The sequence below is a fragment of the Molossus molossus genome, unplaced genomic scaffold, assembly GCF_014108415.1.
Source record: "Molossus molossus isolate mMolMol1 unplaced genomic scaffold, mMolMol1.p scaffold_m16_p_8, whole genome shotgun sequence".
Taxonomy (NCBI): Eukaryota; Metazoa; Chordata; class Mammalia; order Chiroptera; family Molossidae; genus Molossus; species Molossus molossus.
This window is the reverse complement of record NW_023425402.1, coordinates 84,746,443-84,890,621: the sequence shown is the minus strand read 5'-3', so window position 1 is coordinate 84,890,621 and position 144,179 is coordinate 84,746,443. Positions and strand designations below refer to the sequence as shown.

General features: G+C 39.2%; 2 protein-coding genes across 2 annotated transcripts; one reads left to right on the top strand and one right to left on the bottom strand.

Moving 5' to 3' along the window:
• Positions 1-28,919: 28,919 nt before the first annotated feature.
• CCN2 (cellular communication network factor 2) lies at positions 28,920-31,919 on the top strand. Its single transcript, XM_036248377.1, has 5 exons — positions 28,920-28,985; positions 29,099-29,318; positions 29,594-29,845; positions 29,973-30,184; positions 30,563-31,919. The coding sequence occupies exons 1-5, from the start codon at positions 28,920-28,922 to the stop codon at positions 30,857-30,859; spliced, it is 1,047 nt and encodes a 348-aa protein (XP_036104270.1). The 3' UTR covers positions 30,860-31,919.
• A 35,867-nt stretch (positions 31,920-67,786) lies between these two features.
• On the bottom strand, positions 67,787-134,335 carry ENPP1 (ectonucleotide pyrophosphatase/phosphodiesterase 1). Its single transcript, XM_036248432.1, has 25 exons — positions 134,087-134,335; positions 114,314-114,386; positions 110,563-110,679; positions 109,738-109,863; positions 107,897-107,957; positions 105,503-105,600; positions 103,575-103,654; positions 102,268-102,387; positions 100,852-100,961; positions 99,404-99,469; positions 99,040-99,112; positions 94,648-94,756; positions 93,697-93,828; positions 92,077-92,108; positions 90,943-91,070; positions 89,386-89,455; positions 88,403-88,490; positions 87,098-87,267; positions 86,257-86,308; positions 84,768-84,922; positions 83,110-83,239; positions 81,996-82,076; positions 81,024-81,156; positions 72,346-72,508; positions 67,787-68,453 (listed from the first exon to the last, which is right to left on the bottom strand). The coding sequence occupies exons 1-25, from the start codon at positions 134,321-134,323 to the stop codon at positions 68,283-68,285; spliced, it is 2,775 nt and encodes a 924-aa protein (XP_036104325.1). The 5' UTR covers positions 134,324-134,335; the 3' UTR covers positions 67,787-68,282.
• Positions 134,336-144,179: the final 9,844 nt, after the last annotated feature.

Sequence of the window (144,179 nt, the reverse complement as noted above, 5' to 3'; positions counted from 1 at the left end):
GCAAAGCATCAAAAGTTTTGTGGATTGTGAGTATAGAGGTAGATTTTGCATTTTCTAGAAGCCCACTAAATGCTACTGTCTCTAACTTAATTTCTTACAGTCTTTGAAATTTAACTGATGAACTCAAACTACTCAGATTCTACCAGTTTGTTAATGTATTTGTTGGATCTTCACAATATTGATTTACATACTCAATTAAGAAAGAAAATGAGGGAGCTGGGGCTCTTTTCTACTTGATTGCTCCATGGTAAAGGTCAAGGTGTCAAGATGGACAAGGCTCTTAGTGATACAATATCTAAGCATCCTCTTCTAGAACCTGGAAATATTACTTGTCCCCTAATAAATCAATCCTCAAAGATGACGAAGAAAATAATATAATAAAGCACAGGAGAAAAACAAAACAAGTGTTTAGGATTTGCAGCCAGGACAAGAGAGCCTTAGTGAACAATGTGGACAATAACCCATGAGGAAAGTTTGTGAGGTCCTGCAAAAAAAGAGTGGACAGTACGAACACTAGGAAATGAGACACAGAATAAACCTGCTCATCCACCCCCTTTGTGGCAGTCTGTCAGTCCTAGCAAAAGGAGCAGGCCAAGCAGCCTGGTGGCAGGGTGGCATTCTGGCCATCTGGGGCATGGTGGTGCAGTTACCCAGACTTGGTTAAACAGAAGAGTAGAGGATGCACTGCTCCAAACTAGCCCTGGGGCAAATTCCCCACCAAGACCAGGCTGCGAAGCCCAGAGGGCAAGGGTCAGTAAGGAGCTATGCCAGCATCACAGGCAGAAAGGTGATGAGAGAGCCTAGACCTTTGTGGGGAGTAAGGATGACAGCCCTAGAATGTGCTTTTGGTGGGTGCAGTGAATGAGGACCTGCCCTATAGTCTGAGGCAAAATCCCAGCACTGGTGTGTGCTATTTTGTTGATTTGCTGCTTCGGAGGGTTTGGCAATCTCCATTTTGCACAGTTCCTGCCTCTCCTTTTTGCTTATACCCTTGACACTTCGTATGTGTGTTACTTGTGTGTGCCCACGAGTTTGTACTCCAGGTCCGAGGAATACTTAACATGAAAACAGATTGATCAAGTGCACATACAGTAGGCTTATTATTCATTTCTATGGCTGGGTTAATAATTAGTCATGTTAGTTAATGGTTAAAAAGAGAGAGAGATAAAGTAATAATGGGCCTTTTGTTTAGTGGCTGTCGGCTTCCTTCCCGGAGCCTTTCTGTTGGCGGCTCCGAGACAGACCTGAGCTGCGCTGTGGGACCACATTCAGTGGACGTGAAGCCTGGAACAGCGTTGCTGGGCTTTAAAGTAACAGACCATGCATGTTTGTTCAACTCTGTCCATAACAAAAAGACTGTGTTTGATCTCTTGAGAAGGGCTTGCCAAGCTGAGGAAATTCTGACACAAAGGAGACTCAAACTATAGAGAAGCAGAGCAAATATATACAGAGCGGCTCTCTGAACTTATAAATTACAGAACAATGAAACCCTTATAGTGAGCTATTTACTGGGGCAAAGACCATGTCTCATTGGGTTTTTATTTCCCAGCATCTAAGCATAGTGTCTGGCGTATGGTAGGCGTTCTATAAACATTCAGTGAACTGAACTGAACTGAGTTGCTTCATATCCCCACCACCAGTCTCCTTCCATCCGGTTCACAAATGTACTTGACCTTGGCTCAGCCATCACTTCCTCAGAAAGACCCTCCCTGACCTGTCTGACTTGATCAACTCCCCCTAACATTTACACTTACACTGTTATGCACACCCCTTCAAAGCATCTATCATAGCTATAATTTTATTTACTCACACGTCCTTGGATATAACAATAGAAACCATAAACAATAAATTCTGAGGAGGCGAGAACTGGGTCTTTCTGTTTTCCACTCATGCAGTAAATGTTGTTTTTGTTGGCACTCGGTAAATATTTGTTAAAGTAGTGAACCAAGAACCCATAATTTTCATGGTTTCCTCTCATTCTAATAATACTCACCAGCCCTCAAATAATATGAAATGAATTGTTCAATACAAACTCACATAACAGTCAGAGATGGGAAAGTAAGCCTGTGGTGCGGGCCATCCAGTTAGGAGGAATTTTGATACAGCAAAAGAAAAACACACATATCTTCCGTAATGGCCAGAAGTTAGGGCTCCATCCTGAGTGTACCATACAAATGTGTATGAAGATGTGTTTATTCTTTTACAGGCGTCTCAGGTGTTTTCTTTTTTAAAAGAAGGAAAAAGTAATGTCCATTCAGTTGAACCATAAAAGGTCAAAAACTCAAATACTGTCAATGTCACATGGCCTAACCTGGCAGACGATGACTCACCTGGCAGACGATGACTCACCTGGCAGACTACGTATATTTGTTTACATAGTTTAGTCACAGGTAAGCAGTTTTTCCATGAATTATCCTCAGAACCCTGAGAATAAAAAAAACACTGCTCCCATCCAAAATACAATACTAATATGGGATGTGGTGAATGACGAGGTTAGTTTCTGGCTAAAGAAAAAAAAAAAAAAGAGTAGAAACTGCAATTTAGTCAGATTTAATCTAACATATGAACATTTATAATAAATCAAGATACCCAATATTATTCCAGTCAACTACTTAATAAATAAAATTCTAGAACAATTAAGGCCAAAAAAAAAAAGCCCATTCAAGAGGGCTGTTGCTCTAATTCAACTAAACTGTATTTCTGAAGCGACTCGTGTGTGTCATGTAGCATACTTGGCACAAAAGATGCAGCTATCGTCCCTGCCCTCAGGAACTTACAAGTAATGAAGGCGTCTGCAGTCTGTATCCACACCCTTCATAGCTGCTCTGTCTTCCTCAGATTCCATGGGGAAAACTCCTAGTCTCAGGCAAGTCCACAGTAGATGCTCTCCTTCCCCTGACAGCAATTACTTCTCTTCACTTGTCCAGAATTCTTAAGGGAAAGCACTATGCATCAAGTCAGTTTCAATAAACATTTTTAGAATAAATTAATTAGTCACCCAACTGATATGAGAGGGAGATCTATCTGTAAATGAGGAATTGGACGAAGACACCTATGGCTTGCTTTCAACAAAGGTCAGGTTTTCAGATTTGGTTCTGCTCTTCTAAGTTTTCAAGTGCATTTATTGAGGACTTATCTATCACCTGGGATAAAGAAGACCTTTGGTGGTGGTGGTGGGTGAGGGGTGGTAATCATCACCCGAGGATTTGATTTTTAGATAGAGTGGAAGGAAGGGAGAGAGAGAGACAGAGAGACAGAAATCAATGTGAGAGAGACACATTGATTGGTTGCCTCCTGCACCTGCACAACCCTGACCAGGGCCAGGGATCAAACCTGCAACCCAGGTATGGGAATTGAACCCAAAACCCTTCAGTCCTTGGGCCAATGTTCTAACCACTGAGCCAAACCGGCCATGGCAAGAAGACATTTTTATGAGTAATTTATGTCAGCCTTATCCAAAGTAAAAGTTCAGTTTTCTTCTTTAACTATGGAATATGTACAGGAGATAACTCTGGCTCTGAGAAGGTAGAAGAATCTCGGTCCCGTCACTGTGTGCCTTTGAAAAAATTACATAGTCTCTTCCTGTCCCTGTTTTTTTATCTGTGGAGTATTGATAATCATACAGTAATTCTGTGAGGATTAAATGTGGCAAGACATGCAAGGCACTTGGCACAATAGCTGGTATATAGTAAATGTGTAGCCAATGTTGGTATTATGATTAATATTACCATATTACTTGTAGCATTATTCCTCTTTCCATGTACATTTTTATTGGGGGAAATCAAGGTCCTATTTAGATAGAATAACTCAAAAAAAGGTTAAAAAAAAAAAAGAACAAGTACCTTCATTCAATCATTCTACAAATATTTATTGAGCTTCTGCAAGGTATCCAGACTGACCAACTCCCAGAATCAAATAGGTGACTTTCTGGGGGCTTGAAAGGGAGAGGTTAGAATTGTGGAAGAATAAGTGAAGCATGAATTAGTGGGACCAAACTAAGGTCCAAATCCTGAGGGCAGTTACTATAAATAAAAGGGGCCCTGTATAGAAGTGAACGTCAGTGTCATTGGGCAGCATTAAGTCTTGGAAAATCACATTGACCTTTAACAAGAAAAGAGCCCAAGCTTGGAGAACATTCTTATCCATGACTGAACCCTACTTAACCTAGGATGCTAAAGAAAAATTCCCCATCTTAAATGAGCATAAATCTCACCAGAGATGGTTTGTTGTGTTTTTGCTCATAATCATAAAAAAATCAAGAGATAAAAATCTGTCACCTTGGCAAGAATTATCATCCAAAAGTGAACTGGAGGTCTATTCAGAAATAAGAGTCCTGAGCTAAGCATAAAAATCAAGCCTCGTGAGGAACAGTGAGGATACTTCTCAAATGTGTTGAGAAATAAAATGGGAAAGTAAAAACAGCTCTTCAGACTAAAGACCTGTATCTCAGGTTGCTCAAGGCTGGTCTTACAGGGACTGAAGTCAGCAGTAGAAGAGTAGAAGTGAATTATCTGAATATTCCCCAATTTTTGAAGTGTCATTATTTGCTGATTGCTTTCCACCAACTACATATCTGTTGTTCACAACAAAGGTTCAATGTGAAATACCAGAATCATCCTGCTAGAAATACACGAGACTCAGGAAACCACACATGCGTGGACTCAGAATGTCCTGTGGTTTTGTGTTGTTGTTGTTGATTTTGTTTTGCACTAGGCCAGAGACTGGGCAAGATGGAGATGCCTTGTGACGTGTCAGAAATGCGAAGGCTATTTGCAAGCCAATACTTAAGTTATAACGCTGTCATACTTTTATGGATGCTGGAGGAAGACCTGACAAACCTGGATCAGAGATAACTGACTTTATTACTCTCGGCAGTAGTAGTGGCCAGAATTTTCTTGCACTGGTTCCTGAAGTACCAATTCCCATAGGGCAACACAAACAGGGTCAGGTGACTCATGTATGTACATTACAAGAGAGGGACCCTGAGCTTAGGGAACCTGAATCTTTTATACTGGACAGTAAACATGCCTGCTCTTTTCTCTGGAAGGATACACTATCTATGTCTTACAAGGCTGTTGACTTTACAAATATTCTTAAAATGATGGAATGGAATAAAGTCAGTTAGCTCCTCTACTAATAAGACACATAGAAATGACAGCCATTCTGAAAACTGTCTCTCGGTGTCACTCATGCTTCAGTGCCTGGCATCCTGTTGGTGGACAGCTTACAGAACTGGATCTACAAAGCCCTTTTTGGCTCAGGATGTCATATACTCTGGACAATCCTCTATTGCACATTCCCAAGAACATTCTCCTGAGCTTGCAAACTACATACAGGTATTCATTTCATCTTTTTTAAGGTCAGTACAGATTTCTAAAACTTTTGTCTTTTACCATGTCCCAGAAAGACATAGGAATTCATACCATGTCCTTACTGTAAAAGGTTCCTGAAATGTAGAACATATCTCTCCCCCTATTGCTAGAACAGTTTTCAAAAGTATAGTCCATACATAGTATAGGGTTTAAGGCTGTCACGGTCTTACTTTATACTATAAAAGCGTTTTAATAATAATGCTCCCTGCATCCACTACCAATCCACACAACCTTCTAAGCAAGGGTGTCAGTACCACATAGTAACAAAGGCACGAGTCCGGGCTTTAATGTTTACTAGCTATTGCCTTGGGTGAGTCACTACTTCCTCTACCTCAGTCTCCTCACTGTGAAATAGGGATAATAACACTCTCTTCCTACCTCACACAATTTTTGAAAAAGTCACATGACATAACATCTGTGAAAGCAATTTATAACCAAGAAAAAAAATCCTGCCCTCAGAAACTGGGTTATCATAGTACATGAGCAGAGTTGTGGGGTAATCAGTCATTTGCAATTGGATTCATGTGTTATTGGGTGTCCAGAGGAAAACCTCTTTGCCATCAAAATGCGGGGGGGAGGGGGGGGAGATTAGAGTGAAAAGGTTAGGGGAGAGAGGAAACACAATGTTATTTCTAGGTCTGAAGTCATTTCCAGGTACATAAAAAAGACAAGGTTTTATGATACCAAACATTGGCTTTTGGTCAATTTTAGTTGAAATTCAGTGAACAGGAAAGAGATAAAATATGCTCTCCACTTTTCATTAACATCTTCATAAATCTGCCTTCCATATTTTTATCACAAAAGTCTCAAGAAAAATAGTTTAGAACCCATAAAAGATGCATGGCAGCTGGTGAAACAGTTCTCATGCTGCAAATTACAAAGATTTGGATCAAAAATTCTGCTCTCTGCCTAACTTTCCAGAAATGGAAAACCTTATAGACTTTTACTACAGCAGAAAGGCAACGAACATAAGCCCTGGACAGATCAAAAGCGGGAAGCCAGCAGGAGAAAGTGGAGAGGGCAGGGATCTGCTCATGATCCACATCATTTTGAAATGAAAACCAGAATAAGAAAGAACCAAAAGATGGAAATATTAATTTATTCTTATGATATTATATTATTTGCTATAGGAAGAAAACTCAATCCAGATTATTCCTATTCCTCAGAATCATGTTCTCTTTTCAAAATTTGTCAAATTTTGGCAATGATACCATTTACAGATCCATTCAAATTAAAGTTGACCAAAGTATCTCTCAATTCCTTAAATTCCCTTGAAATCTAAATGATTCGCATCAGCAATGGAGTTGGGTGTGCCTAAGTATGTTTCTAATAGCACCCAATAGTCTAGAGAAAAGCAACTCATAGATCTGCTAAGTGTGAAATCTCTTTCTGACTTCCAAATCGGTTTGTATGCATCATGTCTTTTATGTTCTATTTGTCTCTCTTCCATCTTAGCTTATTTTGACCTGGTATTAAGCCCCATGTTCTGGTGCATCCATTCATCTGGTTGTTCAAAACATCCAAAGTTAAATATTGTATTTTTCAGTTCAAAAATATCCATTTGATTAATTTAAATGGATTCCAATTCTCTGTTGAAGTTATCCATCTTTTCATTTCTTTTGTACACCATTTTCTTCATTTCATGAATCAGTTTATGTTAAAGTCCCTATCTGATAACTGTAATATCTGAATCACTTATGGGTTTATTGTCTGTTTTCTCTGGGGTTTCAGTTATTTCTTCCTGTTTTACAGCATGCCTTGTAACTTTGTATTGAATGATGAATAGTATGAAGGCTCTGAATATCTCCCTTCGAAGAAAGTTAAATTTTTTCTGACATTCAGAAAAAAAAAAAAAAAAATCCTGGTAGATCATCTGATCCTATCTAGGCTTGATTTAAAGATCTGTCGGGGCTCGTCGATTTCAGTTGCCCTGGGATAAGGTAGTTACTCCCAGGGCTTGACAGAGCGTCTCCACTGAAAGCCGATGCTGTTTACGGACGCCCTCCCCCTTGGCAGCATTTGAAGTCCTCTCTTTCTCCCGAGCACTCAGCAGCTACAAATACCCCAGATCAGTTACCTGGCCATCCAGATGTGCTTTTGTTCCAGGCTTCTTAGGGTTTTTGCCCTGCTTATATGGGGATCAGTACTTGAGCAGAATTCATATGCAAATATTTGGGGCACTCTTCTATGGTTTCCTCCTCTCCAGAAAGCTGTCCCTCTTGTCTCGCCACTTTGTTTGCCCCAAATTCTGTCTTCTTTCTCTTTAGTCCAATAACAATGACACTCTTTTTATAGTTCTTTTACCTGTGCTATGATTTAGGAAACAGCAAGGAGAATTTAGGTTCAGCTTACATGCTCCCCTTCTCTCAAGGATCATACCATCTTATGTCCTGATTATGTTGGCTGCTATCCAATGCCTTCACTGTATTGTCTTACACGTTCTGTTCAGCTTTATAGTCATTTACTACAGAAGGATTTATGCAATACAAGTGACTCCATTATGGAAACTGAAGTCTTCAATACAAACTTGATTACACAGAAGCCTAGAGAATGAAGTGAGCTTTCGGAAGGAAGCAAGCGCAGACACATGGATCATGACACAGGTATCAAATCCCCTGCGTAAGGCTGGTAGGGAAGTAAACATGGCTTGACAGTAGAATAAAGTTAGGCCATGTCTACTGTACGGGGAACAGCCCACTAGGATAGAAACAGCCTGATTTACTGTCGCAAACAGGAATAGGCACAATTTAACGTCAAGGTAGCAGACAGTTAAGCACTCATACTGGGGAAGCAGGTGATCCTCGAAACCCTGAATTCTAATATGAACAAGGTTTCAAGACGGCAAGAAATCCCACGTTGAGGCCTAGCACAGCTGCATGGGCCTCTGGTGCTCCAATTAATTTTCCCTGCCAAAGGAAGTCTTTTATTTTGTCTAGATAATGGCTAATCAATCAAGCCCAATCACTGAGAGGAAATGCTGGAGGCTGAAAGGAATTCTGACTAGTTAGAGTAAACAGTGACCTTTGCCATCAGTAATTACATGGGGAGACATATTTCTATCAGGACACCTACAGTCCACCACCACCCCTGCAGGTTCCAGTGAATCAGACTGCAAGAGAGAGAGCCCTCCGTCCTCAGCATTATTCAGCCTCATCAGTGACCTCGACATCATGAGAGGTCAGGGGACTGCCAGCCCATGGGATTTGTGACTCGCAGCAATGAGTAAATTACCCACTTATTACAAATCATTTACGAAGAAATAATTTTTTGCTTTAAAAACTTCAAAAAAATATAAAAAATTAATCAATGACGCTGCTTTTACCATGAAAAGAGCATTATATAACAATTAAAATTTAATGTTTAAGGAATCAACATTTTAAATGCAATTTTTACTTCCCAACTAAGTAACTGCAAGAGACACCGTATTTATTTAGGTGTCTAACTCAGTGTTCCTCTAATACTTATGAGGAAAAAGACAGAGTATTTATCAACCCGATATTCCCAGAGCTTAGCATGATGCCCAGCACATAGTGGAAGATCAATAGGTACAAAATGAATTAATTGGTTTTTAGTTGATTTTTTAGAGAGACAGGATGGGAGAGAGAGAGAGAAACATCAATGTGGAAAACATCGCTCAGCTGCCTCCTGCACACCCCTCACTGGGGATGGAGCCCACAACCCTGGTCATATGCCCCACCTGAACATCGAACCAACTGGGACCTCTCAGTCCATGGGACGACGCTCAATACACTGAGCCACTCCAGCTGGGCTGAATTAATTGATTAAACTTGGGGATGACATTGCACGGGTCCAAGGACATGTCCATCATGCTTCTTATTAAGTTAAATGGATTTCATCATCAGATACGACTCTATGACAAAAGCAGAGAAGATAAAAGAATCTGGATTGTTAAGGGTTCTAAATTATAGATTCTTTACTATGATAGATATAGGGTGCAATCAAAAGAGCACTCTCTGCCCTGGCCGGTTTGATTCCAGCCAAGGGCACGTACCTGAGTTACTGTTCAGTCCTCGGCCATGGGCAGGATCATGCAGGAGGCAACCAGTCAATGTGTCTCTCTCACATTGATGTTTCTCCACCCCCCCCCACCCCCCCCCCTTCACTCTATCTAAAGATAAATGGAAAAATATCCTCGGGTGAAGATTTTAAAAAATAATAATAATAATAAAAGAGCAGTCTGTCTGGCACACATTACCTACACAGGTTCTGCAGGGGTGATAAGCCCAGCCCCAGTCCCCTCCCTTGCAACAACCTCAGCAGCTCCTCTTGGCTTCTGTAGAAGATTGAACTTGTGCAACAGGGGCTGTGGTTTGAAGTTTGAAAGCATCAGACCACATGATCTCAAAGATGTTTTCCAGCTCCATGAGTCCCTGACTCTATGAATATGTTTAACTACATGAGGGAAAAAAAAAAAAGCTGTCAACTTTTATAATTAGAACCAAAAATGCAACTACTTTCATGGTGCTTAGTTTTTGGCAGATTTTCTAAGACAAATTCCCAAGACTTTGATAATTTTTAAACTCACATACTTAATGAATATTTAATGCATGTCTTAAATTTATTTACCCCAAATTCATCACAATGCTTACTTCCTGGGAACTAAGGCCACCTCTAAAATGACTTCTCAGTCTATTTAATAAATATTGGGTTTTTTTTGTTTGTTTGTTTGTTGTTGTTTTTTATCCTCACCCGAGGACATTTTTCCATTTTTTGTACATATAGAGTTGGAGGGAGAGAGAGGAAGAGAGAAAGAGAGAGAAACATCGACGTGAAGGGACACATCGAGTGGCTGCCACCCGCACCACCAACCAGGGCCGGGGACAAACTGCAACCGAAGTACGTGCCCTTAGCGGGAACCGAACCCGGGCCTCTCCGGACCACAGGCCGACGCTCTAACCGCTGAGCCAAACTGGCCAGGGCAATAAATATTGTTTTAGCATAAAGCCTGAGCTTCAAAGCAAAATAATTTAATTTAGTAACTAAGCTGCTAAGTAACCTGGTTTATGAAGTTTTTTCTAATTGAAAACACCGTCCTCCTGTTTTTCACTTAATGACCTTCCAATGAGCTAACAATGTTTTTGTTAATCTTCACCTGAGGATATTTTTTCCATTGATTTTTAGAGAGAGCGTGTGGGAGGAGATAAAAAAAAGAGAGAGAAACATCAATATGAGAGAGAAACATTGATCGATTACCTCCTGCCAGGGATGGAACCTGCAACCCAGGGACGTGCCCTCGAGTGGGAATCAAACCTGAGATCCTTCAGACCTCGGGCCAATGCTCTAACTGGCAAGGACACCGTGAGCTAACAGTGTTTTTAAGAGAGATCACGGGAACACTGAGAAGCCCTCGTCCAGAAAGTAAACTTCCACTTGATCCCCAATTTCTTTAGGATTTTAAATTGGGATAGTAAATCTTTCCTCTTCCTTGATGCTATTAATTACTAAAGTAAATATAATAATATCTAACATTTGAGGGACACTTACTATATACATCAACACTATTCTAAATATTTCAAATAAGCTACACTTCATTGAATTCTCACTACAGCTCCAGTTTCCAAAGGGGCAGCTGAGACACAGACTCTCACCTGAGAGCCAGCGCCACCCGGGCCTGACCCCGGAGCGCAGGCTGGGAACCACCGGGCCACGGGCCACGTCAGCACCCACTGAGATACATCAGTGTCACGGGGATGAAATAAACCAGGAGGCTGAAAGTTACTAAAAACAACAGTCCTGACTTTGAAGTCATTTTACTCGTTTCCATTTATTTTATTTTCCTCAGAATATATTTCCCCATAGTAAGATAATTAAAATAGAACGAGGTAATGAGAAAAAAGAAAGGAGTGGGGACAAAGCTCAAGTCAGGACAGCTGCGTTTACCAGCTCTGCCCCTCACTGCGAGGTGACTTTGCACAAGTCTTTAAGTATATATTCCAAGCCTTAAGGAAAAAAAAATTCTAATTTTGCCTATATAAAAATTCATAAGAAAGTCATGTCAATTGTGTTATTAAGGACCAAAACCTGTATAATAATTATCAGTATTAAAGAAATAACTGCAAACAACTGTCATGCTTCAATTTCTGTTATACTCTCCTACACTGAGCTTAAAAAACTATTCTAAGACAGTTTCCAAATGATTTCCTTTGTTTCATGGAACTTTTCCTGTAGATAAAATTGTCAGCATTTCCTGTATGACTCTTCATTACTCTGCAACTTTCTGAAGATGGACCACATTAAATGAACTCTGGAAAGGCCACATTTAGAAGATATGGTAATTAGTAAATGCTGCTTAAAGTGTATTTATCTCACCAGACAAATGCCTTGCCTTTTGTTTTTATGGGGAGAAAAACACGCTGAAATTAAAAGCACATATTTTTTTTTCTTTGCTATGTATCAAATGAAAATCTAGTTTACAAATGGAAATACTAAATGGTAAGATTTGATCAATATGCGATCATATGTTTGAATTTTCACAAGTATCGTTCCTTTCATTCATTCTTACCTTTTCCACAGAAGGAAGTCAGGCTCTTCCAGTCACTTCTTCGTCCTGCATCCCGAAACCAAAGAATCTGGTGTTACTTTTATGACAAGCTAAAAAGAAAACTCGTATTCCTAAATTTGTTAGCTGGCCGTTGAAATGGCATTACATTTCTCTTCCATTCAAGCTTTGCCCTGATAACGGTATCTGCTAACATCTACATATGTCAAGTTTTTATAACCGTTTAAGTCAACTCAGCTTTAATAAGTCAACTCAGTGAAATGAGTGGGATGAGTAGGTATAACTTTTTTCTTTGGGGGTGGGGAGTGGAGATGGAAATTTGCCCTCACTTTGCATTTGCTTTTTAATTTTGAGTTAAACATATGCATCAAGCATTAGTCCCCAAATCAAATGAGTATAAAATTAAAAGAAAAAAGCCACCAATCTTAGTGAATTTTCAGTTTGGTTTACTTTTGATTTAATGTTCTAAATATATTCATACACACACACACACACACACACACACACACAAAACATTTACCCTATATTGTTTTACCCATTCATTTTCTAATTCAATTGTTGGTTTTCTCGATCGTCTGATAATAACACTCACTCACTTTCATAATAATCAGGCAGTTGCAGAAGTTTCTACTTGGCTCTCAATAAAAGTGACTTAAAGTCACTTTCTTATTTAAGTTGGGTTTTTTAAAAGACAGTTTTATGAACTGAAACTTTAAATAAATATCATGTCTTCATTAACAATTATATTTTAATTAGGCTTTTCAAATTTAGGCAGGGGAAAGCTCAATCTGAAAATAATGAGGTAATAGTCATTTATGCTGGTTTCAAGGAAAATATTTTATACATTAGACAACTCTCATAATTTCTTCCAAGGACACTTTACTAGGAAAATTGTTAGTTTTTCTTATTATACAATCAAACAAACAAAAAGTATGCTCTCCTGATGCAATGGTTACAAAAAAATAAATTTAAATTTAAAAAGTGCTTGAATTTAGACTTTCACCCTCATATTTACATGTAATTCTAACTTACTGTAATGATCATAAATCTAAAAGGGTGATTTTTTCTTTTCAAGAATCGCATACACATTCATATGGTCACATATCTAACAATAGGTAAGCATTTAAACTCTACAGAAAACATTAGGTTTTGTTCTTAATATATCATAGTGTCTGACATATCTTGATAGGTTACCATATCCTCTGTACAAAAGGCAATGTGGTGGCTGGAAAAACCTATGGAATTTGGGGCATTAGAGAGGCTTGGTGAAAATCTTGGCTTTGCCACTATTGGCTCCAGCACAGACATGATACATAGTCTCCCCACCACCCTCCTTCCCCTTATCAGTAAAAAGAGAATACATTTCATAAACTTGCAGGGTTGCATGAGGATCTGCGTTAATCTATGTAATCAGTCTAGCGTAAGTTCTCAATAAATGGTAGCCACTACTGTCATTAGTAATGTAGGTAAGGGTCTCCCTTGTAGATTGTAGAGAGACCTGTACCCTCTTCCTCCAGAGCATGTGATGGTCACAGGGAAGCCGTGTGTGAGCTGTTTACTGGACTGGTAGGATGGTGTGGTGGGAAGACTGATGGGAATGGAGTTAGAGGAGCTCCCTTTGCCCACGGTGGCACAGGCAGGATTGTATCACTGAACCGTGCCTGTCTTTGTGCACCTAAAGACCAGTGGCTTTATTCTTCAGTAAACCAGTCTTTGACCTGAATGATCTCTAAGGACCCTGCTGCCTGCTCTCACATTCCCTGCACACTGAAGGGCTGCCTGTCAAGTTGCAACAGAAACCCTGGATGCAGTTAAACTGTGCCACAATAAACAATGGATATACTCTCATGATCTGAAGAGTGTATTCATGGTAATATACATTCTCTCTTATATTCATATTGCCTTTTTATGACTTTTCAATTTGTATTTCTTGTTCAATTATCTTTTGTCTTCCAACTGTTAGAATTCTGGTAGTTTTGTGTTTTTTTCAGTTAGTTTTCTGAGCACAATATTTAAAAGCCAAATTTCCAGTTCAAAGCCAGATAACTGACAACACCATCATTAAGAATGATATTTGTTTCATAAACACTTACTCAATAAATTCTCATCAAGCGACATCTATAAACAAGGTATTGGGCTTGGTACTAGAGACATAAAGGTGAATGACTCAATTCCTCTCTTGTGGAGCTCTGTCTGGTGAGGAACACAGGCAAGTCACCATACAGTTAGACAAAGGATAAGCACCCAACCCAGTCTGGAATTTCAAAAAAGAAAGAGACATGGGAGTTGAGTGTTGAAGAATGAGTAAGAGTTGGCCAGCCTGTAAAAGACATAAAGTCATGAAATTCTTGCTACAATCACCATTAGACTAACAGTCCTCACATTAGTGCAGTGTTCGGAGAATGCACCCATTACTGAGTGAATGAATGAATTTGTCAGACAGCTTTAATATTCACTTTAGCCATGTTTGTTTCTCAATAGTATAAACACTTTTACATTTTATAGTTATTGAATGTCCACTGTGTGTAAAACATCCTAGTAGGAGTCATGGAGTCACAGAGGAGCATAAAAAGAAAAAATATATATAATCTCTGTCCTCAAGAAAGATGCATTATTTCAACAAATATTTACTGTGCTCTCTGTTTTTTCCATATGCATGGCACTTTGCAATTTGCAGAAGGAAAACAATAGACAAAGTTTATTAAAGCAAGAGGAGAACAGAAGCATAACAATTTCAGCACTACTTACTTTTGAGGCTCTTAATTTGACCCTACAAATCAACAAATGTCTCTGAGCATTCTCTAAGCCCTGCAAACCATTAGAGAGTGAAATACATATGTTCCAAAAAAATAAAGGACTAAAAACATAAGTGGCGTATTCAACAATATAGTAAAAGAGAAAAAACGTTGGATTCTGGTTGCTACACTGCAGTCCCTTCCCTGAGCTTTCCAATTCATCCCCAAGTTGGTTTGGGGCAAAACAGCACATCTCTCTTCCATACACACCACAGCATTCACGAAGTCAAGACTATTCACACCTTTCCTGAAGTCTAGAATGCCCTTGCTGCTCCTCTCTTCCTCATCCTTTAATCCAGTTTATGGCCATAAAAAAGTCACACCAGGTTTTTCTGTATTGGTTACTTCTCCCTCCTCTTCACTCACAAAACACTTAGCGTTATGTCCCTCCATGACTACTGAATGACTTACCACCAACCCACTGACGGCTGAGAAAGAACTCCTGAGCCTCAGAGCATGTAGCTCCATCACAATCTGCGCTTCAAAATTCTTTAAAAGTTCTCATTCCAGAGTCATGAAATGTTACATCACACCCATCCTCCAGAGTTTCTATGTCCTGAGGTTCCCAACTATGAGGATAACTGGTTTAGTCCATATATAACATTCTTCTGCAGCCAGATCACAACCTCCTTGTAAGCAAGAACTAGGTAGTTTTTTCTATCCCACTGTGTTTAACACAATATTAGAAATGTAGCAAATGCACAAAGTACAGTGGAACCTCGGTTCTCGAACTTCATTTGTTCTGGAAGCTGTTCAAGAAGCGATTTGTTCGAAAACAGAATCATTTACATTAGAAATAATGTAAATTGAATTAATCTGTTCCAAACCCCCAAATGATTCCCCATTTTAACCTTTTTCCATTGCCTGTGATCATTGTTTTATAAGCACTTTCACACCCTTAGCAACATTAGCACTCTTGATGTTTAATTTTGCTAATTGTAGATTTCACCATGCCATACTCAGCAGCCAGATCAGACACATGAACACATCTATCACACTTGGCAATTATTTCTCTTTTAAGCTCTAGTGCTGTTTTCACAACTTTGCTTTTCACTTTGCTGCTATCACTAACCTTCTTAGGACCCATGGTGATTTTGTATGCATTTAACAGTAATAAGCAGCAACGAAAACAAAAAACATGAGAATATTCACAGCACAATTTCCTGAGATGTTAACAGTGCAAGGTCTAGCAGTAAACTGACTCATCCTAGCATAGTCTCTCCTTTGTTTATAGCCTGAGAGATGCGTGACTGATCATATAGGTATCAGCATGAAAGGTTGTCAGGTCGAGAATGAAAGTTTTGCTTGACAACTGAGACATTTTTCTGTGAACAACTTGGCCGAGAACTGAATTGTTCTAGATAGGAGACATTTGAGAACCGGGGTTTGACTATATTTGTGAATTATTTATTTCATTGAGAGGAAGACAATAAATAACAAATGACTGACTAACTTTTAATTTGGGGTATCTGAATAGATTTATTAGTCTGGACGAGTTTCACACTAAGATCTTTTGTTTAAGGTTAGGCAACGTTGACAATTGCATTGATTTTCTTAAATACATCAGCCAGTCAGTCAATTAGCAACTTTTCCTAAACACCTACTAATGTTACCATCCAGTTTTCTAGAGAATTATTTACTTTAGTAAATTGTTGGCTTGAATAACATAAACACTGTATTCCCTAGTATTGTGCAAAATATAAAGTTATCATGAGCCTCAGAAATGTTATTTATATAATCAATAAATATAAAATGCTTACCTATGAATTGACATAAATATGCTATGATAGAAATCACCATAGTTCCTAAGACCTTAGTAATTATGCAATTTTAGTTAAATATAGAATATTTATAGAATATTCTAAAGTTCAAGCTAGTTCCCAAACTTTACACAAAGAATTCATTCAGTGGTGGATCGTTTGTACTTGATGCTGTGAGAGGCTATTCACAAATACTCAGCTTCCATGAAACACCTTAAATTACTTAGAAACTTTTTTTAAAAAAGGAAGCAATTTTCCAGGAAGCTCCCCTATGATCTTTGATATCTTTAAACCAAAAGGATTTCTATGCTATCACCATTCCAAAATGTTAGAACTTTTAGAAAACCTTTGCCCCAAATGCCATAAAAATGTCACCATTTTCTATATATTCCATTGTTTCGGGGCGGGGGGCTCTCACTGCGGTGAAGTCTGCATCAGTTAGGGCATTTTATAGTACAATATCCAGAAGCCATTTTTTAAAAAGGAACATATTAGCTCATGAAACTGATACGCTTGATTTAGGACCAAGAACCCAGGTTTTTTCTGTGTCTCAGTTCTGTGTTTCACTGGAGCTCCACACATTGGTCTCTCAGCCACTGCGGGTGCTCCCTTGTTGGCCCCAAAGTGTCTATAGCACCCGAAACCTCACATCCTCACACAAGCTCCCACCTCCTTCCACTGCTTATTCAAGCAGCCTATCCTGATCGCCTGGTTCCACAGATATATATAGATAGATAGAGATATAGATGATGATATAGATGATGATATAGATGATGATATAGATGATGATATAGATGATGATATAGATATAGATATAGATATAGATATAGATATAGATATAGATATAGATATAGATATAGATATAGATATATAGATACATATAGATAGATATCTGGCTTGGAAGTCATGATCAATGTTTTTTAAAAAATGAAATATAATAGAGTTTAAAATACCAAAGGTATCACACATAGTAAAATAAACATTCTTTCTCTAACATATTTGTTTCATTGTCTATGTGTATGTGTGCATGTACATGTACTGGACCAAATGTGAGACAACTTCCTATTACAGTCAGTTTATTTGGTGTAAACACACCTTACAGCTCCTGAATGAGCAAAATGAGCAAGTTATAAAGGTATGAAACAGCATGATAAAACTGTAAGTGACTGAAACTGACTGAAGCACAATAGGCAGTGAAACACGGAGAAAGGCAAGAATGGTGGGGAGAGAGAGACCGGAGAAGACAGGAGCCAGACCAGGGGCCTTGTCTTAGAGCAGTGGAAACCCTGCAAAGGCTCTGAGCAGGTGAGTGAGCACTTCGCACTGAGAGACTCTTTAGGCAGCAGAGAAGGGAATAATTGGAGAGGGCAAATCATGTAGGCCCCGTTAATAACAGGAACCGTTAATTTCTCTATCCGGCTTCCCTAGGATGTTTGTTGTACCTCACTTTCTCCAATGAGGCAGAGGAAATAACCCCATTTTGGGCTATTAGTATTACAAAATTAGGTCACGATTTCTTCAGCTATTATATACAATTGTATTATTTAAAGAGATATTTCATTTTCCACTTGCACGGTTGTCTATATTTTGGAATTGTCTTGCCTAGCTATTGAATTTTATAAAGTTAAAGGTCCCCGTGAGTACACACAGGTTCAGTACCACCCACGTGGTGAGGCTGTGTCACATTCCTGCCTCCAAGCCACTCTCTTCTCCTTTTATATCGGTTAGCGCTTACCTTCTCTCTCTTTCCTCCATGACTTTAATGGCAAAATTAGAAAAACTTAAATTTTCTTCCCTCTCCTACAGCACCAATATTGCCCATGTGTACACACACACACACACACACACACACACACACACACTTCTCCACGTCACACAGGACATTTTCCAGGCACTGATTTTGCAATAATCAAAAAATTATTAAATCTAAGATTGAACAGTGGTCTAATTTATTATTTTATCATCAAGATTTCTACTTACTCATGGACATTAACATAATCTGCTTAGGAGTTTTAGATAAGGGATTCTCAATGATAATTTGTTTCAAATTCCTTAACTGTATTCTTTGCATCTTTCAAGAATTTACACTCCCTCTGTGGCGATTTGATAGCAAGCACACACACAAAAACTGAAAACAAAATGGGATTCTTAAGAACAGAATCACAATTCATAACTCACTCACAACAACAGTATGTGTCTTTCTAGAAGAAGGCTGTCAACAGAAACTGTCACAACATTCTTTTCTTTCCATGTAATCTGCATAATGCATGACCCAGAAACCTACTGGGCTAAAGGCTAATATTTGGCAATGTGCTCAGGCAGAACTTCAGTATCTGAAAGTATTTAGAGATGAACTAAAAGGGAAGTTTTATTTCACTTTAACAAACATTCATCCTTGATTACTCTGTGACATGCATCATGATCAATTTGGGGTATTTAATTCTCACAAATTGTCACTACAATCTTATGTGATGGGTGCTGTTAGTTAGGAGGAGCCAAATGAGGCTTAGAAAGGTTAAGTAATTTGCTCAACATTAGGCATTTAACAAAATGACTAAATAATGAAATAAGGGAGAAGAAAAGACCTCTCCTGAAATAGAAATAGAGAGTCCACCAAATTATACATTCAAATCAATTTTATATTAAGTCTACTAATAAATAGGACACTTAAAATCAAGGAACCAAAAAGTTGGCCTAGCTCAAGCCAAAATGGTGGCTAATTTTATGAAATGCTTTAAACTACAGAATTCATCTATTTTAAAGTAATACAATTCGCTAGTAGGATCGTGAACTAGAGTTGTTGAAAATTTTGCTTAGTTAAATATGAATCTAGTTCATTTTGTCAGGCTTCGTTCTTGAGATCTTAAAAATAAATGTAAATATCAAAAAGTTTATTTTTAATGATTTATTGGGATCTTTTTTCCCTTTGCTTTTCTAGCCTAGCTTGATTGAATATTGAGCTGTCTGAAATAGCAAAACAGTAGTATTTCTCTACTGCTCCCACTGCCAAGGCAAATAAGGAGCCCCAAGCAAAGGAACCCTCAGCAGTGCTTTTCTGAAAGATGCCAGGTGATGTTCCTGTCAATCAATGCATTCAGTCATCTGCCCTCAGGTACACAGTCTAAGACTTCCTCTAGTCCTTGGCACTTATTGTAGACCAAATGGTTTTCTGGATTGTTTCTGTTCAATATCAGGTCATCTTCCCTTCTTGGAAAGTTGGATGTGATGCATGAGAAACATAGGAGTTTGGAGTCTCTGAACCCTCTCGAGATTGAGAAGAGGATTCAGTAAGTAAGAAGAGAACATCAGAGAGTCATAAGTAGTACCACCATGCTGTGGGGCCCCTACGGTCAGCTCCTGCAGAAGCTGGCCAAGAAAAATCTGCTTGACTGGTGAGAGAGGAGACTGCCCATAAAGTGGTCAAAGCCAACAGGAGATGCATTTGGCTGTGGTGGTGACCAGCCCTACTGCAAAGTAAAATTGGTTCAGTCTATCTGCAGCTGGACTGGAAGTTTGCTTACTTCCTAACAGAGCTGAAAGCAAGCAGAGTCTCAGGAAAAGAACCATATGTGGAAACAGCAGGGCAAAATACACGAGTAAGAAGAATCAACAGAGAGCAGTTAGAAAGGATGAAACACCATAGAAGATTCAGTTGGGCAAAATCCTCTTTCCCCATCTACATGTGAGAAATAGCTTAATGGTGAAATATTTCCAGACATTAGCAAGTCTATGGCTATATGAAACTGTATCCTAAAGTTGTTAACTTTCACACAAGTGTATGAATCAATAAGAAAGCTCCCTCATTATAAACCTGCCATTCCTAGATAACACTCTTAATCTCTGCTATGTGTAGTTCTGACATAGATCTCATTCCATCAACAACACAAAACTAGTCATGATTCAAATCAAATCATTCCAAGGCTAAATGAGAGATGAGAAAGCTGTAAGCCTGGAATACAAACTGTATTCAGTTTGAGGAGAGTGCATTTTCACTGAAGATGAAGTCCATAAAATAGGCACCATGTCAATATCATGTGGGGACGTGGCTATTAAGGGATACTGGTGGGAAAAGATCTATGTTTATAGTAGATATTGCTTCAATGCTGATGGCCTGTCTGAGACTCTGCCATGCTTTTTATTCACAAGAGTAGCTTATCAGTGAATGATGCAAGTACTCGAGAAGATTTTTATGATGTCTGTGGTTGGTCCCAGTCTCAGCCTAAACAAGATCGCCTGAGTTAGAGACTGAGCGTTTTCAGTGTGGGCTGAAGCTGATGTCACAGTAGTACACACCCTGATATTAAGCCTCCCAAAGCACACCCAGCATCTTGATTCATTTTTCCTTTTTTAGCTACACCAGTTCATTATCGGATTAAAGCAACACATCTGTCGACAGAGCAAAATCACAAAAATCTTAATAGTAAAAAAAAAATCTTTGTCTAAGTCCAAGGTTCTCTCCTAATACAGATCAGTAAACATTATCTGTCTACTTCATGCTTATCTCAGAACACAGCATAATACTGACTCTGCCAATTAGCCTACAGTGTTTGATATGCCTTCCAGGGTGTGTTCTTTAAGAAGTTTAAAAAGATTTGAGATAGCTATCTTAGGAACAGAAATCACTGTACTGTATATAAAATGTGAAAAAAAGAAGCAGTGGGGTTTGGAAGAACTGAATTCAAATGCACATGTCTTTGCTCCACCTCCAATCAAGCTTGCAATGTTACTCAGCCATCTTGGGCCTCAACATTGTCATCTGCAAACGGGAAGAATAACACCTCACAAGGCTGTTATGAAGTTGAAATAAGACTGTGTTTTTTAAAGAGCTCTGAAATTTAAAGTTTCTACAGAAACAGAAAGGGGTACAGCCGTATAGGATATCCATTTCAGGTACCCAAACAGAGCTCTAAGAAGCTTTCTTGTTACATTGATGACACAAAATTGGCATTGTGCATTCTAATGTCGAATTAAACAATGCATTAGTTCACTTTTACTTTAAATCTGATGTTGTCAAGAGTTTAAATAAAATGCACTTTTTTTCTTCATGAATGGTGTAAGCTCCAATCTGAAAGGTAAGTCATCTTCGCAAAAAGCCTTACCCATGTGTCCTGATTTTAAAATATGATTCCCATAGACACAGTTATTTAAAAATTCACAGATAGGCCCTGGCCGGTTTGGCTCAGCGGTTGGAGTGTCGGCCTGCGGTCCAGAGAGACCCGGGTTCGGTTTCCGCTAAGGGCATGTACTTCGGTTGCAGTTTGTCCCCGGCCCTGGTTGGTCGTGCGGGTGGCAGCCACTCGATGTGTCCCTTCACATCGATGTTTCTCTCTCTCTCTCTTCCTCTCTCTCCCTCCCGCTCTATCCTAACAAAAGATGGAAAAGTGTCCTCGGGTGAGGATAAAAAAAAAAAAAAATTCACAGATAAGAAGACGTTTTTAGAAACCCTTTGGACAATTTGAATACTTAGTTTTCATTACTCTAGAAGGTTCCGGTTGTCAGTTTCCACTTAATTTGAAAATGTGCTTGTCACTGTTATGGTATCCCAGTTCACATTGTAAAATGAAATGAAAAAAATTGCTAAAACAAATATAAGTAGAGTGTAAAATGTCTTTGGCATTATGTCAAACAAAAGGATACCATTGGTTTCTGAGAAATAAATGATCTAAAGAAAACATCATTGATGCAGGCAATAAATTTTTAGTTGTTTCTTTAATATTTACACACCATTTCTTACCAAAGGATTAGTGGCACATGCTTTCACTGAAGAAAAGGGGACTATTTGGAACTCCCCTACCTACCCCAAAAATGGAATGAAAACTATAAAATGGAAATAAAGGGAGCAGATTCTGTCGAGAGACCAAAGCTGGGTATAAAATTTCTTTTTTATGTATCCTTAAAACTATGACTGAAAGAGAAATATACTGTCACATTTCTTGTATACTGATGACATGTAGGGGACATTAGATGCATAAGACAAAAAGGTTTCCTTTGTTAAATATCTCTATCAATTCTGAGCATCTAATCTGCAAACTGAAGAAGTAGGATTTCATTTTTTCTCAGCTCTCACCGAGTTTTAACACTAAAATCCCCTCAAAGATTAATGGTGTTATATAGTCAGACTGTGTTGGGCTTTGACAGTCAAGGCTACGTTGCATTTTGTCTTAAGGGCAAAGAAGAGCCACTAAAATAAAAAAGAAATGGGTAAATTTAAAATCCTAGTACCTCATGTAAACATACTTTCAAAAATATGGTGTTCTTGGGCTGAAAAGTAACTATGACCAGGTGGGTAATTTGAGGCTCAGAGAGGATTAGTGTCCTCCCTGAGCTCACATGACAGGTAAATGGCAGGTATGGGACTCACACCTCTAGCCTTCCAGCCAGCCATCTGGGCCCTAACTAATGGGTTTGAAAAACTGTTCCAGGCCCAGCCGATGTGGTTCAGTGGTTGAGCATCGACTCATTCACCAAGAGGTCGCCGGTTCGATCGCTGGTCAAGGCACATGCTCAGGTTGTGGGCCCGATCCCCACTCGGGAGCAGGCAGAAGGCAGCCAATCGATGTTCCCTCTCTCCCTCTTCCTTCCTCTCTCCAAAATCAATAAAGGAAAAAAAATTAAATAAATAAATGAAAACTGCTCCAGGAAGTCCTGAAGTTGTGAGAAAGGGCTCAGGCTTCTGGGCAGGAGAGGGGAGCACACTTCAAAGGATGAACCAATGGGTCCCGGCTTAGTTTGTCCCCACCTCCCTACCCTCCAGCAGAATCTCTAGGGATACATTCACATACAATCTACACTAGTACTTTCAAAATATGTATCCTTTATCTTACTCTTGTTGTTTGAAATAAGTTATCTGTTTTAATCCTCTCTTCCTCTTAAGCCTATTGATTTGTTTTCACCCAATTACATGTGTGAAAGAATGATTATCTCCACTCTTTTTCATTTCCATTCACTATCACTTCAGTATCATCAAGAAGACTCTTCTCATTTAGGTTGATAAAACCAGATAGCATTAGACATATGAAAAGATGCTTAATGTCACTAATCATCAGAGAAATGCAAATTAAAACCATAATGAAATACCACCTCACACCTTTCAGAATGGCTATCGTCAACAAATCAACAAATGGCAAGTGTTGGCAAGGATGTGGAGAAAAGAGAACCCTTGTGCACTGTGGGTGACAGTGCACATTGGTGCAGCCACTGTGGAAAACAGTATAGAGGTTCCTCAAAAAATTAAAAAAGGAACTGCCTTGTGATCCAGCAATTCCAATTCTGGGTATATATCTGAAGAAACCAAAACACTAGCTCAAAAGAACATCGCTGTGTTCATTGCAGCGTTATTTACAATGACCAAGTTATGGAAGCAACTTAAGTGCCCATCAAAAGACAAGTGGAGCCCTGGCCAGTTTGGCTCAGTGGTTAGAGCATCGGCCTGTGGTTCAGAGAGACCCAGGTTTGGTTCCCGCTAAGGGCATGTACCTCAGTTGCAGTTTGTCCCCGGCCCTGGTTGGGTTGTGCGGGTGGCAGCCACTCAATGCGTCCCTTTCATGTCAATGTTTCTCTCTCTCTCTCTCTCTCTCTCTCTCTCTCTCTCTCTCTCCCCCCTCTCCCTCCCACTCTATCTGAACAAATAAATGGGAAAATGTCCTCAGGTGAGAATAAAAAAAAAAAGACAAGTGGATAAAAAAGCTGTAATACACACACACACACACACACACACACACACACAATGGGATATTACTCAGCCATAAAAAAGAATAAATCTTATCATTAGCAACAGCATGGAAAGACCTAAAGGGTATAACACTAAGTGAAATAAGTCAACAAAGACAGACTAATACCATATGTTTTACTGATATGTGTAATCTAAAGAACAAAATTAATAAATGAACAAACTAAACAGAACAGGCTTATAGATACTGAGAACAGACTGATGGTTGCCAGGGGCAGGGATGTTGAGGGGCTGGATGAAAATGGTGATGGGATTGAGAAGTACAGATCGGTGGAGAGCCACAGGCGTGTAAAGTACAGCATAGGAAACAGAGTCAATAATATTGTGATAACTATGGATGGTGCCAGTTGGGTACTGGAAGTTTGGGGTGGGGGCACACTTAGTAAAGGATATGATTGTCTAGCCACTGTGCCGTACACCTAAAACCAGCACGAAATAATATTGAATGTAAACAGTAATTGAAAAATTAAATTAAAAAAATAAGTGAGACAAGCAGTAAACTGAATGAAACATTTTTTTAAAAAAAAAAAACCTTTCCTTTCTCACTCTTCTAACCCTCTGCTCCATCTACAAGTAAGTAAATAAACAGGCAAACATAAAACACAGACCACATGAAACAGCCTCGACTACCTTCTGTCAAATACCTTTGCATCACAGAACTAATTATAAGGAGGAAAAAGCACGAAGGAAATGAATGTCATTTAGATAGTAAACATCCGTGCCTCGTCCCCACCTCTGAACTCCCAGGGAGTACACCCTCTCTTTAACCTTCACCTTAAGCAAATATAAGGCAATGTAAACCAAGCCAGGGTCCCTGAAGTCTTCACGATAATATTTATTCGAATTTTCAAAAAGCCTTCATTTACATGACTGAATTTGAGGCATGCTAGAAATATCAGAAGCCCACTCCCAAGCCTCCGTTGTGACAAATCGCTCACTGTCCAGATGCCCTTATACGGCCAGACTTCCTATAAATCTGACAATTCAGTGTATGCATTGCGTATGTGTCTTGGCTCTGAGTCACATTCCTCCGGTATGTTTCCCTGGGAGCTTTGATTTCCGCTTTGAGGGCTGGCACACACTCCTACTTGCTCTTATAAGAAAATGTCCAGGATTCAAAGTTGAAAATGTGCAAAATTCCTTCTTTAAGTACACAAACACTCCAAGTCTGGCCACTTTCCTGTAGTCCTGCCAGGTTTTCTCTATGTCTGATACCTGATCAAGTAACTTTTTTTTTTAAAGGGGGAAAAACAACAGAAAAACATATGAGAAGGAATGTAGTACATCCACAGCTGAACATCTTACAAGACTTAACCAAACGACCTGCACAAACGATGTCCACGTAGACACACACATACCTTATATAGCTCTGTAAACAGGGCTCAGTGGCCAGCTTGGTGAATTCCTCATTTCACCAGGGGGGAAAATGCTCTCTAAAAAGCATTTGCTAGATAAATACTTGCTTACAAGACAAAATTAGTGCATCTTAACCATTTTGCACACAAATTCAAAGACCTTTTTCTCCCAATGCTGGACCTGCTGTCAATCAAAAGAGTTGGAATAAGTCAGAGTTGGACAAAGTTATAAGAAGCCACTATTTCCACTTTACCGCCCAGGCACACACAAACATTTGCTGAGTCATTTATAATAGTGCAAGAATTCAAATCCCCATGGCGTGAGTTAGGGACAGAGTGTCAGTCCTTCCCCTTGAATTTCCTGGCACCTGATGTTCCGTATCACAATATAAACATACTTTTGAGTCTGGGAATGTCTTGAGTGTCATCTCTCTTTCTCCCTTGTAATAACAATCTTTTATTTTAAACTCTTCAAAAGAGCTTTGATCATACACCTTATAATGCACAGGGTATTTTTTCTATTCTGAGATTCCATGTTCTGTATATTTCAATATGCCTATTTTCTCTTAGCCAGTATTAAAATCATCCATTTGGAGCTGCTATGGACTTTTAATATTTCGAGGGACCATATGAATTTTACAGTAAAATCATGTACAATGTCATGGTATTTTTACCATCAAGGCAGAATGATAATATATTTGTTATGTTCATGGGGGAAAAGAAAATTAAAAAAGACTAAAAAATAAAATACTGAGCCTCTAAGAAATAATCTAATTAACCATCATTAAACCCTATGAAATAAAAAAAAAAATCTCATTATCATCATTTTATAAATGGAAACTTGGGAATATGGCTCCTACTGTAACTTCCCTAAAATTTGTGAATGGCAGTTCCAAGAATACAACCCAGATCACCCAGGTGTAACCCAGTCCAGCAATTTATCCCTTCCATGAATGAAAAGTCTTCACTCTGTTTCACACGAAGCTGTTGATGGTGGCTCTCAGAGTCTCCAGAAGATTCAAAAATTCTCGACCTTCTCCCAACTACCTCACCCTGGAGCTGAGAGAGCTCACCACTGAGCCCTCATCCCACCCTAGGTGAGGTTAGAACTTCACATCCCTCCCCTTCCCCATTCACCACACCTTTCCATCTATTAGTGGTAGATGTAATTGGGGGTTTAGGTCTTGAAAGATTTCACTGTGGCTTCCCACATATTTTGGACTTTTAAAATCATCCACAAGGGAAGAAACAGTTGGGGGCCAAGTTGCCTTTAATACACATGTGGCTATTAACATAACTTGGAATGTTCCTTCTTTAAATAGGAACTTTTAGGCCTCTTCGCTTTGAGGAATGCTTGGAAAGAACATTAAATAACAATGATGAAAATTCTTCCTGAGCTCCAGAGGCCCCCTTTGCTGGCCATTCACACTGTTGACACGCAACTGCACTGTACAACATGTGGATTGCTTAACAAGGTAATTGTGCACAGATGATGTGGTCTACGCAGAAGTTGGAGCGGTTATTTTTTTTTCTTGGCTATTTTTCAACAGAATGAATTGAAACGTTAAAAAAATATGGCCAGCTTAAACAAGCTGTTTCCAGATTATAACTCTACAGTGTTGTTTCTGAAAGCTTGTCTCTGCATCAGAAACAGGTATGATTATCTTAAAGCAATAAAATGAAGCATCAATAACTCCTTGGTAACACCACTGTCAAATGATGTGGCATGACAACAGATAAAAACCAGGATGGCCCTGGCATCACTCTCTTTACAGAAAATGGTAATTGAACCTATTAACAAAAAAACAAAACAAAACAAACTGAACTAAACTATAAATTCTAAATGAAAGCACAGTTCATTAACTGTGAAGCCAACTAGCAATATTAAGAGATGGAGACAGGCTTAGATTGGATTGGCCATATTTGACATCTGTACATGGGCAGAGGGAAAAAAAAACCTGTTCTTTCCTTGACCTGATCTCATCCCATTAGGCTGCATGCTCCTGAAGTAATAAGAAGTCACAATCACTATTCATAGACATGTGGAGGAGAGTCACTAAAATATATTTTTCACTGACACTCTTAATTCATAACCAGATAAATGGAGTACACTGTTCTTGTTATATAAACAGATTTTTTTACTGCAAGACAAACCAAGTACAATCCACATTTGAGTATTACAGGTTTGAGTGTAAGAAAAATCACTCGTTTCTCAATGGTGTTTTCAAGACCCCAAGTAAACCCCAAGCTTCTTGCGGGACCCCTCCTGTCTGATTCGCCTCTCTTCCCACTTCTGTGTTCTCAACCCAACATCCAGGGCCTCTGCCTACCCAACACATAATCATCTGTTCTGACATAACACTAAGACCATTTTTCTAGAAATATTGATGCCCATTCGTCTCTTTTCTCTCCCTATACCCCAACAATAAAACTGCTACATGTGTGAAGAGAGAAAGAGCAACAGTGCTGGAAATCTCCCCCAGAAAACTGCATACACACTCAGACTTCTGGCTTTGTTCTTTTTCTTGTCTGGCAATGGGCATCCAAACTGTTATCCCAAGACACTAAAGATCAAAGTCCTACATCTCCGGTAAGGAATTCAGGGTTTTGCAGGTAGGCTTCTTGGGGATTTCGGTTGAAAAGCAACAAACCCCCTCTTCTGCTCTCTGAAGAGTTTCAAAGGCAGACAGCCTCTAAAATTAAAGTCACTACAAAACTAATAAATAGGAAACCGTTAGAATTTTTTAGGAATCCCTACTGTTAGCTTCTTTAGCTACCTACATCCTAAGAAGGATCTGCCAGTGGGTAGAACAGACACAGCTATTTGGAAAAAGCGAGTGGTATAAAAAAAAATAATAGGAATTGTCGATGTGTTTCAAATGATATGTCAGGAGTGGTGCGAAGAGGCAAGAGGGAAAAATCCTATTTGGTGCTGAAAATACTGAGCCTTTTTTTTTTTTTTTTTTTTTTTTTGGTGAGCTGGAGTGTGCCAGCTTTTTCAGACGGGAGGAATGCTGAGTGTCAAGGGGTCAGGATCAATCCGGTGCGAGTTGATGAGGCAGGAAGGTGGGGAGGAATGCTAGGAATGTCCCTGTTTGTGTGGGACTCCATTCAGCTCATTGGCGAGCCGGGGCCGCCTGGAGCGTATAAAAGCCTCGGCCGCCCGCCCCAGCCTCACACAACAACTCTTCCCCACCGAGAGGAGGCAGCCAGTGCAACTCCAACCACAGGCGACCGACCGCCTCCAGCCCGACGGCAGCCGCCCCGGCCGACAGCTCCAGCAACGACAGCCCGGCGCGTCCAGGCCCCCACCTCGGCCCGAGCCCGCCACCCCGCGCCGCGCCCACCCCGCCGCAAGCTCCGACCCTCCGCCCGCTGCGCCCCGACCATGTCCGCCGCCGGCCTGGGTCCCGTCCGTGTCGCCTTCGCGCTCCTGTTCGCCCTCTGCTGCGGGGTAAGCGCAGGGAGACCCCCGCGGCGGCCGGCGCGGGCGGGGAGGGGGCCGCGGGGAAGGGGAGGGCCGGCGGCGCGGGGGTGCGCCCGGCTCACCGCCCTCTCCCCCCGCAGCCCGCCTCCGGCCAGGACTGCAGCGGCCAGTGCCAGTGCGAGGCCCCGGCGCCGCGCTGCCCCGCCGGCGTCAGCCTGGTGCTGGACGGCTGCGGCTGCTGCCGCGTGTGCGCCAAGCAGCTGGGCGAGCTGTGCACTGAGCGCGACCTCTGCGACCCGCACAAGGGCCTCTTCTGCGACTTCGGCTCCCCGGCCAACCGCAAGATTGGCGTGTGCACCGGTAAGTCTTACATCCCTCGCCCCGGCCCCTTGCCCCTAGCTACCGCCACCACCAGCGAGGTCCCAGGGAAACTTAGTGACCGGCCACCTCTTCTCACGCCCACCTTCCCGCCAGATAATAAGCCTCTGGAGTTGAGTCCCTTCCTCTGGCCTTTTCCAGCCCGCTCCCTGCAGCCGCGCTTCCAACTCGCATCCCCAACGCGCCTTCCGTTACATAAGGACCAGGGACCGATGCCTGACCCTCCGGTAATCCCCTTTTTCCTTCCTCTCCTTCAGCCAAAGATGGTGCCCCCTGCGTCTTTGGAGGGACGGTGTACCGGAGTGGAGAGTCCTTCCAGAGCAGCTGCAAATACCAGTGCACTTGCCTGGACGGGGCGGTGGGCTGCGTGCCCCTCTGCAGCATGGACGTTCGCCTGCCCAGCCCAGACTGCCCCTTCCCGCGAAGGGTCAAGCTACCCGGGAAATGCTGCGAGGAGTGGGTGTGCGACGAGCCCAAGGACCACACCATGGTTGGCCCTGCTCTTGCCGGTGAGTTGAATCTTCTAAGTCAGTGTTGCAATTCTCCCCCGGGAACTAAGTCCTAACTTTGCCAAGGGAAGGGGGAAATGTCTTACCCTGGCATCTTACCTTGTGTTTGTGTGCTCTGCTCTCCCAGCTTACCGACTGGAAGACACGTTTGGCCCAGACCCAACTATGATTCGAGCCAACTGCCTGGTCCAGACCACAGAGTGGAGTGCCTGTTCCAAGACCTGTGGGATGGGCATCTCCACCCGGGTTACCAACGACAACGCCTTCTGCAGGCTGGAGAAGCAGAGCCGCCTCTGCTTGGTCAGGCCTTGCGAAGCTGACCTGGAAGAGAACATTAAGGTACATGGTCTGCTCCTATTAACTAATTGTCATGGAATGATAGTGGATAGGACCAAAGTTAGGTCTCCTACCACCTTGTTATTATAGGCTTATTATCTCCAAAAATATCTAACGATTGTGCTGTTTTGCTGGAATGAGATGTTATGTAACAGGAACCACCAGCTTTCCACTACAAAATCTTCCACAGTGTTAGTTAATTCAAGACATCCCAAGAGAGGCTATGCCTATTTTTGGAAAACTGGCAAATGAGACTCAAACTTCCTCTCCTCAAAATATAAACAGAAGTCAGACAACATAAGCCTAGAATACACAGGGGTTGGAGAAGGCCACTCCCCTTGTAGAGTCATTGATTTTTCTCTTCTCCCTTGTCTTCCTTAGAAGGGCAAAAAGTGCATCCGTACCCCCAAAATCTCCAAGCCTGTCAAGTTTGAGTTTTCTGGCTGCACCAGTGTGAAGACATACCGCGCTAAGTTCTGTGGAGTATGCACAGATGGCCGATGCTGCACCCCTCACAGAACCACCACCCTTCCCGTGGAGTTCAAGTGTCCTGACGGTGAGGTCATGAAGAGGAGCATGATGTTCATCAAGACCTGTGCCTGCCATTACAACTGTCCCGGAGACAACGACATCTTTGAGTCACTCTACTACAGGAAGATGTATGGAGACATGGCATAAAGCCAGAGAGAGTGAGAGACATTAACTCATTCAGCTGTAACTTGAACTGATTCACATCTCATTTCTGTGTAAACATGATTTCAGTAGCACAAGTTATTTAAATCGGTTTTTCTAACTGGGGAAAAAAATAATTCCCTCCGAATTCAAAATTTTGTGCCATGGGACATTCAAACAAATAGTCTATCCACCCCAGACACTGGTTTGAAGAAAGTAAGACTTGACAGTGGGACATTAGCGCATAGCACCAGAATGTATACTAAGCTGTGGCTTTAGGAGCAGCGGGAGGGCTTGGGATCTTAAAGTAGCAATGTGCCTGCTATTTGGAGTGTTACTGAGAAGGAAAATTTTAGCATGCTCACTGACCTGCCTGTAGCTCCAGCCTATAGTTGACAGCTAGGATGTGTGTTCTGCCACCATGAGGCTGAGTCAAGTTCTTCTTTAAGTCAGAACAGCAGACTCAGCTCTGACATTCTGATTCGAATGACAGTATTCAGGAATCAGAATCCTGTCTGTTAGACTGGACAGCTTGTGGCAAGCTAATTTGCCTGTAACAAGCCAGATTTTTTTTTTTATTGATATTGTAAATATTGTGTGTATATATATATATTTGTACAGTTATCTAAGTTAATTTAAAGTTGTCTGTGCCTTTTTGTTTATGTTTTTAATGCTTTGATATTTCAAATGTTAGCCTCAATTCTGAACACCATAAGTAAGACGTAAAGCTTGTCTGATCATTCAAAGCATGAAATGGATATTCAAATGGAAATTCTGCTCAGTTAGAGTGACAGTCCATCAAAACAGATTGTTTGCCGAAGGTGAGCCAGTGACGTCCTTGGTAGTCTGATTTGTGGGTTGAAAATGTGATAGCATCACTTTTAATGAACAAGTGGCTTTTATTAAAATATGAGTGGCTCTAGATATCTGATCAGTTTTTCCACCTGGAAGCATTTGTTTCTACTTTGACTATGACTGTTTTTTGGACAGTTTATCTGTTGAGAGTGTGACCAAAAGTTACATGTTTGCACCTTTCTAGTTGAAAATAAAGTATATATTTTTTCTATAAAGAGCTTGGCTATTCATTTATTCTCTAAACATTTCTGACTTTTCTTGCATGTAAATGGGAAGCTTTTATCTTAAAACTATTCATCTATAATTTTCTAAGTATCTTATGTACTGATAAATTGGGTAATCACATCAATAGAATTTTTACATAAATGTATTTTACAGTGAATTAAGTGTCATAAATGTGCAGAAAGATACACTATATTGATCACACAAACATTTTTTATCTTCACAGTACTTGATAAATACAAATTCAATTCTCTCTATGTTACTTCAGTCTTCACAAGCCCCTATTGTATTATTCTTGGTCCTATTTACATTTAATGCCTTTCTGGCCTTTGTAGGCATTCAATTTCCAACCCTCCACATCATAGACTGTCTGTGCCTTGCGCATAGACAATGTTTTAACTTTTCTAAATTTGTATGCTTCACTGTAAATCTATTTCTGAACATTAATATCTTACTGTTAAATCTGAACAGTATAAAATTAAATGCATTAAAATGGAGCAATTTAATAAATCTTATTTTGTATAATTGTTTTCAGTTGCCATGATAATCAAAATAGATGATGGCATAAGTAGAAAAGGGAGGATAAGCAAGTCTAATTCATTAACATTAATAGAAATTTGTCTTAAAAGCAACTCCTCCATTTCCCTAATTTTTGTGCTTTGTCAGATCCCTAGATTAATAGCTTACCAAGTGATTTGTAAGTGACAAAATGAAATTGTTCTAAGAAGCCTGGTTTGGAAATGATGTTGGATCCATCCAGGCCCCTACTAAAAACGGTGAAGTAAGTGGCAAACAGAAATACTCCCAACACAAGTGGAAGCCCAATTCTTTCCAGATCAGAATAGCTGTAGATTGTAGATTCGGGGGGGGGGGGGGGGTAGTTGCAGACAGACTAACCCATGACAGGGTAATTGGCAATGTTGTAGAGCCAGTGTCATTTCGAGAGACAGAAATACATCTGAAAATAAAGACTAGTTCTGCAAACAGTGCTCAAGCCACAAACCAAAGGGAAAACTTCCCATGTCCAAATGTGAAAAGTATTTCTGGTCAAAGCATTGGACTTTTAGGGTACACCCCCCTCCATACATATATAGCAATACTGTTAGCAACTACATCCCACTTCCCTAAATAAATCCATATGCACGTGTGCACACACACACACACAGAGTACATTGTGTTTAGTTCACTTTTCCTCTCTGTCAGTTGACTCCTAGCTGCAAAGATGAGGGCCATAGTAAATGAGCCTGATTTCAAAGGAATTTGAGAATTCTGGGAAGCTAGAAGTAGAAATAGAAGCATAGATTTTAGATTTTCCAAATCTCCACATTAAACAAAAAAAAAAAAAAAAAGAGTAACTAGATTGTAAAAGCATAACCTCATAAGCAACATTTATTTAAAAATTAGGAGGCAGGGCATCCCATAAACCCCAAAATATGGGTGAAGTAAACTCATCAACCCCCACAAGACCTACACTACGTCAGCATGTGTGTGGGACAAGCAAAGGGATGCACGAGTGTATATGATGCTTCTGAGAACAGAAACGCTCCAAAGTAGCCACCAGTGTAATAGCGGAGACCGATCTGAGAGCAGCTACTGGAACTGGTAGGAGTTTTGCCTATTCCAACAAAACGTACAGACCAAGGCTCTTTCCCAAGAAAGGACTCCACACTCTTGGGAGCAGAATCAAAATTCAACAGGTCAGAGACAACAAAGACATTGAGAAAGAAGGTCCAGATCAAAATGAGGAGAGAAACAGAGGTTTAAAATGTCAGGAAGACATCTGCCATATGTTTAATACTGCATAAAGACAAGAGAGGGAGCTCTGTCGAGTTAGAAAAGTTATTTAAACCAAGGCTCCCTCCTGAACAAAGTTTAAGAAAACTAATTTCACATTAAAAATATGTGAAGACAAAGTTATCAAAGCCAAATCCCATTCAAAGTTATCATATAAAAAAAATATTAAAGGGTAGAATAACATCCCTACGGATAATAAAAGCATATCAGAAATACAGACCCAGAACACATATCAAAACTATAACCTATTTCAAGAGAATATTAAGAAAACAACATTAAACATAAATTATAAAAAGAAAACAACTAATAACAAAATTGCAACATAAATTGGAATTAATAAAACAGAAATGTGACAAAACTCAAGAAAGAACTAGAAATTTAAAAACTGTCAAACTAGAAGAAGTATAAGAGTGAATGAATACAACAGATTATTTCTTAAGGAGAATAGATTGTGAGAAGGATAAAATGTATAAATAAAAAAAGAATAAGAAGGTTTCAAGAAAAAGTAATAAGTATTGTTGGTAGGCAAAGAAAATCCAGCATATAGATATGTAGGAGTTTCTGAAAAACAAACAAAAAATACCACCTAAAAACTATAAATCAAGAAAACTTTAGCCCTGGCCAGTTTGACTCAGCGGTTGGAATGTCGGCCTGTGGACCAGAGAGTCCCGGGTTCAGTTCCTGCTAGGGGCACCAAAAAAAAAAAAAGAAAGAAAGAAAAGAAAATTTATTGAAATAAAAATTTATTTAAAGCACATACTGATAATGCATGCCACATACCTGATTAAATCATTCAACATCAAGACATATTCTAGTAAAACTTTTTAAAAGAAAAAGGGAAACTCCTCAGGACATCCAGGAAGAAAGAATAGGAGCCTTATAAGGAAAAGAAAATTCATTGTCAATGTTTTTACAACTATGTTAGAAAAACTAGAATAACATATTTAAGATACTCAAGGAAAGAAAAGTGAGCCAAATAATGTTTTTCCTCCAAAAAATGGCATTCAAAAATAAAAGACACAAATTGTAAAAAAAACGTACAAGACCTCAGAGCATATTGTTTCTTTGAACCCTTCCTGAGGAACCTACTAGAAAAGAAACTCAGACAACAAAATGTCTGAGACATATTAACATCAAGACTGGTGGTAAGCTTTTAATATAGTTTATCTTTAGAACCATAGCTAAGTAAAGATTAAAGAGGAGAAAATACAGTATACAGTGGCTATATGGCCTGACAGTGTAAACCACAACCATAAAAGGTGGGGGGAGAATGGGGATAGCATATGACCTCCCCGCAAAATATTTAACTTTTTTCTTGGTGGTGATGGTATTATTAATACTAATAATCTGAGACTGTCAGGTATATAACGTGTGATAAAGCAAATGAGCCATTATAGATATTCTAATTCTGTCCCTAGTGTCGGTAAGTACTGGAATTCTTAGTGAGGAATTCAGAAAATACAAATGTAATATAAAAAGGGTTAAGCAAAATTCTTAATTTGAATTAATATACACATGAACTTATAATGCATTTTATCTTTAACACACACACACACACACACACACACATTTTTCCCCTACAGATGTTCACTGAAAAGGCTTAGATACAATGTCAAAACTCAAGAGCATTGAGTCTCCTTAGGCCCAGATTATGCTATTAAACTATTCCTTTCCACCAAAAGAAACTAGAGCTTCTTAAAGAATGGCTGACTCCAGGTCTACCATGAAATATGTAAGATAAATACACTTATGCTGGAAATATCTTTTCATATTGTATAATAATGAAGTTAACAAGGATCATCAAGATCATGTCAAAAGGATTCAGGAGGCAAATTGAAGAGAATCCTATTAATGATGGGGTGATTTGAACCTCAGTAAAGATAAGAATAAAAATTGTGTGCATTAAGTGTATCAACCACCCTAAAGTCATTAGTTCATAATGACGGTTAATGAAAGAACTGATTGGTCACCTGAGAATGGTAACAAACCTATCTATGATACTCAAAATGTAATCTTTCTATGATGACGTCAGTATCATATCTCTGGTACTCTGCACATCTCACAGTGCCTCGGAACAGATTGGCCCCATCTGGACCAACTCCAGACATCAGCCAGAGATGACTTTTCAAAGAAATCTCTCAGTCAATAGCATTCATCTCATGATGGTTTGTTGAATCTTATATTCTTTTGTTATAATTTTCTGGGTTTTTCCAAATGTTCCATGTACTATTTCATAATCAGAAATGAAGATATTTGAAATAAATATTTTAACTTCTCATTAAAAACATCAAAGAATATGCCAAAAAATGTTAGTTTTTTATTATTTCAGATTTAGATAAACAGTTCACAATGCATAAATCAATAAATGGCTCAGCTAATTAAACACTATTCCTTAGTTAACCATGTGCCAGAACTCATGTGCAACACACATACAACTTCCAAAGAATTTTCATATTCATGTGTATTCAGTATATTATCTTACCTCATTTTCCCAAGCCATAAATAAAATCATGAAAGATTTTCCTACATAAATTTATAATAACTATTCTTTACCTCATGAATCATACTGATTATATATAGATTGTTGCTAAGGCTATGAATAAAGTAAACAACATAAAATATATCTTTAAAATACTAAGTCAGATTCCAGTTCTAAATATAGGATCCAGAGAAATACCATGGAGACCGCCTCCAAAGTTAGATGTTAAAAAGATAATCAAAGATGCGTTACTAAGAAATGTAGAGTATCGCTGATTAATTAGAATTTACATCTCAAGAATACAAAACGTATTAACACTTACTTAGGTCAAAATTCTAATACAGTTTTTGTCAGCACAGTTGACATGTGTAATTAAGTAGAACTTTAGAAAACTGCATGATAGTATTTACTAAAATAACCAATAGCTACTTATGACATAGCAAAGGCATAAATCCGTGAAAAATGAACGAAGTGGACATACAAAATTCTCAAAGTAGTTTTATCTACCCCAATACTGAAAACAACCCAAATGTATATCAATAAAATAAACAGAATGTAGAATATTCATGCAATGGAATAATATACATTAAAAAAAAAAACTACTGACATTATGCTGAATGACAGAAGCCCAGGTTATTACCTATACTTCTGACGGACTGGATAAATATAAACCAAAGGTTCCCACAGCCATGGCTTTTACAGTTTTGCTAGCTAGAAACAGGGACAAAGACCAAATGCAGCCCTGGCCAGTTTGGCTCAGCGGTTAGAACGTTGGCCTGCGGTCCGGAGAGACCCGGGTTCAGTTCCCACTAAGGGCATGTGCCTCGGTTGCAGTTTGTCCCCGGCCCTGGTTGGTCGTGCGGGTGGCGGCCACTCAATGTGTCCCTTTCACGTCGATGTTTCTCTCTCTCTCTCTCTTCCTCTCTCTCCCTCCCACTCTATCTGTACAAAAAATGGAAAAATGTCCTCGGGTGAGGATAAAAAAAAGACCAAATGCATATTTTTTATTATAAATCCCAATACCACAGAGTAGAAACGCAATGCTAGAGGTACCTGTAAAAAGAAAATCTCCCAAAATGCACAAGTGTCTTAGAGAGGCATGGGCCTTCCCTTTTAAACATCAGATAGACTCAATCCAATTTTCATTTAAATCTCAGAAGACAGGTTGACCTTTTCAACATTCAGGTTTTATTAGCTTATCAGCAGGCACATTCATTAAAACATACTTCCAAAGTGAAAGCAATAAATAGAAGCCATAAACTATATATATGGTGTACATTTAATGGGACTCAATAAACATCATGTGATTATAGAGCACAACAAGATTTGAAGGTGTCTGGAGTCCCGTGTGGAAAATCATGTCTCACTATGTAAATTTCCACTCAGCAACGAGAGTTATCAACACATTACATTATGTTTATGTACATTAAATTATGTTTATGTACATTTCAACAGGATGCAGGTAGGCAAATAGTTAGGAAAAAAAACAACTTTTATTAAAACAAAAACTGCTCTGATTCATATGCCTTTACCTAATTACAACAAAGAAAACTGAAAAACTACAAACACCAATTAATGAAGCCTCCAGAGGCGGGACAGAAGGAGCCAGGGAAGGGAGGAGAGGTGATACTTTCAATGAATTTTACTCATCTGTGAATAGATCAAAACTTCAAATCAAACCCAGCTGTCTAATTTAAAAACAATAATAATTACTCTGCATACACTCACTTTCATCCAAGGAATTATGATTCGTGAATGTTACTTAAGGCATCTGGGTCCTTTTCCTGGAGAGGCTGGGCTATAAACACTGCAGTGATTACATTTTTAGTCCAAGATGTAATAGAGACAAAGGGAATAATAATCAGGTCCATGAATCTAATTGGATGAGGAACATCTTGTACTCATTATCTTGTATTTTCAAGTGACCTTCAGTCTATCATCATTTTTATTAAAATAATATACAAAAAACATAAAGCACCCAAATCTAACTGCTGATGTAATGGGTGCTATAAAAAGAAGTTAGAATTTAGGGAACACAGACAGATTTATCACAAACCATATGTAAATCAAGATTCAGTAGAGCAATTTGAATTGGGAAATTGTGATAACATTTTTGACTGCTAACAATGTTGACTATTCTCCATTTTTCAATCCAAGTCATCTGATTTATTCTATGTTTGGGACTGAAGTCTTTAAAAATTGAAACCCTTAACATTAAGAAAAAAAGATTAAACTATTATTCTTTTAATCTTTTTCAAATGTTCTTTTATATCATTCCAGAGGAATTTTTTAAAAATGAAAATAGACCTAACTCCTTATTTTTCCTCCCCAGACTGAATTCTTCTCTAGCTAATTTTTTTCTGATCTGTGTTCAGTATTTGTTATACCTTCTCTAGAGCATTATTATGAAATATTGAAAATGGCATTAAATCTAAGGGCTTAGGAAATATTTTCTACATGACTTCTTTTTTTTTTATTTCTACTTATTTGTTTGTTTTAAAACTTTACCCATAATTTGAGCTGATGTATCCCAGTGCAAAGATTATTTTCTGTCATTCATAATTTCAAACTTGGGGTTATTAGGCAAGTTTACATATTAGTGCTAAGGAGCTGAGAGCTCTGGAGCAATTCCTAGGACTCCGTTTGCACAGATGCTCTGATACAGAGATGTGGTGAGAGAAGAGACCCTGTGGGGCAGGCGCCAAACACCGCGGTTTCCTAGATTCGGGAAAGGGTTATGGGCTTCATAGTGTGACCTTTGAGAGAGAACTTCTAGAGAAGATAGGAGCTCTCGTGGAAGTTCTAGGAAAATCAGTTCATGTGTTCTGCCTTGGTAAATAGCACAAAAAAAAATGGGAAAGGAATAATCTCATACACCTTCTTAGTTCAGCCGCACGGTATTGGGTGGCTTTCACTCTTTTTTGGTATGAAGTCCTTGTAAATTTTCTGCTTACATTATGGTCGTCTTTCTGTCACATTGTTTCAAACATGGTTGTTTAGTGACTTCCCCTACACACTGATTGCTCCGCTACCTGAGTACATAGAAGACACCACAATGAGAAAACAGTCATCAGCCTTTCCAAGTCCAGCATCTCCGTCTACGGGACTTTTCCAGAGGTATGTAGAGTAGCGAATGGAGATATGAAGGACTTGGAAAGGCAGCATGGCGTTGCCATTGCCCCCAAAGGGCTTAATAGGGAGGAGTCTACAGAGCAACGGTGCTGGAGGTCTAATGCTCTCATTAGCCACTGAGGGAGACCAGAAAGTTTTTGGAGAAGACTTTGGGATTGAGGTCCTTTAAAACTGAACCTTTCAGAATTTAAAGGGATTCCATGGACATGGGAGTGGAGAGCTGCTGGCCATCACTTGGAGCAGTGTTCATCAGCAGGAGGACCTGCTGGCAAGTGCTGCTGGTTAGGATCTGTGACAACGTGAGTGGCCACTGGGAGCTGCTGCTATGGAAACTCATGCTCACGCTGCTGGAAGTAGCAGCCAATGGAAGCTGTCATTGCTAAGAGCCAGGTCTGGATCATCTACTTGAAGAGTTTTGGTGGGAAGGAGGTTAATGCTTCAGTGAATTATCCTCGATATTAGGGAAAAAGAAATACTATTGGTTTTATTATGCTCCACACTAAAAGAACATCATAATTTCCTTCAAAAACCATCTTCTCCTAATAATCCTGAATTTCTAGTAATAACATTATTAATCTACTTGTTACCTAGGTAGAAACACTCCACTTCCCTTTCACTCATATTCAAATATTTTAACTTCAGTTTAGAAATTCACTACAGAAAAAGTAGTCCCTGACCCAGTCATGAGGGTCGGGCATGTTTTTGTGAGTTTTACCTCCAGGAGTTCTGTGAATATTGGAGGAAAATCCTCTCTTGCTTCATGCAGGGGGGAGGGAAAAGTAACCATTTCATTTATTTATTATTTTCCCCTTTGCATTTCTTTTATTTATTTATTATTTTCATTTTCTTTTCTTTTTTTTTTATCCTCACCCGAGGACATTTTTCCATTTTTTGTACAGATAGAGTGGGAGGGAGAGAGAGGCAGGGAGAGAGAGAGAGAGAAACATCGACGTGAAGGGACACATCGAGTGGCTGCCACCCGCACGACCAACCAGGGCCAAGGACAAAGTACGTGCCCTCAGCGGGAACCGAACCTGGGTCTCTCCGGACCGCAGGCCGACGCTCTAACCGCTGAGCCAAACTGGCCAGGGCTCATTTTCATTTTTTATTACAGTTCACATTCAATATTATATTAGTCTCCGATATACAGCATAGTGGTCAGACATTTATATGATTTACAAAATGATCTCCCTGATAGCTAGTACCCAACTAAAAAGCAACCGTTTTTTAAAAATTGACTTTTAGAGAGAGGAAGGGAGAAGGAGTGAGAGAGAAACACCGATGGGCTGCCTCCTGCATGCCCCCTCTATGGGGGATCAAGCCGCAGCCCAGACAGGTGCCCTGACTGGGAATCAAACTGGAAACCTTTCCATACTGGCTAGGGTGAAAAGTAACCAAGGCCAACGCTAAGAACAAATTATTTTACTAGAGCCTGACTTATTGGGATTTTGTCAAAGCTTAACCTCTTCAGGGAAAAAGAAACATGGGCCTAACTCTAGCTCTCTTAAACTATGTGGCCACACCTAAGGTGAGGAAAACTGAGAAGTACTGGTGAAAGGGCACAGGCTCAGCCCCGAAACAATCACTCATGACAGTGGGAGGGAATGTACAGACTGATTGAGCCCAGGAGAACCTTGGAGTCCATGAGTAGAGTCAGCTTTACCCAAGCACATGGGCTGAAAACTGGGGGACCATGGCCACACCAGTGGATCAACAAACTTGTCCTGTAAAAGGTCGACAGTAAATATTTTAGCCTTTGTGGGCCATACAGTCTCTGCCTAGTCACTTCAGTCATTGTAGCTCAAAATCAGCCATGGACATTCTATCAGCAAATGGGCACGGTTTTATACAAATAATACTTTGTTTACAAAATCAGGGCAGGTTTGCAGAAATGTTCAGATTAGTGCAATAATTTCAAGGTTCTAAAAAAAAGACAATCTCTCTGTTAAAATTTTAGTGCCTAACCAGATGTCTATAGCAAGAAAACTTTCAAGTAGCGTTCACTCGATGAATAAAGATAAACCAGAAATAATACAAACAAAAAATCTTAGTAGTTGCTACTTTGTATGACTGATTAAAGGTTATGTTCTTCTGAGTCAAGGAACTTCATTTTTCTGGAGCTCAGAGAAGAAAGAACAGAGTCACACCATGGAAAAATAAGTAGTGTGCTAAATTAAGCCATTGGGAAATGAGTTGATTTAATTAATGCTGATTTTGTATGAAGTGCAAAAAGAACCTTGCAAAGAATCCCTAACACTAGCAAAATTGGCAACAAAAAATATTTCACACTTGTAATTAAAAAATGCAAAATGTCTACATCAATAAATCCCAGAAGATGTCATTAGGGACAAATAAGTAACTTTATTGGCCGTTCAAACATCTCCATGACTTCACTCCCAGCACTCTGACATGGAGCCTTGTGACTGTGGAAATGGGGGGCACAGGGATTACATGTTATGTTAACTTTCTAATTCTGTTAAAGTGCTAATTACTATAAGGTTTTCACAACACTATTCTGGGGAGAGTGTAACATGCTGATTAACGCAAACATCCTCTTTTTCAAATTAGATCCATAAGAGTACATCCCCTCTCACCTGGGGGAGCTGTCCTCCTGAATACCTGTATCAATCAGCCTTCCTCTCAGTATAACAACAAACGCTTATTTCTTGTACAATTCCATGTTAGCAACGGTACCTCACTGCTGTGGCTCAGCTCCATGTCCCTCCTCATGCCAGGAGCCAGACTCAAAGAGCAGCCCCATTTCGGTAAGAGGCAGAGCCAACTCACACAACTGCCCTTCAATCTGCTGCCTGGATGTGGCATTAGCACTTCCATTGGCTAAAGCAGGTCTCATGGCCAAGCGACATGGTTGCAGGAAATGTATTTTGCCCATAGGAAGGCTCTGCAAGTAACATGGCAATGGGTGGGGCATGGAATGCATAATTACTCCATAAGGAAGGGAATGAGTCCTGGGAACAATGATGCAATCTACCACAAGACCAATCAGCGCAGTCATCTTATGTGTATCCTTCCCTCCTAAGAGACTACACTGACTTGTATAAGACTTGAGGTTCTGAAACCTCCTGCAGTTTTTAACTCCTTAGTGAAGTCCTTGATCCTCAGTTCAGTTGTGTTCCTCTGTTCAAGTGTGTTCTCTTATGGAGCACAAGGGTTTAACTCATCCTCCCTCTTATCCAGACCACACTACTAACGTACTAGCTATGACATCCTTTCGTCATCTTATGTATCCCTCCCAAGAATCTCTGCATATTCAAATAGAGTGTCTGAGAGGTTAATGAAGGAGCCACAATTCTTACTTCTAGAAATTAGTATGTCCAGGATGTGAATTCCATAGACTCTCTGATATGCCTCACTACCTACTCTGCGGACTTGCCTTATCTGGAAATGGGCAAGACCAGGTCTGGGTTGGGTAGAGAGGGGTTTTCAGGGTTATTTTAAGACCTTGGTAGGCACTGAGTTTTTCTACTATGGAGGTTCTACTCTGAATCATATAAAACATATCAAAACAAACCCTCATCCCACACTAAATATAATTTTCGGCTGTAAATTTTTTGAAAGGATGTTTATAATTTTACTTTTGAAATTATTTGGTTCTGTGTAGCGTTTGATTTATGGTTGGCTATCATTTGTCAGCTATTGCCAAGTGTACTTAGGATGTTTCAAAGTCAGAAATTCCACCTTCCGAAATTATATTCAAATGCAATGAAATGTGTATAAATACTAAATCTGATGATGAATACAGCTGACATAGTGTTGTATTTGTAGGTTTTAATTAAACATTTATTACTGTTAATATTCTAGTTTTCTTATATTTATTCGGACCCCATACATAATTTTCTCAGGACTCCAGCATTTCTGTGGGCCTCTGAAAAGCCCATATGCTCCAGAATGTGTGCCTATGCTGCCCAATGAATTTAATAGCCCTGAAGATGCTCTATCCCAGAACTATCTATTCTGGGTGAGGAAAAACACATTCTTAAATCATGGAGCCCAGAGACAGAGCCTTGGGAAGAAACTAAAATAAAAAGTCAGGTATCGTCCAAAGGTCAAAGAGTAGAATCTATGTGTGAGACCCCAGGACATATGAAACATGAGAGATTAAACCTGAAAATTAGAGTGAGTGGGAGGAAGGATGGGAAGGGGTAAGCAGTAAGATTGCTTCAGGCATTGGTGCCTCTGTGGCCACTGTGGAGACCAGAACAGCTGAAAAGCTGGCCTTTAAGTATCGCATATTTTTTTAAGGCTGATCTTGGGCAAAAAAAAAAAATTGTGCCTTTCACTTTCTGGCTCCAAATGGCTGCTCCCCTAAACTCTCGAACTCCTGAGTGACACCATTCTTGTCCTCTCTGGTTTCCTGAGAGATCTCTGTAGCTCTCCTTCTGGACTGCTGGCAGGAGGTAGTTTGTCCCCTGAGTGACCCCAGGGTTCTTCCCCTGGACATTTGGCTGTCTTGGAGTTTCCACGAAGTGTCGCTGACTCCGATCCCAGGGAAGCCTATATCCTTTCTGATGCGTTTCTCTCTGGATTTGACTTGTCTGATGGAAACAGTCCTTCTGCTGGTGAACTGCACTTCCACTCCAAAGATCTGAGTGATTTCCATGTCCTGCTCTCATTGTACTTATTCTAATTGTGTTACTCTGAGAGTCAGGTGGCCTCATGTTTAAAGGATTTGCTTGACTGTGATGGAGCATCTCGGCCTCTGCCTTCTTCCATTTCCCACTGAGTTCATGTTTCCAGTCTGAAGAGGACCACTAGGTTTCCATTTGATTTTGAAGCAGAGACAGTTGATATACTGTCACTGAAATTGTTTCCATAGCTTCTCTTTAATTAAAAAATCAGGTGTCTCTTCACCTAATCTCAACAAAAGAACTTCTAGACACTAATTCCTCCTTCATTTTTTAATGAAAGTATTTTTTTTTTAATTTAGAAATGATGCCCTGAAGAGGACTAAGGTTACCAGTCAGACCCCAGGCCTAATCTCATCCCTTATTCATCATGAAATGTGAGGACAAGACATTTTCTCAAGCAATCTGTGATCACAAAGCTATTATGCAGATGTCTGCTCTTGGTAAAGAGCTATTCTGGAGAGAAGTAATATCAGAGGACGCATGGCTGCCTGCCCCGATCCCAGGCAGATTTAGAGAAAGGTGAATGAGATGCAGGAAAGCACATCATGAGCAAGGCTGGTGGTGGGAGAACCTGGAGCTAAGAATGCTCTGAATGCCAGACTGTAGGTAAGGTGGCCGTCTGATCCGACAGTATCACTGAAGGCCTCTGGTGGCTGTGTGAGTGATGTCCCCTGGAAATATGCAGTTTACTCTCTGTGATTGCGCACTGTGAGCCTGACGAAGGTAACAGAGAAACAGTGTTAAGAACAGGACAAGCTAGCAGAGGACCGAGCCTCAGCTGTCCTGGGTCTCAGAACTGGAAAAGTCGTTCTCCAGGTCTAGTAGTGATCATGCAGTTTGAGACTTCATGGAAATAACTTGACTGCTGTACTGTCCGGACTGGAGCCACAAGCCACCTGCCATTGTTGAGCACTTGAAATGTGTCCAGTGTAAATGAGAAACTGACTTTGAAACTGTTATTTAATTGTAATTCATTTAACTTTAAATCGATACCAGATTCAGTTCTTGGAAAACTTTCTTTTTGGGGGGGCGAATTTATTGCATTTTATAACCCCCTCCCAAAAACTTTCATGTGTGATTGGAATAATTTGGGTAATGTATTTTTCAGCTATAAATATTTTGAAATCTAAACATAAAATATTTCCCACAAAAATTAGTGTCCAAACTGAGATGGGATGTAAATGAAAAATACACATTGATTTCAAAAACAAAGTATATCAATAATTTTGTATTGATTTCATGTTGATATGATAAATTTGTATTGGGTTAAATAAAATTTATCATTAATATGTTTTATTATATAGATTAATATATTGTTAAAATATATTAGTAAATTGATTTAATATATAAATATAAATATGTTAAACATTTATATATTTTATATAAATATATAATTATATGAATTTAAAATAAATATATTTTAAAATATATTAATATAACATTTATAATTAATTTTACCTGTTTATTTTTACTTTTTAAATGTGACTTCTAGAAAATTTAAAATTACATGTGTGATTTTATCTTTTATCAAACAGGACAGCTTTATTATATATTCATATAGATCCTCTAGATTGTTTAATAATATAATTTTTAATGGTCAAATACTGTACAGATGATTTAATAACCTTTTTCTACTTCTCAACACGTCAAGAACATTATATGAATAGATATTCATAGAGCTTCGTAAGGATTAAAATAAATGAGAGATCCTTGTTTGTTAGGATAAGTTTCTTATGGAGCCGATTATATAAGTTGAATCTCCATTGCTTAATTAAACTTTTTCCTGAAATATCGAGGGCAGAGAGCAAGCAAGCAGGTAGCCTGGGCCATTCCATTGTTTCCAGGAATCCGAGTAGAAACTTGGATGAAAGGAGTGTGCATGAGCTAAACCTTTCATATTGCATTGCCCGCGATGCAGTAACAGTAACAGACTGTTGTCTGTCAATAGTATCTGTGAGCTATTCTCTCATGCAGGTTTATGATCAAGCAATCATACTCTTTGTCTTTAGGTGGCTCTGTATTGTTGACAAATGAGGCAGTAGCCACAGACTGCCTCCAAGCAACCAATACAACACAGATTGATGGACTGGCTGCATTTAAAGTCTTATAAGAGAACAGGGAGTAATGAAGACTCAAAATAGATTTTTTATAAGAAACTTTTTCCTTAAATGTCAACTTTTGAAGTTCAACTCAAATATCGTAAACCTGGACTTCTCATACATAAGGGATAATTATTTTGTACATATGCCTACTGGCATAGAAAGAAAGACTAAATTACTTCATGAATGTCCAGATCCCAAAGCAATAGTTAATGGAATCAATATTCCTTGCACAGTAAAAATTGTCCAGAGACCATATTCACTATTAATGCTACTTCTCAGAGAAATGTAATAGTACTGTAGAAAAATCATGAGTTTCTTGTGCTTCAAAGACTTGCATTTAAATCCTGGATTCACATTTACTGGGTGTGTGACCTTAGCAGGTAGTTTAACCTTCCTAAACCTCAGTTTTCCTGTCTGTGAAAGGAAGCAACCATAAATGAATGCCTTGCTGTCGATGTGAACATAGAACTGAGCATTGCATTCAGTGGGTCCTTTTAGGCGCTTATTATGTACTAGCACATGATGGTTAATATAGGATAAGCCATGAGGAAATATTCTTTTTTCTTTCCACCGTTACTTAAACATCTAACCTGGGTACTTAGAGAATATGGAGATTAAAGAGCAGCGATAAGAAGGAAATAGAAATAAAACACAACACACGGCCACAACCAGCTGATAAAAAACTATATGTAGTTTGGGGTGTTTGTTCTCATTTCACTTGTCTGTAATGATTTATTTTTAAAAGACATTTTAGAGGGAGTTTACTGCAATGTATCATTTACTATTTCCTTTCATTACACCAACATTGGTGGTCATCTGAACACAACTGGAAATTGATGATTATTATTCCCACATTTTTAACCTTCATCTGCAGAGTTACTATGTGAAGAGTTGAGTCTCTACATTCAAGAATGAAATAACAAAACAACACTGAAATATAAATACTTATTTTGGAGGCTTTATTACACATCATATCAAACATTAAAATGCACCCACATTCCCACAAGACCTATTAGGTGGATAATTATAAGAACTGAGATTCATTGACTAAATACGTTGTTTTGTATCATTGATAGGTGATGCACAATTAATTTTTATTTACAGTTTGGTACTTTGTTTTTGTGACTTGGAGATAAAACTTTGTTTTTCACTCTGATCGGTTTTGCTCAGCGATTAGAGCGTTGGCCTGTGGATCAAAGAGTCTCAGGTTCGATTCCGGTCAAGGACACATACCTCTGTTGCAATTTGATCCCAGGCCCTGATTGGGGTCGTGCGAGAGGCAACTAATCTATGTGTCTCTCTCACATTGACGTTTCTTTCTTTCTTTCTCTCCCTCCCTTCTACTCTATCCGAAAACTGAAAATCAATGGAAAAATATCTTCCATGAGGATTAGGGGGGAAAAAAAACTTTGTTTTTCATATTACAAACCTTTTTTGTAGGCTTTTGTGTCTCTGGGCAAGCATTCTATCTAGATTACTTAACACATAAGTGTATGTGTTGTATGTCAGGGCCTCTCAAACTTTAGGGATATCAGAATCCCCGCAAGGTTTGTCAAAACAAAGACTGCCCCCCCCTCCCCCAGCCCTTGACTCGGTATGTCTGGAATAGGATCAGACAACTTGCATTTCTAAAAAGTTCTCTGGTGATTCTGATAGCCCTGGTCCAAGGACCACACTTTGAGAACCACAAATGTGTTCACAACTACTAGAACCCAGAAGATCAGAAACACACCATTAGTGAGGGGAACTACACTTAAGTCAGGGTGCATGTAAATATACAGAAGATACTTGGTTTTTCCCTCACACTGCGTACTGTGTGGCAAGAGTCGGCGTCTGAAGGACATGGTCTTGGTGCAGAGAACAGTGGAGTTCCAGTTTTCCACCAGCTGGTGGAATTCCCTCGGGAAGGTCACGACCCCTCTCAGGGCTTCAGGGGGTCAGCATAGGACAGGTTTTCAGTATCAGTGAGTTATGAAATGGTGAGGCACTAGAGCAATGAAAGTTACTCTTTTTACTAAGAGAGAAGTGAAATAAACGGGAAGCTTAACATCCTTGGAAGGAATACACGCAGTCTAAGCGCCCATGCAAAGTACAGGGCAGGGAGGGTCTGGGTGCGAAAGCACTGGTTTCGCGGAGTCGTTGGCTGAGGCTGAAAGGCCCTCAGAACCATCTGCGCTGTCATAGCTTTGGAAAACAACTTTTGAAAATCTGGGAGTGAACCAAAAGAGCTGCAGCCTCGCTCTCCAAATCAGGGTTCCCGCAAATTGTAGCAATAAACTGGCCCCTGCACTCGGCAGGACCCGTGCTCAACAGCGACACCAGACGACAACCACGGCCAACAGCTGTGTTGAGGGGCAGAGGGCTTCACTCTGTCCGGTGCTTGGAAGAGGTCTGATTTCCTTTGTATTAACATCCCTAGGGGTTATCGAATACTTTGCTGGAGCGGGTGAGGCCTCAAAAGATAGAGTCTAGACTCTTTAAATAAAGGCAGTTAGATTACACAGAAAAATAAAGTGATTACACAGAAAAACAAAGAAAAGTGACCTGCTGTGTGTGTCTGTGGCTGCTGGGGACGGCTTGTGTGATGTTAGGTATTAAGGATTTGCTGGGTGAATTTCTGTTTCTGGGCAGTAGATAACATTCTCCCGCTAAAGGCCTAGGGATTCTGGGTAAATATAGCCAACATTCTGTAAAATGCATTGTTACACTCTCAAGAAAAATAAATGGCAGTTCCATGGGGCCATCAGATCAAAAGAAATGTAAAACCACAGCTATGAATGCCAATGACACAGGCTTCCTGGGAGGGGAGAGGGTTTCCAACTGCTAATAACTGAGAGTCGGGGCCCTAATACCCACCTGAGCACAGAATAGGGGTCCCTGATGCCTGGAGGCAGAGATGAATGTCCGACCCCCGTGCCGTGCCCCAGCCCCAGGAAAGCCAGAACACTTGCTGTGCCAAACCCTCGGTGAAAGGGTGAACTAGAAAACATTCACTCACTAACACAGGACAAACAGTTTGGTCTGTCTGGAGAGTAAAAACATCTCTGGCCTATGTAGCCATGGGCTTCCCCCAAGCAGTTTCGTTAACAGAGGGGAGAGGTTCTCATCTCCCCTGGTTGCTAGGGGGGGCGGATTTTTTGCAATTTCCCGAGAAAAAGAATTTTCTGAGACTTACCTGGGAGGATGCAATATTGTAGAAAGCTTTATTTTCATGGAATTAAGTCCCTGAGTTTTCAAAGTTCCATTTCCCTTTGTCCAGTCATGGAAGAAGTGTAGCTGAGGTTTCAGCAGAGCTAAAATCAGAGTTTCCTTTCCATGTGGAAGCAGAGGCCAGTCCAGCATCAGGCTTGTCTAGTCTGTGTTCCCTGCTGCAATCCATCAGTCCATTGCATGTGGAGTCTGCAGGGCCACGTGGCTAAGGAGGAAACACAGGTGAATGTGAGGAAGCCAAGAGCACGAGAGAGAACTCCTTTGTTTAGGAGATTAAGGATTCCCAAATATTCACCGGTTTGCAGCGGCCACACCCATTCTGGTTGATGATCTTTGTTCCCTGGTGGGACTGAGAGGCAAGTACCCTCTTTATGTCATCCCAACTTTACTGGGCATGTGTCTGCTTCCCCGTGTTGGATCCTTTCCGCCAGTGTTTTCGGGGGATAGGTGGGCAGTTCCCTGAGGAGTGCAAAGTTGCAGCTTCCTGGTGAAGCTGCCTAGTGACATGCCTATTATGTCTGACCTTCCCTTTGTTCCTTTCTTATTATTAATAACTAGCTAATCACAAAGGTATCAGTTTGAGGTTTGAAATAGTACTGTTTGTGTAGTCTGGGGACCCCCAAAGCTAGGAGACGAATGCAAAAGTTGTTTCCAAAATGCTCATATCTCCAGGGTGTCTGACTAAAGCAAATTAGAAACATTTCTGGAAGGTATATTCCCAAGCTAGGCTGTGGAGGATTTCCATAGGTAAAGATGAGTTTACAATTCAAAACTATAAAACAAATATTAAAGTAATCTTTCACAAGGGAACATTAGGGCACCAAAAAAACAAGAATTATAGACTCCCCCTGCCCCCAAATTAACAGAAAGGAGAAACAAAACATCAGTTGGGGACGGAGTTAGGGGCAAGAAGTAGGTTTCTGCTCTGGGCACATGGTATCTGATGGATGGTGTCTCCCCTGAGCTTTGGTTGAGAGGATCTGAGGCCATGTCCAGGCTCAACAGAAAAGCACAATTTTCATGTATAGTGTTCTCTTCTTATTGGAAAAGTTAGTTCATCTTCTCTCTCTGGATCGGGGATGCCAGGAGCTATCAGGTAGTTAGTGATGAAAATGTTTGTGAATAAAAGAAAGAAGTAGCAGTGAAATGTTGAGCCCTCTCTTACGTCTTCCCCAACCCACACGCCCTTGTGCATTCCCAATGCACTTTGTCCAGCCGTTTATTGTTGTAACTTACCAGCAACTAAGATGCAAGCCTCACACTTCTGCCTCCAGCTCTAGGCAGGGAGCTCTTGGGAGGGAAGAAGAGTGAAGTTTCGTTCAAGTGTGTATCCCTGGGGCCTGTCAAAGCACGTGGCATGTAGCATGGGTTTAACTAACATGGCACAACTGATCCAAAGAAAAGGGGTCAGTGAGGGAGGGTTTAAAAGTCAGAAGACAGTATCATTTTTAACATACAAGCACTTCATTCTTTATGTTGTCCTCTCAGAAAAAAATGAAAACCATTCACTTTATCCAAAGCACCAAAAAATAAAAAATTGACATCATCTATTTATTGTTGTATCCCCTCCCCCAGCCCGTCACTGTTCTTGGCTCAGCAAATTCTCGATCGGTGATTGATAGATCAGTTTTCCTGAAACGAAGCTTCTTTAACTGTGCTGGCTACCTGTCTTCCTGGAGCCCTGGAACCCAAGGCCTGAGTCCTGACACCAGCTGGTTAGAAGCATCTAGACAGCCCCCAGCCCCCAGCAGACCGTCCGGTGGGGCACAGGAAGCGAACTAATGAAAGGGTTAGTTAGCAGCAGAACTGCTTCGTATGCCACCTAAAAGCCACTATTTTTACTCTTCACAAGGTATTTTCCACTTCAAAATTGTTGCCCTTTTCGTCTTGATATATCTTTTACTTCTCAATTAAGTTTTGGGCTTGCTTTCTTCCAGTTTCAACCCGAAATTCCCTCCCCAGAGATATCTCTCCAAACAGGGTTTTATGGGGAAGGCCAACAGACCCGGACCAGGGTGTTAACGGCTCCTTTGATACGGACGGAGCACAGAGGCCCTCTCACCTCCAGCCCGTGCTGCCAAACCGGCAACCACTTTAAATAGACAGGCCGAGCCCTCCTCCCCTTCATTATACCCCACATCCGAAATCTCTATCCATCACTCACACTGCTGTTTGGTCTGGACACGGGAGTGACCTTGGCAAGGCTCTCAGAATGTTCTTCATGAACTCGGCATTCCTCTCTGCGGTCTAGTCAACCACAGCAGATTATTCCAGTTTCCCCTTTTAACGGAATTTTAGGAGGTAGTGGACACATTTTAAAGGCTCATGCTGGTGAGAGATCGGATTCCTTGGAGTATAGCAGAATGGAAAGGATAAAGAGAGAAAAGCTCCACAGAAGAAAGGGTGGCTGAGCAGACCCTGAGGGGAAGGGGGAAAGACGGTGCTCGGGGACAGGAGAGAACACCCACAAAGACGGAGGAGATGGGAGGTGGCCATGGTGCTCACCAAGAGTCATGCTTTGACCAAAGTGTAATAAATATCACAGGATGAAAGAAGATGAGAAATGAAAAATGATGTTACTACGTTGTCTGGGATCAGAGGGTGAATGTAAAAGAACTGCAAGTCCTTCTGTGGCAATAACCAAAACCACAACCATTTGAGTAGCTACTGTGTGCCAGGTTCTACCATAGCCGCTGAGGTTACCAAGCCGTCTCAGACACAGGCCTCAAAGTCCCCTCTAGGAACTCAGTCTAGTATCTGGCCACTAGACTCTTCAGAAACACATGCTGTAAAAAAAAAAAAAAAAAAAGGGTGTTTTACCCTGTGACTTACCCAAGTGCCTTAGGAGGCAGAGGTACAGGGGAAGACGTGGCAGGGGGCAGTAGAGCAAGTTCAAGGTTACTCAGGAGGAAGTGAATTCGTTTGTTTTGTTTTTACCTTTTGGCCTCCTTCATCCATTTTCCCCACCCCTACCTCTGGCAAACACCAATCTATTCTCTGTTTCTACGAGTTCAGTTTTTTTTAGATTCCACATAAAAGTGACAACATACAGTATTTGTCTTTCTCTGTCTGACTTATTTCACTTAGCATAATACCCTTAAGGACCATTCATGTTGTAAATGGCAATTTTTCTTTCTTATTTATTTATTGTTTTTATCCTCACCCCAAGGACATTTTTCCATTTTTGTTCAGATAGAGTGGGAGGGGGGAGAGAGAGAGAGAAACATCGACGTGAAAAGGACACATCGAATGGTTGCCTCCCACATGACTCCAACCCCAACCAGGGCCCGGGACAAATCGCAACCGAGTACATGCCCTTGTGCTCTTGGTGGGAATTAAACCCACACCTCATTAGTCCGTGGGCTGATGCTCTAACTGCTCAGCAAAACCAGCCAGGGCTTTTCCTTCTTATTTTAATGGCTAAATAATCTTCATTATGTATATACATTACATTTTCTTTCTTCATTTCTCCATTAATAGACAATTAGATTGTTTTCATGTCTTAGCTATTGTAAATAATGCTGCAATAAACATGAGAGTGCAGATGACGTTTTGAGACAGTGATTTCATTTCCTTTGGATTTATATCCAGAAGTGGGATTGGTGGATCATATGCTAGTTCTTTTTAACATTTTTGAGAAACCTCCATACTGTTTTCCACGGTAGCTGCACCAATTTACATTCCCACCAACAGTACACAGGTGTTCCCTTTATTCCACATCCTCACCAACACTTGTTATCGCTTGTCTTTTTAACAATAGCCATGCTGCTAGGTGTGAGGTGATATTTCATTGTGGTTTTGATTTGCATTTCCCTGATGATTGGTATATTGGTATATCGGTATATATTAACAACTAGCAGGAGTTGCTGGAGGGTTCTGATGATTAGTATGTTGAGCACTTTTTCATGTATCTGTTAGCCATTTGGATTATCTTCTTTGGAAAAATGTCGATTAAAAGTCCTTTGCTTATTTTTAAACTGGATTGTTATTATTATTTTGCTATTAGTTGTATGAGTGCCTTCCATATGTTAGATATTAATCCTTTATCAGATATGTGGTTTGTAAATATTCTCTCCCTTTCTGTAGGTTGCGTTTTCACTTTGTTGATCATTTCCTTTGTTGTGCGGAAGCTTTTTAGTTTGATGTAGTCCCACTTGCTTATTTTTGCTTTTGTTGTTTTGTGTTTTCAGTGTCATATCCAGAAAATCATTGCCAAGACCAATGTTAAGTTTTTCCTTATGTTTTCTTTTAGGAGTTTTATGACTTCAAGTCTTTACTTTAGAGTCCTTAATCCATTTTGAGTTCATTTTTGTGGGTAAGATAGAGGTCTAGTTTCATTCTTTTGCATTGTAAATATTCGCCTTCCCCAGAACCATTTATTGAAGAGACTGCCTTTTCTCTATTGGGTATTCTTGGACCCTTGTCACATACTGGTTAACTATGGGAGGAGGTGAACTTGAAGTGGGCTTTGGAGAGTGAGATCATCTGAGGTTTGGGAATGGATGCGAGGTATGAGCAGAAAAAGGGGTATTGTTAAAGGTCAATGCAAGTGTATTTGGATCAGTGGAATATTGGCATATACTTAACAACCAGCAGGAGTTGATGGAAGATCCTGGTTTGTAGCAATAGAAGATTTGTATTGTAAATGCTTCTGTGATAGCCAATTTCAAACTACCAATGCAAAGTCAACCAGCTTGCAAAATCTCTGGCAAATTAACAATGGGCCCTTATGAGCCATAAAGGCTGCTGTATCTAGCATATCACTGTGTGGTCTGAACATGTCGAATTTGAGAATTACAGGAGGGTTGTTCCCATGAGAAGCTGAGCCAAAGCGGGGTCTTCAAAGTCCCAAAGGTTCGATTTATTTGGGCAGAGTGGCCCTGAGAAGTTGAGCTCCAGGCCCCTATTCAACTAAAGCAGTTCTGCTGTATATCTGTTTTAGGCTTAAACAGTAGGTATCACTCCACCAGTTTAAAGACACCAAACAAAACAGATTTCAGGTGATATTCCAATTAAAAGCTAACTTTAGATGAGCATGATGACCAATATGCTCTTGGAATTACCCTTTCCAAACAGCCCTAGACAAGCAAGGATTTACACCGTTGCCTGTTACAGTACTTCCCATAATCATTTACTGCCATCTGCTGGGTGAAGCAATGCAGCACCCAAGGACAAAATGTAACTCAAGAACCAATTGAACTCTAAGTAGTTTTCTGCTGTCACTGTTGTTACTAAAGCAAAGCCATGAAAATACACCCAACCAATCTTTGTCAAAGGTCTAAAAGCGATGCAATAGAGAAAGAATAGCCTTTTCAACATGTGGTGCTGGAGCAACTGGCTATTCATAGACAAAAATATAAACCTCGCCTTAAACCTCACATTATGTGCAAAAATTAATTCAAATTTTCGGATCATATATTTAAATGGAAAATGTCAAACCATAAAACTTTTAGAAGAAATCACCATAGGAAATATTCAGGATCTCAGGTTTGGTGGGGAGTTCTGAAACCTGACATTGAAAGCACAATTCATAATAGAAAAAGAATAGATAAACTAGACTTTATCAAATTCAAACATTTGTTCTTCATGAGACTCTGTTGAGAATGTAACCACAAGGTACAGACTAGGAGACAATATTTGCCAACCACATATCTGATAAAGAATTTATAAAAAATTCTCAAAATGCAATAGTAATAAAAACAAATTGTCCAATTAGAAAATAGGCAAAAAAATAACATGAAAAGATATTTCACCAAAAAGTATATAGATGGCCCTGGCCGGTTTGGCTCAGCAGTTAGAGCGTCAGCCTGCGGTCTGGAGAGACCGGGGTTCGGTTCCCGCTAAGGGCACGTACCTCGGTTGCAGTTTGTCCGCGGCCCTGGTTGGTCGTGCGGGTGGCAGCCACTCGATGTGTCCCTTTCACATCGATGTTTCTCTCTCTCTGTCTCCCTCCTGCTCTATCTGAACAAAGAGTGAAAAAGTATCCTCGGGTGAGGATAAAAAATAAATAAATAAATAAATTTTTTTTAAAAAGTATATAGATGGCAAATAAGCACATGCAAACACATCAAACATCGTTATCAATTAGGAAATGCAGTACGACCGTTATGGGATATCACACACCTATCAAAACATCCAGAATGACATATAGTGACAACCCAGAATGCTGGGAGAAATGAGGACTACCTGGATCTTTTATTTATTGTGGATGGTGACGTAAAATGGCACGGTCACGCTGAATGATAGTTTGGCAGTGTCTCAACCCAGCAATCAATCTCCTGGGCATTTGTCCCAAAGAAACGTAAACTTATGTCCACACAGAAACCTGCACACAATTGTTTACAGCAGTTTTATATGTAAGAGCTAAAAACTGGAAATAACTGAAATGTCGTCTACTAGGTGAATATTTGAACAAACTATGTACATCCATAACAAGAATATTGCTCAGCAATTAAAAAAAACTAGTGATATATGCAACAACTTAGAAAGGTCTTAAGGACACTGCACTATGAAAAAAAATAAAAAGCCAATGATCAACAACTCACAATTCCATTTATAGAACATCCTTGAAATGACAATATACCTAATTCCTGCATCAACTTACAAGATTTTTATGTCTATGTCTCTCTATTATATGTCGTCTCCAGGGGCCAATGTCCTCTTTTAACAGATGAACAGTTGTCAGGGGTTAGGGACGGTGGAGGAAGGAGGTGTGTGTGACGATCCAGGGACAGCACTGGGGGGTCTTTGCGGTGATGATACACTTCCTTTTACGCCACTGTTAAATTCCCACTTGAAGATGCAATCACTCGGAAAACAGGGTGAAGAATGCACAGGACAGTCTGTACTATCTCTGCAACTTCCTGTGAATCTATAATTATTAAAAAATAAAAAGCTCTTTTAAAAAAATCCAACCAGAAAAATAAATGCTCTGTGACAACTTATATATTTGTGTGCCCATGTGTGAGCAAATGAGCTCTTCTTAGTGCTGTGGGCACTTCATTTGAAAGGCGGGAGTCCAGTGCAGTGATCACACTCTGCCGACCCTCTTCACTGCCTCCTCTATGCCCACCTCGTGTACGCTAGTACACATGGATGACTTGTATCACACTTAAAACTTTCATTGCATCTGATTTAATGATTTACATGTCTAGGTCACCCCACTTGATGTCAAACACAGGTCCACGCTGTCATTTGTGAAACCTGTGTTTTAAGCACAGCACCAGGTATGTATTAGGGTTTAAATAAAGATGGTGAATGAGGGAGCTATATATAAATGAACTGTACGTTAATTTAAAAAATAGAAAAACTAATGAGTAAAAAATTTCAGAAAATAACTATGGGAGTTTAGTGTCTTTCCAGAAAATATTTTAGAGAATGAAAGCACCTTATCTTACAGGTCCCTGTGGTTCTCATTTCCTAAAGTGGAAGAATCCCAAGATGGCCAGCAGGGGGAGAACTACTCCGTAGTGTGTAGTTGCTTTCATCTCGGCTATTGTGAATAATGCTGCAAGGAGCATAGGTATGCATCAACATGTACTTTTAAACATGACATCAGTATGCACACACCATGACTTATGTCTTAATTTTCAACTTGGCATTATCATCAGGGTGCTTTGCAAACACCTGAAGATAGATTTCAAAAAACTGTAACATAACACAGGTAGTCAGTCCTTTCTTCGGCCTTCAATAGTCTCTTTACCATTTTCCAGTCTCTGCCCACTGCCTGGTCCCAAAACTAATGCCACATCTTTAAAGTTGTTCTTATAGGACCACTGCTTTCAGGGATCAATTATATATTGTTGCATTAAAAAAAAAAAAAAAAAACTCTAAGCCATGATAGCTTCGAAGAATGATTTAATATTTCTCATAATTCTGTGGCTGTGCTCCACGGGGTGGTTCTTCTGATGGTCGCACCTGAGGCAAGCCGTGCAGCTGCAGTCACCTCGCACTCCGTGGAGCTGGAGACACGCGTTGGCCTGTCATGTGGGTCCTTGGTGCAGGCTCTGAGTTGAGCCTCTCTCTTTCATAACCTCTCATCATTCAGGACTTTAATCTGGCTCCTTACAGGTGGTAGGAGCATTTACAGGGCTGAAAGCATAAGCTGCAAGGTGACCTCATCAATAGAAAAGTCACTGCTGCCATATTCTCTCTGGTCAAAGCAAGTCTCAAGGCTAGCCCACATCCGGGGCATGGAGCCGCAAAGTCACGTTGCAAAGGGGCATGCAGGTAGGAAAGAGAAAACAATCTACTACTATTACAGTGATGAAAGGAGAAACATAAAGGGAACTACTGTGCCGGGGGCACAATGAAACAGGCAAAGAGAAAATAGGGTGGACAGAGATGTGCACTCCTCTGGGTATGCACTAAATCAAGGAAATGAACCAGAGTCCAAGAGTATTCGAAACAGAAATTGTTACACTTCAAGTGAAGTGGCCCTTTTATGAGCCACCATCTCTGAAGAAGGAAAGAGCCCAAATATCATAGAAACTCTACAGCAAACTCAATCCATCTTTTCTCCTATCCCTATCTACACTTGGGTTTCTTTTTTTCTTGTTGTTGTTGTTTTATTTTTAATTAATTAATTTATTTTTGTTACAGGTGTTTCTCCTTTCCCCCCACTGATTCCCCCCTCCCCACCCTGTCCCCACCTTTGTTGTCCATGTCCATTGTTCATGCATACATGCATATAAGTTCTATGGTTTATCTCTCCCCCACCACCACCCTCTTCTGGGGATTGTCAGTCTGTACCCCACTTTCATGTCTCTGGGACTGTCCCATTCCTCAGACCGTTATGTTCATTATATTCCACTAATAAGGGAGATCATATGATACTTGTCTTTCTCTGCTTGGCTTGTTTCACTTAGGATAATAGGTTCCAGGTCCCTCCATGTTGTTTCAAAGGATAAGAGATCTTTCTTTCTTACAGCTGCGTAGTACTCCACTGTGTATATGTACCACTGCTTTTTTATCCATTCGTCTACTGATGGACATTTGGGCTGTTTCCAGATCTTAGCTATTGTAAATAATGCTGCTATGAACATAGGGGTACATATATTCTTTCTGATTGGTGTTTCAGGCTTCTTAGGGTATATTCCTAGAAGTGGGATCATACACTTGGTTTCAAAAAAGTCTTTGAGACACAAAATGTTTCTCCCTGACACTGTAGCTTAAAGGAAACAACAGATGACTCTCAGGCAATATTGAAAGACTACCACCCATTCTATCTCAGAGTAAAACTGAATGTCAATTATGAGTAGGATAAAAAGAAATGTCCTTAAATGTAGCAAATATACTGTAGGATAAAAGAGAAGAAGGAAGGAAGGAGGGAGGGAGGGAGGGAAGGAAGAAAGGGAGGGAGGGAGGGAGGGAGGGAAGGGAGGGAGGAAGGAAGGAAGGAAGGAAGGAAGGAAGGAAGGAAGGAAGGAAGGAAGGATTGGTTCATCCCACCTATTCCACTTAGAAGAAAACATAAGTCCAAGAATGAGAAGAAATACCAAAGAAATGCTTCACATTATACAACAGGTAAATAGGAACATGAAACAAATAGGTAAATATAATCTCAAAGAAGACATGATAAAACAACAGAAGGAGTTTTGTAAGAGGGATAGCAGGCCCACAGAAATAATAATATAGAAATAAATTACAAATAACAAAGAAGAAAATAAACATTGCTGACATAGAATCAGAGGTACCTAGGGATGCTTGAGATAATCACAATGATTGAAAATATAAAAGAAAAGATGAATGCAATAATCAAGAAGCTAAAACAGTAAATGGGGTGTTAATTGGAGGATGCATGGAATGATTATTATTTTCCTCCTTTTACTTTATATTATGTATTTTTTTAAATTTCCAAATAAAAGTAAAATCTGTCAATTAGGAAATCATTGTTAGTTTTTCAAAGAGAGGTTATGGGCCCGGCCAATGTGGCTCAGTGGATTCAGTGTGTCCCGTGGACTGAGAGGTCCCAGTGCAATTCCCAGTCAGGGCACGTGCCCGGGTTATTGGCTTAATCCCCAGTAGGGGACATGCAGGAGGCAGCCGATTGATGTTTCTCTCTCATGGGTGTTTCTATCTCTCCCTTCCTCTCTCTAAAAATAAATAAATGAATAAATAAAACATACTAAAAGAGAGATTATGGGAGGTAGGGAGGTTTGGGGAGGGGTCAGAAAGCAACTTACTGGAGTTTCAAAAAGGGGGAGAAGTTGGTGAGGAAATAAAATCAGGAGATGAAAACCAGCCCCTTATCTGTCCTGTTCCACAATGAAAAGAGACGACTGCAAGAGAGCTGGGGGCAGGAACAACTGGGAAAATACTGTAGGGAAGTGGGAGGACAGTATACAGTCAGAGCAGAGACAGAGGTGGCACAGAGGCAGGAATCACAGATGTGTGTGCGAGACAAAGGAAGGGTTAATAGTTGAGGAAACAAAGCCATGGTGGAAGAGAAGAGTCAAGTCTGGGGGAGAAAAAAAAAATCACACTTCCTCTGTGAAGGAGCAGAAGGAAGGTAAACAGGTGGAAAAACAGAAACGCTGCAAAGTGGAAAGGAAGGTGGTAAAAGACAACGTCTGGTGCAGTGTGGCTGAATTCAAGTGAGCACAGGCCTTTGGAGATGTTGACATCGCCACAGTGACTAGCAATGCAGTGCGGGACTATATCTCAATCACAACTTTCTGCCATTTGGACACTGATTACGCATACGTGGATATGGTGTGTGTGGTTATTAGTGCCCAAAGGGATATCGTATGAAATTAAATTTTTCTGCTGAAATGAATTTTCTGACTTCACTGTTTTCTCCAGATCATGAGATTAATGCATTATAGAGAAACAAGAAAGTGAGGGTTACCCCAAATCCCACCTTGCAGATATAGTTATTGTGAAGATTTTAGAGAATTAACTGCCAGAGAGAAGAGTGTGGAGAAACGAAAGAGGAGAGGTACAGAAGGGGGCGGGAAGAGGACTCTTTCTTTTCACCAAATGGATAAATGATTACATGCTACTTTAGAAGCCATCATTTTCAATATCTATATTGGGAAGTTTTCCACTTTAGTAAATTTAGATAAACATAAAATTTTAAGAAAGTCTATTATGTGCAATACTATGATTACCATTTCTCTAATGAGTCAACCATTTACACTGAGCATCACTTGGTATCTTCCTACATCATAAAATGGCTTCTTCAGAATAAATTTGAAGAACTGAAATATAAGGCATAGTTTATGACCAATTTTTAGACCTTCGGAACACAATTATCACATTGCCTTCAGAAATAGTATAGCATCTTATGCTGTCAACCTCAAGGCATGACTGACTATTAACTTCGCAATACTGGAGAACTGCATCTTTTGATCATTTCCCATATGGTAAGTACAAAAATATGTCATTGACACATCTGTGATTTAACTAATGAGCTAAAACATTTTTATGTATTTGTTTGTTCTCTGCATTTCTTTCTTATGAATGTCTTAATCCAGAGGTTTGTCCATTTTTCAATTGAGAGTTAACATCTTTTGTTTTTGTTGTTTGTACTCTTTTTTTTTTATTGATGATATTTTATGCTATTAATACACTATTAATACATCTATTTCGAGATCTGGTTTAGAGTTCAACTGCTGATGGAGTAGAACTTGATGAACTTGAACTTTTAAATTATTTTTTCCTTTTTATTGAATTTTTTTGGGTAACACTGGTTAACAAAGTTTTACAGGTTTCAGGTGCACAATTCTACAACACATCATCTGTACACTGTACTGTGTGTTCACCACCCCTAGTGAGTTTACAACCCCACCCCCTCCCACACCTCCCTCTCCCTGGCAATCACCACACTGTTGTTCGTTCACGTCCATGAATTTTTTTCTCTCTTTATTTTTTCTTTTCCATATTATGTCACTCATATGTGGAATCTAATGAACAAAATGAACTAACAAGCACAATAGAGAACTTGAACATTCTTTAATGCACTATTTAAGGAAGCAACATGATATACTGTTTTGAGCTTTGCCAAGACTTGGGTTCAAATCCCTACAAGGGATAACCCATTAACCAGGGTTAGGATTAATATTTTCACATTACAGAATCACTGAGAAAAAAAATATATAAATCATTTAACACAATGTCTGGAACAAAATAAGCAGCCAGTAAAAGTAGCTATTATAATTATCACATTTATCAGAGATTTTTGTTATCACAGTAATATTACTGATTCATTAGGTATATGAAAATTTGAGTTTATTCACTGTCAAGCTTCCATCAGACACCTGATGAATGGAATGATTTCACTCACTTCTAATACTTTGTTCAATACATCCCTACCAATACTAGATCCCACTGCCCTGGATTTCAGAGAGGAGAAAGGGGTGGAAACCTCTCTCTCCTCTTTGGTAAAGCAAAGTTGCCTGAAATGTGTGTTTCAGATGCTCCAGTGTGGTTGCTATACCACCTGCTTATTTCCTTCCAGGCGGATGTGCTTTTCCTCTCAGCAGAAGGTGCTATCTGAAGTTGATGAACGTGAGAACTCCGAGATGCCCCCTGTATCTCCACCATTGCCAGTGAATGTTTATAGCAGCAGCTTGTTGCTGGAGAAACACTGTGTGCTTTGTAGAGAGGTTTTCATTTCAGATGTCAAAACTCTGAAGAGTTCATTTTTTCCTGTTCAGTTCATCAGGCATCATACTTTCCACAGGATGCAGTCAATGTAACAACTGTGAATGGCCCTTCCACGACATTATTTGATCTCTGTGTACTGTTTTTTAAAGTTCTGCCTTCTGCACTAGGAATATGTCTATAAATGACCTCCTTTTAGAAAATATCCATTGGAATACCATCTGGCACCTAAAAACTAGGGAGAGAACAGTTTCTGTGTGATTGCTCTAGTTGTGTTTCTATAACCTATGATTCCTTAGGAATTTTAAATGGATGTTTTGGTAGGATCATCTCATTGGTTTTTATGCATCTGAACAGTTTTTTTTTGTTTTGTTTTTTAATTTATTATTATTTTTAATCCTCACCCGAGGATATTTTCCCATTTTATCTTAAGATAGAGTGGGAGGGAGGGAGAGAGAGAAAGAGAGAGAGAGAAACATTGATGTGAGGGAGATTGAGTGGTTGCCTCCTGCGCGACCTTGACCAGGGCCAGGGATGAACAGCAACCGAGGTATGTGCCCATGACCGGAATCAAATCCGGGCCTCATTGGTCTGAGGGCCGATGCTCTAACCACTGAGAAACCAGCCAGGGCAGTGTGTTTGCTATTTAAATTGAGCAACTACTATGTGCCTGGCACCATGCTAGAAACAGGGATATAAAGATTATTTCTGTTATCAATGACACATGACTTTGGAGACAAGGCAATAAATAAATGAAAAGAAATCTATTGATTGAAGAAATATATTCTAAATGCCAAAATGAAAGTCACAACCCCTCGGGGGGAAATCCCACAGAACTGAACTGTAGACCTTGTGAAATACAGTCTTGACATCTCATCAAAGTTACAGTTTTAAGGAATAAGGCCAAAGGATACAGTCTTGGGAATTTTAACAGAAGAATACAGGCTGGAAAATGTTTAGATAGTGCAACTTCTTGGAACTTCTCAATTTCCTTATGAGGTTTATGGTAATGTGTTCACTTTAGGATACAATCTTTCCAGATCCCTGGAAGTCCCAAGTAGAAGCTAACAATTCTCTTATATCTATAACCACACCATCCGGAAATTATTTTCTTTTCTTTTATGGTTTCAGACTGCCTTTAATAAGTGCTGTATTTGGATCTAGCATCAAGGGTTTGGGTACCATTAATGTAAGAAATATCCAAACCTGTAGAGAATTTTGTAAGAGTTTCTTTGAGCCAAACTGATGACATATGCTGGAGAGCAAGATCTCAAAAGTTCCAGAGAATAACAGGTTTGCAGCTTCTTTTATGAACCTGAAATGAAGGAGGGAGCAGAAGTTTACATGAAAGTAGGAGGAAACAATGTGGGGATCGGATTACAGGATAGTTCATAAGATTATGTGCTCTCTTGAGGGTCAAAACTCCCTCTCAGGGGTATTTCAAAGATATGTTAATTTAGATGCATAAGAACAATGGAAGGGCTGGTTTAAAACCTTTCACTGAAGAAATTAACAAGATTATGTGCTCTCCTGAGGGTGATTACACCTTCAAGGGGTCTGGATAAGAGGATAGCTTCTGTCCTTTTAAGGGTGTTAATCCATTTCACAGGGACAATGGACAAGGCTCGCTTAAAAAATGTTTACTAAACAAGATATAGACCTAGAGTGTGACTACCCACCATGACCAGTTAGAAATGTATGATCAGGTCATCCTGGGAGATTACTTTCGGTCATGGAACTTGTACATACCCCTTTTTTCCATCCACAATGAGCAAGTATAAATTTAAATTTAAAATAACAGCTTCTGGTAGAATGGAAGTGACTTTTTTTTTTCTTTTTTTTAATGTTGTTGCTTCCTATTGGCATCCTATTCCAGAGATTCTTTCATTTCTGGTAGGCTAAAACATATTCTATACATATATGGTTTCTGGTATGCAGATGATTTCTGGTCAACATCTTTATTTTTTCTTTAATCACTATTTATGTGCAATGGAGAGAATAGATGCAACAATTTCATGAAAGAAAAAAAAAAATCTATGGAAGTTACAAGTTGTAAACTTTCCCTCTGGTTTTAGACCATCCTAAACACTGGACAGATATTTATATATGCCTGTAGCTTGATTTTACCTGGAAGTGTGATTAAATGTAATTAAAATGCCCAACACAAGAATATAGGTCACAGATCAGAAATGGATGTTTACTCTGTGAACCTGAAATGGACTTTGGATCTTTTTTCTCCTTCTAACAATATAGCTGTGGTTTATTGTCCACAACCCTTGCACTCAGTACCAGTCCCTGGAAAAATACCACCACCCATCCCCTGCCCCTCCCTCCAAACACACACACACAGAAAAGCAGCCTAACTTCTATATATACAACTTTTATTTGCACATCTGCAGTTCTTAGCTTAGAGCAATGGTTCTCAACCTTCCTAATGCCACAACCTTTTAATACAGTTCCTCATGTTGTGGTGACCCCCAACCATAAAATTATTTTCGTTGCTACTTCATAACTGTAATTTTGCTACTGTTATGTCTTAGGTGACCCCTGTGAAAGGGTCGTTCGACCCCCAAAGGCGTCACGACCCATAGGTTGAGAACTACTGGCTTAGAGACTCTTACATTCTGTAGATTTCCCCCCACACACACACACCTTACAATACTTACCATGTCCTTGGACTGTAGCATGATAAAATTGTACTTAATGCTCATGAAAGCACCCACACACCAAATTCCTGTAATAGGCTTCAGCATGAAGTGTAATCATATTTAGTTTCAAAGTTCAAACACAATTTTCTATTACAGATAAGCATGTACCCACAGAGCAGGGCAGGACAGCTGATGACAGAAAAATGTCAAGGGGGTAAAAGCCTCTTCTGCAAGAGTAGACGCAACTCCATCCCCATCTGTGTTACCTCCTTAAACAGGACCAGACGACTGGCCTAACAGTCCTCTACAGATGTACTTACCCTGCTGGACCCTGAATGTCTGCCTTCTTCCCCTAAAATCTGCTCTTTCCTCTGATCTTTGAAACTATTTTTAAGTTCTACCTGGTTGTTTTCCTGCCATGTATAAACTGACTAGCTATGCAATTTTATATGGAAGTTACTTACCTCATTTAAAAAATACTGACCAGAGGCATGGCAGTATAATTAGGGATAAATAAAAGTTTTGCTTAGCATTTGAGAAGCAAAGAATAGCCTTTATCGAAGAAAGTAGGAATTCACATATAGAGTCATGTGAATTCACCATTCAAACTGGGGAAGTGGTAAATAGTTACATGTTTTAAAATGATCAAATAGTGAAAGGACGGATTTCTTTCAAGACACAACAAGAAAAAAGGAATACTGTTTAAGAGCAATTGAGAAAAAAGCTAAGTAGAAACAGATATGGATGCCATTTTCTTTAAAGAGTCAGCACAGAATTTATAGTTGGATATTCCCTTCAAGAACAGATTATTATAACAAAACAAGAAAAATAAAATAGGTGTATGAGTTGGTCACAGTGATCCTTGTAGAAATATCAGAAGTAGCAGTAAATGTCAAAATGTCAAAAATATATCCACCCCAGGGAGGCTATAAGGTCTTTTCTTCATCCATTCACCTGAAGAGCTCCAGTTCATCCTTCAAATCCCAGCCCCAATGTCACCACCTCTGGGAAGCCGCTGCTGATACTGCCAAGAAGCCCCTAGTGCCTCCTTTGTGCTCCCTGGAACCTCACCCATGGCTCTATTATATCATTTCCCCCTGTTTATGGATCACTTCCATTTCTGCTGCCTCTCCTCTCGCTCTAAGACGCAGAACTGTAACTCGTTTTTCTTTGTATTCCTGGTGCCTGGCAAAGGTGAGAGACATCTATCCATTCCATTAAGATCTGCTAAGATGCTTCACATAGAGGCAATCATGTGTCTACATGTATTTTGAAGAATAGATAAAAATCAGCAAAACACTTCTACAAAGAAGCAGATATCCGTTTGCTAAGTACAGATAAAAAACTTGATTATTATATATAAAGCAAACATAGGAAGATTCTGAAAGTTGGAGAGAAGACAGAGTAGAGTACCTGGGACCCAAAGAACAACACTGTGATGAGCTCCTGAGTTTTCTTGTTAGTTCATATATCCCAGATTGGAAGTAACAAAGTCAGCAACCTGAAAAATCTGAGTACAGACAAAAAGCCCTAAAAATGGGCTGCACTTTCTCTCTCTAGCCAGAGAAGCAGAAGAAGAGTAACCTAGCAAGAGAAAACACAGTAACTGCTCTACTTCAGCCAAACACCACAGAAAAGACCACAGAGGGGGGAGACTAGACTTCTACCCTTGTCAAGCTGTGAACAGGTGCTCCAAATCTCCTGCCAGGATGGTGATAAAGAAGGCGGAGTAGGGAACTGGTAATTTCCTTCCCACCTGGTGATGATAAAGCTTCCTCTGCCACCTCGTCCAGTGTCAGTGGAGACCACATGGGGGCAGTATAGGACACCCTGCACATCTTAGCCAGGAAAGCATCAATGGAGGCCAAGTAGAGAGCTGAATTCTCACCATATCCAGTAGCAACAAGACTCCCCTCTCACCCTCTCACCCCATGTGTCAATGGAGGCTGAGTAGGGAACACACCTATCAATAATGAGGCAGTGGCCGCAATTCTATGCTGGTATTAGAGAAACCCAGATAAAACAGAAGGTTTAAAGAAGGTGCACAGTCATAGAACACAATATCTAAAATATCAGATTTCAGTTGAAAATCATTCATCACACTGAAAAACAAGACAATCTTTTTTAATGGAAAAAGACAATAGATGCCAACATAAAGATGACACAGATGTCAAGATTATCTGACAGGGATTTCATAGCAGCCATCATAAAAATGCTTCAAAGAGCAATTGCAAACATTCTTAAAACAAATAAAAAAATCACAAAGTTTCAGCATAGAGATAAAAGTTATCAGCAAAGAAATAAAAGATACAAAGAACCAAATAAAAATTTTAGAAATAATAATACAATAACTGAAATATTAAAAACAACAACAAAAAGTGAATTAGCTCAACAGTATAATGGATTAGACAGAGAAGGGAATTAGTGAACTTGAAGACAGAACAATAGAAATTACCCAATTTGAACAACCGAGAGAAAATAAAACACTTAAAAAAAAAAATAATGTACTGAACTTCAGAGATCTCTGGGATTAAAACAGAAAACAATGAAACATTCTAAATTATTAAATAATTTTCAGATGCAAATTGAATTATCTAAAGGCCTCTCTGGCCCTGAGGCTATTGAAGAATAAGTATCACCTAAAGGACAAATACAAATCTTTGGTGCACTAACAAAACTCTTAAATTAGACCCAGGTAGCCTAAAAGTGAATGTAACCTTTGAAAGTTCACAGGTTGGCAATAAAGGATATAGTCTATGCAGAGGATAAATCAAGGTCATTTGTTATGACCAACACAAAGATACAAAGTGATGGGAACATGTTCTCTTCAAATCTATGGAACTTCAAAATGTACAGCTCAGCACAGTATAGTTCTGCTGCTGGTGGGGTCATTTTTGTGTACAGAGGAAAACATTCCTACCATCTTGATGAAAAATGCTACCTTACATGTGTTAACAGGTTTTCTGAAGTTTCACCAAGGTAAGACATTTTTAAATCTAAAAAAGAAAAATACATTTAGAGCTGTTTTCAACCTATGTTAATTACTGTGAGAAGGATGGAAATATTTTTCTTTTTTGGTATAAATATAGAGTACAATTTTATAAAGATTGACATACTCTATTCACTCAAGATCTCCACTCAAAAGTTAACTTGTTAAAGCCATTAAATCTGAAGAAGCCTAATCATAATAAAAATAACACAGGATTACATAATCTGACTTGAGAACCTCAGGAATATTTTGTTTCCATTAATTTTTTTTATTAAAACTAAAATAAATGAAATTTCAATATCACTTTTAAAAGAATCACTTTTAAATGCTTGTGAAGATACTACTGTAACAAGAATTACTCCAATCCTATTCATACTTCTGGTGTTGCCAGCTCCGTAGAAGTTTATTAATGATCAAAATATTCAAATATCTGATATCCAGACAATGTTCACAGGCTTCTTCTGCCTTAAGAGAAGGAGAAGAGCAGTTTTAGGTTTGGTCTGTCTTTATTCCCAGATGTGAACAACTCTTGCACATTCAAACGTGTGCAAGACTCAACAGGAACACTGTCCTACTGCTATGCTGAGGCCATGGTTTCCCTGAGACGGTCATGTGACAGAGGAGTCCCAGTGCTAGCTCGGGTCGACAGTTTCCAAACAATGCAATAATGTGAACAGAGGGCTGTATAAAATAGAAGGTTCTTTCAAAAAGATTTATGGTGTGTTTTTGGAATAAAAAAATTATCAGTCTTCTTGGTTAAAGGTTGGCAAATGTGTCTTCAACTTTAAAATGTCTGAAATTGGCTCCTTCCTTTCTTGATAGAAGCTGAGTCCAGTGATGTGTTCAACATCTGTGATCCGAGCTCTGTGCAATTTTAACAACTCTTCAACCCACGAGGATTCATGCTTCCCATGCTGTGAGGGTGGGAAATAAAGAAGAAAATCACTGGTAAACTCAGTTCATTTTCCCTATAAGCTCTCTATGCCCCCAATTTTAATTAGCTTTGACACTTTGGCTCCCAAATGGCAGATGCCATAAGATTTGTTAGGCATAATCCCTGCTCTTGAGTAATTCACCATTTAATATATACTATGCATATTTGTTTGTTTAATTAAATATATCAAATTTGGGAAAAGAAAAGTATATGTGGGTCAGATGTTCATTTATCAAACTGGTGAAAGAAATTTCAATGGTGTAGGGTTAAAAATGTTGGAAAACAGAAGCAACATGGGATGGTAGAAAGAATATGGGAATTAGCATAAAGAAACTTTGATTCAAATCCTGGTTCTACCATCATCTTACCAGGTAAACTGAGGCATGTTATTTAACATCTGAATCCTAATTATCTTACCTGCACCCTCTTTATAGGGTTATTTTGAGGATTTGATGTAAAATATTCAAATGTAATGATATGTGCAAATGCACAATACAAACAAGGGCTCTCATCAGAATCAGTTATGTACATAGTTGCAATGAGGAAAGGGTTGAGGGTAATGGTAAAACACCGTAATTTCTGGTGAGGTCATGAAGTCTTAACTAATATGAGATCAGTAAAGAATTAAAGGCATGCCCTGGCCAGTTTGGCTCAGTGGCATCAGCCCGAGGACAGAAGGGTTGTGGGTTTGATTCTTGGTCAAGGGCACGTACTGGATTGCAGGTTCGATATATGACCCCACTGGGGTCGTGCGGGAGGCAACCAATTGATGTTTCTTTCTCTCTCCCTCCCTCCCCCGCTTCCACTCTATCTAAAAACCAGTGGAAAAATGCTCTTGGGTGAGGATTAACAAAAAACAAACAAGAAAAAGAATTAAAGGCATATGCTCTGCTCTGGCACATGGAAACCCAGCTGGTAGCTGAAGCAATAGAGGTGGAAATCACACACCCACGTGTTAGTGTAAATTTCTCTGAAAATAGCTCCTGGAAAAGACCAGATAAAGAAAGTATCCACTGGTTATACTTTAAAGACATCCTGATTATACTTTAAAGACATCCTTCAACAAAGGTCCATGTACCCTTAGGGCATTATTATTGAATATGATAAATACAGACTTTTCACATTAAGGGGAAACAGGCCAATAATTTCATTTTCCTATTAACCTCCAATAATTTGCATTTTCCCATTCGCTTCCAATCATCCACTACTCAGTACTGCTGCCCTACTCAGTCTGCTCCTGCAACTGTCTTCCTCTGGCTCTCGAGGTAACAGCCCCGGCTCAGTAGACTACTTGGCCAGTGGATATTTGCCATCTGCTCCAACAATTATAGGAATATAGAAAAAGTACACATAAGGCCTCTGTTCTAGGCCGACATCCAGCTGACCTTCAGTCATTACTTCAGAGATGAAACAGAAGGAATCAATGTGTGATGCACCTTCAAATAATCCTCTCCCTGGTTCAAGTCCAATATTTAGTGTCTTCTAGGTACACTATCATAAAATTTGATTAAAATGTTTGTATTTAAGATATTGGCACAATAACTTTTGGAATGGTAGAGATGGAAAAGGAACTCAGTGCCTAACTCATGGCATTTAGAATCATTCTGGTCAGTGAGATGTAAGCATAAGTCTACTGCTGACTTCTCTTTTGGGGTAGGGCCCAGCATTCAGACACAATACCTAGAGCAGCAGAACCATCTTGAGCCCACATGGGCTACATGCTAAGAACAGTGGCACAGAAAGACAGGAAGGTCTGAGTCCCTAACGGTGTGGCTAAGCAGTACTGTCCAGATGGTCCACCCCTGGACTTTTGTTACATGAGGAACCTCCTATGTGCTCAAGTCCCTGTAACTGCATTCCCTGTGATTTGCTGCAGGACACAACACTGACGAATACCTGTAACAACAATGCAGTCTCTCAAGGAAGACAAAGCCATGAAGAGGAAATATATTTTTTATCCTCACCGGAGGATATTTTTGCATTTATCTTCAGACAGAGCGGGAGGAACAAAGGGGAGAAGAGAGAGAAACATCGATGTGAGAGAGACACATTGTGTGGTTGCCACCCACATGACCCCAATCAGGGCCGGGGACAAACTGCACCCGAGGTATGTGCCCTTAGCAGGAACCGAACCCGAACTCTCCAGTCCGCGGGCTAATGCTCTGACTGCTGAGCCAAACCGGCCAGGGCACGAAGAGGAAATATTTGGTATGTGTCCAACAGCAGCCACAACACTGACCAGCTAGCACTGTTAGATGCCCAACAGACATCCAAGTAGTTAAAATCTTGCTTTCTGTACTTAATTCTGAAGAATAAGGAAAAAATAACTTAATGAGAAATGTGTTCTGTGTGGACTGGTCAATTAATTCTGAAAGTTTATCAGAGAAACAATTAAAGAGAGACATAGCCTCATCCATTTCATGCATGACACATAGAAGACTACCAGATCAGGGATGGCAAATGGGTCACCGCACTCCACTCCGGGGCCCACCACAAAGACCACTGTCTGCTTTGTTCACTGCTTTGTTCTTAGTTTCTAGAGTACCTGGCACCAGATATTTATGAAAGGGAAGAATAACTGGATGAAAGAAGGCATTAACGAATAAGTAAAGGGATAAATGAATGAGCAACCACAGCACTCTCTCCAGCCAAGCTCAGACTGGGCCCCAAGATCCTTTTGACCACAGGAGTCCACGTGTCTACCACCAATCCACTAAGACTGCTAGAAAAGCCAAATACATTTTCCAGTTTAGGTCTAGTCTTACTTTGTATAACTTCAATGGACAAAAAACAACAACCAAAAAAACCCAGAAAAGAAAAACCAACTAGGATATCTGGGAAGTACTCTGAAAAAAACATTTTGACTCACCATAAGGAAAAGCTTTAAAATTGCTAAAATTTTAATGCAGTCTTGATATTCAAAGAATTTTTAAAATTCTGAGCAAATAAAATAATATAAAACAATTATTTCCAAACATTCAAATGACAATAGCATAAGAAAAGATAATTAGGGACAAAGATACGATTTTTACAATAGAGTGATATATAGAAAATTAATTTGCAATGCTGTCTAACCACAACTTTGAGACTAATTTAGCCCTGGTCGATGTGGGTCAGTTGGTCGAGCATCATCCTGTGTACCATGAGGTCACAGGTTCAACTGCTGCTCAGGGCACACGTCTAGGTTGTAGGCTTATTCCCCGTAGGGGGTGTGTAGGAGCCAGTGATCAATGCTTCTCTCCCTCTCTAAAATCAATTAAAGCATATACTTTTTTTTTTTTGCATTTATTTTCAGATAGAATGGGAGATAGGGGTGAAGAGAAAGAGGAGGGTGAAGAGAGAGAGAAAAACATCAATGTTAGAGAGACACATTGACTGATTGCTACCCTCACGACCCCAACCAGGGCCAGGGACAAACTGCAACTGAGGTACGTGCCCTTAGCGGGAACTGAACCTGGGTCTTTCTGGACCGTAGGCCAATGCTCTTAACCACTGAGCCAAACCAGCCAGAGCTAAAACATATTCTTAAAAAAAGAAAAAAGACTAATTTATAACAGTGCTGATACTTTAGGCATTATAAATCTAGTTTTTAAAGAAAAATAAGTTCCCACTTCAAATAAACCTAGAATTTCGTGGCTAAGTCATAAAAAGTTAACTTTTTACATTTTGGTCAGATTTTTAGTGTTTTTAATAGACAAGGGAGGTCTCTCTGAAGATATGTCATCTTAGAAGATCAGATTTAAAATCATCCTATAATTTCAAAGTATATGTATATTCAAGTTATCTTTTCTCCCACAGTAATATTAGATATAGGACACACACAAATATACTTATATTTTCAACGTTTAAGGTAAATTAACAAAGCTACTTACCACACAACTCTCGCTGTTATCAGTCCTGTGCGGTAAAATGAAAGCTAAGGTATCTAAGTTTTCACAGTGTAAGGGAGTCTGGGATGTATTTTTACAACTTGTTAGCACAATGAAGAAGTGAGTTGGAATCACGATTTTTTGATTACGGATGACTCTGCTATTTCTGTAAAATATGACAATATTCACTTTAAGAAATAAATAACATTTTTTAAATGAATATTTCAGTAAAACATTTTTATACACCTAAAAATAAAATTCAAATAATTAAATGTATTATAAGCAGTAATCATAACACCTCAACTTATTCTGCCTGATTGAGAAAGAATTAGAAGACAGATAAACTCTATCCAAAAAATTTTTCATTTTCTATAAAAATTTATTGAATTTAAAATTTTTTAAATTCTACCTTTGGAATTGAGACACAAATATTTTTGAGTACCTACAGCATTACTGATAGTCTTTTGAAATCTGTGTAGTTGTGCACAGACAGTGGACAGAGAGAGACCTGGTCTGAGACTTTTTTGTTCCAGCTCTTTCAGAGAAGCCATATTGCTGTGAATTCTCTCTTTTTTTATTTTTAATTAATTAATTTATTTTTGTTACAGATGTTTCCTCCCCCCCTCCCAGCCCTGTCCCCAGCCTTGTTGTCCATGTCCACTGTTCATGTACACATGCATATAAGTTCTGTGGTTTATCTCTCCCCCACCACCCCCTCTTCTGGGGATTATCAGTCTGTACCCCACTGCCACATCTCTGGGGCTATCCCATTCCTCAGACTGTTATGTTCATTATATTCCCAAATAAGGGAGATCATATGATACTTGTCATTCTCTACTTGGCTTGTTTTGCTGAGGATAATACTTTTCAGGTCCCTCCATGTCGTCTCAAAGGATAAGAGATCTTTCTTTCTTACAGCTGCATAGTACTCCATTGTGTATATGTACCACTGCTTTTTGATCCATTCATCTACTGATGGACACTTGGGCTGTTTCCAGATCTTAGCTATTGTAAATAGTGCTGCTATGAACATGGGGGTACATATGTTCTTTCTGATTGGTGTTTCAGGCTTCTTAGTGTATATTCTTAGAAATGGAATCACTGGGTCAAATGGCAGTTCAATTTTTAATTTTTTGAGGTAACACCATATTGTTTTCCATAGTGGCTGCACCGGTCTGCATTCCCACCAGCAGTGTACTAGGGTCCCCTTTTCTCCACACCCTCGCCAATACTTGTTGTTTGATGATTTGTTGATGGAGGCCATTCTGACAGGTGTGAGGTGATACCTCATTGTTGTTTTAATTTACATGTCTCTGATGATTAGTGATGTTGAGCATTTCTTCATATGTCCCTTGGCCATTTGTATGTCCTGTTTGGAGAGGTGTCTATTTAGCTCCTCTGCCCATTTTTAAATTGGATTCTTTGTCTTTCTTTTGTTGAGTTGTATGAGCACTCTCTTTAATTGGAAATTAACCCCTTATCTGATATATCATTGGCAATTATGCTCTCCCATACAGTGGGTTGCCTTTCCATTTTGATGATTATATCTTTTGCTGTGCAGAAGCTTTTGAGTTTGATGTAGTCCCATGTGTTCATTTTCTCCTTTGTTTCTATTGCCTTAGGTGATGTATCAGTGAAAATTCTGCTGCGTATGATGTCTGAAATTTTGTTGCCTACATTTTCTTCTAGGATTTTTAAGGATTCATGAGTCACATTTAAGTCTTTTATCCATTTTGAGTTTATTCTTGCGTATGGTGTAACTTGATGGTCTAGTTTCATTTTTGTGCATGTAGCTGTCCAATTTTCCCAGCACCATTTATTAAAGAGGCTGTCCTTACTCCACTGTATGCTCTTGCCACCTTTGTCAAATATTAATTGAGCATATTGTCTTGAGCCCATTTCTGGGTTCTCTATTCTGTTCCATTGATCTATCTGCCTGTTCTTATGCCAGTACCAGGCTGTTTTGATTACAGTGGCTTTGTAGTATAACCTGAAATCAGGTAATATGATCCCTCCAACTTTGTTCTTCTTTTTCAAGATTGCTGTGGCTATTCAGTGTCTTTTTTTGTTCCATATGAACTTTTGAAGTATTTGTTCTAGTTCTGTGAAGTATGTCATTGGTATTTTGATGGAGATTGCATTGAATCTATAGACTGCTTTGGGTAGTATGGACATTTTAATGATGTTAATTCTCCCAATCCATGAACAAGGTATGTGCTTCCACTTTTTATATCTTCCTCTATTTCTTTTTTCAATGACCTGTAGTTTTCTACAAATAGGTCCTTTATTTCTTTGGTTAAGTTTATTCCTAGGTATCTTAATTTTTTTTGCTGCAATTGTAAATGGGATTGTTTTTTACTTTCTCTTTCTGTGAGTTCATCATTGGTGTATAAGAATGCCATCAATTTCTTGACATTAATTTTGTATCCTGCTACTTTACCAAATTCATTTATTAAGTCTACTAGATTTTTTATGGAGTTTAGGGTTTCCTATGCACGATATTATGTCATCTGCAAATAATGACAGTTTCACTTCCTCCTTTCCAATTTGGATCCCTTTTATTTTTTCTTCCTGTCTGATTGCTGTGGCTCAGACTTCCAGTACTATGTTAAATAAGAGTGGCAAAAGTGGGCATCCTTGTCTTTTTCCTGTTCTTCAGGGACATGCTTTTAGTTTTTGCCCATTGAGTATGATGTTAGCTGTAGGTCTTTTATATACAGCCTTTATTATGTTGAGATATGATCCCTCTATTCCCAGATTGCTGAGCGTTTTTATCAGAAATGGGTGCTGGATTTTGTCGAATGCTTTTTCAGAGTCTATTGATATGATCATATGATTTTTATCTTTCATTTTGTCTATGTGGTGTATCACATTTATTGACTTGTGAATAATGTACCAGCCTTGCATCTCTGGGATGAATCCCACTTGGTCATGGTGAATAATTTTTTGATGTAATGGTGGATTCGATTTGCTAGTATTTTGTTCAGGAGTTTGGCGTCTATGTTCATCAGGGATATTGGCCTGTAGTTTTCTTTCTTTGTAGTATCTTTTTCTGGTTTTGGAATTAAAATTATACTGGCCTCATAAAATGAGTTTGGAAGTCTTCCTTCTTCTTGAATTTTTTTGAAATAGTTTGAGGAGAATGGGTATTAGTTCTTCTTTAAATGTTTTAAAATTCCCCCGTGAAGGGGTCTGGGCTTTTGTTTGCTAAGAGAGTCTTGTTTACATCTTCAATTTCTTTTGCTGTTATTGGTCTGTTCAAGTTTTCTATCTCTTCCCGGTTCAGTTTCGGGAGACTATGTGTTTCTAGAAATTTGTCCATTTTGCTTAGATTGTTGAATTTGTTGCCATATAATTGTTCATAGTAGTTGTTAATGATCTTTTGTATTTCAGTGGTGTCAGTTACTATTTCTCCTCTTTCATTTCTGATTTTGTGTATTTGGGTTCTCTCTCTTTGTTTCTTGGTGAGTCTAGCTATGGGTCCATCAATCTTGTTTATCTTTTCAAAGAACCAGCTCTTTGTTTCATTGATCCTCTGAATTGTTTTTTTGGTCTCCATGTCATTTATTTCTGCTCTGATCTTAATATTTTCTTCCTTCTACTTGCTCTGGGGTTTTCTTTCTGTTTGCTTTCCAGTTCTTTAAGTTGTGAGGTTAGATAGTCTATTAGAAATTTTTCTTGCTTCTTGAGATAGGCCTGTAGTGCTATGAACTTCCCTCTCAGAACTGCTTTCACTGCATCCCATAGATTTTGTGTTGTTGTGTGTTCATTTTCATTGGTTTCCAGGAAGTTTTAAATTTCTTCCTTGATCTCCATGGTAACCCATTCACTGGTCAATAAAATGCTATTTAGCCTCCATGTGTTCCAATGTCTTTGCATGAACTTGTTGCAACTGATTTCTAGTTTCATGCCATTGTGATCTGAGAAGATGCTTGATATGATTTCAATCTTGAACTTGTAGAGACTTAGTCTGTGCCCTAACATGTGGTCTATCTTTGAGAATGTCCCATGTGCACTTGAGAAGAATGTGAATTCTGAAGTTTTGGGGTGTAATTCTCTATAGATATCTATTAAATCCACTTGATTTAGTACTTCATTTAGAGTCTGTGTTTCCTTCTTAATTTTTTGTCTAGAAGATCTATCCAGTAAGGTCAGTGGGGTGTTGAAGTCCCCTGCTATAATTGTATTGCTGTTGATTTCTCCTTTGAAGTCCTCCAGAAGATTTTTAATATATGTTGGTGCTCCTATATTGGGTGCACATATGTTTACCAAGGTTATATTTTCCTGTTAGATAGATCCTTTCAATATTATGTAGTGGCCTTCTTTGTCTCTAGTTATGGCCTTCATTTTGAGGTCTATTTTATCAGATATGAGTATTGCTACCCCAGCTTTTTTTCCTTTCCGTTTGCTTGAAAGATTTTTTTCCATCCCTTCACTTTCAACCTATGTGAGTCTTTTGTTATGATGTGGGTCTCTTGTAAACAACATATATGTGAATCATGCTTTCTTATCCAGTCAGCTATTCTGTGTCCTTTTATCGGAGCATTCAAACCATTCACATTTAAGGTGATAATTGATATGTATTCATTTATTGCCATTTTTGTTTAGTGTGGTTATATTTTTCTTCCTATTTCTTCTAATAATTACAGCAGTCCTTTTAGCATATCTTGCAGTGCTGGTTTGGTGTTAATATATTTCTTTAGCTTTTTTTTTTTGTCTGGGAAGCTCTTTATTTGACCTTCTATTTCGAATGATAGCCTTGCTGGATAGAGTAGTCTTGGATTCAGATCCTTTTTTTCATCACCTTGATTACTTCATGCCATTCCTTTCTGGCCAGTAGTGTTTCTGTTGAGAAGTCAGCTGAGAGTCTTATGGGGTTTCCTTTGTAGGTAAGCTGTTGCTTATCTCTTGCTGCCTTTAGGGTTCTCTCTTTGTCTTTAATTTTTGGCATTTTAATTACTATGTGTCTTCATGTGTGCCTGTTTGGGTTCTTCTTACTTGGGGCTCTCTGTGCTTCTTGAACTTGAATGCCTTCTTCCTTCACCAAGGTAGAAAAGTTTTCTGACACTATTCTTCAAATATATTCTCTAAACCTTGCCCATTTTCTTCCTCTTCGGGGACTCCTATGATGCAAATGTTATTATGTTTCTACTTGTCCCACAGTTCTCTCAAGCTGTCTTCCTGGTTTTTAATTGTTTTTTCCTTTTGGTTTTTTGATTGGTTAATTTTTTCTACCCTGTCTTCTAATTCACTGATCCGGTCCTCAGCTTCCTATACTCTGCTGGTTAGTCCTTCCAATGTGTTCTTTATTTCTGCTATATCATTCTTCATTTTCAATGTTTCTATATCTTTACTCATGGTGCTGATGTCCTTACTCATGCTGTTGAACTTCCTCAATATCATGGCTCTGAACTCTACCTCTGATAATTTGCTTAATTGCATTTCATTAATCTCTTCTTCAATAGAGTTCTCTTGTTCTTTCATTTGGTATTTGTTTCTTTGTTTCACCATTTTGGCTATCTCAGTGGGTTCTGGAGCCTGCCAAATTTTCCCTGTGGTTATTGGTGTTCTGCTGTTCATGGCTCCCTCTACTGGGTTTGGATGAGCCTGGGTGGGCCCACATTAAACACCACTGTCAAGTCTTACTTTCCTGGGTTGATCTGCAAGCCCAGGAAAGGTTCAGTTATCCTCTAGCTTTTTCCTGGAGGCTAGTAGTCTCCATTACTCAGTGCCTTGGAATGTAGCCCTGGTGTTCTGCCTAAGAGGATTTCCAGATGGTGGGATAGATGCTGGTTGCTAATGAGCCTTGATTTGCATTTGTTTGCCTCACCTGGGAAAGGCTGCGTCTCTGAGTGGGAGGCTGCTGCTTTTCCCCACAGCTCTAGGAAGGAGCACACTGGCCACCGTCCTTTGTGGCCGCAACTCAGCAAAAACTGTGAGTGTCCTCCAAATCCTCGGTGTCCCCACAGAGTTCCAGCCCAGTCTGCCCTCCCTCTGCCGTAGCCCCCAGGTGACTGGCTGTGGTTATTTTAGCGCTCTGTCCTGGCTCTTTGCACTGTGGAGTGGGCTTGGTCTTTATTCCCCAAGGGTGCTGTTCACAGCTAAGACTGCTGCTGTCCCTGGGCTCCCAGCCTGCCACCCTCTCACGCCTCCACAGATCCTACCAGTGTTCCTGGTTATATGGTCCTGTCCTGCTGCTTTTCTGTTGCTTTTTTACAAGGATTTGTCTTTATATTAGTTGTGATTCCTGTTTGGTGCTGGGAAATCGTCTGTGTAGCTTCCATTCACTTCGCCTCCATTTTCACATCCTCTAAGCCTATCCTGTGCGCAGCTGGTTTGCACAGGCCTCTCTGGTGCCCCTGCACCCTGCAGGTCCCGTGGGTAACTGGATTGCACAGTCCCTTTGGGGACCCGGCTCTATGCCTATATTATGGGCTCCTGGGTTGCAAAGGCCTCCCTGGTGCTTCACACCCTGCAGGTCCCACGGGTAACTGGATTGCACAGTCCCTGCCGGGGCACACAGGCCTCTCTGGTGCCCCCACACCCTGCAGGTCCCACGGGTGGGCAGCTGGATCGTACCAGTCCCTTTCGGGCTCTGGCTTCCCACTGCTCTTGTGGGCTGCTGGGTCGCACAGGCCCCTCAGGTTCCCCTGCACCCTGCAGGACCCACGGGCAGCTAGATTGCACCAGTCCCTCTTGGGCTCCGGCTTCCCACGGCTCGTGAGCTACTGGACCGCACCGGCCTCTGTGGAGCCCCAGGACCCACTGCTGGTGGCTGGGGAGTGCTGCTGCTCCATGGGGCTCAACTCCTGCTTAGCTTTGGCTGTAGTTTTGGGGGATGGGTCTCAGCTGCTGCTCTGTGCTTCTGTTGCCTGGGCATGGATGTCTGCTCCCCAGCCTCTGTTGCTGGGGGCATATCTGGACTCTGATCTGGCTGCTACTGTGGGGGATGGTGCTGGGCTCCGGGCTGTCCGTGGCTTCCGTGACAGGCACCTTGGGAGCTCCACTATTGTGCACCGGTCTGTGTTGACACAGAGGGTCCACCGGTCCGATGGTGCCAGGTGCACTGGTGGGCTCAGGTTGCTGGGCCCTAGCCGCTCCCACTACCTCCTCCGAGAGAAGACCCGGGATCTTCCAAAATGGTGGGACCTCCCCGCGGGGCAGGGAGAAGCGCCCTGAAGGGCCGCTCACCGCGGTAGCCGGTGCTCCGTCCACAGCACAGGAACCTCTGCTCTGAGTCTCTGCACTGCTGGGGTTTGGTCGTCCACCTTCACATTCACTCACAGTCTCTCACACACTCACCCTCTCTCTGGTCCTGCCTGCCGCCATCTTCTGAATTCTCTGTCTTAACTGGATTTTTGTTTCTATACCAATAATTTTATATTTTTTAATTGCATCATATTGTCATAGATATCCCAAGTAACACCTTTGCAGGATCTTAATTCTATTTCCTTTGGTCTCAAAGCTAGATTGTGTGTGTGTGTGTGTGTGTGTGTGTGTGTGTGTGTGTGTTTTACAGAATATTTCAAAATTTAAGGTAGTGGGATCCTTGTTTTCAAATACAATCTTACACAGAAGCATAACATATCAAACACAATAAACCAGAGAGCTTGGTTGGAGCTGTGAATGGGAAAGGTATGAAGTTGGGGTTTTTTTACCCATTTTTACTGCAGTGACCTATGAGGCAGTAATGGGAGACCCTTATGCCTCAAGGACTGTTAGTGAAATACTGGGATTTTACAAACTAATGTGGTCCCCGATACATGTGTATAAATAGCCATCCCTAAGTCGGCCTGTGAGTGACACTGGCAGAAAGGGCCTCGATCTCAGCGGAGCCTCGGCCCCTTCTTCTCAGAGCCTTACCAGCAAATCTCTGATTATTTCATTTTCTAATTATTGTTTTAATAAAAATCAAGTAATCTCTAAAACATTCTCCACCTCTCCTTCATAAAAACAGCCCCACTGATGGTTTCCTCAAAATGGTCACCCGATCACTCCCCTCCGGCCGGAGCTGGGTCCAAGCGTGACCTCACCCAAGGCCGACAGCCTTATAACCCGGCTGGTTCCTTGACTCAAGATGCCTCTAGCTACACCATGTGGCTCTTCATCTTCTAACTGGAGGCATGTTAATTAAGATAGTCTCCTAGCCACGCACACCGATTTTAGACACTGATGTTACCTTCTTAACAATGGCAGAGGAGTTCAGTATTGAATCTGAGCTCAAGAATTCCTCAGCGGAGCTAAGTGGTGGAGGAACACTTCTTCCATCTAAAAAATATTTTACTGCACACTGAGCGAAACATTAAAGTTAATCAGATATTTCACCCTGCTGGTGTGGCTCAGTGGTTGAGTGTCGACCCATGTACCAAGAGGTCGCCAGTTCCATTCCCGGTCAGGGCACATGCCCAGGGTGTGGGTCAAATCCCCAGTGGAGGGCATGCAGGAGGCAGCCAATCAATGTTCTCTCTCATCAATGTTTCTATCTCTCTTTCCCTTTCCCGTCTTCTCTAAAATTAATAAAGAAAAAAAAATTTTTTTTAATTAATCAGGTATTTCATGAGGCTTCCAGTGTAATCAGAAATGTCGCATACATAAATGTCTGACTAGTAAAGGTTCTGCTGACTCATCCAGGTCATCCCCCTTGCTAGCTGTTGTTATGAGTAAATGGAATTTGTTCTTACTGCTTCAGAGTCTCCGAGGCATCATAATGCCCATCATAATCAGAGTCAAACACAGGCCCGCTGACGACATTGACGCCGTTTCTTTCCTCAGCATACCGTGGCAGGAGGGTGACATGAAAGTAGTGCCATATAACTGAAACAAGAAGGAACACAGTGCAGTTTCAACAGAACAAGGAGCCACGCTGTCATATGAAATCAATCAACACCGTGATTCAAAATGAGCACCCGTGGCAAGTGGAGATAAAAGCCAAGTTTGGCTTCAGTCTTAGTGTCAGGCCAAAAATTCACTGTTGAGCTTCGGCCCTTGGAAAGACAAATACACAAATGTTGCGTTCAACTCTATTTCAGCCATCCCTGACCTGTGCAGCATCATGACCTTGTGGTCACAGGTCGTCATTAAGCATTAAGAAGAAATCATGAAGAGAAACAAGGCAGGTTATTCAGATGTACTGTCAATATCTGAATATTCCCTTTGAAATATTCACAAGTAAATTAGGACAAAAAAAATACGTCCTTGTATGTTCTTTATTTTGAAATTCCTTAAGTCACTTGAGGTGTAAATGTACATTTATTCGTGTAAGAGCCAAATGCTGCAATAATTAATAATGATATATTTTGAGATTTAAAAAAATTATCAGGAACTTCCAAATAGTTAGACAGGGACATATACTTAAGTTAATGTTAGTACACTATACTAGCTTGGTGACTTAGAATAAACATTATATACTTTTCACCAAAAATGTCTAAATACATATAAGGAGAGAGCAGAATAGTAGATATTGAAATATACCATAATTCTAATACAGGTAGAATTTTTTATATACTGGAATTTTCAAAGTTAAACAAACCAATAAAAATGTATTTGATATTTAGTCATTTAATTTAGAGGTCTTATTACATATAAATTATAGCTATAATATATATGTACAGAGGAATTCTTTGAAATTATGAGACAGAGTTAAAATGTTTTACCTTGAAAACTCTGGTACATTGGCACTATATTAGTAGTAAGCAATGCTTCAGGATATATTTCATTTGAACCTTTATTTAGTTCTACAAAGAGAATAAAAAGAACAACTATTTCATTCTTCACAAATAACATTAGAAATTGCACTTTAAAAAATAAGCTGAGTATTAGCCTAAACAGTAAAACTTTCCCAGGACTGGTTCAAGGGAGAAATGCAATGTATTTGGTCAAATCCCTTAAGAAAATAAAAATATTTACATGTGTTCTCCTTCAAGATGAATTTACCAAAAACACAAAAACGTTAAAAAAATGTTAAATGAAATTAAACACTTTCAAATGTTACCTTATTTGTCTTATTTCAACTAAAGGATACTGCGTTGACACTCTTCTGTCCTTAAACTCTTTCACAGTGAAAAGAAAAAAAAACAATATCTGGCTTCAGAACACCACCTTCTACCCAGAAACAACATCGAGGACGGCTGCCTGGAAAAGCCGGACAAGGACTCTTTGTGCGGACTCGGCCAGGGCCTGGTCTACCTCCACAGCGCGGCAGCCAGGTTCGCACTGCGGCCGCTCGCTCCGGGACCGGACTGGGTACTGAGGGTATTTCAGCACGAGGACTGTTCTGATTTTTGCCCTTTTAGGGCAACCTCGAAATGTGTTCTCGTTAGCATATAAACTTGCCACTTGGAAAAATAGAAGAGTTGACTTCAAAAAGAAGCCTCTCCCGAGGGGCTGTGTACGGGGGAGACAGCAAGCCCTTGCCGGCTCTACCTTTACCTAATTCTTTGACAAATTACATTTTTGTGTTTTAACAACAAAATGATATCTCCTTCCGAAGAATACAGATGCAGTTTTCTGACCTCACTGTGTTTTCTCAAATTCTGGTTAAAAAAATTTCAGAAAAGTGAAAAATGTCCTACCTATTGAATCTGCCCTAAATCAACTACCCTTCAAACAAAAGTAAACATTTTCTAAATTTCAAGTTTTAGACCAAATTTAAAAATTTTCCCTAAACGTTATACTTCTCACTCACAATTTTCATCGCTCAATCAGTAAGCTGGTGTACTCTACACATAAGAAAGAAAAGGAGGCGGGAAAGAGGAGGAAGACACTTACGTGGTGGGGAGAGGAACCCATAACTTATTTTAGCATTATTTTTATAAAATGAACATTTATGGACAGGACTGAGAGAAATTCGAAGATCCTGGTAAAGGCAGTTGGAAAAGTCTTCTGTAGAGAAACTGTCCTGAAGAACGAAATAAAAAGCATCATCAGACACCAGGTATATGGAGGGAAAGGAGATTACTTGGGAAACAGTTGAAGGTGAACTGCATCATAATATCATGGAGCTCTAGCTGTCTGTCCATGTCCTTCTTCACTCTTCCATTTGCTTCTGTTGTAGTCATCTACATATTGTAGTCTATCTGAAGTGCAAAACTCCTTTCAATAGTAAGGATATCAACCATTTGTCATACATGTGCAAAGATTTTCCTACTATGTTGTGCTAATTTTGTTTATAATGTTGGTTGTTGTTTTTTTTCTCAATTTCAAACTTTTATATAAGGAATTGCTGATTTTTAGGAATCTGAGACTATCTTGCATACTCAATTACACAACCACGAGTTTGCGGGTAGGCAGGTGTAAAAAAGCCACTGCACAGCAATGTAATGTGAAAACCTTGGGGGTAATGATGACTCAGGAGTTCTGCAGCTTTGATTTCATGGCAGAACAGAAAATTCAAACAAGCAAAACACCCTAGTTGAGGTATTAAACAACAATAAATTGGGCAGGACCTACAAAACTGTGTAGAATGCTATACAGTGCAAAGTCAAGTAAAAAAAAAAAAGTGTAAACTGTTTACTGTGTTTGAACATAGTCTTCAAAATATTTTTAAATTCAAGTTTAAGGTAGAAATTGTATGTATGTATTATATATTTTTTAAAACACAGAAATTACATATATATCCTTATATTTTTGTTTAGCTATCTCAGTGATAATTAACAATAGTTTTATTTTTTAAATCCAACTCATCTAAGCTCTCTCAAATTTCCCTTTCTATTTTTCACAGGCATCTTACAACTTGCCAGACACTCTCAGTTTTTGAAAAGCTGGTCAGTCCAGTTTCAAACGTCCACTCCAGTGAGATCTAAATCTCACCTCCGCCCTTCATTCTCTCTTTCCAGGACTCTCTCTCATTATGTCCTTTCCACCACAGCACCCAGGAGTGAGGAGGAATGGTGGTCTTATTCTGGGATATTTTCCCCCACGCCTCTCAAGGCCTAAACCCTCTGGCCTGGGGGGGAGCAAGATCCCCAGCCTCTCTCTGGCTTGGTCTGGGGTCCTCCTGTGGACGGATGGTATACACGGCGAGGTTACTGAGCCTCTCCAGCACTGAGGATCTGCTGAGAGCTGAGCAGTTGAGGGAAATCCTTGTGCTCACATAGTATGTACTTAGAGATGAATAATTGTGATTGGTTGTAAAAATGACTTCATAAAATTATAAAGTAAAATCATAAAATATTTAAGCCAAAGGCAAGGGAGAAAACTTGACTGCACATCCCTCACTCCATAGGGAAAGAAACACGCTCTGAGTCTCAGTCACAAGCTACTTAGCGGCAAAACTGGACCTTAATTTTTCTGTCTCCCAGTTCAGTGATCTAATTGGAGAACTGACTATAGAGCCCAGATTACCAGCGAGAAACAATGCTCTCGATGTTTCGCTTAATGATAATTTGAAATAACCACACAGAGCTAAAGGGGTGACAGATACTTGCATTTCTGTCCACGGTGTAGGATGACCAAAGGGGCATTTGGATGTCATGGCTGTAAGCACTCACAAACTGGTGCTGGTAGAGCAGACAGGCAGTGCTGTTCTTCTGGAGAACTCTGGGTCTTCCATAGGGTAAAGTGCCACGCTTAATAACCTTCTCTTGGGTCACAGGAGGAAAACAAAACCACTATTTAAGTGTACTTACAGTGCATTGCATGCTAATATATATGATACACTCATTTAATTCTTTCCTCTACTAAACCCTATTGAAAAGTTATTTTTAACTCTAATAAAACACAAATTACAAAGAGTAGCACCGTAAACAATTAAGAAAACCAAAGAGATTCACTGTACTTTTTGTCCATGCAGAGTCTGAAAGAGCAATGCAATATGAAGATATCACAATATACATGAAACTGCTGGAAATGTCAGTAATTAGGACTTAAATTATATAAAATTATATCACTATAATTCTTTAACATTGTTACAATTACTCATTATTCAGGATGTACTCCGGAAAGAAAACTTTCTGGATAATATGTGTACTTGGAAAGCAAAAGTCCAGACCCGAAATTATGAGACTAAACTGAATGAACAATAGTGTATATACTATTCATTGCCTTTTCCCAAGTGTCAGGTGCTTTGTAGGGTTCTTGGTAGCCATCAGCGAATTTAAATTCTTAAATAGCCCTATGAATTAAGGTTATATGCCCTTTTATAGATGAGAAAACAGTGGCTTATAGGAAGCAAATACTTTTTCTATGGACATACAGTTCCTAAGCTCATATTCAAGCCCAGACCTACCCAATTCCCAAAGCATCATTCTTTACAATACTTGAACACCTTGGGATCATCAAAGGTTCTTCAACCTGAACATTTATAGAATCTTATGCTGACAGGCTCAAGTAAAGAACAATGTGGAATTCGCCTTTTCATTCCAGCAGGAAAAAACTGTGAGACAAGTAATCTAATCTATCAGAGACTCTGTCAAGTGTACCAGAGACTGTACTGAAATGTCACTGAACATTCAGGTCACAACTGACAGATTTCAACAGGTGTCTGTGTATTCTTAATCTTCATTCATAAGTTATGAATAACTTTAGATAAATAAATCAATTTATACTCTCTTGTAATTAAGTAAACCCAGTGAGATAGACATTTAACAGGTATTTTAAATGGAAATAATAAAAAGATTTATTATAAACCTATAAAAATTTTCAAAAATCTCAGAACATCTCTACTGTGTTCATAAAGAGTGATTCAGCTTCCATTGAATATACTACACGCTGTTTCCACATCAATATTCCTTCCTTTCTATGACTAATGATCCAGACTGTCAAGCAAAGAAATCTCTGTTTCATCAGGTGGTCCTCCACTACTCCCTTTGTTTTACTGGTCATTCTAAAAATCGCCTTCAAACCAATTCTCTGCGGTTCACACCACTGAGTAAAAGCCTGCTTCCATGCTTCAAGTCAAGGGTAAACACGCCTTACCTTCTGCCACGGTCAGATTCAGCTGGGTCTGAAAATCCACGACTGGAACCATCTAAAGAGTTAACAAGACTATTTTTAAGAAATGAGAGGCAGGTTTCAATTTTGTAACACACACGGTCTATAGATTAATTATTCCATTGTAGAACAAAGGTGAAATTGAAAACCATCTTATGCAAGTCAAAATTTTTTTTGATGAAGAGGATAAAAGGATAGGGATGACAGCTGCAAAAAGACAAAACATTGGCCTACACACACTCTTAATTGAGAAACAAGAATATAATCGCTGCTTTGAAATTCTTATTTCTGCTCTTATAGTCTTTCTAAAAGCCTAAAACAAAACAGAAAGCATAAACTCAACTACTCCCCAAATTTCTATCTTTAGGGAGCCTATCAATTTTGTTCATAACTTGTCACATATTTTCATCCTTTTATGACTATATATTGAGGTTGGAGAAAAATGGAACAGTGCCTTCTAATCATTCTGTACCAAAAAAAATGATATTTTCCCCCTAAATTTGAAATAGGTGGGGATGAATTTTAGAGAAGAAATATTGTGACTGGTTTATAATCCAGAACTCACGGCTGGGGTAACGGCTAAATTTCTCTCAAACTGCAAGTCAAGTCACAACACCCAGGGATAAAAATAGAGGCAAAAATGCAAAAACAAGGTAAAGGAAAAATAATAAAAGCTCTGCATGTGTCACCAGAATAAAAATAATAAATGTTATTTTTATTCTCACTCAAAAATTTTAATTTGATTATTAAGTGTTTCCATAGCGCATGCTACACAGAGGGTGCCACAGAAACTTACACACCCAGTCAACTTCTCAGCAACACTCACCGAGGGGTCACACAAGCAGCCCAGGTTATCTCTGGGGGTCTCTGTGAAGGGGCACTGTGCCAGAGGCCGGACTTCTTTGGGATGCGTTGGGTTGTAAACAGGATTCTTTAGAAGGTGGTTAAGACTTCCATGAGTTCCATTATTAGGAGCAGGTTTCAAATTCAGTAAATCTGCATAATTCCAAGAATGGTAAAGATTCACTTAAAAGTCTCAAAATCAAATAAATAGTAGACTTGTACTATGATTTTTATATTTTTTAAACCCTATCTATATGAGTCCTTAACTCTTTACCTAAAATAAAATGATAAACTCTCTTGGGTTTTAGAGTATTTATAACCATGCTATTCTTTATGGAAATACTAAGATATAGGCTGTACTTCTCTATAAAAATTTATGAGTTTTAATGAGTACAATAACTATAGTTAACATATGTTGAATGTTTATTATATGCCAATCACTATGCTAATAAAGTTTTCTTATTTAATCCTCTAAACAATTTAACAAGTCACTGTCAATATTTGGTAGATAAGTAATCAGAGCACTTTGCTCAAGGTCCCAAGCTACTAACATAATAGACCTAGAACTGAAACTAGCTTTGTCCACATCTAAGATTCATGCTCATAATAATAATAATAGCGACACTTACATAGTAAAGAACTTCCTCTATGCCAGGCACTGTTTAAGTGCTTGAGGATCTATTAACTCCTTTATGTATATCCACTCCCATTAAAAAAAAACATACTTAGGACATATTTTAGGTTTTGCAAATGCCCAGTATCATTATCAGAAAAAGAAAGTAATATTTAAGATGTAATACTCCACCCATTAAATGCTAATTAAGAAGTTACAGAGTAAACCAAGAATGTATTTAATGGGTTCGCCTTCATTTTTACAACCTTGACAAGGCCCTCCACTCAACTATTACTGCTGCCAGAGGTCCCGCCAGTTTGTCCGCCTTTCACAGGCCCCCCACTCCTTTCTCTGCCTTCCGCCCCTGAGCTGGTTCAGTGGTCACATCATTCAGCCCAGGGCCTGGCAAAGCACTAGGCACCGGGGATGTACGACCCTCCCCACCCAGAGTGTTGTACTTGACAGGCGTGCAGCCTAGTGCAAGAATCAGATACGTAATCAGATGGTATATTCAGCACATTTTTTTTCCAGTAACTCTGAGTCAGGAAGAAAAAAAGGTGGAAATGTGAGGCTCTATCTGGCCTCATCCACAAAGGTGCCCCTCGAGTAACCTATTTTTCATCACCCTATTCCAGCTCTGTTTTCAAGGGATGAAAGCTGCCTGTTCGCACTCACCGCACATTAAGTTATAGACTTCAATATTTTCAAAGGAATCAACTTCGATGCTGTGCTTGAGTCCAGGTCCATAGCCAATAAAGAGGGCCTAGAATGACCAGAAAAGGAGCAGTTTACGAACTGGTATGTGGTTGGTCAAATGTAAAGTACCACCCATGGAATACAGTCAATAATATTGTAATGATTCTGTAGGTGCCAGGTGGGTGCTAGACTTATTGGGGGAAATCACAAGTTATATAAATGTCTAACAGCTATGCTGTACACCCGAAACTAATATAATATTGAATGTCAACTGTAATTGAAAAAAAAAATACAAAATTTTTAAAAGTTACTTTATATTGTCTACATTGTACATATATAAACTGGTTATGTTAAGAAAAAAAATACTATGCCCAATGGACTTGGTGGAATTTTTTAAACCCCTGTTGCACAAATAATCTAGGACATCTAGGATATTTCTCTCAGTTGACCATAATTCCTGACTTGACATTCAGAACAGAATTCTGATGAAATCTATTTTGATCTGTGAAATGAAATATAAACCTCACCCAGCCCACCTCACAGTGTTGCAGGGATCAAATCAGATAATTATTGTGAGTATGTGTTTAAAAATTTAAAGTGAGAGGCAAATTTAATGTATTATCTACATTTAGAACATAAGTATGACATCTTTTCAAATCTTAACAAATTGTCTTTCATTTACTGTGGAGCAATATTATTAATGGACCAAAATATATACAAAATAACTATTGGAAATTTAGTTGGAGTCATATGTCACATTTTCATGAAATATGAATATAAATTTTAACAAAATTCTATTAATTTAATGCCCAAAGGAAAAGAGCTATATGAAAGTATATTATTCTTCATTATTTCTTATTCAAAACATATAATGTCTGTGTTTTTAAGTTTAAAACTTTATATATCAGTTTTTCTTTCAGATATAACCATTATTTTTAAAAATATGTAATAGGTATACTCACTTGCATATTTGAAAATATGTTGTCAGAGCCATGAAATCCACCTCCACAATATTTCCTTTCTGAGGGATTCCTAATTTTTACATAATATGAATTAATAATGTAAAGTCCATTCACAAAGCAAAATCGATAATCATGGCATTATTTTCATTAATAAAGAATAAGTGACTATTTTTTTTAAACAAACCAAGAAAATGAAAATAAAATCACCTGGCTTTGAAAAGCACTAAGAAATCACCTTTATCTTTTATTTTGTAGACAAATCAAATATAAGCAATACGGTACAGAGGGAAAAAACACAATTGTTGAAACAGAACTGGTTTTGAATCCTGCTTGTGATAATAATTAGCAGTGACTTTGGAAGTTTAATCATCTTGTCTTGGTTTCAATTTTGTCACGTGGGGTTGTTTGTAAAAATTAAATGGTTTAACCCAAAGAAATGCTTGAAACATAGTAGATGTTCACTAAATACTAGTTTTCCCATGAGGGTTAGAACCATCCTCTCTCCTATTTCCAAACACTAAAAGCACAGGTCTCTGGTAGAGACAGTGCAGTTCTGCTGAATAAATTCTGGTTCGCTGCTCATGTTTTGCTTGACAGGGCTATTTATCATCCCTGGCTTCCTGGCAACCATCAAAAGAGCTAATAATTGCCCTGGTTGTTGTAGCTAAGTGGTTAGAGCACCGGCCCATGACATGAAAGATCACAGGTTCAATTCCCAGTCAAGGCCACATACCTGGGTTGCAGGTTCCATCCCCAGCCCCTGTCAGGACACATGTTGGAGGCAATCAGTTGATGTTTCTCTATCATATTGATGTTTCTCTCTCTCTCCCCCCCTCCCTCTCTCCCTTCCACTTTCTCTAAAAAAATCAATAGAAAAAATATCCTTGGGTGTGGATTAACAAAAACAACAACAAAAAAGAGTTAATGATCAAGTTTTGAGATGTTAACCATATTAATTATCCAAATAATTGGCTGAACACACCAAAAAACTGAGGTTTATTGATGGATTAGTCTAACAAGTATGAAAGAATAACTGTCCAATAATCACGAAGGTAATTAGTTGTTATAAGGTAAAGAGCTTTTGCCAATTTGCTGGACTTTGGAGACATTATTAGGCATAAATGCAATGTGCAGAAGAGATACAATAGCAAGTGGTAAACAAATCTAGAGCACAAGAAATAATCACTATGGATGTGAGTGGACAGAGCAGTGGTTCTTAGCTGTGGGCGATCCCCCCCACCCCCACCCCTTGCCAGGGGACTGCTGGCAATGTCTGTTGACATTTTTGGTTGTTACAATTGTAGAAAGAGTACTTTTTCATCTAGTGAGTAGAAGCCAGAAATGCTTTCAAACATCCCACAATACACAAGCCAGCTCTCCACAATAAAGAATTATCTGATCCAAAATGTCAAGAGGCCAAGACTGAGAAACCCTAGAATAGAGTATAATCGTGTTTGAGCAATTTTCATATAATAACATTGTTGGAAAGGGCCCAGCGGCTACCTCGAATTACTGATAGATCAGACTAAGTTTACCTGGGAGGCCATCAGAACTTACAATGCAAGCTGCCACTGAGGGTCCAAATAGAAAGTCAGGGGCTCAATCCGGTCGCTTTTAGCAAAGTGCAACCGCTTGGGTAAGAACTGTTTTAGGTAAGGTCTGAAGTGCTGGTTTGGCTCCCGGCACTGAAATTGTAGAAGGCAAAGAAAAAAAAAAAAACATTAACTGTATATTTTCTTAAGTGCAAACTTCGTTCAAAAGTGCTTTCTAACTCCATATAAATTTTTTTCTCACAAATATTTTACCAGCATGCCCAATAAGTCACATGTGAAAAAATAAATGAGTTCTTACTATTTTTATAACATACAAGTTAAATACTCCCAGCTACTGAATATTTTTAGTTTTACATGAAATCATAATCACTGCATAGATGTCCCAGGATGCTTAGTGTGTCACCAGATTACATTTGAGTTACTTCTGATGATGCTATTTTCAAACACCCGTGAAACCACAATTGTACGAATTTTCTATCAAGTAAAAATAAAGTAGTGTAGATAACTCAGCTCTAGGATAAAAACTTACCTAAAAAAATATGCCTTAAAAAAGACAGGTAGAAAACATACTGTGATGCTAACAGTGTTTATGGTGGAACAGCTATAGGTTTTTTTCCTTCTACTGTTTTCAATTATGTATTTCTTATACTGTCACATAAAGTTAACAGTGTCAATAAACAAATTCTTAAGAACTTGCAAACCTAGATTACTGGGATCTGTCCTTAAAGATCTTTAGAATCCACAGAGCATTTAAATGTTGGCCTGCCCTGGCCGGTTTTGCTCCGTGAGTGTCAGCCTGTGGACAGAGTGGTCACGGGTTCGATTCCCAGTCAAGGGCACATACCTGGGTTGCAGGTTAGATCTCCAGCCCCAATTGGGGTCATGCAGGAGGCAACCAGTCAATGCGTATCTCTTATATCGATGTTTCTCTCTCTCACATCAATGTTTCTCTCTCTTTCTTCCTCCCTTCTACTCTATCAAAAAATCAATGGTGAGGATTAACAAAAATAATAATAATAAGTAAATAAAAATAAATGTCAGCTCAGTTACTCAAAACTTCTAATCCTATAATCCCAAGAATACTGAATATTATACAAAACTAACAGTAATTAGATAATAGAAACATAAAGATACTCACAGAAAGATTCCTGGCAATGCCTTCATAATTAACTGAAAGGGGACAAAGATAAGAATAATTGTTGATGGTATGCTACAATTAGAAATAAAAATAATACAAAAATATACACTGTCAGACTCAAACCCTATATTTAAATACCAAAATGGGTTTCAAACAGCTCATTTAAATCATTATATATTAGCCATTGACAGGTAGCTCAATTGGTTAGAGTGTCATCCCAATATGCCAAGGTTGGGGGTTTGATCCCTGGTGGCACATGCAAAAATCAACCAATGAATGCATAAATAAGTAGAACAACTTGATGTTTCTCTTTATCCCTTCCTCTCTCTCTAAAATCAATAAAATAAAAAAATAATAAATACTAATTAAAACTGTCATGCATATAGAGTCTATGTTTTGGGTCACTATGTTAATATATTTGCATAACCATTTTCTTGAAGCAAAATCTATTTTTTCTTCATGAATATTCAACAGTGTCTATAAAACACATTACACTGCAGTGCTTAAAACTAACTCAAATTTTTTGTGTGGTTATTTGATGTTTATCCCATCACTGTATTCTCTCCCAATTTTGATAACTGTCAGAACAGCTTTCTTCTTTCATTTTAGAATCTCATTGTAACAAAAAGATAAACAAAACTGCCCTAAGTATCTGAAAGTTACCAAGAATGATAATCAAAAAGAAAGCTATACAGCCCTGGCCAGTGTAGCCCAAGTCAGCTGAGTGTTGTCCCATGCACTAAAATATTGATGGTTTGATTCCCAGTCAGGGCACATGCCCAGGTTTTGGGTTCAATCCCCAGTAGGGGGGCATGCAGGAGTCAGCCGATTGATGTTTCTCTCTCTCTCTCTCTCTCTCTCTTTAAAAATCAATAAAAATATTTTTTTTAAAGAGGCATATACATAAAAATTCTTGAGGAAAATTGTCTTCCAATTTTATAAAAGTGATAGTCTTACTATTATGAATTCTCCTATCTATAACAAGATTTTTTGATGTGTAAAATACACAAACAAAAAAAAAGGGGTATAACAGAGGTGCAAACAATTATGAAAGTCTTGAGTTGCGAAAGAATAAACATTTAAAAATATTTTGTGGCAGTCTAGGTGGTCAAAAAAGAATGTAAAATTTCTTGTTTACGAAATACATTCTTACTGCTTTTTGAAATGGTTTAAGAAAGTCATTTCTGAGGACAGATTATAGAATTAATCACCTCTACCAGCATTCCTCCTCATAATAGATTATTCTATAACCTCAGTAAGTTATTTAAATGGAATGTCATTAATTAAAGTTTAATAAATGTAGCTGAACTTTTCTGTTAAGTTTTTTTTTTTTTTTTTGTACAAGTAATCTTGAGCCTAATATAAGAAAAACTCACAATACGGCATAAAACTATACTAAGCTCATCAAATCCTATTCTTAGTCATGAATACCAGATAGTTAAGTGGTTAGACGTGTCCCCACATCCAGAACCTTTGGATGCAGGAGATCTACACTGGAGATTATTTAATTTTGAAAAAGAAATTACTTTAATTGATTCCCTCCTGCTTACACATATAATGATTCAGAGTAATGTATTCTAAATATAATCATATTCAGAGTCAGCACAGAGCTATACTTACATGAATAGTATTTATCAGGGACATCAGAGGGTCTCAACCGAGCTGCAGGTCCATATATAACTTTAATATTTTTAACATCCCCCAGATACTTATTCAGGTACACATATTTCTTACAACTGCCTTGTTCCATGCCTAGGTGGGAAAAAAAAAGCCCCCAAATATATTGCAACTTTAATAAAAATTTAACATGTAGAACAAAATTTCTTCCACTTCCAGAATTTAATTCAATAACATGTGCTGAGAGCTCATGTTAGTTAAAGATCTAAAAGGGAAGGCAGAATTTCAGCTTTCTCTACCACTTCCCTTAGAGAAAATATTTCCCCTTTCCTTTATCCAAAATTAGTTTAATATTTCTTATTTATGCATTATAATATCTTTATATCATTATGCAAGTGAACAGAAATATCACATTTTTAGACTAAATATGAAAGCCCCATTATTTTCCCCAAATCACCTAGGATATTAACTAGGAATATAAAATTCTTATTCTTGTTCCAAGACTAGAGTTTCTTTAGGATATGATTTTTAAGAATGTTTCTAGAAATAATTTTCAGTAATTATTTCTGAAGCAAACGAGAACAAAACAAACAAAAACTTGTTTCTGTTTTTTTTAATACACACTACTTCTATAGTCCCAAGGCTATACAGAAACATGTGAAACAACGATCACAGTAAGTAACAGTGAAATTAAAATAGTGCCAAAATTAATATATACTGCCTCCAAAGTCAGGCTTATGATGCTAAGAAAAGATAGAAAGGTACATAATAATTGTTCAAATTAAATCTAAAATTATTAGAATAGATTTACCAAAATTTAGTATGAAAAAACATTTTTTTTAACTATCTAAATTCCTGGTGTAAGTCTTCCCCAAGATGGGTGCAGTTTGATGGAAATAATGAAAAGAATTAATCAAGTAAATTTGAAGGGTAATTTATGCAAATTCAGATTACCATGATCTGAAATGAGGATGAGGTTCAGGCATCGGTGCAAATTCAGCTCTTTTAGACCATCCATCAGCATGCCAATCATGTTGTCAACCCTCTGCAATGCTTTAATGACCTAAAAAAGAGAACCAGTCTTATGTGATGCATTCCATACTAATGGCTATTCCAATATAAAGCTATCTCTAATAAAAAAGAAAGAGGGAGGGAAGGAAGGTAGGTTGGTAGGAAGGAAGGAAGGAAGGGAGGGAGGGAGGGAGGGAGGGAGGGAGGGTCGGTCCAGTGGATGCAACACAATGATGAACTAATTCACATTAGCCTAAGGTAAGTCAAGTAACACAGGAAGGGCCTGAAATAACTGCTGACCAGTAACAGTGAAAGGGCCAAAATTCCACACATGCTTAATCATAAGTCTTGGAAATGGCATTGGCTGAACCGCTGAGCTCTCTCTCCCTGGGTTCAGAATGCCAATCTGTGGACCAGACCCAGTTCACACCGAAGTAATACGAACCCAAATTCATAGTTCTTGGCCAGAAACAAATGTATTCTTAATTAGCACTTCATTTCCTACAATCAATTTCTCCTTGTTCTTTCTGATCATTTAAATGTTTACTGCATAAAGGAAATGGTTCCTCATTTTCAAAAATATTAAAAATATTCATTCATTAATTAATTTTTGTTACAGATGTTTTTCCTTTTTCTCCCATTGACACCATCCTTCCCACTACCGCCCCCCGCCACCCCTTCACAGTATTGTTGTCTATGTCCATTGGTTGTGCATATATGCATATAAGTTCTTTGGTTTATCTCTTCCCACCCTCCCCCCACCCCTTCCTCTAAAGTTTGTCAGTCTGATCCCTACTTCCTTGTCTCTGGATATATTTTGTTCATCAGCTTATTTTGTTCATTATATTCCACAAATAAGTGAGATCATGTGATATTTGTCTTTCTTCGATTGGCTTATTTCACTTAGTATAATACTCTCCAGGTCCGTCCATGTCGTCTCAAAGGATAAGAGATCTTTCTTCCTCACAGCTGCATAATATTCCATTGTGTACCACAGCTTTTTTATCCACTCATCTATTGATGGGCACTTGGGCTGTTTCCAGATCTTTGCTATTGTAAATAGTGCTGCTATGAACATAGGATATGAACATATATTCTTTCTGATTGGTGTTTCAGGCTTCTTAGGATATACTCTTAGTAGTGGGATCACTGGATCAAATGGCAGTTCAATTTCTAATTTTTTGAGAAACTCCATATTGTTTTCCATAGTGGCTGCACCAGTCTGCATTCCCACCAGCAGTGTACTAGAGTCCCCTTTTCTCCACACCCTCACCAGCACTTGTTTGATGATTTGTTGATGGCGGCCACTTTGGCAGGTGTGAGGTGATACCTCATAGTCATTTTAATTTGCATTTTTCTGATGATTAGTGATGTTGAGTATTTTTTCATATGTCTCTTGGCCATTTGAATGTCCTGTTTGGAGAGGTGTCTATTTAGTTCCTCTGCCCACTTTTTAAATGGGTTCTTTGTCTCCTTTTGTTGAGTTGTATAAGTACTCTACATATTTTGTAAATTAACCCCTTATCTGATGTATCACTGGCAATTATGCTCTCCCATACAGTGGGTTCCCTTTCCATTTTGATGCTTATTTCTTTTGCTGTGCAGAATCTTTTTGGTTTGATGTAGTCCCATGTATTAATTTTTCCTTCGTTTCTCTTGCACTAGGCGATGTATCAGTGAAAATTCTGCTGCGTATGATGTCTGAGATTTTACTGCCTACATTTTTTCCTAGGATTTTTATGGATTCACGAGTCATATTTAAGTCTTTTATCCATTTTGAGTTTATTCTTGTGTATGGTGTACGGTGATGGTCTAGTTTCATTTTTTGCATGTAGCTGTCCAATTTTCCCAACACCATTTATTAAAGAGGCTGTCTTTACTCCATTGTATGTTCTTGTCACCTTTGTCAAATATTAGTTGAGCATAATGTCTTGGGTCAATTTCTGGGTTCTCTGTTTGTACTTAAATTTTAAAATAAGAACTCGTAGAAATACAACCCATTCTTTTCGTATAAACTACATGTGTTTTAAGAACACAAAATGGCCCTGGCTGGTTTAGCTCAGTGGTAGAGTGTCAGCCTGCGGACCAATGAGTCGCGAGTTTGATTCCAATCAAGGGCACACGTACCTCGGTTGCTGTTCGTCCCCAGCCCTGGTGAGGTCCTGCAGGAGGCAACCAGTCAAAGTAGCTCTATCACACTGATGTTTCTTTCTCTCTTTCTCTCTTTCTCTCTTTCTCTCTCCCCCTCCCACTCTATCTGAAGATATTTGAAAAAATATCCTCGGATGAGAATTAAAAAATATATATATAGAATGGCAAATGATTTGGGCAAACTGCTTTTAGCATTTCTCTTTTCTCTCTCTTACAAAACTAAAAACTCTTATGTACTTTTGCGTGTGCTTTCTACAATATAACAAATCAGTCTAATCTTCATTTACAGTCAGTGTATTTCACTGTTATGTGAAACAAGCTCTTTCAGTACGGTCTTTCATTCACTCAAAGATATCTAAGCAACATGAACTGCAATCTTCAAGTATTGAGAGAAAATGTGTTTTGATGTGTCAGTAATAGTAAGGAGAGTTTACAAGTTGGTGAATATGATCAAAAGCAATGGGCTCAACCTTGAATAAACATGAATCAGAAAAGCAGGTAATTTGCAAAATCTTTAGTGAACTAGAAAAGGCAGCATTGATTTTAAAACGTTATATGATCTGATAATCAAGCAATTACAAAATAATCCTTAGACATACTTGTAGCCAAACTGACCGAGACATGAGAGCCTTAAAATTATACTAGCATCTTGGTTCAGACCAAGATAACGGCTACGAGAAACCTTTCCCTTTGACCAGTTACGACGTGGCCACAGTGTTGTCCACACATCTTCCTTATCCCACCTCTAAGAAGGAACATTTCTGCTTTATGAACAGTCAAAGCAAGGGCACATGGGGTTACTAACTATACTGGAGCTGCTAGAGATGGATTTTGCCAGAAGAACACAAAGGATAAATAGAGACCTAAATGAGGGTCAACTTCCCTCTCTCTTTGCCCCTTTTTACCTGATGAGATGGCACCCAAGAGGAGCCTACTCTCAGAGAGAGGGAAATCTAGGGTAGACCCAGAGGAAGGGAAAACCAAGGAAAGATGGTTTAGGCAGCTGTTTTACATTAAAGTGAGAAAAATGAGTATGCTTTTTCCTCTCTTCCTTCTGCTATTGCTGAAGTAAGCATTTAGAGCCCGTAGCACCCTCAAACACAGGGCCCACATAGACCTAACAGGCCAGGCTTTGATCAACCTTATGCTAAAGAGTCCTTGCAGTATACACACTCCCCAGCCTGGGCTACCTGGGCAGGAGATCTGATGAGAATTTGGGAGTAAAACTCTAGTTATTAAGAGTCTGTTTTCCTGATTTTTTTACCTCTTGGAATCATATGGGGGGAAATATAATTAGACAAGAATTCTGAGATTAGGGATCCTGGCAATATATTTCTCTATTAACATGACCAACAATATTGACAGATCATTATTTATCGTTTCTTTTCCTATTGCAGATCAAGGGTAAAATAGAAGTCGTAAGGGAAGTCAGGTTAGAGGCACTAGGAAAGGAGTCCGTATTGTTTTCTGTTCAGATGTTTCCTATGCTCCATGGTACAAAATAATATGGCCACACAAAACCTGAAAGCAGTATCTGAGGGTTTAAAACACTGTGTACGTTATAAACAAAGCCAGGAGTGGGCTAAGTTCCCAAAACAGTGTCAGGTCAAATAAGATGTTCCATTGAGAACCTTAGTCTGTTTCCCTCTCTCTCGCTTCCTAGGAACCACTCAATGAAATGATGATCATTTGAAGCACTCTGTACTTTTGATAAAATTGCTATTCCTTTGATGCCCAAGCTCTGTGATAAGCATGGTCTCAGGTGATCACAGATATATTTCCTAAGGTGCAGAGCTCACAGGTGGCTTCTTCCGCTTTTTGACATATTAGTCTATATTTTCCTAGAAAAGCGGAGTCTTGCCCATTTATAAAACTTTCAAAGAGCACTTAGTATTTAGACCAATGTAGGGGGATACGGAGTGGATAAAGGCTTTGGAATTGAAAATATCTAATTTAATTCATCGTCAGTTCAATTTAGCACAGTTAAAATAGAAACAAAACAATTCTCCCAACTCTTATTTTGATTAATGTGCATTCTTTGGTTTCGTCTAACTGTGTTTATTAATACTCACTCTTTCCAGAAATCATGGAATCTTACCAAATAGTCTAGCAACCTACTTCAAATCAAGGTTCAGTTAGCCGTTACCAGGTTTAAGGAAGTAATCACTGATAAAATGTACTTACTTCACTGCTGACTGGTCCATAGGCATGACCTGAAGAATCTGGTTCTTCTAAATACAGAGTGTAAAAGTGTGGTCTAAATCAAACAGTATCAAAATGTAATATTTTATGAACACATTGCAAGACAGAATGAAAAGAATAATTCAACAATCGATAGTGAACACAAATTATACAACACTGGGGTAACCTTTCTAAACTTGCTCAGAAATAATTGACAGGTTTCAAATTCTTCAAAATGTGACTGTAACAGCTCACTAAAGAATTCATTTGGATATGAAACCTCAGAGCCAACACCAAAGTTTTCCCGCAGTCTATTTTAAAATATTATGTAATTTCTGTGAGACACAGGAGCATTTACAATACATACCTTTCATCGTTAGGAAGCTGCAGCCATTCAAGAACAGCTAAAATTCTTTCTTCAAATGGCACTGAACTAAAATAAGAATAAACAAAATGAAACAAATCTGGGGCAACTGTTTAGGTCTAAAATATAAATGTTTATCTTCATGAAATTGCATTAAGAAAGACTAAAACAATCTAATGCATCAATGGTGTCTGAAGCCATGTACGAGTTTTATTTGGAAACTTCAATTTGTTTTCCCAACGAAGGAACAAAAGTCAAGTTCTACACATATGAAAGTTGACATTGGGCTTAAAATTTTGCTTCTAATACTGTATTCAAGGATATTTTTCTTATTCCTGAAAATAGCCATGGCTGCCACGTGAAATCCCATTTTTCAAAGAGCACCTCCTGAAGACTCACTTACTGATGACTCAGGAAAAGCGGGCAGGGGGCACCTGAAGGGCAGGCAGCTCCCCAGGCAACACCCTCTGAGGAATTAATTATACCTTCCTCTGGGCACAGGGTTTTGTTTACAAAACTCCTCCGGAGCATGTGCTTGCCCAACCGCAAATACAGTTAGGTGTATTCTCTAGGAGACTTGAGAAGCCAGAGAATATATATCTCTAATCTTTGAACCCCCTGTGCCCACTATAGGACAGGGCAATAGAACCTCAATTACTCCCCATGGGATGAAAATAATAAGGTAGAAAGAGGCCTTGCGGTATGCCCAAGGGACTTGTAAAGAATTAACAATAGCATAAGGTCACCAAAACAAAAGTCATTATGCATTTCTCGTCTAGAATTTATGACTTTTTCTGTTGATATCCCAAATATGCTGTTGTATTGATTTTGCAACAGAAATTTCCAAAGTATAAAATAAATAAAATTATTTTGGTAATCTCACTAAAATTACCCAAAGGGAGTCTTCCAAAAAAGAGTTTGTTCTTTTTTTCTCAATACATCACGGATTTTTAATATTGCAGGACAGTTATTCTAATAGGTTACTCACATTAGATGGCATATTTATTGAGGTAATTTGGAAATACGAATCCAGAGATGCCATCAATATCTTCTTTTAAATAATATTTTCAGACACCGGAGTCAGTCCTGCCTGTGTCCTCTTTCCTTCCTCCCTCTCCCTCTCCTAGCTCGTTGTGTCCCTGGAGTTCAAATGGGCTATGCCTCCGCTCCGAGACTTGCACCACGACTTCATTTCTTATTCCTGCCCGAAGATCTGAGTGCAACCCCCAACATGACACCAAAGCTTTCTGGAAAACCTCTAGAGAAAAACTTGTTTTACTCTCATCATCCATGTAAAACTCTTAGAAATAGAGTCCTTATTCTGACAGTTCTCACTTTTCAGCCAACATACACTCAAATGCTAGAGCTTAGGGCTTGATCAAATGGAGATGCTGGGTTCAAAACAAGCTGTTCTACGTTAAAGGTTCTAGAAAAAGTGCATCTACACATACCCGTTATATATCTTATAGATGTCCGGTAAAGTTCCATTAATTTCCACATCTGAGCCTGGCCAGAAATATGTGGCAGTCTTCAGGCCGTGATATTTAGCTGTGAGCCAAATCTGGAAAACGTAACAAAGGAAAGTTAGGAAATTATGTAACTATTCTTCTCTTAGGAAAAGACAGATTCATGCAATAACAAGCTAGGATGTTGTTAAGGTTAATAAGATCCAGCGGTTAGATTTTAAAACAATCATGCGGTATGACTCTGAACAACAGCAAAAATAAATTAAATAATGAGAGGTTAAATTAACCTAAAAGATAGGGACATAAGTCAATTGGCACGTCCTGGAACTTTTAGAGCCATAACCCTACTTAACAGGTTCCCCCGAGAAAAGAAAATTCACAAATATGCATCCAATTTATCGACACTTCAAGTTATATAACTAACATTCATGAAGCATTTATTATTGCCAATTAGAGTTCTAAGTTGTAATCCTATAACTATGCTAGATTATTAATTTAAATAATCCTCAAATTACCCTGTGAGGTAGTTAACAGAAGTACCCACAGTACAGGTATGAGAAAACTAAGGCACAGACAAAAATAATTTGTCCAAAGTCACAGAGCTTTAACATCAGAGCTAAAATTTGAATTTTATGACCTGCAAATTAAACATCATGGTCTTGTTCCTTCTAAGAGTATTATTAAGATTAACCAAATAAACCCTATAGAATTATTGTAACAATATACAGAAATAGAAAGCCTACATCTAAATCAGGATCAGAGAGAATCTTCTAAGTTAGCATATGCAAAAGAAGTCAAATTGTACCTCCTTCAGAAATAATTAGCTTTGTGTAGATCAAGATATTACCTGTCAGCCCTGGCTCGTTTGGCTCAGTGGTTAGAGCGTCGGCCCAAGAACCAAAGAGTCGTGGGTTTGATTCTGGCCAAGGGCACGTACCTCGGTTGCAGTTCGTCCCAGGTCCTGGTTAGGTCATGCAGGCGGCAACCAATCCGTGTGTCTCTCTCACATCAATGTTTGTTTCTTTCTCTCTCTCTCTCCCTCCCCACCTCTCTCCCCTTCTCCCCATCTAGCTGAAGATAAATTAATATATATATATATATATTTCTTGCCCTTCACCTACTGCCACCCGCTACTAGTACAAGAAGGGAGAACCAAACAGGAAGGAAAATGGCTCAGAACAACCCAAGCCCAGTTCTGAAACAAACTGCTACTCTCATTATGCAATGACACAAACTGCATTTAGGATTATCAGCATTCATTGCCATTTACAAAACGATGGCCACAGACACAGTACATGAAGTAGGTTATTTAGAGTGCCAGGGAATCTGGTATTTGACTCTGATTGCAGTAGATGAGAATAATACAAGAAACTGTTTTCGTAGCTAAAACAAACAACTTACTGGTTCTCCTTTGTACCACTCAGGATTAAATTTCTCTTTACTTCTAAGTGCAAAGGAAGCATTCATTTTTGGATCGTACATTTTATTGTCAATTATGCCATGGGATTCTGGATAAAGACCCTAAAAAAATATAAAATACATGTTTCATGCAAGTTATGAGTGTTTTAATGTTAAAGTCACACAACAACTTCATTAAAGAGAAACAGGTACTGAAGCTACAAGAAACTTAACAGCTTAAGGAGAAAAGAAAACAATGGGTATTGTCAAAACACAACCAACCACTCAAGATGTTATGTAGCATTTGTGCTTACATCATGTAATAGGAGATGATAAATTCACAATGCTACAGATGAAGGGCTATAGAAATGGGCAGTCTCCCAAATTTTGAAGAAAGTACTCTGTTGTCTTTTTGCACTGCTGAGTAAAGCATTTCTGCAGAACAAACCTTTTTTGCTAGGATCCAAGTATAGCTTTTATCAATCAATACAAGCTAAGCTAAAGTATTAATTTTCTTGCTTCAAGGCCAAATGAATTCTTTTTTTTTTTTTTTTCTGGATTCAAATTAAATCTGGAAAGTTCGACTGAAACAAAAACAGGGCTGTAATCCTACCAGAGTGAGACAGAGTGACTTGCTCACTCATATCAAGATGACTGAAATGACAAGTTGAGAACACATGAGTATGAGATAGTTTTGGTACTCAAATAATGTAAGTTACCAAACTAGCAAGGAAAAAACAACAACAACAAAAACAAGATATAAGAATCAGAGATCTTAAAACTTAAAGGAAATCGCCCTGGCCAGTTTGGCTCAGCGGTTAGAGAGTCGGCCTGCGGTCCGGAGAGACCCGGGTTCGGTTCCCGCTAAGGGCACGTACTTCGGTTGCAGTATGTCCCCGGCCCTGGTTGGTCGTGCGGGTGGCAGCCACTCGATGTGTCCCTTCACGTCGATGTTTCTGTCTGTCTCTCCCTTCCTCTCTCTCCCTCCCACTCTATCTGTACAAAAAATGGAGGGATGTCCTCGGGTGAGGATAAACTTAAAGGAAATCAAGAAATCATTTATTGAGGTCTTTGGTCACCTCCTTCACAGATGAGAAAACTGAAACTCAGAAGATAACGTGATCTTCCTACAGCGACAGGTGGTTAGTGGCAGAGCAAAGACCAGAACACAGGTTTCTTGACTTAACTACACATTGGAAAATATGTTTTGGGGTGTTTTTTCTCTGATCTGATATCTAATTAATCTCTCCAAAAATGCTACATTAACATCTCCCACTGTAAATGTGCAAGAGCCGAAAGGCGGAGCTTACGGTGACAATGCTGTAGTGGTTGGGGAACGTTTTTGTTGGATACACCGGCCTCATGTTTTTAGCATACGTTCCACAGTTTTCTACACAAAAAAAATGAAAGACTGTTATTCAACACAATTGACAATCTGTTTACTTCATTTAACTTTGATACCACAGCCTTCTAGAAATTGCATAACAAACTTGAAGTCTATAATCATATACAAATTCAGGGTGAATTATAAACTGTGACCTCAGATTCAATGTTAAGTTTAGTGTTTCTTTTTCTCATAGTCAAACAACAGTAAACGAAACAATTAATCCAATTAGGCTGTGGACCCATGCTCATGAATAACATTGAGTTCTGGATGGGCCATTTGTAATAATGATGCTGGCTAGGTCTTTGTTACTATTTAGTGGTCACATACCTAAATTGCAAGAGTTAGTATAAAAACAAAACAAAACAGACCACCACCACAACAAAACTGAACTAGCAGCTAAATCTGTAAAATTAAAACCAGGGCGAAGCACTGGCTGGGATGATAGCGCCGCGACCCATAGATTCAGAAGCAGCTCACTTTGGACAAGCTCAATGCTGCAGGAAGAAAAACGGCGTATTCTGCTTCTAGTCAGAGAAAGCGCAGACGTCAGACTGTTCCTGACTGAGCCCTGGTACCACGCTCTTCTCCTACTATTGAGAAAGGAACACATAACTAATGATTCTGGGATTTGCACACCTCATTGCCTGAAAGTGTTTCTTACATTGGCATGTATCTCTCTCACTGCCTTCCAAACAGTTCATGATTACAGACCACATTCCCCAATTATCCCAAAGCTAGACTTAGGGTAATTAAGTACTGATTTTCTTTTAAGCTTTACATGTAGTCACCTACAGCTACTTGATTCTGAACTCAGGATACCATGTTTGGTGCCATGGAGACGAACCTTCCCCCGAAAGGTAACAGAGGGCCAGATGTATGCTTCTAAGCCCAAGGTTCTGGCTGATCAGAACAGGCCTTCCTTGCCTATGCAAGCTCTTCACAAGGAGTTCTGATGTCAGATGATATTTATAAAAACTATTTTCTTCCAGTTAGAAATCAAAAACTCAAATTTTTAGAAGTTTTCCAGAATTATTTTAGCTTGCCACAAGAAAAGTACAATACATGTACATATGTATTTACTGAGAGTGATTTTACTATTTCAACCAATTTCAGATGCTCAAGTCTGGTAAATAATATTTTAGAATTCCAGAACACTTAAATAGCTACATTTACTTACTTCTAGTTCAGTCCAGTATTATACTGTAGCTATTTAAATACTGATCACTGATAAATGAGCAAAGTTCTACAGTTTTTATCCCCATACACAATTTTTGTTTCCTTTTAAAAAACAATGATGATATACAAGTGATGGGTAATTTGATTGAAAACGGTGGCATTAATACTGAGAAAACACCATTCTATTACATCAGTAACTTATAGAATAATCATTCAATTAAGACTTGACTGAGACAAAAAAATTGGAAGGATGCTACAATACAAGATATTCTAGGATAACTAGCAGGCAAATATTCTACGTCTACACTACTAATATCATATCAGAAATACCATCAGTTTTTGAGATTTTAAGATATAATACTTATTAAATGAATTAATTATTTTCCCATGGAAAAAAATACAGATTTCTGAGAAAAAAAATTATATATGTAAATATATACATATATAAGCCAAGAGATAAAAGTCCTAAGATTATTATCTTAAAAGTTTTTAAAAGGCAGCTTTAGAGTAATTACAGTATTAAGACTGGTTCCTTATCATCAGGTTCAATCATTTGTGTCAGAGAAGTTTAGTAAAACAGTCAAGTTCAGCCAGTACTTTTCCAAAAAAGACTGTGTTCCTCATCTATCTCATTGAAATCGTGATACTCCAATAGTAAACTTTGAAGTTACTCACTCAGTCTGCTAATAACAGGAAGAAGTCCACCCCAAGTGTGTAAATATTCTGCCCTGAAACCATCCAAAGAAAATAAGAGGGTAGGAGGTTTTTCAAACCTAGGCAATAAGAAAAAAACAACAAACAAAAAAAAAAACATGTTTAAAGAAAGAAGACACATCCAGGGAAGATTTTCCACTGAGGTTGGTTTGTAATCTAAAGTAAACTAACAAGCTCAGAGAGCACCCTCTTGAAGGATACTTTATAAGCATTTCTACTGATATACATGCTTTTATATTTTATTATATATCTATCAATCATCAAACAGTATTTATTAAGCACACATACCAAAATATCATTCATGGTTTCTTCTATTCCATGAGCTACCCAAATAATATTAAAATGTAATATTTTCTCAATATGCAGCAGAATAATTTTAAAACACAGTATTTTCTAAATTATGTTCTTGTTTCCATTAATTTATTTTTCCTGAACAACCATTTTCTGATATTGTCTCTATTTGAATCTAATAGATGGTACCTAATATCACATAAATTATATGTAATAGTTTCAAGTTTAATATATTTAAAAGATGTTAATATTTAACAGAGAAGTTTAAGAGGTATTTACTGCCTTTAAATATGTAAACAACAGCACACACACATACACACAGTTAAAGTGTGCGGTATGGGAATCTAAATAGGGAGGCGAAAAAGGGGGGAAAAAAACCCCACATACAATGATATACTCAGCAAAAGAATAACTATAAACAACTATTACATGGCTATACCAAACAGGCATGGTTCAGAAATTTTTTAGCTTCTATTGATATCTGGTGGCTGGAGGACAGTTATATATCATTGGATGACCATGAAAAAAACTTTCCACTGAAATTTGCTCAGTAAATCAAAATTTGAGAGCCAATGTTTACCTTGCCTTTTTTTTTTCAACCGATCTCCTCCCCAGCTTACTCTCATATACAAACACAAATAGAAAAAGGAGCAAATGTGTATATAATTATTAAATTTACACTAACTAGTGTTTGTACCACTGTTCTGTTGGGTGACTCTGCAGAATCAGCTGCATACAGTCTGAATGATTTGTATCTGTATAAAGTTATTTATAGTCAATCAATAGAAAACATAAAAACAACTTACTGGATCACCAGGTAAATATACTGCCAAAATAATTTCCAGAATAAAATGTGTTTTATACTATGATCTTCTTGTAAAGAAAAGAGCTGCATGTTTCAACTAAAAGAGTCAACATTACAATTGAAAAATAATGATCAGTGTTTAGAAGGAAAAGAAAAATTCAAAATTCACTAAGTCTAAAATTTCCAGTATACCTTGGACTTAACAGGCAGCTTAGGGTACATGAGAAGTGTCCTTTGAAAAAAAGTCTCTTCTTCTGGAACTTTTTAGTTTGAGTTTAGTTTTTTCTATTGCTATTACTATTGTTTTAAACAACAAAAATATATTCTCCCATCCAAAAGAAAACATAATACACAACCTATAAAGCAAAAATAAGTTATGTACATAAACAATCAATTAAAATACAGATGTAAAATTTTTAATAGTCTGGAAAAATTATCATTTTTAAAGAGGTAAAAATTTATTTCTTAAGATGAATAACTCAAATTATATGAGGTAGATCTCAAGTGGAGCAAAGCTAAATGTATCTAACATCTTTTATAAAATTGTCACTCCTTGAATTCCAAAAAAACGTTTTTGATGGCCTAGCATATATAAAGTACTCTGCAAAATACTCTAAGGACAAAAAGAACAAATATGAATTGTAAGAATTATGTGACATCCTTTCACAGACATGTTGCTTATCCCCCAAATTTATAAATGAACCAAAATGGAAATAAATAAATAGAAGCTGTAATTTGTTACAAGTTCAACTCTCAAAACTCAAAATGAAAGTAAAGGGCCTTCCATACCAAGAAGGAAGATACAAATATTTCCACCCAATACACATGAGTACTGAACACTGCATAGTCGAGACCTCTCTTTTTCCACCATTTTCCAGAGTGAGGGATCACACCACCCTACACCATCTCTACACCCCCAGTGCCAAATATCAGGCTTGACTAAAAAGCATGTTTAAGGAACCAATGAATAATTATTATTTTTATCTTTTTAATTTGGAAAGAAAAAAATGGAATTTCTTGCCCTGGCCGGTGTCCTCAGTTGGCTGAGGGCCATCCTGTGTGCCAGAAGGTCGCCAGCTCCCTTCCCCAGCAGGGCACATGGCCAGGTTGGGGGTTCGATCCCCCATCAGGGTGCAGGCAGGAGGCAACCAATCAATATTTCTCACATAGATGACTCTCTCTCTCTCTAAAGTCAATAAAAACATTTTAAAAAATGGTATTTCTAAAAAAGAAAACATTTGTATCTCAATGCACCTTACCCTGCTGGACACTGTGGCTCATTAATGCTCTCACACGTTTCTTCCACCCAACTTTTCTCACCTAAAATATTTTAAAGAAATAAAACGAGATGAACACACTTAACAGTAACAACAATGTGATGTTTCTGAGACACATTAGGACAGATTCCCAAAAGAAAATGTGTTAACATTTACATAGATAACATGGGGCATGATTCTAGGGAAATAGAATGGAAAAAGGCAGGGAATTCTGTTTCAAAATAAAAATCTGTTTCCAAAGACTTGGCTGATATTAGTAATAAAAAATGAGAAGTATAATTGTAGGATTCAAACAGAGTATTATATTTGTGAGATGCTGAAGGCATCTTTTCCATTTTTAAGTTGTTCATATTTTCCGCCAAAATTTAGAACCCTCCTTCTATCCCACCCAATAAAATCTTCTGGTATTAAATCCACGAGGTCTTAGTTGCTCACAAATAGAGCCAGACAGCGCCACGGAATTTCAAGGAACCTTGTAACATCTAGACAAGACATCTCAATAACATCAGTTTGCATACTACCCTATAATCTTTGGCAGTAATTTCAACTTCACTCTTTCAATGCATGGCAGACTTTTTGTTTTACTATAAAAGTGTGAGATGGTGTCATTTGCTAAGAACTCATAATCTACCTATGGAGAGAAAGTAAACACATAAGACAACAATAATTGAGAAGAGAGAATATTCAATTAAGTTTGAAATGAGTGACACAAATACCATGTGAGACAGTAGGTCAGAATGAAGTCGACAGGGTGAATACTCCTCTCCCTGGGTTTTGACATTAGCTTCCTTTTAATGGTCTAAAATATGACCTATTCAACTCTAAGAACCTAATTTGTTTAAAAAGAATATGTAATCTTAATAATATGCCTTAGGGAGCAGAGTTTTCAGTACTTTCCCATTACACATTTCACAAAATGAACAGATTATCCTAAATCCCTAAATCATTTCTAGCAAGAATGTAGGCACTGTGTGGTCATTTTCCCCTCAGACATGATGTCATCATATCTGATGCAGCTATATTCTTTTTTTAATTTGAAGAAGGAGTCACTCCCTTCCTGAGACCCCCTGAACTGGCATTCCCAGACATTCTCAGTAGCTATGTGACTACTCCCTTAGGAAATGAGGACCCTGTGGAAAAGTTAAAGTCCCATGTTCATCTGAAACAAGCCTCGTGGTTCCTAAGAGAGGTGGAGGCCATCATAAGGGACCGTGAGGACTACAGAGATATTGTCCCTTCCTCCAGCACAGTCCCTGAAACCCAGAGCCAGCTCTCACAGCTGTCTCGGGATCCTGTGACCACGCTCATGTTTATAGAGCTCTGGTGAGCTCCCATGCAAACCATATAATTTCAGCTCCTCCCATCACTCATGTCATAAATTCAGCATTTAAATTGTTGCTATTTTTTAATTGAATTTATTCGGGGGGCATGGCAGACTTTATCTTCATTTCTTACAAGGACACCTGGGACACAGGCGTCAGCCAGGATGATCTGTCCACAACACAGCATTAAATAGAAAGCTAATGTCAAAATAACATGAGGGGGTGGCAGGTAAATGAGTGGCTATAGATAAAACAAGACTGGCCATGTGCAGATAATAATCATTACATTGGGTGTGGATACAGTGTTCATTACGTACTTTCTCTCTACTTAGGCATGTTTGAAATTTTCTTCAATAAATTTTAAAAATATATTTTTCAGCTAATATGGTTTGCCAATACATATGACTCCTAATGTAAAAAAAATAAAACCTATGCAAAACCCAGCTAAGACCGAGGAAGACGTCAGGCTGCTACCAAGCCTGTTGAGCGCGGACACCTGACCTCGACACACGGAGCCGTAGTTGACGCAGCAGTCGCCCTGGTCCCTGCAGTCATCTGAACAGGAGCAGAGGCTTCTGGACAACCTTTTCTCACCACACCTGAATTTGCTGCAAGTCCATATGTGCTCTGGAAGTAAATATCAATGAAAAATGTATGGTCCAAATTTAACACGTAACTATTGTCTCCTGGAGCAAGACCCGTAAATGACAACAAACTACTTCGTAACTACTACTCACTCCCAGAACCTGCCATCACAGGGGTCAGCAGAACTAACAGGCAGAGGACATGCAGGCAGCAGTTGTTATTATTTCAGTAAAACCCCAGAATCTCATCATTTTAAAATATGGACAAATAATTCTTATGATACAATTCATATGAAGATCTTGGCCAGTTATTTTCTGGGTTCTCAAACTTGAATCTAAATCTGGCTCACTCCCACTTAAATATTTATTATTCCATGTCATACGTACGGAAGTCCACATCAAACTGAGAAAAATCTCCATGTTCTGAAGGTTTTATTTTAAAGTTTAAGTGGACATCTAAGAACTCTTGCTTTAATAAGCCTCTAATGAAAATATGCATATATTATCATTTGAACTTGGTTTAAATGCAAATTAGACTATACAGGCTTTTGCATACATTAAAAATAGGCATAGTTTTGCTGTCCATACAGTGATTAATGTCAAAATTTGTGTAGTTTTTTTCTCTAAGGAAATATAAAAGCCAAATTTTTAAAAATCTCCAATGAGTTAGGTGAACCACATACGTAAAAGATGCAGAACCATCCTGTGACCTGTTACTAATGCCCACGACTATGATATTTACCTGGCTCTATACACGTCTCCTGGTAATCCAGACAGCAGTTTCCAAGTTCAACGCAAGCAGCATCACAGCGACAGTTCCCAAATGTTCTTTCAAAACAGCGACCTTTGCAACTTTTAACTGAAAATATTGACTAATGAGTTTGATGTTTTTAATCATTATAGAATTACAAAGCAAACATCAACGAATACACCTAATTTGGGTACAGAGGAGATTCAAATACTACTTTAGAAAACACAGATGGGATAGTAAAGTTACCTTAAGAATCTTCCACAAATATACACAGAAGTGGATACAAATAAAAGACAATCTGTGTACAGAGTTCATGATTTTCTCTCCTGCCATAGGAGGGTAAAAAAGGAACTTTTTTCTTTCACTTATAACACCCTACTGGGTCTGATGAGATTTAAATACTTCATGGTGTGGTAAAGAAAAGTCAGAATAGGGGCTTGTTCTGAAGGTTGGCTTAAACAGCCAATGTGGTCTCTAAAATTTCAAAATGTGAGATAAGATTTTTAAAGTGACTATGAATCTTTCAGAAAGAGAAAGAATAGCTGACATACCTTACTCCCAGCCTAGTGTAAAGGAGTAATGTCATCGTGCAGAACAAATTCTGCAGGACTGCTCCCCCGCCCATCACCATCTCCTTGAACACCCATTTGACGTTCACATCCAGTCTAGCTCCCCCTGGGAAGTTTTCCCAAACTCCTCAGTCTCAGTCCACTTTCCTTTCTTTTGTTAGAATATTTTTCTATTAGATAGAGTCGAAGGAAGGGAGCGAGAGAAAGAAACATCAATGTGAGAGAGATACATCATTTGGTTGTCTCCTGGATGACCCGACTAGGCCCGGGGATCAAACTGCAATCGAGGTATATGCCCTTGACCAGAACTGAACCCGCAACTCTTTGATCCATGGGCCGGTGCTCTAACCATTGAGCAATATCAGCCAGGGCCCCTTTCCTTGCTTTAGCTTTTATAAAATCTTATCCTTCCTCTCAGTCACTTAATTCTATGTGTAACTAGATTATTTGATTAGTATCAAAGTCTCACACTACACTACAAACTTCTTAAGAACAAAGACTACACCTAAATTTTGCTTGGCACAATGTTTCCCTTGAACCTATAAGACACATGACTATAATTGGTACTAATAAGTTTTTATTAAATGGATAAATGGCAGATATGGAAGAAAATTCTTTCCATTAAAAATAAAAATTTTATATACGCATGTATGCATGAACAGTGGACATGGACAACAATCTAGGGAAGGGGCAGGGAGGGGAGGGGGAGGGGGGAATCAGTGGGGGAAAAAAGGAGAATCATCTGTAACAAAAATTAATCAATAAAAAATAAATAAAAAATAAAAAAATAAAAAAAATAAAAATTTTACATTGTAACTCTTTAGTAGATATCTAGAATGACCTAGAATTTTATTAGATTTCTAAAAAATTGGGATGATGAGAAAAAATACACATGCAAAATAATGTAAGTCCAACAGAAGAAAGGAACAATCCTAGCTTCTTACTTTAACAGTCTCCTGACCCAACAAGACACCACTACAGAATTTAACTCTCATGAACTGGGAAATGTGGTAACTTTAAGGATATGAAATGACAATAATAATGTTTAGAATCAGAAGTACTTATTTTCCTGACCGAGAGTGGGGGAAAGCTCTTGGAATAATATCTATTATTTTAAACTCATTAATATGCACCTAGCAATTTTTTTAAGTACTATGCACACAATGTTTGGTTTAGACTAAAATTGCTATTTTTATGTGTCAAACTGAACTCAAAGTAAATTACTTCATGCCGAAAAACTACACAGGTGAACACTAAAGCCTGTAGATTCTTGCCTGGCCGGTATGGCTCAGTGGATTGAGCACAGTCCCACGCACCAAGAAGTTGCAGGTTCAATGCTGGTCAGGGCACATGCCCAGATTGCATGGGCTCTATCCGCAGCAGGGGGCATGCAGGAGGCAGCCAACTGACAATTTCTCTCTTACACTGATGTTTCTATCTCTCTCTCCCTCTCCCTTTCTCTCTCTAAAAAAATCAATAAAAAACAAATTTTAAAAAAGAATCTGTAGCTTCTTAATTTTTTATCTGAATACAGGCATACCTCATTTTATTGTACTTGGCTTTATTGTGCTTCACAAATGCTACATTTTTTTTACCAATTGAGGGCAAGATCCTCAACCAGCAAAAAAATGACAACTTGCTTTACTGCCATACTGGCCCTATTGCAGTGGTCTGGAGCCGAACCCGCAATATCTCTGAGGTATGCCTGTAGGTTGTTGACTAAATACATAAAATTACTACATTTCATCCATGTCAACAAGAAATTATAGCATAACAATCACTAAAAAATTTTTTTTAATCTTCACCCGAGGACATTTTTGTATTCATCTTCAGACAGAGTGGGAGGGAGAGAGGGAGGAAGAGAAACATCAATGTGAGAGAGACACACTGAGTGGTTGCCTGTGGGGATGAGGGGTTGGTAGGTGGATGATTTGTAACCTTGTGATATGCATTCTTGCAACCTGGCCAGCCTACGATCAAAGTGTGTGTGTGGACAGACAGGTTTGACTGATAGACAGAAAGACTAATTTGCTTGCATTGTATGCTTCTTTTACATGTGAATAAGATAAGGTTTGTATGACTATGGCTGGAACACTGCCTCAAGAGGACAAATGGGTCATAGGACTCAAGAATGTCTGGGTTTGTTATTTTTTAGTTATAAAATATCTTTCTGCCGTAAAAAGTGAGAAACAAGGTTAGGCTGTATGGTTTGCAGAGACACCATCTCAAGGAAATAATTTACATAAATCCACTTGTAACCTGGGGGAACAAGTCTGCAAATAAATGGGGCTGCGTCCAAAGATCTGAAGCATTTGCTCCCTTGCAAAGCTCCCTCTCACTCCAAACAGTGTGCTTGTAGTTCATTGCATTGCACCGATCCCAGTAGACTAAGAGAAGAGACACATTGAGTGGTTGCCACCCACACTACCCTAGCTGAGGTCAGGGACAAACTGCAACTGAGGTACATGCCCTTAGTGGGAACCGAACCTGGGACTCTCTGGTCTATGGGCCAAAGCTCTAACTGCTGAGCCAAACCAGCCACGGCATATCACTAAAATTTTTTAAATGATTAATATTACAATTACAGAATCATTGAGCAGGAGAAGAATTTTCAAAATTGAATTCTCTAGGAAGACCATCAGTGATTTTTGCAAGGGGAAAACAAACCCACCTCAGAGGCAAAATAATGACTACTACAAGGTACTGTGCGATTCAGTTTTATTATTTATAGTGTTCTTATGAATGCTGGATAATTCTACACTTGATATAAAGGAAAAAAAAAAAAAACATGTAGAAGCTTTAAAATACCACTATTGCTTTGAAACCACCAATGCCCACTATTTTAAAAGCAGGGACAGATAAGTTTCTGGTTGCCCAGGGATGCTGAATCGTCACCTTGCCATCCCTAGGGCTGCTTCAGCAGCTCTCTGCTCCCAGGAGCATCCCAGGAGCGCGTGCCGGGAAAGCCAGCAGGAGCGTGATACCGAAACCTAACGGCCATGTGTGCTTGTTTCTTTGTTACTAATTTATTTTCCATTGTTTCTGGGTTTTTCTGTTTGGCTGCTTTTTCCATCATAACCCCTCTTCTTTGTTTCCGGATGAAGTTTCGCAAATAAATAAAATATTATATAGCTAAAAGAAACACACACACACATACACATTGTAATAATTACCTTCTTTGGCACAGCTTGGTTTCAATCCAAATATACAACCAAGGATTGTTGTTAATACACAGACTGACAATACCTGTGGGGGGAAAAATGAAAATTATATAGCTTCAAAACCCTTTTAATTTCTTTCAGTTAAACTGGCTGGTGCTACTCTGTTTCCTGATCAGAGGGCTGGCTACACACTTGTGTTCACTTTGTGAAAATTCAAACTGCACACTTATGTCTTATGAACTTTTCTGTATGTATATTAAATTTCAACTAAAAGTCTACTTAAATGTTAGCAGCAAATCTATGCCATCCAAGATTAATGCTGCCAGAAATTTTCCAGTTGATGTAAATTAATCCAGTTAGAGGACTTGTAATAATTGAGACAGAGGAAGAGGAAAATCTAGTTAGAGACTCAGTTTCCTATTTGTGAATCCATAAAAGGCAATGAGAATAGTACGTCTCCTTTAACAGTTGAACTACACAAACCTGAACAGTATCCTCGTATGTTCTGGGCAGCTGGTGGGAACGTGCACTGGGCAGGGTTAGGTGACTACATCTCTGGTCCAAATGTCACCTCAAGGTGGTTGTAAGACTTGGGGCAAGTTACCTAAGCACCCTAGACAGCAATTTATTCATCTGTAAAATTAAAGGGTTGGCTACAGGGATCCCTAAAAAGATTTCTGGTTCGTTGACTACCAGCTTTGTGTAAGAGCTAAGTGATGCACTGAAGGAAAGAATAAGGGATTCCTCAGAGAGCTTCTACTTTTGTGGGAGAAGGTCAATATAACAGCCTAAATTGCTCATATTTGGTCGTCTCTACAAAGCAGCTGCAGAGTTTTATAGTTGTTTAAAGGAGAAAGTGTGGGCCCGGCTTTTGGGTGAACAGTACGTAGTGGCTTTTATGAACATATCTCTTCAAATAAACATGGAGTATTGACCTTATGCCAGTCCCTAGGTGAGGTACTGGCTACTCAGTAATAAAACAGACATGACCTCTGTCCTCAAGGCACCTACTCTTAGATGACTGCAAGAACTAAAGAGGAGGTGAATGGTAAGAAAACTGAAGCAGCCTAACTTATTAAAAAAAAAAAAAAAAAAGCCCAGCTGCTGTGGCTCTGTGTACTGAGCCTTGTCCCATGGGCTGGGAGGTCACCGGTTCAATTCCCAGTCAGGGCACATGCCCAGGTTTCAGACTCCATCCCCAGTGGGGGGAGGGGGTGTGCAGGCGGCAGCCAATTGATGTTTCTCTTTCACATGGGTGTTTCTATATCTCTCTCCTTTCCTCCCTATCTAAAAAATAAATAAAAATAAATAAAAGAAACTATGGGTAAAGGAAAGGAGAGCGAGAGTATCACAGGTCTAAAACACAACAGGGTCTAGGCCAGGACTTTTTTTTTTTAATTAAAAAACCTAAGTGCATTTATGTCCATTAAAATAGGAAAGCAGCCCGGTCAGTGTGGCTGAGTGGAGTGAGCATCCTCCCGTGCACTGAGAGGTCCCAGGTCTGTTCCCACCAAGGCACATGCCTGGGCTGCAGGCTCAATCCCCAGTAGAAGGAACGCAGGAGGCAGTGGATCAATGTTTCTCCCTCACATTGATGTTTCTACCTCTCTTTTCTTTCCTCTCTCTCTAAGAAAAAATCAATAAAAACACATTTTTAAAAGAGTAGAAAACCATCAGAAGAAGAGCTTGAACAAATGGCTGAAAACAGCAGCGACAGCACAAGGTACCAGAAGAGAGAACTATGGATTCTTCTAAACCATTGACGGTATGAATTGACACAACCATACAGAAGCAGAATTTCAAAGTATCTGTCAAAAATATTAAAAACTCTCTTACTGTCAAGTATAAATCTATAGGAAAATGAAGAAAATAGGAAAACTAAGCTGTATTTTTTTTTTAAATTTTGTTCTTCATTGATTTGAGAGAGAGAGGAAGGGAGAAGGAGAGAGAGACAGAAACACCGACGAGAGAGAACATCGACTGGCCGCCTCCTGCATGCCCCCCACTGAGGATTTGGCCCACAACCTGGGCATGTGCCCTGACCAGGAATTGAATTGGCGACCTCTTGGTGCAGGGGTCAGTGCTCAACTACTGAGCCACACTGGCCAGGCAAAAAGAGCCTGTATTTAATATACTATAATTTAAAACATGGAGAATTAAAATTTTATTTCTTGCTAATAAACTTTTCAAGAATAGTTTCAACAGTGTTTTATCATCTCATCCTATAACTTACAGAACAAAGTGAGAATCTTTTCTATGTCTTTGTGAATTGTCACATTCCTTTCTGAGTTTAGATCAGTTTCCGATGCATTGACTTTTCCCTTGCAATATCACAAAGTATCTCCAAGAGTTCCTTTACTATGAATTTTTGGCCAGTGTCACTTCCTCTGAGACATCTTCATTCTTTTCATCACAACCAGGCTCCTTATCTGTCAGTAAATTTGCCACTAAGTCCCTCTGGCTGCTTATCTAGAGCTCATTAAACAGCAGCAGTGCTAACATTCCATGGTTAGCTAGCTACTCCTTCCATCACCCCAATTATGTTCAATTTGAAATTCACTTCCAACCTCATCATTTTTATTTTCTTAGCCATTGGCTTAAAACATACATTGTATACGCACACCTTTACCCTCTTATTAAGCTGCAGAATAGGTCCACTGATTTTTTGAATGACCTCTTCTTTGCTGAATAATGTTACTTAGATTTACCTTTTATAAGATAAGGTATAGCAGGTTATTGAAAGAAAAGTACAAGAGAAGCAATCATGTCTCATCTATAGTCCCATCCATAAAAGACGAAGTTTAGATTACCTAATACTCCATTGGACATCACCCAACTAGAATAGTTTTCAGAAGGAAATTTCTCATCAACAATTTTGAGAGCTAAGAAATCTAATTCAATTTGAATTTTCTTCTCAAAGTAGTTTAATTCTACAACACAATAGCATAACTTCTTTATGAAGTAAAATTATGACTTCAAAACTTTATCTCCATTTCTAATTTATGGTAGCTTCCACAACCCATGCTCAACCTCATCAAATTAGATTTAAGAAATATTAATGCCTGCCTCTACTGTGCCAGGTAACATCGAATATGACGACTGTCTTACACAGGATGTCCTTTATCCTCACAATTATGTCAGCTTTGGCAAATATGAGAATGGTGATATTGTTTATTATCTAATTGACAGGTCTCAATTAAGGGTCAAAGAAATCATTCTAGCAGTATCTATCAACTTAACGACTAGCAGAGATGAAGACTACTATGATAGAAGAAAAGGTGCTGAAATAAAAATCCTGTAAGAGTTATCTTATAAAGTTCTAAGCAATGACTAGCAATTCATTAAAACACAGACACACACACACACAATGACAACAAACCCCAAATAGCTATGGTCTTGGTAGACATGGCCATTTGTTCCCAAAGCACTGCTTATAAGAGTAACGAAAGGGCCAGTCAGAAGGCTGATGACAACATACCAGAGGGAGCTCTATGGTGAGTTCCTTTGGCTCTGCACAGACCCAGACACTGAGCCAGAACTTGTCACTACCTGATAAAGCCCAGTTGCTAAAGCACTGCTAGGAATTCTGTTACACGCAAGCTAAGACACAAGCCACACCTTCCCCTCAGAGAGACTGTTTCTGTGGATGAAAAGAACCTCTGCTCTGTGGATACCAGTGTAGCACCTTCCACAAACACAAAAGGGGAAAAGGGAAAGATATTAAGTCCACAGAAATAAGCTTCAAAGACACATCACAGAAATTTTGTTTGACTTTATAAGAATCTACATCAACCCATTTTCCCCCCGTGATGATTAACAGACTTGCTGGGTGTACGCCATCCTTTCAAACAGTACTTGCTTCTAATTTATGTCAGAAATCGTGCCATGAATCCCGTGCCTCTTGTCAGTGGCACATGCTTTTCATATTTAACAAGTGGGAAAATCAGCAGCAGCAGGCTGAGTCTAAAAGACTTTACCAAAGTGGATTCTAGTTGTGAGTAAAGAGAATCATATTCACATTAAACACACACACACACACACACACACACACACACATACACAAACTTTTCTTTGGGATCTTCATGTTCTTTTTTTCATATCTTTTAAAGAAAAGAACAGAAGAAAAAGAGGAAGGTAGAGCAGTTTTATTAGGCACAAAATAGAAATTCTTAAATTATTATTATTTTAAATACTGGCTCTCTTAAAAGCTCTCATGTGTCATTCAGGAGCTCTGGGCTTTTAACCCTTCCTAAGTGAGAACGAAAGATAACAGCTGATACATAGTTTAAAAAAAATTCAGATATAACACTATATACATGAAACATAGAGAAGACAGTGTCCCCAATATAAATATAATATATATATATATATATATATTATCTAATATAAATCTCTTAGGAATAACTGATAATAGAAAGTGCAGTTAAAAAACTTATTTTGAGCCCTGGCTAGTTTGGCTCAGCGGTCGAGCGTCGGCCTGCAGACCAGAGAGTCCCGGTTTCGGTTCCTGCTAGGGGCACGTACCACAAGAAAAAAAAACAACAACTTATTTTGAGCCCTGGCTGGTTTGCTCAGTGGTTACAGCATCGGCCTGAGGACCAAAGAGTCACAGGTTTAATTCCGGTCAAGGGCACATCCCTGGGTTGCAGTTCAGTCCCCAGCCCTGGTCAGGGTCATGCAGGGGGCAACCAGTCAATGTGTCTCTCTCACATCCATGTTTCTCTCTCTCTCTCTCTCTCTCTCTGTCTCCTTCCCCCTCCCTCCCACTCTACCTGAAGATAAATGGAAAAATATCCTTGGGTGAAAATTTTTTTTAAAAATTACTTTGGCCCTGCCCGGTTTGGCTCAGCAGTTGTAGCGTCAGCCTGCGGACCAGAGAGTCCCACGTTCGGTTCCCGCTAGGGACACATACCAAAAAAAAAATCTGGGTAAAAAATTATTTTGAATAAGCACAGTACACATTTGGTTGAACTAGTCTCTTGGGAAGATAAAACTATGAGATTCTTTTCTAAACTAAAATTAATAGTCCAAAAAAGTTTTTTTGGCACCTTTTATATTTAAACAAATAGTCATTTCATCATTTCCCTGACTTTCAATAAAGTATCCTGGTAAATAAGCATTTGAAGAAAAGTCTCAAAGAAAGTTCATATCAGTAGCCCATGAGAACTGGTAATAATCATTGAAAAATATTTTTTTAGGAGGACTGGTTAAAATAAAATACCAAATTACCCTGGCCAATGTAGTTTATTTGGTTGAGCATTGTCCCATGCTCCAAAAGGTCGCTGGTTCAATTCCCAGTCAGGGCACATACCCAGGTTGTGGACTTGATCCCCAGTAGGGGGCGTGCAGGAGGCAGCAGATGAATATTTCTATCTCACATTGACATTTCTCTCTCCCTCTCTAAAATCAATCAAAACATATATTTCTTAAAATATCAAATTAAAACCTTGGCTTAAGAAAATAAATAATGCCAGTACTTAACCATAACTGTAAGGAAATTGTTAAAATTCTAGCCATTTTTTTAAAAATATGCTTTTATTAATTTTTTTAGAGAGAGAGGAAGGGAGAGAGAAAGAGAAACATCCATGACAGAGAAACATCCAGCGGCTGCCTCCTGCACGCCCTCTATGGGGGATCGAGCCCACCACTCCGGAATGTACCGTGACCAGGAATAGAGCCGGGACCTCTCAGTCCACAGGCTGATGCTCAATTCACTGAGCCACACCGGCTGGCCTCTACCCATGTTTTTTATTATTATTAAAAATATAATTATGGTAAAAGTGTGGTCCTAATCACAAAAAGACCAATAACCCTCATGTCTGTATATCCAAACTGAGACGTGCATTACATATGTAGTTTTGTGGTATTGAGAGAATAACGTCATCCACAGTCTCTCCGTTGGACGGGACTGGATATTCTCTGTAGTCCCTAAAAATCTCAGATATCTATTAATCTACTTCTCCCTGATCATTAAACCTACTTTTATTTGAATCACTCCTGACCCCACATCTGAGCCATTTCCTTCATAGCAGAAATTTTTCCTGGGACCCTGCAAGGCCTTCATAGAACTGATTTACCCAGGGCAGTGACTCTCCTTTCCCATGTTGATACATTTTTGTTTCAAAAAGTACCAAGCATTTTCAAAGGAAAAAATATCTACCACTTATAACTTCTGCCTGAGTGAGCAAATCACTTCTCCCAGATCTCACCTAGTACTAAGGTCAAAGAATAAAACATCCATTGGTAGTTTAAAGGAATGGTTTCAGTAGGACTCCGCTTGGATAGCACTGTTCACTCCATGACTGTGTATCCTCACCAAATCTGGAGATGCATTCATCTAATCAACAAGATCAGTAACGGGAAACAGTCAGCACAAAGCAAATCGCTTAGGAAGACAGGGGGAACTCCCCACACACGGCCTTGAGCCACTAGGACTTCTCTTAACATCCACAAATGGGTAATGCCACAAGTGACCGCAAGATTTTGAAATATCAATGCTCTGTTTTGGTCTCATGGCTTATGTAACTGTCTTTTGTCTTCAGTAGACTGTTGGTACAGCAAAATATATTTTTGTGGTCTTATTATAATCTCCTGATTTACTTAAGCTTCTAAAGAAAGACAATCTGCCCCAACTGGTTTGGCTCAGTGTTTGGAGCATCAGCCCGTGAACCAAAGAGTCTCAGGTTCGATTCTGGTCAAGGGCAAACGTCTCGGTTGAGGTTCATCCCAGCCCTGGTCGGGGTCGTGCGGGAGGCAACCAGTCAATGTGTGCCTCTCACTTCGATGTTTCTCTCTCTTTCTCTTCCTCCCTCCCTCCCACTCTATCTGAGATAAATGAAAAAATATTCTCGGGTGAGGATTAAAAAAGAAAAGAAAAGAAAGACAATCTACTGAGAATAAAGATCTTGAGGGAAGTATAAAGTAAACTGCATTTCTATCACTTGCCTTATAATAAAATAAAATGACAGGTGGAGTTAATAATTACAAATGTATCATGAAATCATGAGAAGAAAATATAGGCAAATATTTTTATAATTTTAAGGTGGTGAACACCTTTACTAGCATTGTGCAAAATTCAGAAATTATAATAAAAAATGTGATACATTTGAATCCCTAAAAATCCATAGAAATTTCTGTAAAGCCAAAAAAATAACACCTACCTCAAGCATCACTGGGGTGGAGGAAACTAGGATAATTTTCAACATATGACAAAGGTTATGTCCATGATAGAAAATAAGTGTATAAAAATCAAGTAGGAAAAGATAACCCACAGTTTTATAATACCAAAAATAATCAGATGTTTAGAGACATAAAACAGGTAGAAATGTAAGATATTTACCTTCATTAAAAATCAAAGCCCTATAAATCAAAGAGTTCGTTTTTTCTACCCAATGAAATTGAAAAAATGTTTTTAAAAATTGCAATTTCAATGATGACAAGAACGTGAGGTGAAGCAGGCACGTCACTCTGTCTTGGCATGAAGTGCAAGTTGCCTCCTAGAAGGTCGTTTGGATGACTCTACCTGAATTTAACATGTGCATATCCTCCACTCCTGCCATCCCAATTCCATTCATTCAGCTGATAGACATTTTCACATAAGCACATAAAGATAAGCATAGCGATATTTATTTACTGTAGCATTGTTTGGGAGGGAAGATGTTGTACAAATAACCTAAATTTCTATTAACAAAAAAATTGAGTCGATGTAATACATATAGTAAACCCAAACAACATAAAGTATTATCTAATTATTTTTAAATTATGTAGATACATCACTACATACTTGCTCTTAAAGCCTTCCGCCTCCCAGGTCCCCTCCCCTGCCATGCCTAGAGACCACTGGGGAAGTCCTCAAACTACAGAAAGTGGGAAAGTGATACCTGGCCAGCTCCTAGATGCTCCACCCCCTGCTATTGCAACTCCACCCACCATCTATCTGACTACAATTGCAAGAGAGTTTCTTACCCACATCTTCCCAGCCATACCTTTTCCGAATTCCTGACTCAACAAAAACTGTGAGAAAGTCTGGAGTCTACTGTGAGAAAGAGCTGATCACCAGGTGCTGAACAGAGGTGAAGTTATCAAGTGGGCAGACCTAACCAACATGGCTCCCTGACCACATAAGAGAACACGCTCACCTTTCTCCTTCTCCCAGATTATAAACCTAAGTCATTCCCAAAGTCAGCAAAGCAGTCTGAGGATTGAGTCTGCTGAAAGTGCACAAGGGGCCAGCTTCACTCCAAGGTCACGACCTGGCTCTTGATCACTTCACGGGAGGAAAGTAAATGACTATGGGTTGTCTCATTGCAACACCATCCCTTGTTTGGCTTTTAGCTCTTCCAACACCTTTGTAATTGTTTCTAATATTAAATTCTCCTGATTAAATTACCAAGTATGGCCTTTGTTTGTCTAATTGGACCCTGGCCAGTACAGCATATGATCAGACATTACACACACACCACCCCCCCCCCACCAGAGCATACCCTAAGCTAAATTTAATACAGGCAAAGAACTTTCCATTTTGAGGGTTCACTTGTTTTTAATTCTCAATCTCTTAGGTGCAAAAAATGTTTTAACTACATCTTGCTTCAAGCTAAATTTCAAAGAAGAAAAAGAAAAACAGCACCACCAAAATAATCCTGAAAGTGGTTTGGTTCTTCTAAAGCTATGATCAAGAAAGATATGACTCATTAAACAGAAGTAGCATTAAGTGATTTAGAAAAAAAAAAAAATGGCTTAAATTTAGTTAAGCTCATGAGATGGAAAGGGAGGAAAAGTAGTTTATTTATGACATAGGACAGCCCTTCCTACCCTCAGGCAGAGGATAAAACAGACTAAAAGATAAAGGCCATGGGTTTTAGCTAAAAGACACCTCTTCTTGCCCAGGCAGGTTCTTGCCTACGCAGACAGTAGGTCAGAGATGAAACACAAAAAGTGGAAAACAAAGATGGCGCTCAGTTAAGTTTCTGTGATTTCTTTTTATTCTGAAATCATTTTTAGATCATAATGGCTAGAGCTAGAAATGAAAGCAAACAAACAGAAAACAACCTCAGTAATTTTCAATTGCTCTTAAAACAAAAACAAAAATCCCTAAAATGGGCTGCAAAGCCCTGCCTGAACCTGGCCTCTGACCACCTTTCTGGTCTCATCCCCCATCACACACTTCTCTGTACGCCAGCACCTGGCCTTCTCCCTTCCTGGGATGGTCCATGCTCCCTGCTATCCCAGGGCCTTTGCACATGCTGCTGCCTCCCCTCAGAATCCTCTTCTGCTTACCAGCCACTTCCTCAGAACTCTATGACTAAGCCCTGTGCACAGCTTCCAGAAAGCACTCATTATAGCTGCAATGTGAGACAATCTTGTGGGATTCTTTGATAAATACCTGGTCATGGGAATATATTCAATAATCTCATAATACTTTGTACTGTGACAGATGGTTACTACACTTATTGTAGTGATCCCATCCTAAGGGAAATAAATGTTGAAACACTATGTTGTACACCTGAAACAAATACGATATTGTATATCAAATATACTTTAGTATGTATAAATAAATAAACAAACAAACAAACAAATACATATCTGGTCCTGTGGGGATGGACCATGAGAACAGGAAATAAGTCTTTCCCCTCCCCTTGTCACTATTTAGCCCCCACATTTTCCAAAGTACTGCTCACTCAGTAGGAACTATAAATATTTGTTGAATAAGTCACTAACCACAACAACAAACCCTAATCTAGCATCTACTATCTCTCGGGCACTTGTATAACTAGTTTACATATAATAATTCATTTAGCCCTCCACATAAACTTAGGAGGTAGCTACTGTTGTTATGCCCATTTTGCAGGGGAGGAAACTAAGGTACAGAGAAGTTAAGGGACTTGCCCAAGGACAGAGTGCAGTTACTGGCTGAGACACACTTCACACTCCAGCCATCTGGCTCCAGAGTCCGGCCCCTAACCCACGAAACTCTCTGACCTCGATAGGCTTAAGTAGCAATGGGTGAGTTCAGGGACAGGAGAGAGCTGCCCAAAGAGCCTCCAGGGAATGTTTCCTGTGGGAGGACAGACTGAGTTGGATCCCAGTATGTTGCACAATAAAGAGGGAAGTGAAAATGTCACTGCTGGGGTAGAGAACAGAGTGTGTTCGGGGAATAGTAAAGTGTGGGCGGATGGTAATGAAAGGTGTGTTTTAGCAGAACTGGAGCACCTGTGAGAGATACGCATCGTGAGCCCCAATTCTCTAGGTTGGCAGAGTGCAATAAGAGCAGAGTTAACTGAGAAATACCTGAGCCCCTTCAACTCCTAATTCCAAGTTATGCATATAATACACATGTCCCATCTATGACATAGGGCAGAGTCCCACTGAGCGGTGGGTCCCAGACAAGACTCACTCATCAGCCCACACACACTTTGTCAGCTTGAGGAGATAAAGCACTTAACACGGGGTCTGACAAAGAGCAAACTCAATGAAAGCATTATGACTTCAACAAACATCTACATACCACTCGCTATGCGCAAGGGTCTGCGCTAAGTACTTGACAAACATTAACTGATAAACGACAGCACTCACGTCACAGAGCTTCAGGGGTGCTGCAAACAGATGAAACTCCTCGTGCTAAGCCCCTGAGTGTGACTCAGGTGATGAGAAATAGACTCAAGAGAATATTGAGTTGAGGAACACACCTTTCGCCACACATATTGTGACAGTCTCTGGGGGACTCTGAGTGGACTCATAATGAAGGGAAGTCATTTTAGGAAAACTAATAATCAAATTATAAAAAAGAAATACAAGCAATGGCAATAGAGTTGAGAAATGAATAAAACAAAAATGTGTACTAAAAAAAGTAAATTCTTAGGGAGCAATGATGTCTGAGGTACTAGTAGAGGTGGTTTCAAAGATTTACTAGGGTTAGTAAAATAAAAGTCTCAAATCCTATTCCTGAAAGACACATTGAAAAGCTTTCTAGCAATGGTAAATTTACAACTGAACATAAGTAAAAAAAAAAAAAAAAAAAAGGAAATGGTACAGTGTAAGAAGTGTGATCCATTTTTGTAAAAATAAAAAAAAGTAAGTGATTCATGCACAGAAAAAAAACCTCCAGGAATAAACCAAAATATAAATAGCATATAATGAGATAGCAATTTTTATATTCTTCTTCTTTACACTTTTTTTGCATTTTCTGAACTTTCTGCAATATGTAATATTTTTATAACAAAGGGAAAATACTGTAGGCTCTCTATACAAAGATTTGGACCTAGAAGGAACCCACTTAATCTAAACCCCTTCCTGTTATGGTTAAAGAAACTGAAAGTCAGAGAAACAAAGCGACTGTTCAAAGGTTACCTGGTAAATAATTCTTGGGACTCCAAGTTAAGACTCTTTACCTGACCCCTGGTTCTCAAAACCTTTGTCAGAATCATCCCAGAAAAATCAATGTCCTCTTTGTCTTTGAAAGTTTCCAAGAAATGACAAATGTAAAATACATTTATATGTCAACATGCATTGCATTTACTTCCTTTGAGCTGATCACTAAGATAGTAAATAAATAGTGTACAACTATAGAGCTGTTTTGTACTTATTTCCCTGGTTATCCTGAAAATAGAAAAGACCAATACAGTCTATTCATAATGCTCCTGACCCACACCCGTCCCACGTGAATAGACTTCAATCATCCATTTCCTACTCTCCATAAAGTTCTAATCTAAATGATGCTAGGTGGCACCTTATAGGAAGCCAGTGTGTTTGGCCAAGTATTATGGAACGAACTCTGTTCCAAGGACATTTAACCTGATTCAACACCACTTGAAAAGGCCCTGGTATAAAATTTCTTTGTTTTGGTTCTGCGACAAGTATATATTGTTGATAGTGGAGAAGGTACTACTGTGGAAACTTTGAAGAGCTCTGTTGGTGGTTAGATGTAAAGAGGAATCTATTTGATATTCTGACGGATGAATGGTTGAATCAGAAAGAACATCTGAATGTTATCAGGTCACAGCAAAGGCATAAGACTGGCACACCTGGGAGCAAGGATGAGCCAGGGCAGAGTAAGGGGAAATTAAAATACAAGAAAAGAAAGAGTACAGGTGGGATCCTGAGAAATAGAAACAGCACAGTGAAGGGAGTAAGAGACTGTGTATCCAGTGTCCTGTACACATGACAAAGAGCAGTGGGCTCTTTCATCAATGCACCTCTGAGGTCCAAGGAAGAAAAGGGGCAGAACACAATCAGCAGCAGCAGCAGCAGCATTTTAACCCCATGTCAAACATGGCTGAGATCACCAAGGAACTTCTGGTAACGTTTTTATTTTTTTATCGCAGCATCATGCATGAAGTCAATGGCGGAACACAGTTAATTAGAAGCCCCAGCTAAAGAAATCCCAGTTGCTGCGGCTCAGTACCACTCACAGCCTATGGATGCTGCTCCTCATGCTTAATGTGCAGACAAACCCCTGGGGATCTTAGAGGCAAGATGCAACATGAAAGTTGAAACAATATTAATGAACTTATCATACTGTAACATTAAAATGCATTCCTCTGTTTGCACACTGAATGGCGCTTACACACATGCACAGTTTTGTAGATCATCCCTTGGTCCTTTGGAAAATGTTGGTTCACTGAGTTATGTAGTTCTTCATATGGTATATGTCCTTATACCACATAAAAAAAAAAAATCCCTTTCCCATCTCCATCAACTTCTTCAGAAAAGTCTTTCAGGACTGGGAAACTGTCAGGCTTACAATGGCAGATACAAGTTTTCCAAAATTCCAACCTTTACTTGAAAGCTCAGATTTTATCAGAGGCAACAGTTACTGTCATTTGTTTTCCTTGAACTGACAGGTCGACACCATTCATTTTTGAGAAAATTTTTGCCAAAGACCCAAGTCTGAATAACCACAGTTCGTCAGTTGTTCTTCCTACTAAACATGATGAGCCGTAAAGAGCAGCTGCCAGATCCGCTCACAACTCCAACCACCGCACGGCCGCCGCGCCTGCGCTCCAGGGAGCAGTGCGGCTGGGTACGCGGCGATGTGCTCTGCGCACACGGCCAGTCTGTCGTACAGAAGCCTCAAGTCAGGTCATTAAGGGTTGAAATGTAATAAAATCGGCGTCATCAGGGACATTTTTACTGCTTCATCTTTTACATTCTTTTAAGCAAGACTTTTTTTTTTTAATGGCAAATGCATGGCTACTTGTACAGTTGGTACCACTGCCCTGATTTCTGCTGAGACGCCAGCAGTTGCATTGGCACCAACGTTGTAATACCATCGGTGTAAATGTCAACATGGTGAAAGGGACGAACAACATCTCACCATTGTTGTTGAAATACTTAGGACTTCAAGGTCTCCCTGAGAGACCCCCAGGGATCTACAGACCATGATCTGAAAACTGCCTCCTGAAATATTTCGGCTGAAACTCTACCTGTGTTATCGTATCTATAAACATTTTTATTCCAAATCACATAAAGGTACTCGGAGAACATGAGGCTCCATTTGGAAAACAGTCTCATGGCGGTTGTATTTGCTCTGCTGCACAGGAAACCACTGGAGTTCCTTTGCAGGTCCCCGTGAGAGAACACCCGCTCCAGATGCTCACTCACATCGAAAAGCTTTGCAAGGGAGAGAACCTGCGGCAGAACAAGCTATGCTCTCGGGATTATTCTCCAGAAACCGAAGATAAAGGGGTCTTTCAGAGCCCCAGTCACACCTGTGAGAAAACTTCTGCCACTTAAATGTGTGTCAAGTCCTAAGATTTGATGAGAAAATGATCAATCCACAAACGAGATATGCTTGGAAAACCTACTCCCTCCAAAACGACTTTCTATCATAACTGTTATTCTATTCTAGTATATTTTAAATGTACTAAGGAGGAAACTCAAAACAAGAAGAAGAAAGCCACTGTCCCAAAAGTCTGTACACACCGGAAGCTCACAATAACACAGGACCGTTGACTGCACACAATGCAAATGGCAAATGGATGAGATGGCAATACCCATTGGTCCAAGACAAATATTTGAGTTAAATGTCCTTTCACTTATCATAGTCTACTACTTACTAATGATGTGACTTTTGCCTATAAATTTAACTCACATTTTCTAGAAGTAGAGTCAATGAACCACCGGCATCTGGATAACTCGAGGCACTTGTTGAAAAATGCAGATGACTTGGGTCCATTGCTGTCTTATTCTGCTCAGCTGCTATAACAAAACCCACAGACTGGGTGGCTTAAATGACAGAAATTTATTTTCTCACAGTTCTGGAGATTGGGAAGTCAAAGATCAAGATGCGGACCAATTTGCTCCCTGGTGAGGGCTCTCCTTCCTGGCTTGCAGACGGCCACCTCCTCGTGTCCTCACATGGCCCTTCCTCAATGAGTGCACCGAGGGCAAGAAAGGGGGGACCTTTCTCTCCTCTTACTCTTCTTCTAAGGCCACTGATCCCACCATGAGAGTCCCATTCTCATGACCTCATATAAATCCAATTATACTTCCCAAAGGACCTACCTCCAGATACCATCACATTGTGTGTAGGGCTTCAGCACATGAACTGGGGTGGGAGTGAGACACAAACATTCGGTCCATTACAGTTCCAGATACTCCAATCACAATGTCTGGGACTGGAGCCCAGGAATCTGTCTTTAAGTTCCCAAGTGGTTCCTATGCACACTGATGTTGGAGAACCCCGATTTTACCCCTGAGCCAGGTACATGTCCTGACCTGTAATGTAGGATGGACTGTCACCTATTTCAAAGTTGTTGAGGATCAATTAAGAATATATGGAAACATGCTTTCAAAAACTGCAAAGTGCTATGTAAATTACTGTACTCATCTAAGCTTTTCTATCTACATCTCCACCAAATCTTATTCTAAAAACTGAAAGTGAATGAAGAAGAAAATAATCAAAAAGTATTATAGATAGTATCCTAACTCTAATAATTCAATCTCAGATAACAGAAATACTCGGGAAATAGTGTGCTCTAGTTAATATTTAGCTGAAAATTCTGGTCATTTTTTTTTTCTTTGAAATCCCTTTTAAATGCATTGGTACACTTTCCTTGGTAAATACATAACTTAGCTCTTATTTGATGCCAAAGGGTTTTACGTTGCATCAGCATTCTGATTATCATTTCCTGTTGCGTTGGATTTAGGCTTAAAAGAGTAATCTATGTTCTGCTAAGTGTATTTTTGTTTATTTTTTTATTGTTTGGAGGATATTTCATGGTTGATAGAGGCATGATTATTTTAAACAAAGCCAGAGATCCAATTACAAGCTGTATTCCAAAAGCTTATTTGTTCCTAAATTGTTTGGAACTTGAAATGCCCTTCTACCTGGCAAAAAGAAAAAGAAAAAATAATTATGAATCACAATCAACTTCTCTGGCTTGTCCAACAAGCCCACAATATAGATAAAATGCATTTGCTATGTCTTAAAAGTCACAAATGTTCTGCAATGGAATCATCAAAAACAAAATCAGGATGTGGGGCAAGAGATGGCCAAACTGAGTGTCCAGAGTTGAGTGAAAAAGTAGAATAGGAGGGAAAAAGAAAGATGTTGAAAGGGTGGCTGTGTGTCTATGAGAAACACGCTGTATGGAGTAGAAACAGCTGAGATATAACTGCTGAGAGAGAAAAACCTAGAACATGACTCAAAGCAAAAGAAAGGAAGTAACAGAAAGCAAGGCTGGAGAAAACAGTCCCCCACAGGAGCCACTGCAGTGTGACAGCAAAGTCACCAAGACAGAAGAGGCCTCAGCATAAGGGAAGACGACTCCCATTTGCACCTGCAGGATGGCCTTACTTCTACATGCCAGATGGTCACACTTGGATTGCTTGCACCTGAGCAAATGCCCAGGGGCTACATCCTAATTCTGAATCCTGTCTGGCCTCTTAAGGATGCTGGTCTTAGTTGCAACTTTTGTTTATAGTTCATTCACTGCCTTTTCCATCTCCCTTTTATAGCGATAATTATGTTATTATATATATCATTATATGTTATAGTGATAATTTTCATTATATGCTAGTAAAATAGTTTATCTCCTCCCTGAATTTATACCCAAGTGCCGTCTCTCTTACTGCACCTACATTTGGGTTCCTGCCCTTCAGATGGCCATATGAGTACGTGGTTTCACATTCACTCTGTCCATCTTGCCCTTTTCCAAGTCATTGTCACTAGGTCTAAGTGAAAATGCAGGGTATTCACTTATTCATTCAACCAAAAGCTGAAAATAGGTGTAAGGCATTGTGTTAGGCCCAGTAGTAAACACAATAGCCTTGTTGGGTTCCTAGCAATCTTTAGCACATTTGGTTAAAATGTGAAACAAATACCATAAGGAGCAAACAGGAGACATCTCTGGCCTCTAAGATGCTCTGGTAATTTTGAAATAACATGCTAAACTATGGCTGGACAGATGTTAAATTTAAAGAACTAGCCCTGGACCATGTGGTTCAGTTGGTTGAATATCATCCCAAAATGTCGCTGGTTCAATTCCTGGTTATGGCACATGCCCGGGTTGTAGGCTCAATGCCAAGTAGGGATTGTGCAGGAGGCAGGCAGCCGCTTGATGTTTCTATCTCACATCAATATTTCTCTCTGTCTCCCTCTCCCTCTAAAATTAATAAAAAGATATTTTTTAAAAAAAATTTTAAGTAAAGAATAGTGTCAATTCCTAGTAAGATTAAGAGCAGAGACTTATCTTGAATATTCTCTATGTTTGTTCTAGAGATAATGTTTAATGTGTTACAAGGGGAAGCATAGATAAGCTAACAGAATTAACAACATTCACACTCAAATTTCTCATAAACAAGGCTATTTCTGCCACTTAGAAACAATTATTTCATTGGAAGGTGAAGGCAGTCTTCACTCACCACCACCAACATACAGGGGTCTATATATTCATAAGTACAGCAGGTCACAAACAAAAATGATGCCGTAGAACAGCTCAATGGAAAATGGAGAAATTTATTGCCACATGGTTGAAAGTTACCTGACCCTTTAAAATTACACCAGGGAACAAGGACTGTGTGAAGGCCCAGTAGTAAACACAATAGAAATCTTCAAATCAACCTCAGTAGAAGAGGACATTTCAGTTCAAAAGTTAATTTGGAACCAAGGAAAGGCGTCTAGTATTTAACATGCCCAGTGAAGCATATAGAGAATACTACTCTCTATACAAGTAGAAAACTCTCAGAGTTTTCTGCAGTCTGGCCTAGTGCCTAGGAACAAGCATTCCCTGGGCCTAAGGCCAAAATCCCCCAGAGCAGAGCCAGCTGGTCTTCCCTGGGGGGCAAACACCACACTGGGGAGAAACAGGGTGGAGCAGATTCTTCACCCTCTGCCTTCACTTTTCACATACTTTCATCTTTTAAGTTTATCTGAAATATTTCAGAAAAAGGCAACAGTTATGTTGCCACTGATTATCTCCTGCAAGGCAACTCTTGTGTTTATCCTCCTAGATAAAGACTGTGCAGCTGAGGACCTCCCTAGGGGCTGGTCTCTCATAACCCAACCCCAGATGCAATGAGTCAACCCATTTCTCCAGCTTTGTGAAAAGTATGCTCATGTTTAACCTGAAAAAGGAATCCCATAATTGCAGCTCCTTTCTAGAAGACATGTCCCAGAATTCTTTGATGACAACTGCCATGTTCCTTTCGGAGACTTTTTCCTTTGGAAGTGCATTATTTGGAAAAGGTCTAGGCGGAAGAAGGGTATTGAAGTAGGAAAGGGAAAGAAGAATGGGTAAATTTAGTTTCGAAAATACAACAGTGAGTTGTAGTGGATATTAATCCCACAGTATTTCATCAAAAAACAAGGTAAAAATTCTTTCCAATTCAATTTTTGTGACAGCAAAGACCCCACCTAATGAGATAAAAGTATTCAGGATTGTCCTACTTATGGAAGTAAGTCCTAGGATACCTCCATGTCAAACACCCAGAGTTGCATCATCAGAGCACAACAGAATGATGTTTCACCAGCTGATTGCAGAGGTCAAAGACTGAAATGCATGTTCCAAGGTAGACCTTTACTGACACTGATTGTCGATCTCTAAGTAAATGAGCTGGAAAGATTTAGAAACTGAATTTCGCAATAGAAAATTTGGTAATTTTTCAAGAGTATGGGCATTTAGATAGGATTTCACACGAGTTCACGTACAGGTTCAATGTGTAATTACTGAGTACCTCATAGTGTGCTAACTACCTGAAAGTACTGACACTAAATAATGTAAGTGATTAGGATACAAAAGCTAAGGTCTCCCAGTAACAAAAAATAAAAAGGTGACTCTGGTCAAAAACTAAGTTCTCACCTATATCATGTGTTCTAGACTTAAACAATGATGTATGATGCAAAAATATATCTTGAGATAAAAAACGTGATCTGGGACACTGACTCTTTGAATCTTAGGCTTTTTATTCTTTTTCCAAAATAATCTTCACCCAAGGATATGTTTATTTTATTAATTTTAGAGAGAGAGAAGGGAGGGGGGAGGGGGAGAGTGAGAAACATCTATCTGTTGCTTCCCACACCAGGGACTGGGGATCAAACCCCCCACCTGTGTATGTGACCTGACAGGGAATAAAACCCGCAACCCTTCAGTGTACAGGACAACACTCCAACCACCTGAGCCACACTGTCCAGGGCTTTTAAGTACTAAGTACATGACATCATCTCTTTAGTCTAGGAACGTTGGTTCCTCAAAGTACTGTCACATTTCCATGACACCCAAAATATAGTGAAAATGGAAATTTCTATGAAAGGAAAAAAGATTTCAAAATCAGAAAAGATATTATCTACTCAGCATTGTTCAATCATATGTGAGGATATATTTTATGGTACACTATACACAGAAATCTGTTCTTTCCAAATAACATAATAAAAATTATCGCATCTCCTTGTAGTTTTCAGTTTACTTCCCCACATATGTTGTTCCATTTGATCCTCACAACAATCCTCTGTGGTGTGCAATGGGGTTGATGTTGACCTCATTTTAATACAGAAGAAACCGAGGTTTGGGAAGAGAGAGGTTATACAAGGCCTCAGCAATTAATAACAGCCACGAAACCAAGAGCACATGCTTCTGACGCTCAGTCCAGCCCTTCTCACCACAGATCTAGACTGAAAAACAACCTCCACATTTCATCAAGTTAACTGTGGATCCTGCAACTGTCATCACAAAATAGCAGTGGAAGAAAGAGGGCTTTTGTTAGCAACAAAAAACGTGTAGCCTGCGGTTAAAAAGTGGACAGAATCATAAACGTTTCTTTACACTCATATGACATGCATATTAATGGACTTGCTGAACCGCTGCAAGGAAATTCCTAAACAGAGTCCAAAGAAAAAGCATTTTCTAAAGTTCCTGATACAACTTGAGCTCTGTTAAATCTTTTCAAGTGGAATCAGTTAACTGAATCAGAAAAGTCATCAACACTGCACCCAGAGCCACCCAAAGGCCACCCAGCAGGTGTAAAAGATGGTTCGTGGTTCCTAAAACCAATAGCTTTCCGGCTGATCGTCTATACACCTCTAAACACCTTGTACTCTCTGAGGGTTACAGGTGGTATTTCTAAAGATCACTTTTTTAGAAAACAGACTGCGTTCATGAACAGGCCCTTTCATAAGCATCAGTTAATACAGGTGAGAGCGCACTATCCCCCGGGGACAGGAGCGCGCAGAGCGGAGCGCGAAGGGGAGAGGGGCGCACCGCTGTCTCTCTCCGGCCGGTGCTGACCGCCCCGAGCGCAGGAGCTGGGCGCCGCCCTCCCGCCCCGGGGGCCGCGGGGCCGCGGACCTACCAGCGAGAGCACTTTATAGGTATTGGGGTCCTTGGCCGGGCGGGCGCGCGCCGCCTTCTCCAGCGGCTCCTCCCCCAGGTCCATGGGAGCCAGCAAGGACGCGGCCGTCTGCGGGTCCCCGGGCGCCTCGGCGCCGTTGCCATGGCCCGGGTCGCGGCCGTTCCCCGCCGGGCCCTCCCGGCGGCCGTGCCCGCCCTCGCCTCGGCTCCCGCCCCCCGCGTAGCCGTCGCGCTCCATCGTGGTCCGGGCGCTCCCGCCCCGCCGCCGGCCTCGGCTTTAATAGGCTCCGCGCCGGCCCCGCCCCGCCCCGCCGGCGAGCCCGCCCCTCGCCGCCAGACCCTTGGCTCCTCGCCCCGCCGCCCAGAGCTACAAGTGAGGGAAAGCAACTCAACGCCCCGGATTATTTGGCTTCCTGTCTGATTTCGGGCACTCTGTGTGTCGGTTATTTTGGTTCCTTTACGTGGGCGTGTCTTTAACTTCCCCCAAAGCCTTCTCCTCCCCACGCCCGGGCACCTTCCGAACACTTGCAGGAATTGCCCTGCGTGGTGGCCTCGTGGCCCGGGCTGGACTGGAATTGCAGTGTGGTCTGCAAAGGGCATGAGATCATAGCGCCCCAAAATAGAGCAAGAGCAGCAGCAGAAGGATGCAGCGGCCAAGCTGCAAGGTGCGAGAGTGGAGTCAAGACAGACCCATGGGCTGGATGCATAGGCAAAAATAGACTGTAGGGACGAGCATGGTGGATTGTGACCTTCTTTTTCTCCCAGGTAGAAACGAACAAGAATTCCTTCAAAGCCCTGCCATCCACTACCTACGCTACTCTGAGAGAGGAACATCCAACCTTAAAGATCTGGTTTTACAAAAGACATACATTGAAGGAATACTTGACTTTCCACCAGAGAGAGAGAGAGAAGGAGAGAGAGAGAGAGAGAGAGAGAGAGAGAGAGAGAGAGAGATTTCTGGGTTTTTGTCCTTGCCCTTGTTTTAAAATATTTAATGATTAATTCTTTTACATGTTCTACATTGAAGGCTACAAAGTATCAGATTACCCTATCCTGAGGTTGACGCTGATACTTGGTAATTAATATCAAACACTTAATCTGAAATACCTTAATAGTTTATTTTTGAACCAGGAGAGGATCACCAGGCCATAATTCTTGGTGGGTGCTGATTCATCTCTGATTCTACAACTTTTACATTTCCTTGCTCATCAGTTAGAAAAACCACAAATGCCTAGCGAAGGGAGCCTTGCCTGTCAAGGGGAAACCAGTGACTTCCAATAGCTTTGCAATACCCAGGACTGCCTTCCCTGACCAAGGAGAGCTACGCAATCCAATACAATTCATTTTGATTATACAAATACATTCAAATGTTTTTGACATGAGAACAGGTGTTTAATAGGTACAAAGTGTGTGTTGTCCCCTTTGAAGTAGTCAAATTGGGATGCTTTCCATTTATATTGACTCATTCATTCTTTTATTCAATTATGAATCCTTCAATTCAAGCTATTGGCCTCCAACTATGCATACCACATTAAAGATGAATAAAAGTATATCTTTCCCAAGTGGCTTTTAGTTTGGTCCAAGGAAGTGAAGGAAATAAACAAAAAATTAAAACCCAAGCCATATATGCATTATAGAAGCACAAATAGGGCATTGCAAAAGCTTGGTGGAAAGAGTAACTGAGACCTGGAAGAAGTAGAGGCAATCTGTGAAAGCATTATTGAGCTTTTTTTTTTTTTTTTAATTACCTTTGAGTCAGCTTACAAACCACCCAAAAGAAACAAGTTTTCACCATTTCATAGTCACACATATTTTTTACCCCAAACTTGGCTCCAAATTTTCCCTTAACTGTTCCCAGAAATCAGATTCAAGGACAAAGATTTGCTCAAAGGAGACTGGTCAAATGAGTGTCAAAACTTCTAAAAGCAATTCAACAGAGACATTACAAAGTGACTTTGAACCTGACAAAACAAATGGAATAAGTGTATTGTCCACATCCCAAGGCAATAAATCACTTTAAAGACTTCAGCAACTGCAAATGTCAGTGTACAGTCTTCACGGTCATAAACTCAAACATCTAAGCATCCTCAGGAACCAAAAATAAAGTGAAGCAGCCTCCTTTAGGTGAACGATGTGCCCTGTTACAGGGGGCAGCATTTACTCATCAGTAAATGGATTGTGTGCCCATTGTGGCAATAGATTTCTCAACAGAAGCAGGAAATTTAGATGTTTGTGTGAATTCTCCAGATTGCAAAATTTTGTCTACAAAATTCAGAAAAACAATTTCTTTAAACACTTTAAAGGCCAAACAAAATGTAACACATCTGCAGGGTGGGCCTGGCACACAGGCCACCAGGATGTGGCCTCTGCCTTACACTCATGCCCTGCCTGTGCCAGTAGGGACTTTTATGGGTAACTATAAAAATCCAATGGCAATTCTAAAATCAGAGGAATAAAAATGAATTGAGCGTGCCACTCATATCGTTTAGCTGTAGACATCGCAATGCCTGTCATTAAGTCTTGCCTTGGTCTTATTTAGATTCTAGATGTCTGAGGGACAGCTTTATACTCCAAAGTACAATGAGGTCATAAGACATAAAACTGCAACCAACTTGGTCCTCTGGTTAGTGTAAAGGTGAACAATGAATGTTTCACTCTTAGTCCTTAAACACTCTGCTGTAACAATTGAGGGTTATAATCTGGTGCAGCAGTGGAGATGATAGTTTAAGATTTTATTAGATTTCTTAAGTTTTACTGTACAGAAGTATTTAAACATTTCTCCCTTGGTGCTTTAGCTGTGGATTGGACCAAAGCACCAAGCACACCCCATTTATCTGTGTTTGAACTACGACTTCTCAAAGCTGAGAAACAACTCTTCTCAGCTTTTAGAAAATGAAATATGCTGTAGAATGATTACTTTTGCAGCTGCTCTGAAGCTTCCCCAGCTTTCTCCGATTCTCCAGTGAAATCCAAAACATCTTTTTCTAAAAAGAAAAAAGATCATAAGGTCCTTTAACCTTTATGAGACTTGGAAAAAAAATTTTCTCTATGACATTATTTTTAAATTATTTGTATGTCCTCTTAATTTCTCTTTATTTTTCGTAAGCACAAAAATATCCCTTCTGGAAGAAGCTCAGATAAGTATGTGATCTGGTATTGATTACAATAACTCCGAGACTTGGTTTCCTCATTTATAAAATGGTTTTACAAATAATACCATAAAAGGACACTGCTATCACCAAATGCCAACAAAATGTTTAACATTTCCCAACTTCACATAAAATTTAAATTTAAATTCTTTTTATATTTAAATCACCCAAGTCTTACCCTTAAGACACAGAATATCCCTATTTTATTTTTACAGAAATTAGGCACGATTTATACATAATTTGGGGGAAGGTTTGAGTGCTGCTGCAGGATATGCAGCTGCAGAGGCCGAGCCTGTGGGGGCAGGAAGGGTTAATGCCCATCTGCGAAGGCAGGCAGACACCTTGTTAGTCTGAGTGAAGTAAACTCAAGAGTGTAAGATGCAATTGAGAATAATAGAAACTGGCAAAAAGGAACATGCATACCCCATCTAAAGGCGGCTGCTGCCAGGTCTTCACTTCTCGCTTGTCCACAGTCTCTGTCCCTCCCCATTCTCTTGTAGCTCATTTTGCACAAAATCCAGAGTTGCCGATAAGCTGCATTTATGCCTCTCATTTTGCTGTTGTTTTCTAGATGTTTCGTGTCTTTCCAGTATTTTATTGGTCCTCTGTTTCACCTTCACTTCTTTAAATTTGTCTTAAAACTATTTTTATTATACTTCTGTTGAATTTTAGCTGTTTTAAAAAGTTATTTTCTCACTAGCTGCTTATGAGGTTATAATACACATTCTTACCTTACCATTGACTTCAGATTAATAATGACTTAATTCTGGTAAAACATAGCATTTTTTCTATAATATGTCTCCATATCTGGGGAGGAAATAAAACAGAGCCTTTGGACTCTAGGTCTCCAGAACGGAGACACAAGAAATTACCATGTCATAACTGATGTACAATGAGCTGCACATATTTAAAGGGTAAAAGAAAAAAATGATCACATTAATATATTTAATTAGTTACCACATAACTACCAAAATAATATATTTAATCTGGAAGATAGATTGGAAATGTTTATACTGAATGCTAATATACCAGCCCTCTGAACACACATTTACTGATTACCTACTTTATACTATACTAGAAACACTGGAGATAGAGAAGAAAGGCAAGAATAATCTATCCTCACAAGAAGCTCCTAGCCGAGTGGGAGGGACAGAAATATTAACAGTAGTTGCAACAGTATGTTGAGAGCTATGCTAGGGTAGCCCAGGGTATTGGAAGCCCATAGGTACCAGTCCCCAAAGTGAAGGGCCATAGTCCCTATGGCTGTCATTGCTTACACCTCCTGTAATCCACCTTAGACTGGAAAGCCTCTTCCTCTGAGAGCCAGCCCTACATATCCTAGGACACGGCCCTGCCTCTGTGATCACAACTGATTTCAGCAGATGCCTCATGGGAATCCAGCCCATGCATTGACTCTGTTGTGACTGAGGTTTACTCTGACTTGAGCCATGAGGCTTGCTGTCACTTGAGAATTTTATATCAGACACAGCTGAGAAGTCATGATGCAACTCCAAAGAGCAAGTAAGAGACTACACTGGGCCTGTGCACAGCGCATGAGCAGAGGGATCTGCTGTGGACATCAAGGGAAACATGAAGCAGGTGCCTGGAGAGATGCAGCACTGGGAGTAACATGAAGTGACCTCCTGATTTTCGGGGTCCCAGCCCAGGACTGGTGTGGCTCAGCTATATTTTGCTAATTGTCTTTGCATTTTACCTGTGTTATTCTTAAAAGACTGCTCCTCCTGTTTTCCATGACCTAGTTTTAGTGGTTTTCTTTCCTTACATACAAAAAGACTAGCACATTAAGAAGATATAACACATCTACAGTGGCCAAGATACAGAAACAACCGAGTGTCCTTCAATAGATGATTTGATAAAGGAGATATGGTACATATATACAATGGGAAACTAGTGAGCCAAAAGAAAAGATGAAATACTGCCATTTGCAACAACATGGATGGGCCTTGAAAAGATCATGCTAAGTGAAATAAGTCAGACAAAAAAAGTTAAAAACCTTATGATTTCACTCATATGTAGGATATAAAACTGAAAGCAACAAATGAATAAACAAGATAAATAAAACCTCATAGACATAGACCACAGTATGGTGGTTACCCGAGGGAAGGGCGTAGGTGGGGCAATAAAGAGTAAAGAGGATCAAATATATGGTGACAGAAGATGATTTGACTTTGGGTTGTGGACACACAATACAATATACAGATCATGTATCATAGAAATGTACTCTTGAAACCTACATAATCTTATTAAGCAATATTACCCAATAAATTTAATTTTAAAAAGATAGGATACATTTTGATATTTGGGGTCCAAGAAGAAAACTTACAGTATTGCTGTGTGTAAATATTCTGTTTAGAATGATTTCAGAGGGAGAAATGCTTTTAAGATATCTTGATTGTCTAAGAGCTATAAGTAAACTCATTTTAAGAAATTAAATGTGAGATGAATGGAATAGTAATTATTCACAAGTCTCAAACTTTCCATATGGATATAAAATCAAGTAATTCTAAGTTCTTACTATCAATACATTGAGAATCAAAATAGAAATTCACTTTATTGTAACAAAAATTAATTATCCAGCAATCTCTATATTATTGGGATTATCATATTTTACTAAAGGAAAATGAAAGTCCTGAACTTGCATATTTCATTAAAGTGGTCAAATTAAAATGAATAAAATCAAAGTCTAAAAAAATGTATGATAATTACTTTGTTTACTCCATGTTATATAGTTCTTGACTGTGGAAATCCTGATAAAAGCTGATAACCTATACAGAAAATTTTGATGTTTTAATAAAATCAAGGTGAATATACATTTTAATATGCATGATTACTAAATAAAAATATTATTTAATATTTCTTACATTTAAAATTCATTGATTTATTCTTTATTAAAATACATTTACACGTATACACAGATGTTTATCTTTATGTATCTGTCTACTGTACATCAACAGAAAATAATTCAACTATAGGAAACAGCATATTTGAAGGAGCACATAACTTTCAGTTTCTGAAGCCTTTCAGGTCTTTAACAAACTAAAATACTCCATACTGTAAACTGATTTGATCTGGAATGCAAATTAACAATAATACATTAACTATCATTTTATTAAGTGTACTGGTCATGGTTCCGTGGACTCCAGTTCATCCATTTGCTGTGCCTCTGTATTCATTTATTTACTTATTCATTTATTCATTAAATATTTATTGAATCTCTAATATAGCCAAGCATTATTCTAGGCTTAGTCTACAAGGGTAAGAGAAAATTATTCTCCTCAAGGAGTTTAAGTCTAGTGAAGGGAGGTGGATATTAATCAAATAAGTGCTGAGAATTATAATAAACACTAGGGTGAAAATGTATGAGAGGCTGGAATGTATAACTGGGTCAGAACCAATCTGTGGTAGGGATAGGATGTGGTCAGAGAAGAATTCCCTGAAGAAGTTACACTTAAGCCAAGATTTGAGGTAAGTAGGGCTTAACTAGAGGAAGTGGAAATAAGACCACAGAGCCAGATGACTTTGAAACGTGGCTTTTGTTGGTTGGGTAAGATTTGTATATAGGAAGAAGTGAAATAGATTGGTCATGAGTCAGAAACTGGTGACTATCAGTTCTTAATCCACCGATTTTATGCATTCTCTTTTATACATGAGAACACTTCAAGATCTGCTCCCCACAACCACCACCTCAACATTGCCAGAAATAATTTTGGAATCCAGAGAGCAGCGGACACTTGAATTAAGTTTTTAAAAAAAATTTTTTAAGGAATTATAACAATAATATACATTTAAAATTAATTCAGGTATATACATTTTGAAAATAGGAAAAGAGATGATAAATTAGGTAAAATATTTCAAAAATATTTTGAAAATAAGAAGAGTCACAGTAAATACCAAAGGAGATTCAGAAAGAAGGCACCACCGGAATGATGCTGAGGAAGGAAATTAGTAAAATATTTCTGCTCTTATTTAATTTGAATTGTGAGACTCTGTAAGTAACAAATGAGCTATAATAGTGTATAATGGGAAATTGAATGTCTTGTGCTTTTTCTCCTCAATCACATCAAGTTAAACTTTCAAAGACATTTCATAGGAATGAGTGCTTGGCACACCGAAAAAATGCAACATAAAGATTCATTTGGGTTATTTTTACACTTTCTTCAGAATAGACATATTTGAACCTTATAAATACGGAGTTGCAAATTGTAAAAATGTATCAAAATTTCGGTTTAGTAAATTATTATGCGTCTTCCCAAACAAAAGTATGTGGACTCTGTGGGTCTCGGTGTTTAGGCTTTTGTCCTGTGTCCACAAGGAAGCAGTTGGCTTCCCAGGCTGGAGCAGAGACTGCACTAGAACAGAATGGGCTGCCCTAGCCTCCAGCAGCTGCTGGATTGCAAACCAACGTGAAGAAACCCTGAGTGGAGACAAAAAGGACCTTAGGGATCCACCCAAGCACGCTCTCCTGCTCTCGGCCAGTAAGCCATGACTGGCCGGGCTGGGAAACATCTGCTGAGCCCTGAGACACGGAGCTGCCTCTTTTGAGCAAAGGCTCAAAGCCGGTGGTATCTCTGACAGGCGTTGATACAAACAATCGTAGGCGCCTCGTAGATTCTTGTTGCGATGTGACTCTATTATACGGAGAAAACAAATGATGACAAGTAGTATAATGATACTAGGTATCACTTTGAGGGCATTTATAGTACGCTAGGCACTGAGGTATGCAATTTACAAATGCTCTGTGATCACGTCCCTTCTCTTCGCTGTTTACAAACCAGCAACAGCTAGAAAGCAGTGCCCCGCATCCGTGCACAGGCGGAGGTCTCATCAACTCTACCTACTGGTGAGGAGACTAAACGTTTTCAGTAGTTTCACAACATTCTGTCGTACCAAGGAACCACATTTTTAAACCAATTCCTTGTGGATGGAGTGGGATATTAGGTTGCTTCTAATCTTGTTATTTCAATGTTACAATAAATACCTTTGCATCTACCGTATTTCTCACATGTGCGACTACATTTGTAGGATGTATCCATACAGGTGAAAATGCTGGATTGTCAGTTATTTTAGTTTCTAAGGATCCTGGCCAATGACCCCCTACTTTGAATGAATGTACTCTCCCACAAGCAATGCATGAGTGTTCCTGTCCCTACCCCAATCTCTCAATATAGCAATAATAGTAGCAGTCTGATGCTGGTGTATACTCTATCTACTCCAGCGTGGTTCTAAGTGGCTTAGAATCATTAAGTCACTCAGTTCGCACAAAACTCTAAGAGTTCATCACTATTGTTATCATCACCATTTTATATATGAGAAAACTCAGGCAAACAGAGAAGAACAAATGTGCCCGAGGTGACACAAGCAGTCAACCATGCAGGCTTTGGGGGCCAGGCCTGCACTTCTAAATTCCTGGTACGTAGTTCAAATTTTGTTTTTACCAATCAGTACCTCATCGTAGTGTTTATTTGCATTTCTCAGCCAATGAGTAAGATTGACTTTCTTTGTACGAGAAGTTGCATTTCTTCTTTTGCTGTAAATTGATTATTCCTTTTTTAATCCCTTTTCCTGTCTGAGTGGTTGCTGGCTTTTTTCTTATTGACTCATCATATAATCAAGCTCGTTTGACTTTACTATGACTCTTGCTTATGGTGCTCCACTCCCCTAGAAAATATATTATTACTTTTATGTAGTGATATTTACTGATATTTTATTTTAGGTTTTTTAGGATTTTATATCACACTTAGAAAAATGTTCCCAGTTTTTGTTTTTGTTTTTTAATTCTCCAGCATTATCCCAGTAACTTTTACATGTTTTTACATTTCATTCTTTGACCCATCTGGAATTTATTTTGGTATGAGATACGAGTCCTATTTTTTCAAATGAGTACTTATTTTTTGTCTAAAATTATTTATTGAATACTCTATTTTTTTCCCAACTTGTTCCAGTTACCATTGCTGCATAATAAACTACCCCAAAATTAGTGGCATAATTTTTAAAAATTATACTATTGTGCTCTCAGTTTCTCCGGTTCAGGAATTCAGAAATGTCACAGCAGAAAAGGCTTTTCTTTGTTCTACAATGTTTGGGACCTCAACCAAGAGGATCTGAGGACGGGGGTGACCAGACAGCCGTGGACTAGAACCATCTAAAGGTGCTCTCACTCATCAGTTGCTGCTGGCTGTTTGCTGGGTCTCAGCTGGGGCTATGGGCCAAAATGCCTATTTGTGGTCTCTCCATGTGTCTGCTTGGGCTTCCTCAGAACATGGTGGCTGAGTACTAAGATCAAACTTCCTAGGACAGCCAGGTGGTAGTTACACATTTTATGACTTAGCTTCTGAAATGGCATAGTGTCACCTCCACATTCATTGCCAACATCTTTAGAAACAATCACATAGTATATAATGTATATGGTGTGTACATGCACTAGTATACTATACTATAGTATCATAGAGAGTAGTTTTACTGCCCTAAAAATCATCTCTACTCCACAAAGTATTCATTCATCCCTGCCTCCCCTCTTAGCCTTGGCAATCACTGATTTTTTTTTTTTTTTACTGTCTCCATAGTTTTGCCTTTTCCAGAATGTCATAGAGTTGGAATTCTATAGTATATAGCCTTTTCAGCTTGGTTTCTTTCACCAAATAACATGTGCCCTCTAGCCTTTTTTCCAGACTATTCTCTCCAGGCCTCCTGTTCACTCCTGTCATTCACAAATGTCACTGGTACCTTGCTCACAGGATTTCTTCCCAGTCCAAGTCTTGCCATGATCACGAGCAATGCCAATGTCCACAGGGATGATGATCCTTTACCTCTTAGTTCCGACCTTCTTTATCCTCAATCTTCAGCAGTCCAGGCTCCTGGCTGCACTCTAGATCTAATATCCACCTAAATTACCACCTTCTGGAAATGCAAACTTCAATAATCCAG

What these genes read in the sequence shown, in the direction of transcription:
- ENPP1 (XM_036248432.1), bottom strand. Translation starts at nt 134,323, where the DNA reads ATGGAGCGCGACGGCTACGCGGGGGGCGGGAGCCGAGGCGAGGGCGGG. An exon ending in CCTATAAAGTGCTCTCGCTG is followed by an intron (nt 114,387 to 134,086) that starts GTAGGTCCGCGG and finishes TTCCCCCCACAG; the next exon opens with GTATTGTCAGTCTGTGTATT. An exon ending in CCCTGATAAATACTATTCAT is followed by an intron (nt 92,109 to 93,696) that starts GTAAGTATAGCT and finishes GTCCCCTTTCAG; the next exon opens with TTAATTATGAAGGCATTGCC.
- CCN2 (XM_036248377.1), top strand. Translation starts at nt 28,920, where the DNA reads ATGTCCGCCGCCGGCCTGGGTCCCGTCCGTGTCGCCTTCGCGCTCCTG. An exon ending in CAAGATTGGCGTGTGCACCG is followed by an intron (nt 29,319 to 29,593) that starts GTAAGTCTTACA and finishes CCTCTCCTTCAG; the next exon opens with CCAAAGATGGTGCCCCCTGC. An exon ending in ACCTGGAAGAGAACATTAAG is followed by an intron (nt 30,185 to 30,562) that starts GTACATGGTCTG and finishes TGTCTTCCTTAG; the next exon opens with AAGGGCAAAAAGTGCATCCG.